Raw genomic sequence first — 144,179 nt, forward strand, 5'->3', positions numbered from 1 at the left:
ATACAGTGCATCTGGAAAGTATTCACAGCGCATCACTTTTTCCACATTTTGTTATGTTACAGCCTTATACCAAAATGGATTAAATTCATTTTTTCCCTCAGAATTCTACACACAACACCCCAGAATGACAACGTGAAAAAAGTTTACTTGAGATTTTTGCAAATTTATTAAAAATAAAAAAATTGAGAAAGCACATGTACATAAGTATTCACAGCCTTTGCCATGAAGCTCAAAATTGAGCTCAGGTGCATCCTGTTTCCCCTGATCATCCTTGAGATGTTTCTGCAGCTTAATTGGAGTCCACCAGTGGTAAATTCAGTTGATTGGACATGATTTGGAAAGGCACACACCTGTCTATATAAGGTCCCACAGTTGACAGTTCATATCGAGCACAAACCAAGCATGAAGTCAAAGGAATTGTCTGTAGACCTCCGAGACAGGATTGTCTCGAGGCACAAACCAGGGGAAGGTTACAGAAAAATTTCTGCTGCTTTGAAGGTCCCAATGAACACAGTGGCCTCCATCATCCATAAGTGGAAGAAGTTTGAAACCACCAGGACTCTTCCTAGAGCTGGCCGGCCATCTAAACTGAGTGATCAGGGGAGAAGGGCCTTAGTCAGGGAGGTGACCAAGAACCTAATGATCACTCTGTCAGAGCTCCAGAGGTCCTTTGTGGAGAGAGGAGAACCTTCCAGAAGGACAACCATCTCCTCAGCAATCCACCAATCAGGCCTGTATGGTAGAGTGGCCAGACGGAAGGCACTCCTTAGTAAAAGGCACATGGCAGCCCGCCTGGAGTTTGCCAAAAGGCACCTGAAGGACTTTCAGACCATGAGAAAGAAAATTCTATGGTCTGATGAGACAAAGATTGAACTCTTTGGTGTGAATGCCAGGCGTCACGTTTGGTGGAAACCTGGCACCATCCCTACAGTGAAGCATGGTGGTGGCAGCATCATGCTGTGGGGATGTTTTTCTGCGGCAGGAACTGGGAGACTAGTCAGGATAAAGGGAAAGATGACTGCAGCAATGTACAGAGACATCCTGGATGAAAACCTGCTCCAGAGCGCTCCTGACCTCAGACTGGGGCGACGGTTCATCTTTCAGCAGGACAACGACCCTAAGCACACAGCCAAGATATCAAAGGAGTGGCTTCAGGACAACTCTGTGAATGTCCTTGAGTGGCCCAGCCAGAGCCTAGACTTGAATCCGATTGAACATCTCTGGAGAGATCTTAAAATGGCTGTGCACCGACGCTTCCCATCCAACCTGATGGAGCTTGAGAGGTGCTGCAAAGAGGAATGGGCGAAACTGGCCAAGGATAGGTGTGCCAAGCTTGTGGCATCATGTTCAAAAAGACTTGAGGCTGTAATTGCTGCCAAAGGTGCATCGACAAAGTATTGAGCAAAGGCTGTGAATATTTATGTACATGTGATTTCTCAGTTTTTTTATTTTTAATAAATTTGCAAAAACCTCAAGTAAACTTTTTTCACGTTGTCATTATGGGGTGTTGTGTGTAGAATTCTGAGGAAAAAAATTAATTTAATCCATTTTGGAATAAGGCTGTAACATAACAAAATGTGGAAAAAGTGATGTGCTGTGAATACTTTCCGGATGCACTGTAAATGTAATGAATTATTATTATTATTATTATTATCATTTATTTTTCTGTTTATTTTTATCTCCATGAGGCACTACGTTATGTATATTTTGTGAAAACGCAACATTGTAAGTAAATGAGACAATTTCTCTAGCAGGGCAGATCAGTTATTTCATGGAGAGAATTCAAACAGATCGTGTGGTTAGCACCCACAATTTCTATCTGCTGTCTGCACAGTGCTGTAGATAAAACAAAATTGTCTACAGCTTTGATGGCCTTTAGCTGTCCTTACCAGAATTTTAAGATCAATCAGCATAACTTGGGATGTTGAGGATGAGTGATTTCACTCTTGCCATTTCAGTTCCTCTGCACTGATAGAAGAGGGATGTGTTGTTAGCATCTGGGCCCCTACAGGATGTGAGTGTGTGGTAGAGCGAGTGTGGGGTCCGTGGCAGATCTGCATGGGTGCAAGTAATAGTGCAGCTCAGACTCCATGAGTGTGTTTGCATTGGAGAAAAGCCATATAGTTGTGAAGTGCCTAATGGGGGTAAGCAGCTGAATGTCTATTCAAGGGCAAGGGTGCAGTCTGCTCGGCTGTTCCTCGTTGGTGCTCCATGGCTCATTAATAAGGCACCTACACTCACAGGACTATAAAGAGTCAGTGTAGAGGTGAACAGAGGAAGAAAAACTGAGGAACAGGAAGGAAGGAAGAAAAAGTGCATTGGATGGTTCAACAAGCCAGAGAAGCCTCATGGGGAAGTGAAGAGAATGGTTCTCGTGGGTCCAGGGAGACTGACGGCAGGGCTTGGTGTTTTGTCCAGATGGACACCAAAGAATGGTGGTCAGGACAAAAAGAACTGCTAGGGTCTCAGCCCTGCTGAGCAGACCTCAGAGTGAGCAGCGGACGCTATTGCAAAAAAGAGCACTGGAGTACAACATGAGGTCTGATTCAGTCTGGTTTTAACCTTGACTTTTTTCTGTTTAAGGATTTAATTTACTTGCTTACATTTTTAAGACACTTCACTGCACTTTGGATTTTATGACTTATTTATTGAAGATTTTTGTACTTGCACTTTGAACACTGTTTTGAATTATTTATAAATAAGTTTTCACTAAGTACTTTGGCATCCATGTTGCTGTGTGTGTCCTCTGTGCACATAATGGTTCTGGGGTTTGCATGTTTTTCCAATAAATCTACTCCACTATGGCTTATTGTTAGAGGTTGGGGACGGTACATACAATGTAAGGAGTGAGAAGTGCAGCAAGGAGCACGTGGAACGATGTGAGAACAGTAAGAAGAATGGTTGGCCACATTACCACTTAGCACGTCTCCTTGCTCTTTCCTTATGGATGACATGCAGCAACTTTCGTATTGCATGCCAGCTCTCCAAAGTTCAAACAAGACAACTACAAAGTCTGCAGACACTTCAGCAAGTATAAAAACGAACCACTGTCATTGTCACATTTGGTTTCATCTGAAGGCTATCTATCAGAAAATCATTAGCCAGTTCCCATAATTGCTTTTTTGAGCTGATGGAGCCTGGAGAGTGAGGCTTATGTAACAAAGTCATGTTCTGCTGCAGTGGTTCACAGCCGAGAGGCAAACCAATATTCTTGTTTCATCTGTGCATACATTAATGGCTTGCTGTAATGCAAATTAGACACACTCTGTGTCTCTATCCTAAAAGATCATTTCTGTGCCAGCTTTTGCTGTTTTCGCCATGCTTTTAGAAAATGAAAAGGTAACTGGAAACTTTGTTCTGACTTCTTACCTCAGACAATTAATAGAAGGTAGTATCATAAATCTTGACAAAAAAACTCGCCTAGGTGGAAATGTCAGCCATGACTCAACAGTAGGAAATATATTGGGAAGGACAGTCAGTCAGGCTTGTCACAAACAAGAATGTCACAGAGTCACGCTGGAGCTTCCAAAATAATCACTTTAATTATTGTGTCATAATTAGCAGGTAGATTTTTGTTGAGTCAGACAATTTGTAAAATGAATGTGGACAATGAACATTTAGAAACTGGCCAACTGGCTCTTAAATCCCTTTGACACCAGAGATAATTTTTAATGGCTGGAACTAAGGAAAAGGAAACTAAGTGAATCTGAAGAGGATTCTGTCAGCCTGTGAACGTTCAGCAAAGTGACGTGGGATTCAAAAGGGTCTGTACAGAAACTCAGAATTTCACCTAAGGGGAAAAATGGTGTGGTTAGTCATAACTTTATCAAATCCCCTTAATTCAATTCAGGGTTGTGTGAGGTTGGAGCTTCTCCTGGAGGCATTTGGTCATTACACAAAGACTGATGGTCTTCTAACACATGTCTGAATTAGCACCAAGATCACCCTAAATGATTTTTAGAAAATATGAAATAACATTTTTCATTAAAATTTTCAAAATCATTTTGAATTACTGAGAACTTGCATAGTTATTTAAATGGTACTAATTTGGTTTAGCATTATACTTGTGTGATGGTATGAGGCTTTGTGCACCTCTGACCCCAGACACAACTGATGTGGCCAAAGTTAATTTTCAAAGAAATAATCTTTTTATTGTTTGACTTTGACACAGTACAAACCTAGAGTATGTGCTGCTGAGGCCTCTTCCTTACCCTCCTCTAGCCCAGGTCATCCTCTGTCACTGTCAACTCCAAGATCACTTGACTCGATTTAAAGCTGGACATGGGAGTATGTCCAGCAGCTCAGAAATGGAGTCCAGAAGAACTTCCAGGTTATTTGGATGAGGGCAGGTGAAGGCCCAATATACCAGGAGTGTATTGTCATCCAGCATACTGGGGTAGCGTACAGTATGATTCCCTATTTCAACAACACCTTGGCTTATAGTTAATTGTACTTGGCAGCAGTCTGCTGACGCTGGTCCCATCAAGAAATGTGCCAGTATGTGTGCCCAATCTGCACACTCCCAGTAATGATAGCTAGTGCTGTGTTCAAATACTATGAAAAAAGTCTCAATATCGTCATCGGGGTGTAACAAAAGTAATAGCTGCGAAGGTCCCAATAGTCGTTCCCTTTGGAGTGTAGCACTGGTCTGGTTACGTACCTCTGCCTCAGTGAGCCAAGTCCATTGCTCCCCTACTTGGACTTTCAATGCCCAGATTTCTACCATCAAGGTGTGTATGCTGGCCATGATGTCCTGTTGCTCCATCATTTAGTCATGTCCAAAAAGTCCTGCCGACTACATCACTGTAAGAAAGAACACAGACAACTGTGAAGAGTTAGGGCGCCCATAGGCAAACCTCATATAATATAAACAAAACACAGATTCTAAACGTGTTGAAAGGAAACAAAACGTCATTGTAGACACAAGTCTTCAAAACAGACTACCCAGGATGGCGGGCCTCTTGTTGATAAGGATTTCTGGCAGGAAGCGGTGGGTCCAGGCAGCTGACATCAAAGCTATTAAAGCCATCAATCTTCCAGTCTGCAGAGGGAGGAAGAGATAAGGTGTTAGTCAACAGCGCCCTCTTGTGTTTGGGAAGGAAATTACCATTTGCCTTTAAGCTGTCCCTTTTGAAAGTTTCACTTTTTATTGTTATACAATACTGAGTCACAGTGGATTTAATGTGGATTTTTTGACACTAAGCAACAGAAAAAAGTCTCCTTAATGTCAAAGTTAAAACAGATGTGACACTTCTAAGCCATCACTGGTGCAGACAGTTGGTGTCAGAGGTCACAGGATTAGTTCACCGGAGATCATCTGGCTAGAGGTTCAACTGCTTATAGTAGAAATGCACCTTACCTGGAAGGTCCAACTTGTGGTGAGGCAGTATGAAAGAACACTCCGAGCAACTCTGTGAAAAAGTGTCTGAAAAGCTAAAGTCAGGATTAGTACAAGAAAATATCCAAGTCACCGAATATCCCTTGGAGTCCAGTTAAATCAGTCATTAAGAAATGGAAAAAATATGGCATAGTTGTAGGCTGTCTGTAAAAACTGAGTGACTGTGCAAGAAAACTGTGGAGGGAGGCCACCAAAAGACCTATGAGAGCTCTGAAGGAGTTACTCGCTACAGTGTCTCAGATTGGAGACACTAACCAGACAACATCTGTTGCTCAAGTGCTTCACCAGTTACAGCTTTATAGAGAGTGGGAGGCCCTGAAGAGTTGCCAGAAGGTACACGGGAGACTCGGAAGTCACCTGGAAGAAGGTTCTATGGTCCAATTGAGCTTTTTGGCCATCAGACTAAACAGCGTGTTTGGAGTAAGCAAAACCCTGCATGCTATTAAAAAAAAAAAAGCATTCTCATTGTGAAGCATGGTGGTGGCAGCATCATGTTGTGCAGATGCTTCTCTGCAGCAGGCTGGTTGGGGAAAATGAATGCAGCAAAATACAGCGACATCCTGGAGGAAAACCTGATGCCGTTTGAAGAAATCTGTGTCATGGGGAACAATCTCCTGGTGTGGCCAAGTAAGAGTCTCAGTCTGATCGAGAATTAGTGGCTGGACTTGACAAAGGCTGTTCGCTTACTATCTCCATGCAGCCTGACAGAACTTGAATGGTTTTGCACAGGAGAATCTACTCTCGCCAATCTGGACAGTTTTTCCTTGAGAATTGATGGTTTCCTTAGTCTTTCCTTCCCCTGAGTTTAAGAGCTTGGGTGTCATCCTCGACAGCACTCTATCTTCAAAAGCTCGCATTAACAATATTGCCTGGTCCGCATATTTTCAACTTCACAATATAAATGGTCCCCGTCCACTCCTCACACCTCCTAGTATTGCTGTTCTTGCTCATGCTCTGGTCACATCACATATTGATTACTGTAATTCTATATTGGCTGGCCTCGCTCACAAGCATCTGCATAGGCTTGAGCAGGTGTAGAATTCTGCTGCTCGTGTTATTACCGGAAACACCTCCATAGAACACATTACCCCTGTTCTTTGTGGACTTCACTGGCTCCCTGTTAAATACCGCATTCATTTTGAGATCCTCATAGCCTGGTACCTTCATATCTTTCGGATCTGCTACATATTTATACACCTGCTCTGACTCTTCGAACTTCTTATTTAAATCTCTTGGCTGCACCCTCTGCTTGTTTATCTACCATGGGGTCCAGATCCTTCAGCTTTGTTGTTCCTCGTTTTTGAAAGAAATCTGCCGCATTGATTCCCATCCCACCTTCAAACCCAGACTTAAAATTATCTTTTTAAACTTGCCAGCTCCCCTTGATGTTGTCCCTTGATTGTACAATTTAGTACTTTTACGATCATATACATGTTATTTTAATTGTATAGTTATTTTTCATTGAATTGTTTTCTTTTAGTGTTTGTTAATTTAATTAGCTCTTTGTTTTGGTATATTTCTTTGACTTTTTTGTAAGGTGCCCTTGAGTGCCATTAAATAAAATGAATTATTATTAAGAATGGGAAAGGACTGCAGTGTGCAGATAGGCAAAGGTGACAGAGCCCACCTGTAAACACGGATTCAAGGCTATCATGGCTGCCAAGGGTGCAGTAAGGAGGTTGTGGGTTCATGTCCTGGGTCCTCCCTGTGTGAGAAATGCGCTATATAAATGTAAAGAATTATTATTTACTATCTACTAAATACTGACTTGAAGGGGCTGAGGTACTTATCAGATTATTTTGTGTTTTATGTTTGTCATTAATTTCGACCACTTTACAGAGATCTGTTTTCACTTTGACATGATCAATGTCAAAAAAGGTAAGTTAAATCCACTGGGATTCAATGTTGTATCGCAATAAAATATGAAAACTTTCAAGGGGGTAAACACTTTATCTAGGCAGTGCAGGTCATTTAGGCGTACGGTGTCAAGACAGGTTTTGACCACACATCTACCCCGAAGACACACACACTTCGGAGAGGCTGTGCTGATGGATGTCAGGTGCCTGTGAGGATTTCCACTTACCCTGAGCTGTCACGGTGAACTTCAGCAGGAGACTCGACGAGTGCCAGGCTGTCTGCGCGACTCCTACAAGCTGCGTCTCTTTTTTAGCACATGGGCTCACCAAGGGAAGGTGGCTGTAGATGTGTCCCAAAACTTACAACAGTTTGTCACCGCACACTGCGTATGTTAGTAAATGGCGCCCGGTGTAAGAGGTTCATGCAAGAGGTAATACTTACAGGAACTTGATCATCTTCATATCTTCTGCCATTACTGCTTCACAGCTCCAGGAGACTGGGTTTAAGTCCCAGCCAGCTCTCTGTGTGTACAGCTTGCATGTTTTCATGCTGTCTTTTTGCTATTCCAGCTTCCTTTCCCATTCCAAAAGCATGCAGGCTAGGTTGACTGGTGAGTCTGACTTTTCCCCATGCAAGAAAAGTTATTCCAAGTTGTTTTGTGGATAGGCACTTTCTCCCTGCAACACTAACTTTGATTAGCAGTCTTCAGGAAATGGCTGGATGGATTTGGCAGGTGTTCTGTCTTCTGCATAGCACAAGGGGGCTTCGCCCCCAGCTCGCTTCGCTCGCCTACCCCCGGCGTTTTGAACCCATGCCCGCTGGGCAGCCGTAGTTTCAGACGCGCGTTGTAGGAGCTTGCATTGTTTTGAATCCGTGCTTGCCCTGCTTCTGCGGTTTGAGACGCGCGTTGTAGGCGTATATCCGTCAGTCGAGCTCGCTCAGTTTGAACCCGTGTCTGCTTTGGCTCTGCAGTTTCAGACGGTGGGTCGCGTTCGGTGTTTTGTACGATCCCAAGCAGCACATTATTCCTAACTTCACTCCGCAGTAGTGCCACGCACAATATGGCGGTGACGCCTGCGCCTTCACTACGCAGTAGTGCCACTCATAATATGGCGGCGACGCCAGCGCCTTCCGTATTATGTCGGGTTTTACCATGCTGTGTAGGCGCCTTTGCCTTTCGTACTTTCCCGCGCCTTCTGACGCGCGATGTAGGCGCCTGCACCTTCTGGGTCTGCCTCCGCTGTGTGGTGTGGATGTTTAACAGTCGTTGTTTCTGCCTTTATATTGTGTATCTCGCTGTGCATGTGTTTCGTGCCTAGGTGTTTTTGAAGCTGTTGCATTCCAGTTTTCATCATCTGTAACCCGCTCTCCATGTGTTTGGCCCCGTTCTTTAATCCCTTTATGACGTTTTACTTTGTTTCCTACTCTGTCTTTTATTTCTGACCTCGCTGTATCCTGCTTGCGGCATGTCAGACGGTTCGTAGTTTCTGTCGTTTCACTCTGGGGAGGGGGGCTTTGTGTGGCGCCTGCACACTATGTCTCCTGCGTCCACGGGCAGGTCCCTGCGTCCATATCCGGTTTACCATTCTCGGATAGTAATATCTTGTATTAGAATTTGTCATTTTTCAAATACCCCAACTTACTCTCCAGGGACACATTTTTTTGGAATTGGGGGTGTGTCAAGAGTGCAGGGTCAGCTATTTGTACAGCACCCCTGGTTTTAATCAATCACAGGTTAAAGGCCCTGCTGAAGGGCCCAATGAAGTGGCATTCCTTCTGTCACCTGCAACCTTCGGGTTATCAGCCCAGATCCTTAAGCCAGAGATCCACCACTCCACCCTAAAATGTCAGGCCAGTACAGGGTGTCCACTCTACATGCCCCACAACTCACTTCTTGCATTCATAAAATTATACAACCCACATATACACAAACAGCCTGACAGGACACTTCCTATTGCCAGCTAATAAACATGCAATCTGAAGCACTTTTTCATAACCTTACTAGAAGACACTTGGACCTTGAGGTTTGAGCCCCAGTAGTGGGTGAGTACCTTCAGGTTTCCATGCCACATGTGCTTGACGGGCAGCTGATGCCAGAGCTGTCACTCTTCTTCCTATCACATAATTGAATTCTGCAATTTGCTTCACACTCGGCAGATGCCGTTGCTCCTCTTTTTCTTTCTGTCATGGCACCTTTTTGATTAGCTTGCCCTAAGAATGATGCCAACCCTGTTAACTTTGTGGAGGTTGCTGCTAGCCACACATTTAGCTTCTCCAGTGTGTATCACATTGTTAACTTTCAATTAAGACCAAGGTCAACTTCTTCCTATAAATTAAGTGGCTTCTGTAATTTCCCTTACACTCAACAGATGCCATCGTTCTTCTTTTTCTTTATGTCATGACATTTTCTCCATTTATTTGCCTGTGCAGTTTGCCATATGAAAAACGTGAACCCCGATAACTTTGGGGCAGTTGTGCTTGTCACGTCATAAGCTTTCGGTGACCAAGATCAAAGCTGTAGCCCCAGTGGTTCCTTTGCATTTTATATATACGATCTGGGGTCCTGAGTTGGTTTGTCATGTGGTGGGTGCAGCAATGTGCCGTATCAGCGCATGCTCCTAACCTCCTCCTCCTCCTCCTCCTCAGTTCACTACAGTCATGTGCAGAGAGATGCTGGTACTCAATGTGCTTTTCCAAAAGAAGTCCATTTCAATTTAGTTCAGGTCATTTTTGTATAGCGTTCTTCACCGAGTAAGTTACCAGAGCTAAGGCCATGAACCACACATCATTTACACACAACAAGACCTCAGTAAATACACAGAAGCAATAAATAGAAAAAAATATTTTTTAATAAATTATTCTGATGATGTTGAATTTCAGACAAATAAAGATCATTTCTTTTTTCTTTTAAATTAGCGTAATATTAAAATTGTGTATTTTTCACTAGTACACAGCAAAGTTCTCACCGCCACACACACACACACACGTACATACCAGCCTCTGTAGACGTAGAGCATTTTACTTTTACATAATGAAAAAGCCAAAAAAAAAAAAGGATAAAAAATAAATAACAAGCAAATTTATTTCAAATGATCATCAACCCAAGGTAAAATTCTACACAATTCTACTAGGACCAAAACTCCTGCAGTAGGCCTAACTGGTAAAAGGCCCAGGTCAAGTCCAAATTAGAGCAGTGCAAAATGTCTAGCCATGACACAAAGCATACTGGTTTAACTGACTCGGACAGGGAACTGTGTAGCAGATGTAGCCATCCAGCAGTTGCTACTGACCAATGGTGGAAACTAAACTAGTCGCTAGGGTACAGTGATCAGATTTGTATCGTACGTTGACCCCTTCCTGGGCACAAACCTTCAACCTTGTGTTGATCAGCGGGCTGGAAAAGCAAGCAGCTCACCCTGCTAAGCGAAAGGAATGGCAAAGTGACAGTCACTGTGGTTTAGTGCGAGGTGGTGACGTCATTGCTCCACTCAGTGCATGGGTTCACTCTTCAACTCGTACGATAACATCAAAAGCTACCAAAGGTTACAGTTATGCTGTAATGAATGTTACGCAAGGCTTTAGAAGACAATAAACAGCAGCAGCACAATATGCAACAATACTGCGTGATTACTGAGATGCCACACCGCCTTACACATGGTTACAGTTATCAAGGTGCTAGAAAGGCTTGCATACTGGCACACCAAGGACATCTTATGCGTGACTTTTGTGCTATTATAGGTGAAGAACTAATTAAAATGAACATGTCAAATGGGGCCTTCACCCAAAACTGAAGATGTGCTGTGGGGTCAAATCAAACGCGAGCACCGCTAAGATTCTCATTCAATGCATAGATAAAACTACCTGGACATGACAGGATTTCGGGAGTTGCAATAGCCAAACATAAACATACAGAACAAGATCAAAAAAGGCCCCCTTCTTTTAAATGTGCAGATTTGGGTTTTAAATTATGCATCATTTACCCCTTGCATATTACACAACAAATGCTTACAGTTGTCTCTTAAAGTAAGTCAATTCTGCCAACACCCAAGTGGCATCTCCAAATGGTCAATTATGTAAATGACGAGTGACTTTCCGGCCCGACTCTACTTAGGCCATCACAATCCCTTCATTCTGATTTATGACCACCAGTTTCTAATGCTAAGGAGATGAGCCCCCTAATGAAATGAGCAGGCTGGTCTGTAAACTGAAACAATGTGTCCATGGCATTCGGGAGCTTTGAGTGGAAATGCAGACAAAGCCAGTCTGACAGTCGTGGAGCTGGACATCTCCAAGGTGACAGTGAAAAGGAACCTCATCTCCCTGAATTGGATGTGCTCATTCAACATGGCTCATCAAGACTGTTAGGCGGCCAAGGGGCTTCGATTTTATTTTGATAAAGCACCTTCCTGCAGTGGACGTCACTGTCACCGACATACCATTTACTTTTGCATATTGCGCACAGGGCTAACTGACTTTCCGACACACTGTGAGTTGGATTGAACGGACCTTGATCTACTAGGCCACTGTGCCTGCTCAGTATCTCATGGTTGTAAGACTCAATGTATGGCCTCTCTACCAAATCCTGAGATCAGAAATAGCACAGACATTTCTCATTTCTCAGGTACACAGTGTGCTGTGAAAGAGTTCATTTGGTTGTAGGTAAAGACACAACCACTGGTACCCCGGGGTTTCTTGTCGTTACTGGAAGCACAATCGCCTTGTGACATCGGTTAATGCTGCCGCCGCACAGTCCCAGGTTCAAATTCCAGCGTGGTCACCCTCTAGGTGGAGTATGCATGTTCTGACAGTTTTGTTACGGGTGCTCCAGCTTTTCTATCGCATCCCAAATATGCACAGGTTACTTTAACTGGCCGGTATGTGGGCCCTGTCATGGCTGGGACACTGACCAGGGCTTTTACAGCCGCCATGATCCAAAGAGAGCATACACTGGGCAGATGGTTGGATATTCCATATACATATCATCACCTCTATGACGAAACACTAAACAGATGCCAGTTGGGAGGCAAGTTTTAAGAGCACTGTGTCACATTTTTTAGTCATTTATTTTTGAAACAATTAGAATTTGGAAGACAGTGATTATTAAAAGTAGTTTTGTGAGGTAATTTCCAATAAGGACTTCAAAAACAATGAACTTTAGTGGAGCGCTGCATTGTTCCAAGGTGTGCAGGAAAGGGCTGCGCTGCACTGATGTTCCTCAAACTAATTTGGCCTTTTTGCTTGCTGCACAACTAGTTTGGATTCATATTACAATTTTAAAGGAAGTATCCCATGCCCAGCTCAACACTGAACTGGGACACCAGAATACTGGTATGCCAGAGGAAGAAAGGGACAGCAGCACAACCTGCTTCTAACTTTATAAAGCACCTTTCTATAGCAAATACCAGCCAAGGCACTTTACAAGTCCAGGCACATTGTACAGCTGTTCATTCACACAGTATGCTTTAGGCAGGTTACGGGATTTCCTTAGGGTCACACAAGCGAGTCTGAGGAGGACACTGAGACGCCAGTTCCTCACCCATGAAGCCACACTGCCCGCCATCCCACTGCCTTTGAGTCACTGAATGATTTATGAGTGCCGGGGGAACCACCCCCTTTGGTTTAGAGAAGAAGAAGCAGAGTGGGTGTATTGTTTGTAGTTCCTCCCCCACTTGTATGTTGAGACCAGCAGCCTGATCCGTCGTGAAGACAATACAGAGACAAGAAAACAGGTAAACAAAAGACACCACATTAAAACACAACACTCCAGCAGATCTCTGGAAGCCTTACATTTTGTTTTTGTTTTTTTTAACAGAAGTATCCACAGTGTAGTCCAGTATCATATCACAATTGACTTCCACATGAAGTATCACACAGTACTCGGTCCCAGTGCTTTATCCTTAATCTGAGCAGCAGCTGAAAGAAAGAAAGAAAGAAAGAAAGAAAGAAAGAAAGAAAGAAGTCCCTTGTAAAATATGGGTAGCTCTAATGAAGTGGCCACCCTTTACTTTATTTTATATCTTTAGGTTGTTCTACGCATTACTAATCTGTAGTAGGTGGTCTTTTCATTTTGTTCCTAATAATCTAAACCAAAATCCTGAGTATAAACACAAGCTACACAAGGCAGTCACAAACAAAGTTCTGGAAGTATCATTTCGATTTGCATCACAAGCTCCTGTTACCGTATCTGCATTTCAAGATTTGTGTACGGGACCACGAAATCTAAAACGCCGCCGCAGGACTACAATAGCACATGCAAAATGACAAATTTGCATTTCCCGCCCTGTTCATCATTCATCTCTGATTAACTGCCACCCAACCCCAGCATGGCTCCAAATGACATGTACTATTCTGAGTCCTGCAAAGAGCCATTTAAATCACAATTCATGCTTTCACAACTGATTGTGGGCAATTTTCGTAGCTACAACAACTCAAACAGACACACGAGACACCGTACCAAGTGCAATGCAAACCATTGGCAGAGGTGATCATGGAAAAGCCTGGCTGCATTTGTTTTTGTATTTTTTGTCTTTTTTTAATGGCCAGTGTTGCTCCGATATTCCACATGCATTAGTACGGACAAATTTTGGCAAAATCCACACCTTCAAAGGTGTCTGGAAAAAGCGGCTCAACACAGACTAATATACTGTATTAAGGCCTGAGCATATTAAGATTAAAGCAACAATAAAATAAAAAAAGAAGAAACTGAATAAATATGTTGATAAATAAATTAAATTAATTACGAACCAAGAAATGGCAAACAAATTCAATGATCTTCCTTGCCGTTCTCATTCGGGGTGATTGGACTTTTAATAATGTACAGAGTTTGCTTCCCATACCCTGATGAAAAAAAATCACCTCCTGGAATTGTCCTCCTCTCTGATGCAGGGTGGGCCAGGAAGTCTCTACAAATGTCACTTCCAGGGTTCTTGATTTTGTAGTTTAGATGAAAAAAGGACTGACAAAGGAAAATTCTGTCAAGTAACCCTGATTGTCTCCAAGTGATTTATTGCACATGGCCCAGCTGGGATCTGTCTTTACTCCTTGCCCAGGCCCTCGAGTGACATTTTCTATTGTTTCATAGTTGAGTGCCCTGAGATTAATCCTTCAATCATCCTTCAAAGCTGTATTTTGCTCTCTAGGACCAAGAGCTAACAATTCAGGGCTTTGGTTTCTCTCAAATGTGACAGCATAAATTTGAAGTAATTAATTTCCCCTTTTGTATGCATCCCGTTGGTCTTTTGGGGAGATTTGATGGTGGCAGCTGCAATTTAGCATTTCAGCTGTCCCTAATCTAACAAGGCAGACACTGGTCACCTCACTCACTGCTGGCCACCTCAATGACTTCAAGCACATTAGGTTTTGACAACAGAGGTCACGTATCTTCATTTCCGAGATTGCCTGTGTGTGTTATTTTTTTTAATCCTCTTGGATGCTTCTTAGAGGTGAGATCTACTGCTTTGTGACAATAACCCAATATCCTGAAGGTATGAGGTTCAAGCTGAGGTTGTCCTGCATCTTATTTGGGAGGATTCATCACGTTGGATGTAAAATGAACCTGGTTTGCCTTTCGTGAACTTAAAACTGGACCCATGTAGAGGTAAAGCCCTGGATTGTTAGGCACTAGGTCCTCGGCATGTCAATGTAGAGCAGGCTGTTTGCTGGCTTATTTCTTTCCTCCACAGCTACACACACTTGCCTGCTAAGAAACATTTAATTTTTTCAACCTTCCTTTTCTTAACAATTTAATGCTTCACACTTGGGTTTCCACTCCAGTCAGTTTGGGAGTAAGAATGCGGGGTGTGACGCCAGAATTGAGGTCATTTTCAAACTCGAGCAACTGGCCCATGAAGTTCAGGTTGGGAGAGATGACAGGGCGTTTCCCCTTCACAAACTTGTAAGCATCAGTCATGGTCATCAGTGTATGCTTCATCAAGTAGGCGATGACGATTGTGGCAGAACGCGAGACCCCGGCTTGGCAGTGGATGAGCACTCCTTTTCCGCATTGATGAGCTTCCTCTGTAAGAAAAAAAAAACAGTAAACAGACACAATGAGTGAGAGAACCCAGTCAAACAGAGCAATCAGCGTCTTTCAAATTGAGTCGAAAGTTTAAACACACCCAGAAATCTTCATGGTTTTCATAGAAATGGATACCTTTTTTTATCAAAATACCATTAAACTGATTTAAAGTTGAAATCCAAGGCACTACATGTGCTTCTAATGATGTGACATGACTGATTTGTCATTTTATTATTCAAATAAGACTGCAAAGCCCCATTTTCAACAGCCATTTCTTCTGTGTCCTAATGGTGGCTGCTAAAAATAGGGCTTTGCAGTCATTTTACATAAAGGAGCCCCAGTTACGTTTCTTGACACACTTCTGCTGAATAATTTGTTGGCTGAAAGTCCTCAGTGTTATTGTGTCAGAGAGAGGATGTGCAGCATTGTTCATAAAGGCACTCAGTTTTGTTTTAATTCTCTCCTTTGCTACGACCTGCATAGTGTGTCCTATAACTGAGCTTGGCCTTTTAATTAGCTTGTTGATCCATGGCCTCTCTTGAAGTGATGTTGCAGCCTAGAAAATTGCACTGGCCATCACAGTGTTACAGAAGATGTGAACAATGTCACTTTCCACATTAAAGGAACACATTCTCCTGTGGAGCTGCCTTAGGAGTTGCCCTCAGCAATTGCCCTTTCTTATATAGCTCCTCTGTGTTCAGAGACCTGTCATTAATGTGGACCCCCAAGTAATTAACAGTGAATGTGACGGGTGATGACTGGTGCCAAGGCAACATTGTAAGGCACCAGTGAAACCTCTCCTCCTCTTGATACCCTGACTTTTAAAGCACTGGACACAAATTCTGTCTCTCTTACGTCATTTTATTGACTGCAGAGGCAAAGCTAAAAGTCAAAACATAAAAACTCATCAGCAAATATGGGAAGCCTTTAACAGAAAAGCAATGTGAGCAGGCCACTTCATTGTTGTCATTTTCTGAGGCTGAAGCATAGGAGGCTCATTTTAGTTTTTGCATTGACACCTAAAGGCAGCATCACACATACAAAGCGGCTTCATTTAATTTCTTATCCAGAACAATTTCCTTTCAACCATCTTTGTATTTCTTCAACTCTACTTCACATTTTGATCGACAAACATAAATATTACAAAACACTCCAAAGCCTGAACACCCGGCTCCTGATTTACACAACAGTGAGATTCCAACAATTTGTTATGTAGTTCAGTAGTGCAGAAATTATAATTAATTTTCTCCATAAAAAAATGCAGAGGATGAGTATCAGTGAGCCAAAAAGTGCAATTTGTGTCCGTTATTGATTGTTGTCTCGATTTCAGAGGAACAGCTCACTACAGAACGTGCCAATCTCCCATCTCCTTTTTTTCTTTTTCATGGAGTGTGGAGTCTTGTTGGGATACAGGCCTCCCATCCTTTTTTCAGCTACAGTAACTGACTAGGCCATTGCTGTGGATTTTTACCCTGGCCTACAACTGTTGCTTTCTCAGAGGGGTGTCCCGTCCACCTTTTTTATACCCCATGGCAGTATCCCACCTCGTAACAAGTGGTGTCGCAAATTATTGGTTGGTCAGGTGCTCAGCATGGCTGCTCATCCATGCTGCCACTCCACAAATGTGTGGCTTTAATAGTGTTATTCTAAAACAAATTCTGTGTACAAAAAAGTAGTTATTAATCTCACCATGAAGCTCTTCCGTATCAGGAGGAGGACAGAATTGTGGTGCCGTAGTAAACCCCTCGCCCACCCCCCCTTACAGATACAGCATAATGGATTTGAATCGCACACCTACTTATTGTTGGTGTGGACTTCCAAAGTTCACCCCATGTGCCGTTATTTCAGTTTTCCTTCCACATCCCAAAAAGTGCAGTTTAAGTTGACGACACCAAGCTGGCCAGTGGGAGTGTAGGTATGCATATGCATTTGAATGGCCATTAAAGCTGTGAATTGATGGCGACTTGTCAATTCAATGCAATTTTCAATTTGTACCTGACAATGTGCGATTCAATTTGATTCAAAATAATATCACTGCCGCCATTCCCAAAAAATGTATTTTCCAAATAAGTTAATAAGTTTGCTTCCACAAACTCATCCTAAATAAACTGCTGTAAATCAGGGGTTTTCAAACTGGGGGCCACATTAGCCCTCCCAAGGTTGAAATTCTTAAAAAATGATGGCAGATTTTTAAGATTTGCTTGAAATTATTTCATGCAGTTTTTAAATAAGTATAACTAAAACATATGACTAAATAATATCTAAGTTAAACTTTTGAGACTAAGAAAATAAAGTACCTATAAATTCCTCGTTCTAATTACACTCAGTTTACAGTGTAACATTTTGATATAAATATAATTTGTCTAAATGTAAATGTATTTTTTTAAGTTGAGACCACCCAAAACTTTATACCATCTGGTCAGTGCTCCCCACTAATATAAACCAAATGCTGTGCTGTATGCTCTTAATGGTTCTAAAATGGTACTGTACTGGGTGGTGTGCTTCTTTTTCGACCCATTGCTTGACAAAGAACCATTTAATTCTGGGAAAGGTTCTTTGCATATGAAATTGATTCTTTGGGCCTTGAAAAGGTTCCTAATATGTGTAGTAAACAGAAACTTTAATGTATAGTAGGCTACCTAGCAGGATACGACAGATCAAGAAAACCTGAACATACACTGTCTTATTACTGTATATGCAGCAAGAGTCCTTGTAACTGCTACAAATTATAATCTATCCATGGTTATTTATGGAGCATGCTGCAGATCTAAATAAATGAAGGTTCTTCCTGGAACCTTCATGTCTATGGGTCTTTTGGGAATCAAACATAGTTTGTGTTTTGTAAGGGACACTTTTCCCCATTTGTGTGTGTGTGTGTGTGTGTGTGTGTGTGTGTGTGTGTGTGTGTGTGTGTGTGTGTGTGTGTGTGTGTGCATGTTTCCTTTGTGTATCACCTGAGAGCTGCACACATTAACCCAAAGCGCTAGTCAATAATTACATTGATATCAGGACTAGTTTAAAGCAACAACTGTAGATTCTTTTCAGTTATGCTTATATAAAATATAACTAAGTGAGTACAGGCACAGCTGATCCCCAATTAGGGAATTATCACTAAAACATTCAGCATACAATACTCCACCCAACAGAACAGAACTGCTTGTCACAGCTCAGTTCATCGTGCTCACCACGAGATGGTAGCCTGTAGTAAATGTGATTCTGCTATCCTGTAAAGAACTGTGTGTCTTCTCTCCGATCTCTATTTGTGTAAAGTACAGTAGATTAAAAATGATCATGAATCAAACTGCATTTTATCATCAAGCCGCTTGCTGAAAGGGCGTCTAAATAAATTGTTAGTCTTTAACACATCACTTTTCTTCTGGTGAGAAAGTCATACGACATACTTCATGAACTACGAGATTTCTCAACTGCTTAATATTCCTGAAGATCAATTTTCATCACGCTGATTCAAAAGCTGAATTCATGTGAAAGTATTGATAAAAATCACTATAATAATTCAATCATGGCCATGCAATGGACTGGCACCCTGTTCAGAGGTGCTCCTTGCCTTGTGCCTAATTATGCTTGGCTAAACTCTGGTCCTCCATAACCTTGTATGGGATTAAGAGAGCTTGAGATAGTATGCCCAGGAGGTGGCTCTTTATAAACATCTTTAGTTTTATTGGGGTATGGATCCAAGAAAGTACAACTGTCTCTCCCAACACTGCTGCCCCAATCCAAAATACAAGTAAAATGAATTTCGATTATTATTATTCTTTAGGTTAAGGGGATTTTTAACCAACACAGACAAGCACTTTTAGCTCATCTCATGGTGGATCTTCTGACTTTCAGCAGGTACGTGTCCACACATGCAAACTAGCTGACCTACCATGGGAAGATACAGACAGCTGGCAATGTTAAGAATGAATTTGTTGATGCAGGAAAGGCAACTGAAAAATGCAAAGATAAGGCCAGTAGCTAAAATAAGGGTGCAATAAAGTACTAATAAAAGGATGTAGTCAAAAAACAAGAAAAAGGAATGAAGCAAAAAGACAAGGGATTAGTCAATAAATGTTGGAAAAACAAAAGTGACTGGGCAAAAGCAGAAGACTAAGAAAGACCAGAGAAACACAAAAGAACTGGACTTGAAAGACTTCCTCGTTGTCAAAAGAAACACGATTAGAGTTGAGAAAGCCTCAGGTCACTAGGCAATGTCATGTGAGAAGTGTTGCCAAGGGTCAAGCACATCAATAACACATTTCTTGTGTTGTGCTGTGAACAATACTGAAGTTCATGCCTAGATGGCTGCCATCTCAGCACAAAAGTTCTTTGCTCCATGTTGTGCTTTGCTTTTTCACATTTTTCTCATACTTGCACCAGAATGGCTGACAAGTTACTACAACTGTAAATCAGATAAGGAGTTGAGCAAAAATAACCAAATGTCAGCTAGCTAGAGGTTGTGAGGCTAACTGGTGTTACTTTCTTAACTATTTAAAGTCTGAATGTATTGAATTGAAGGCAATATTCAAATTAACATTTCATAAGGTAATTAACACTTTCAATGAATTATATTTTGCATTTAAAGAACTATTTTATACTGAGATGGCAATAGTAAGCTGACTATTACTTTCGGTACTGAAAATACTGGTACCGTATTATTTTCATAATTGTATTTTTTGGTATTTTTCCAGTACTGGTATACTGTGCAATCCTAGGTGGTTTCGCCTGTCATGTCCGGTTGTGGACTTGCTGAGATTGTGTATTCTCACTGTATCTGTGTGTGTTTTTCACAAAGTTCTCTGGTTTTCCTCCAACATGACCAGCAACTCTTAAGCTGAGGGTGTGTGAGTAAGTGGGCCTTGTGATGGACCTTTGATGCTTTGTGGCCAATTTTGCCAGGATAGCCTCAAGACCTTAAATTACTTAAGTAGCTTTCAGAATGTTACGTTATACTGTAAGTATGCGTTGGGCTCTGAATGTTTTACTGGGCAGTGTGCTACCTAAAAATGAACTCAACTGAACTTTGCTGATATGGTAGGAAAGCAAAAACAACATGTGTACCTTATTTAATCTTTGACAGTTTTTAAGCTTTATCTACTTATTAATTTATTTGCTCTGGATAAAATACAGGCTGATGTGAAGGCACCATGTTTAGGGTTCCTGCTTCACATGTCCAGAAAACAGGGACTGACTCAGCGCCCAGGCACTACCTGTGTGAGGTTTATACATTCTCCCGGTGTTCATGTGGAGTCTTTTCAGAGTACACCAAGGTCATTCACATGCCAGTGACAAGTGCGGATTAATTGTGGAGTCCAGTGTGCACAAACATGGGTGTCTGCTTGACTGTGCCCTGTGACTGACTTGTAGTTTTACCGTATTCATGTGCTATGGTGTTTCACAGTTCCTGCTTGTGATCTTTCACTTTCACACTTCGTTGCATTTGCATGGATTTCCAGTTAGATTTTTTGAAGGGATGTGAGGTCATTTACTAGTTGGATTTCACTAAAAGCAATTAAAGGATGAGTTCTGTTGTTTTTATGAAAATAAAGAGCAAATTAAAAGCATTAAAATTTAACAACAGAAATGCCATCTGGCTGACCAGATTTGTTTTCCATTTCATATTATTAACCGAGGTGAAAGGTAATCATTACTTCACAACTTGTAGAAATGTAGGTAGTATTGTTTGTCTAAACGGGAGGTACCACACTGAAGAACGTTCACATGACATTTCCAACTAGAAAATTAGTTTTTCTCCTCTGCGTGAATGTAGCATTTGTTCACAGTTGGTTCCTCCCTTCTGTCCAGTGCTAGTCCAATACACCATCTCTCTGCAGCCTCACACTGGATTAAACAGGTTTGAAAGTCAAGGGGTGAATGCACAAAATGTGCCATAATAACAAGAAAGTATCCGAAAATTAATTTGTTATATTCAAAAATAGAATATGTTTCACAAAACAGCAATCAGCAGTGAATTCAAAGCAGACAAACACAGGAAGAAAGCTACAACAATGCAATATGGGGCAGTTGCACATAAATGGCAAGTTGCGTCTGTATGTTTGCTTTCATTTAATAGAAACTGCTGACTGGGTTGGTTTTGTTGTGCAACAAGCCATTCCTGTTCAAGTCATTTGTGTGTTCTGCCAGTCAAAAATGCTTAAGGTACGGCTGAAGCTTTGCATTTTTGGAGCAGTAATATTTAGGCCGAAGGGCTCCAATGTGAGATGGCAATATTATTTCATGTCTAGAGGTCTGACTTTGACAACACAGCAACACACTGACTTAAAAGAATACCACACCCAAAAATGGTATTTTTCTTATCTGTTACCTATCTCATATTGTTTGTAGTGATCGTTGGGAATACTTTTATTCTCATGTTTTTATGGACAATGGAAAAAGAAAAGTCTCTGGTACAACAGTCTTCAGTGGGGACCAACTCTGAACATGGCAGGCATGTTGCCGAGATGGAATACAGGAGGGTAGTGGACAGTTTTGTTGACTACTATGAGCTGAATCAGCTGCTGGTAAACACTAGTAAAACTAAAGAACTAGTAGTGGAGTCTCTGTCTGTAAGGGGTGTGGATATGGAGATTGTTCAGGGCTACAAGTACCTGAGGGTGTACAGTACATGAACAACAAGTTAAACTGGTCTAAGAACTCACTGGCCATATATACAGTAAGAAAGGTCAATGTAGGCTGGATTTCCTACACAGACGTAGATGCTTTAGGGTCTGCAATACTATGCTGCAGATGTTCTACGCGTGCTTGATGGCCAGTTCCATTACTTTCACTGTGGCGTGCAGGGGGGGCGGGGTGGGGGTATGCAGAATGAAGGTAGCAGACATTAAGAGGCTTAACAAACTGATTCAGAAGGCTGGATCTGTGGTAGGAGAGAAAATGGACAGCTTGGAATCTGTGTCAGACTGGAGAATGTTGTCTATTACTGAAAATGCTAATCACCCACTTCATGGTGTTGTGCTTAGGCAGAGGAGCGTTTTTAGCATTAGACTGACTAGCATAAAACTGTCCACTGAAAGTCACAGGAAATCCTTCCTTCTCACAGCCATCACAGCCTATAATTCCTCTTCTGGTCACTCATCCACACAATAAGCTGCTCCCTCTATCCTTAATGGATCTCCCGGAGCATTTTTTCAACTACTTAGATTTGCAATAACTCATCTGTTGTTTCACATCTGAATAACTTTAAACTTTTTTTTCCTCTCAAAATGGGCAATAATTCACCTATACCGAATGTGCAATATTATTAATGAAATACTTCCTGCTCAGTGTGCTATTCTGTTTAGTAAACTAGGGATTTAGCAAAAGACTCAGATGTATAGTATCTATTATATTTAATTCACCGTATACCTATGCAGCATAGTAAATGAGGATTTATTATAGTTTATTTTGGTATTTATATTCTACTTTACTTTATATGCTTATTTTTTATAATTGTCTCTTCATGTTACTTGTGCCTTTGCTATCCGTACAGTTGTAACAAAAGTCATTTCCTTTGGGATAAATAAAGTATTCTGATTCTGAACAACACAAACATTATCAAAACGTTTATGAAAAAATGGTTAATTTACTTATGTTTCACAATCCGTATGTTAGAGACCCAGTCTTATGCTCACAACCTCCCAAACAACACATATTTTGGCTACGATATTGTTCAGAAAATCCTCTCATGAATAGCAGTGGAATATGCTCAAACAGAATAGAGACCTGCCTCTCCCCTCAGTCACTCTTCAGCAGTCCTGCCCAGTAATTGCTTATTCATTATCTACACTGGTACTTCATGTTATATTAACACTGCAGATCATGGAATGACAGAAAAGTATAATAAGAGATTAAAAGCGAAAACGTTTTCGGGTGAAAAGTATGCTTTGTATTTGTGCATATCTGAGGTGATTCAACAGCAGAAGGTTAATTCAACTGCAGTTTGGAACACTGCCATTGAAAACCCATAAATATGGTATTGTGGCTTATAAGGGGAAAGGTAGGTCTTCAATTCTAAAGCTCAGTCCCATTTGAACCCAGACTCTGTCATTATTTTCAGGGCACTTTTCTCTCTCCTGTCCGGTTTTATATTTTCCATCTTTGAAGGCGACTCTCTCAGCCTGTGCCTTTACTCCTCTTTATGTGTCTTACACTTTTATTTCCTCCATCACGTCACCTAAGCCAATCTTACCAATCACATCAAAGCAAAACTGGCCAATCAGATTGATCTTAGACACACAGACCTTAGTATTTCATTATGTAGTAGATATGTTAGCAAAGATACATGTGTCTTGGACATTGTGAGCATACAACTGCATGCCTGACAAGTGGCTTATTCGATTTGAGATGTTTTTCATGAAAGTTTTGTTTGCGCTTTGTTCAGCATTGGTTCCCATTCATGTCTATTCTGCTACAAACTTTGTTATCTCCATTCTCCAGTAACAGATAAAAAAAATCTTTTTTGGAGTCAAGTTAAGCTTGAGGCCTGGCTTTAGCTCTGAGGTAAAATGACCCACCAGGTAATCACAAAAATACTTAATCTCTAGGTCTAAAATCCATTAAGGGGTTTACAGTTAATGTTTTGTATGTACAACTGTATGGTAGTCCAGCATAAAATTGCAAGAATAGCTATTAAAAGTTTTTAAAGTTTGAAGTTAAAAGGTTCAGTTAACTTTTTTATTGACTGTATGTGGCTAATAATAGTCTCCTTGGATTTGAATTTTTTTCTTACAAGTAATAACATTTAAATGAGTTTTATGACGGATATTTCACTATTAAAACAATACACAGTAAATATTAAAATGAACTCTTTTTTGGCAAGCAGTTTAATGATGACGGGGTCATATAACAAAATTTAATTTCAAAGTAATCTCAAACACACAATGTTTATTTATGTGGAATGACTAAAAGAGACACTACTAAGACAACCACATTTTACAGAATATTGACTGTAAAAAGATTTTTTTAGTGGAATCAAGTACAGGTCAGCCAGACAACAAACTATCTGGTCCACTAAGTGAGCGTTTTTGGCACATGGATGAAGCTCACAAAAGCAAAAGACCAGGCGATATATCACTTCAGAATGAGAACATTGACAAAAACAATCTATGAAGTGTACAGATAATGTGCTACATGGCTAAATAATGGTGGGTGAGGTAATTTTCTGTTAAGTGCATTTATTCACAATAGACAAGATACAACAAGCATAATGAGACACTTTGTACAATTAAGCCAGTATCCTTATTCTAAAAGAAAAATGTTAATCATGGGGGTCATAATTAATGAAAATCCCCCTGAAGGGAGAAAGAAAGAAAGAAAGAAAGAAAGAAAGAAAGAAAGAAAGAAAGAAAGAAAGAAAACAGAGAGGGGATGTATCCCCTTATTGCCCGTCAGTGTACTCTGTGGGCAATGCTACACGGCTAAAGGTTAATTCTTCATACTCAGAACCTGCGGGGTACTGTCTCATCATCTCAATCATACGGACTTGTATGTGGGAAATCAGATTTGATTTAAGCCTTACCTGACAATATAAATGTGTCAGCAAGTTGGGTGTGCACTAAGGCTAAAGGTGCTTTTTGACCTTGGAAGGGCAATCTTTAGACAACTTATGTGCCTTGAATATGGCCAACTAATGGGCATACATAAAGGCCCATAGTCCGACAATAAAGCATAGGAGCAAGCAGCTCAGTGGTAGACAAGGAGAACGCACAGACAAATGCAGGAAAGGGGCAATTGTCATCACAACTTGGCTTTTGATGGGCAAGAGGTAAAGTCCACTCTAATAAGGGAAATACAAAAGAAGAAGGATGACCTAATAGTGTTACAAGGGTTTTGTTTTCTGGTTTCTATTTTACTGTATTATGGAAAAAATAAAATGTGCTCTCAGGCTTATGCATTCTGGAAAGTAAAACTCTGAAGTGCAACAATACCCACCCACAGCTTTTCTGTATCTGCCATCTGGAGTCTCACTGCTCACTTATACATCATACCAATGCACTTTGTTTCGCATTAAAAGCGGTGGTAGTATTAGTGCTCTCTATCACTCTATGAGACAATCACACCCAGCTCAAATGGCAGCTGACTGTAATGAACCACAGTCGGCTTTAGACAATATCAATATTTTTGTTCTGTTAACCTGAACTAGAAATGACATCTGTGTGATTTGGTTTCACTTAGCACCACGGCCATGTTTAATTAAGACACAGATTAATCACAGATGTTACTAGATCTTATGAAGAACCCTTTACTTCCTGTAGGAATCTGTATGCCATGCTTTTAAGGTCATTGTTCTGCTGCCAGAAGCGAGACTCAACCCAAAGGTCATTTGAAGCTTTCTCCTAATTTATAATGTAATGATAATGGTAGCAGGGCTCCAGTTATTAGTGTATGCTTTGGTCTTCCAACTCAATAATAGCCAATTCATTTTATGCACCACCTGTTGCCGGAGCTCTAAAGTAGCATAATGAGAAGAAACAGGTGGCACAGTAGGAGAGGAAAACGAACAGCGTGTACAATAAATGTTGGTGAGTTTATTTACTGAAAAAACAATGGTGCTGACTGCATTTTACAGTATCTGACTTCACTGTCATCCTCCAATCCTTTCCATTGCTCTTTTAGAACAAAAAATAGCACTCTGACTGCAAAAATACCTACCTTTTTACAAACATACAAACTGTGCACATTTTTTCTGTTGATCAAGAGGTTCTGGCTAATGCTGTCAAGTACTATATCTTTCACTAGATGTATGGTCAACCATCGGTTTGAAATTAATCTGGGTGTTTGTGATGCCAGAAAAACACTTTGGTGGAAGACAAGAAAATCAGTGTCCTACAATGGAGACATACTGTAGGTATAGGGCCAATGGCCCCACTAGGGGACTTTACAGTATATATGTACAAGTGGTCGAAAGTAGAATATCATAAGGATGTTTAATGCATTTAAAGTTTCAAGTGACCGTGTATCACTTGTTATACTTTCTATGAAGCCTATTTGACAACTTGAATGACTTTCAGAATTTTCACTTTGAAAAATGCACATGGCAGTGAGACAGCCTTCTATAAATGCTCATACAAGTCCCTGTTGTTCTAGCAGCCCCCCTGTGACAATGTTCCTCGACTGTGAAGAAGTCAGCTAATCTCGGACAAATCCTTTAAAATATCAGCGGCTGGCAAGCCAAATTTATCAGGTCCTTCAAAATTAGAAAATTAATTATCACCAGCATGACCTCTTTTTAAACAAGCCATTAGAAGGAGATGGGCTGAGACTTGAATGCTCTGGTTTGAGGTGGAAAGATTTGTGACCCTCTTCTTTAGATCTGCTCATCTGGCCTTTGTTTTTTAAATGAGCAGATCTACAGAAGAGGGTAGATGCAAATGTTATTGATCTGCAGTGGTACAAAGCACTGCAATTTATTGCGCAATTTCACAACTAAGAATTTCTACACTTGCAATACTTCTACTTGGTTTTCTGCATTTACATTCTACACTTTCTTAACCCTTTTATGCAATCTAAGGAAAGTCTGAATGTAGTGAGACGGGTTTCACTACAGCCTGTCATCATGGATCTGAAGGAATATACACCTACATGCTCATCAGATGAAAATGTAAGCTAACATAGTGCAAGTAAACTTATCCACTGCTGGGCAACAAACTCTTAACTACAGTATTCTGGATCTGAATTTATACTGCATGATTTATCTGGACAACCACTATTCCTCAGTTCATCTGGTGAAAGGCACTTACCTATAAACTCAAAGGCCTCCTCAAAATACTGCCGTAGGTTCTGCTTGCTGTTGTCAGTAGCAGGCAAGCGCTTGTACCGAACCAGACCAGTTTCCAAGTGGTAGAGGGGGAGATGAGTAGTGACATTGACCACATAGCCAATATTTAACCTCAGCATGCGATCCAGGTCCTGGGCATCACTCTCATTTCCCAGAAACAGAAAGGGTAAGATTGGACTCAACTCGGCATTCTCAATATCAGGCGTCAGTGGCACCTGACCACTGTCTGGGTCAAAGCTGGGAAAAACCGAAGAGTCACACTGGGACTGACCATCAGCAGCAAGGCCACCTGCAAGAGAAGTAAATGTTGAGTACAAGTTAAAAAAACAACTTGGATGACCTAATGTAACAATGAAAAAAACTGTAAGTAGTAACACCACTCTGATGGAATAACTCAGTATAAATAATTAATTTAAAACATGAGACACTTAGTTCTGATGTTATTATATGAATTTCTATGTGGAAGGTTTCTGGCCAGACAACTGATATTTATCTTTATTTTAGGCCTAAGGCATACATGGAAGGCATGAAAAAGCACACAGAACAATAATTTGCGACTGTTTTCTCCTATCTTATGTGTCAGCTTTGTGGCACAGGCTCCGTTATCTAGGAGACAATCACATTTGACGCCTCTTAGACTAGCTTCTACTTACTACACCAAACTACAACATCTATATGTCTGTCCATCTGCCCTTGCAACTGAAGCCTGTTAAATATATTATATGAAATAGTTTAGTATTTGAAAACAAAAATAAGAAGTCTTCAAAAGGACTTCAACAGAACTTGTAGTTAGGCTGGGAAACAAGCATATAGAATCCAGAAAGTGCTTTTTCACACCAAGCATAGAGTCTGACACAAGAGTGGGAAGAGGATACATTACCGTCCTTTCATTTAAGAAGTGACTGGACCAGATACTAACCAAATGAGTATGATAGACTAACTAATCTAAACCTACTTTTCTTAAGTTTTCTTATGATCTGCAGGCAGAAGCCACAAGGCATATTAAAGCCCGTTTATACTTTGTGCAAGGGTACACTTATATTTTGTTAGCAGTCACGTCGTGTAGAAATGTGCGTCTGTAATCATGTGCCTCAAGAATTTTTTTGTCCACATGGTCCTGTGCAATGTGCTACACAACTATTACGATTTGTGCATGTGCAGTTGTCTATGTTCATTCTGTTTTTGCATATAGATGTTCCTTTACTTTGTGCAATTTGCTTATTTAAAATTCAGAACAGAACAGGTTAAAACAGGGCCTTTACAAGCTGGTTTGTACACATTGTATATTAAATAATTTTGCTGAAAGCAGGGAATGAGTTTGAAATTATATCCCATACTTTTTGTACAAGAAGAATATTAGGAGCAAAGCAGTGATGTCATTGCTGGTTAAATTGCCCGTGACTGTGAAATGCTTACAAAGTGGTTGATCATATAACACTAGCTAGAGAGCAACATCTCTGAACTTCATGTAAGCACAAAATCATGAATCTCACCTGCTGCTGTTTTACAAATATCATGCTACTTGAACACTATAGGTGAGAAGATCCTACACAAAAATCTCCAACCTAACCAAGCATTACCTATATTCTCTTATTGTGATAGAACCAGGATACCAGCAGGACCCAAACCCCAACACTATGACACAACCACAGTCCTGGGTTCAAATACAGGATGGTTTTAATATCCACAATTCCTCAGTTTAGTAGAATGTGTGCAATATAGGGAAGGCATTAAGCACATGTATGGTCAGGACACCTGTCCATTTGTCTGGGGCTTCGCCCCCGGGTAAGGAACCATCTCCTCTGGCTGGGTCATCCATCCATTCATCCATCAGGGCGGCCTTGTCTGGGTGTAATACGAGGGTTGTCTGGGTTCTGCACGGAATTTTATCGTTTGTCGAGTGTCAGCCTGTCGAAACCTGTTCTGCTGTGTAGAGGGATTATTCAAGTGGTTGCATGTTTTTGTTCAGATGTTTTGCTCCCTCTCATCCTTCAGAATGAACACGAGAAGCAAACGAACTGAGAGTGCGCAGCCGGTGCTAGCGGCGAAGCTCCCGACTCCGTGCATGCGTGACTTTCGAGTGATGATTTTTTATGACTTTTCTGATGGTTTAATCCGCTCGGTGGAATGCACGATGTTTGCCATCTTTTTCAACATCGATGGCATTGTCACGTCAATTCCGCTGATGGAGAGGAAAACTGTGACCTCTGAGTGGTACACCACTCAGTGCCTGCCTGACGTTTTTTCTGCGATGGCTAGAGGCCGGTCCAAGAACTTGCGAAGGCACTTTTTGCATCATGGCAATGCGCCAGCCCACACGGCTAATGCGACGAAGCATTTCATTGAAGACAGTGGTGTCAATGTTTTGAACCCGCCACCCTACTCGCCTGATCTTGCACCATGTGACTTTTGGCTCTTCCCGAAGGTGACAGAACCCCTGCGAGGCCACAACTTCGAAACTCGAGAGGAACTGATTGCAGCTGTCAAAGAACAGCTGGACAACCTCCCAAAGACAGCCTTTCGCGAGTGTTTTGCGGCGTGGGTCAGAACAGCCCAAAAGTGCATTGATGTTGGAAGTGAATACTTGGAAAAAGTTTAAAAAGGATCGAAGTACATGAGAAAAATAGAAAAAAAAATCCTTGGCTACTTATTTCGAGTGATTCCGCGCGGAACCCAGACAACCATTGTGTCCTTCACTCTCTTGGCTTGGATGCCTTTCTGTTCACTCAGGGCCTCCTGTCTTGGTAAGGGATCTTCCCAACTTCTAGCCGGGATGCCTGTCCATCCTGTGTGCCTCCTACACTTTATATAATAAGATAATAAAGAAGATATTGGAACTTCCAAGCAAGTCTGAATGGAGACCATGCTCTTTACAAATATACAAAGCATAAATCGATTTTTTTGTAGCACACATTCTAAAAATCAACAGTAAATTACATAAGCCATTTTCAATGCTCTATTCTTAATACTACTCACTATTATAAAGAGCTACAAAGAGCAACTAAGGAAACATTCCTGTGTTTTTCTCCCACATCTCCAAAGATGTGCATGTTAGGTTAACTGGTGACTCCAAATCCGCAGCAGTGTGGGTGTGTGGTAAGTGTGTCGTTCTGACCAGCGTTGGTGTACACCTTGCTCTTTATGGACAGGACTTGTGCCCTTGAAGTGGATATGCAGTTTAGAAAAATTAATATATACTACAATAAAGTTTTATATATCAAAATTAAAGAGGACATTATTAAATTATAATATTATAGCTTTTTTGCATAATAACTTTTATTGATAACACTCAAAAAGAACAGCACAAATAATAGACTAATCAATCATTCCTTTACACTGTGCTTTTTAAATTCATCACTATCCCAAAATTCTGTACTGGTAATTAAGAAAATATTGCAGTATATAATGCAAAGCCAACTGACTGACTAACTCGCTCATCAACAAAGGTTTAGTTAAAAAGCTGAAATTCGGCAGAATGGTACATCTAGAGCAGTAGGTATCCACTAAGAAATGACTTCTCGATACATCAATATTTAGGGGTAACTGCCCCCAAAAGAAAAATTAAATATCCCAAAATCTCAAAAGTGCTTTGACTGAACTGAAATTTGGTGACATTATAGAAAAAAGAAAATAAGTTGACTTGCACTTATTTTTAGTAAATGTTTTATTTGTTGATATTTACTAATATTATGCTAATATACATGCTCTGCGCTGAGAAGACTTTATGCAAATGAAGGACAGAACAGAAGGGACTGATGGGCAACGTAAACAGCACCACTAACCAATAAGTTTGAAGGATGACTAAAGAAGCGATGGTGTCCTGGATGGGAAGGTTAGTTGTTAAATGGAGCAATGAAAGTTTGGTTGAAGTTCAAGGAAGATGAGAAGCTAAATGTAACAATAACAAGTGTACTACAAAGCCTTGAGTAGCAGTGCCAAGCACTGTGGTTGTTGAGTGCTAGAAGGCACTGTGGTTTGCTAGAAGCAAAAAAGGAAGTGAAAGGGAAGTAGAGATGAAATTGCCATAAGCGATGGTGACATTTTAAAGTTAGTGGGTCCCCAACGAGCTACTCCACTGTAATATACATTTGCATCTACAGCCATTGAAAGGAGACCCACCCCCCCCCCACTCTCCGAAATTCTTTACATATACATTTGCATCTGTGGACTTCAAAGGAGGACCACATACAACCGAACAATCACACAAAAAGAAATACCTCAATGAATTATGTAAACAAATAAAAAATCAAAAACACCTCATAAAGATAGTAATAAATACACAAATTTCACATTATTCCTACTGGTTAGCAATTTACGTAAATTCATAACAACAAACTTTTCTCTAATGTTGTGCTTCAGGATGACCATCAACAAAAGCCAAGTCAACAGGAAAAGAAGGAATTGAACGCAGCATGGAGAATTTACAGCAGGGGTCGGCAACCTACGGCATGCGTGCTAAACGTGTCACGCGGATCAATTTTCAATGGCACTCTAATTGAATTGAAATAATAGTAAAAAATATTATTTTTTTACATTACATTTTGTATATGCGACTCACATGTAAATGGAAACCATGTGTTCAATGCAGGCCATGGTACATTAAAACAAACCTCTTGTTATTATATTTTAATTACAGAATATACATTCGCACTCTGTGTCCCCACCTATGTTTTGCGCATGCAACTCTCATGTAAAGGGAAACCATGTGTTCAGCGCACACATGGTTGTGGTATGTTAAAACAAACCACTTGTTATTATTAAGTAATATACTGCCCTAAAATGACTCATAAAAAACAAAAACTTAATATTCGCTCTTTTCAAGACTCTTGGATGAATGACTATAGATTTGTACAACAAAAGGATTGTGTTGTGTGTGTGTGTGTTATGCTGTGAAAGTGTCGTGTGGCGTACGTCAAGTGTACAAATACATTATCAAACTAAACATCAGTCCACGTTTATAAACTCTGATGAGAAAAGTGAAGCTATAAAAAGGGCTGTTTCTGGCTTTAAGTTATTCTTTAGTACTGTAGGTCCTAATGGTGGCATTGCTAGACCTTTCAGCCAAGGCAGCATCTACAATGTGCCTAACAATAAAGATGAACATGGCACCTGACTATTTGCTCGCCACTCCTTTTCACAGTAGGGGGCCGCAGTAATATTTTCCACTTTGAACTTGCTTTTGAAACGTCCAGGCATTTTAAAGCTACATGAAAATAATGACCACTTATATTACTTGCACAAATAAAGTGCCCAGTGTAAGACAGAGTGTGTCAGCCTATGTGATGTGACTGCTACATACTGTAGAAAGACTGTTATTGATATCGAAGCTTACATCCCCTTTTTTACTAACTCTCCTGATAAGTCATACCCATAATTCCCTTTTAGATTTACCCCTACTACATGGGTATAAAGCCTCATATCTGGAAGGATTCAGTGGTTTGTTGGTTTATCGATTTCCATTTTATTGACTTATATATTTGTCTGTGTTTTTTTTATTACCTAGGATGGGTTGGCATCCCATCTGTGGTTCTTTCTTTCTTTCTTTCTTTCTTTCTTTATTTCTTTTTTTCTTTTGTTTTTTCTTTTTTTCTTTCTTTCTTTTTTTTTTTCTTTTTTTTTTTCTTTCTTTTTTTCTTTTTTTCTTTCTTTCTTTCTTTCTTTCTTTCTTTCTTGATGCTGCCGAGTGACAGTCCCTGTATCTAAATGACAGTTTCAAAAAACAACTGCATATTTATTTATCTCAAGGAATTTACCCATCCCAAGGGCAAAGAAAAGCTGCTTAAATATTTCGTACGACTGGTTGATTTACTGGTCAGTTGACTTACAAGGTCAGACAGTGAGGGAGTCCATTGAACCCTCCACCACATGGTGTACAGGCCAGCACAATAACCACTCAGCCACACTGTCTGCTAGTGATTAGACTCAAAGGCTTCCTTTTAATTAAAATCTTACATTATCAGGCTTCTTCTTCCTATTTCCCCATTTGTATTTGTAGTTCTGTAAAAATCAAAGACAGCTTACAGTATTTTCATTTATCATGATGTCTAGTGTTAGCAAGTGCTGAATCTGTTCTTTATAAAAAGCAGCCCACTTTTGAGAGGCCAACACAGGTGCACATGATGCTCTTTAAGTAGCCACTTGCCACCAGCTCAGTTGTGGATACCTGAATTAGCTGTGTGTTCTTCCATTTCAGTGTGTCTCTTCTAACAAACCAGCCCCAATACCTGGACTACACAAGTGTTCATCAATACAGGATCAGTTCTTCGCAACAAAATGCTGGTGCCACATATGTTGAAAAAGTGAAAAATAGGTGCTGAAACAAGCAAGAAGCTTCTGTTAAATGTTCACATATCATCTCCTGAACAACATGTCAAGAATAAAAAACAATCTGCAGCCCTATAAGAAAAGAACTGGCTATGCCAGCTTATAAACAACAGGCTTTGAACTGAATTTCTACTGCTTTCAGACATCTTGATGCCTCCTACAATTTTAAAATGAAACTGACGCACATTGCAGGTTTCAGTCTGCTTCTGGCAAGCTCTGCTTATTTGGAAAATGAAACAGAACACATCTGAATTAATAGCACTGATGAGTCTGCTGCTCATTTGTCCCGGCTTCCAGCTGGATACTGTGGTCCTCCTTTTCAAGAAAGCTTTTTTTTTTTTTTGCCTCAGACTTGTTACAAAAAGGTCCCTGCCACTGTTCCACTTGAAGTGTGGCTGGCAGGCGTCTGAGTGGCCTTCCATCTGCTCAGGCAGCTGTGTTTTGAACGCTGCCACACTCCCCTCCTTGTGCCCCATATCCCGTTGCACAAAGCAACAGGCTGGGGAACCCTCACTGGGTGATGTCACCTTCAGTTACATCTCCATGGCAACCAAGCAGATGGCAGAGCTTCAGCCCAGACAATATGGCTTCAAACGCAAGGTTAAACGGTCGCGGTTTCGAAGGAGGCCAGGGGTATTGCCTCACAAAAGAAACAATTACTCCTTGAAAGGGAAATGCAGGAGAAAAAAGCAAAAGCTTTTTCATAATAGGTTTTACTACAGGCTTAGCCTGTCTTCATGATAGCTCCTAGGCCACCAGATAGGTAACTGTACTTCTCTGTTCATTCAAAATAACAGATATATACAGTATATAATGCTTTCATCTACATGGGGTATTTACATTAGACAGAATATTGAAATCTCAGAAACATCAGGAGCAACATGCTAGTAAAGTTTTCTTATTCACTGTAACAGCTTAGGTCAGTTGTTCCCATTCATGCGAAGAACATAAAACAGATGTACGGTACACATTGTAAGTTCAGTAAGTTTCTTTTTTTAACAGTGTGAAATGAACAGGTCATATTTTCCCTGGCCTCCAGTTCAATAAAAGAAGCCATCCAATACACATCAATCCAGACTAATAAGTGGAATTCATTGGACTGGCACATCCCCAACCCCACTGGTTACTACTTTCCATCTGGATAGGCTTTAGCTCTTTTGATTTGTAATTCTTGTTATTATACTCATTTGTCTTCTCCGTTTTGCTGCAGCCCTCAATTAAATTTAGCAGATTCAGATGGATGGATGGATGGATGGATATTAATATATTTTCATATTTCTAAAATTGTATCTGTTTCACACAACAGTTTGCTGTTAAACTGTACATTGCACTCAAATTAGAACTTCCAGGAGCTCCAAATGCACACTAAACCTTATGGTTACATAATAGTCATGCATTAAAGGTTCAAGCAAGGCAAGATACTCGTGAACAGCCATATAAGGGGACTGTGGTGAGAGAAGCTGCCACCTTGGTCTTTAAATCCAATTCTATATCCCTTATGGAACTTCTAATTATTTGATCATGAATGGATTGCATCATTAATCTTATTTATATAGCACATCCCTGACTGATACCCTGTCCAGTGTTCACTCCTACCTTAAACCCAATGCTGCCGCTATAGGCTCTGGCCCCGCTGTGTCCTTAAACTGGATGAACAGGGTTAGAGAATGTCATGGAATATTATGGAGCATATTTCACATCGCACTACCACAAAATAAATAAGTTGTCAATCAATCAATATCTAAGTGTCACCATTCCTGTCGATGGTAAAATGAATTGATAAAAATTACATGATTTGATTATTTACAAGCACATCAGAAATAACATACCACCTCATATTTACTGTCAAGCTGTTGTAAATTCATGATCTGAAGGCTAAGTAGGGTGAGCATGGATCAGTCTGTGGGCTCACAATTATGACTAAAAAAAGTTGTCAGCAGAGTAAAGCTCATCTATGTGAAGATATCAGAAAATGTGAAAATCAATTGGATTATTTATATTGTTACATTTATTTTTTCCACATATTCCTTATATCTAACAACACCCAAATGACATTTTCATTTTCTAAGATGATCAGAACTTTAATAGGAATTCTGTTGGCTAAGATGCTGGATTTTCAACCTAATGGCTATGTGATGGAGTCAGGGGCTTTAGCAAGCCCCAAACCCCCAACACAAACAAACAACTCAGTCCCGGGTTCAAATACCGGTGTGTTTATTACACCACAATATCTCAAAGTCACAAAAAGCACAAATTTCTCTCTCTGCTCCACAATTCTCCTCACAATGTTTTTCTTACCACCGCACCACCCTCCTCCAGTCAAGTTTTGCCTCTCTACCTCCCAGCTCTGATTCACCTGGCCAAGGGAGTGTGGTCCCTTTTATTACAGACTCGGGAGTACTTCCGGTGTCAGGGCGATTGCCAGACAAAAGCACTTCCCGGGTCATATGGAAGTCTATTATAACAGGGAGCTTGTCTCCCAACAGGGAGCTTGTCTCCCTGCACCGCCATCTTGCGACACCCAGTGACCCCAGCAGGGCTGCTCTGCCAGACTACATCTCCTGGCATGCCCTGCCAGTTTCAGCCTGGGGACCGCTATCTGGGGCTGCTGCTATCTAGCGTGCTGGGGGAGGAAAAGGCCCTCAGCAACATCTTCATTCTTCAAGGGGCTGACCCTCTGTTCTGGCCAATTCCTCCAGGTCTGCTTTCTCTCTCTTTCCTGGTCAGGATGCCTGTCTGCCTTCTCGGAGCATCCTGTCCAGGTGAGGAACCATTGCCTCCTCCAGACGGTCCAGCTCATATGGCATCCACAGCTGTTAGAACTGGACTGGGAACTGAATTATGTATCTATAATGGTAAAGCATACTGGAACTGTCTTCACTACAAACATGTTCTATTTAAAGCAATTGCTGTTACTCTGAAAAACATGCATTCATTCTCAATACAGTAGAAACAGTAGAGTAGTCAGTCAGTCATTATCCAACCCGCTACATCCTAACACAGGGTCATGGGGGTCTGCTGGTGCCAATCCCAGCCAGCACAGGGTGCAAGGCAGGAAACAAACCCAGGCAGGGCACCAACAGTGGAATATTCAGTGTACATTAAAGAGTTACTTCTTACTAGTAACCTGACACAAAAATGTCAGAAACACAATCCATGGTACAACATCACTGTCATTGTTAAGCATACATCATGTACCAGAACAATAATTGAGCTGGGCAATGACATAGTAAGTACAAAGTGAGGGGTGAACTGCACTCCTCAAGCAACAGAGCATCCTGTCTGAAGGGCCAGCAAAATGAAGTCAACAAGAACGTAGGACACACCGAACCTTCTGCACATCCCTGCCACCTTGGTGCGTGCAGACAGGTTGTCCTCAACTGCTGGCAAAGGTATACAGCCTGCTTAGACTCTTTGAAAGAGTTTTTGCTACCCATATTTTACACAGATCATTAAATAAACTTATATAAATAGTTAAACACATTTTGAAAGCAAACAGAATAGAACCAAATGTGTAAAACTATGTTAATAGTCATCTTGAACTTGATTAATTAATTACTAAAATGCAGCAGAAATAATAGAGTTGACAGTAAGAATTTGTACCTCTACTAAAAATAAATGTATTTTAGACAACTAAAAGCAGAGGGCAATGCACTATGAAGCAACCTTTATTTTATAAATATTATGCTTTTTATAGCAAACACCAGTGCTTTACGAGTATACAAACACACGACAATGGTTTTCATGTATTCTTTGCAGTTTACGTACAGGCAGGTTAAGGTTTATAGGGTCAATATTAAAGGTTACACAGGAGCTAGAAGTGAGGACAGCAATAGTAGTATTAGAGGATTCAAATCTACTGCTTCAGCCAACAGAACAAATAATACAGTGGATATATGTTTAGGGTTAATTCCCAACAATTAAGTGGGCTCAAATACAACAAAACTGCTTTAAAATTGATATATGTAAAGAGTTCTCCAAAAATCTATTCATGGATAATCTAATTCGGGATCTCAGGGATACCTGGGTTTACTGCATACCAAGAAAAAAAAATCAAACAGGGGCTGCACCGAGTATGAGCAAGAAAGACACTGAACTGTGAGGCTTGAAAAACAAAACAAACAAAATGTTAATACTACTGGAAAATTTTTAAATCAGTGCCTACTACAGTTAACAAAGTCAACATAGTCAGTAACTTCAGGGAATGCAAAGGGCTTTGTTGATAAACTATAAAATATGGTGGGACGTAATAATGTGACTGTATATGTATGTGTACTTTTCTACTTTTATTTTTCTAATATTATTTATTGTATCAGTATGCTGCTGCTGAAGAATGTGAATTTCCCATTGGGATTAATAAAGTATCTATCTATCTATCTATCTATCTATCTACAGTTTTATCTCCCCCATTATACAGACGGATACATAACGTGCCCAGAGGTGCTGAGACAGAGCAGCTTTGTGATTTGTCCACCAGAGGGCACTGCAAGTCTGGAATGGATTTTTTTCCCCATCTCTCTTTCTTCATTGCCATAATAAACAAGCCACTTTGAGACAAGCTATACAAAGAAATTATTAATGGTTACTTCAAAATATATGGACAAGAATGTTAACTAGCTAAGCTTATTGGTCTGAACCACTTCTTAAATCAATAAATATTTTTAACCAAAAAAGTGTAACAAAAAGGATATGATTAATAAAAAAAACATACAGATTAATTGCAGAAACATATACAGAGTAGGTGTTTTGTTTGTAGATGCTGACTAACGTGCCTTTGCAAACATTCAAACTGTCCAAAAGCTTAAAAGATTTAAGATTCAGCCAGTGCTAGTAATAAACAGACCATCTATCCGGACCTGACGCATCTTGTTACAAGTTTAAACTACAGCAATTCTCCACTTTAATGATTGCAGGGTAAAAATAAAAATGTCTTTGGAATGTGGGAGGAAACCGGAGCGCCCGGAGGAAACCCACGCAGACACGGGGAGAACATGCAAACTCCACGCAGGGAGGACCCGGGAAGCGAACCCGGGTCCCCAGATCACCCAACTGCGAGGCAGCAGCGCTACCCACTGCGCCACCGTGCCGCAACATGGAAACAACAAAATCCAATAAATTGCAAGGCATACATAACCTAGATTTCTCTCTGCTGATGTGCATCCATTTTTAAACATTTCTATTAAGGCTCAGAAGGGCCTTAGGGACACTCTTTCTGAAATACTAGTATAAAAATGCAGTATCATAAATATTCCTGAAAATATCTAACATACTCAATAACCACAGTCAAGAACGCCTGAACTGTTGTCACATGTGGGAGGCTGGCCAGAGATTTGAGAGGTTACATTGCAGGTCAAGTGTTTATTTCTAGGCTACCTGCAGTCAGAAAGCATCTTGTGAAGCACTTTGAGTTACATTGCTTGTATGAAAATAAATGATATAACTAAGTGTTGTTTTTGTTACTGTTTGAAGAATGTTTCCAAAACCAAACTCTGACCCAGCGGCAATTCTACTTCTACTGCAAATGTAGACCAAATCTAGAATATGGCACACTGGAGTTACTGGACTAATGAGTGCAACCTCTCTTTTTTTTTTCTTTGCCAAACAGCAATAAACAGGGAGTCCGCAATGGACCCCCTGCACTTTTTATGCCTTAGTGTTCTCTGAGTATAATCAGTGATAAAAAACTTGTGATTATTAAGAACAGCATTGGAGGGACCCAATGTCCTGTATAACATTAGAAACACAGTCCCCTCTCCCAAGAGTTATCCTCGTGTCTGGACTACTGAAACTCCTTTCATGCTGGAGTCGTGGACTCTTTCATCATAATGCTGCCACTTGCCTTAGCTTGATAACCAGAAACAGACTGAAGACTTGGGGGTTCGAACTGTATGTAACTGCCATGGCACTAAGCCTGTTAATAGCTATTTGACTGGTTTTTGTTTTGTCGTTGTTCACTTGTAATATTTTGCTTTTTTTCCTATACATTAATTATAACTCACTTTGCATAAACGTGTCTTCTTAATTTATTGATGTGAATCTATTTTTGTTTTATTACAAAATGTAGGCAGTTTATTAAACTTCAATGATTTGTCTCAAGTGGAATTGACTATTGTAATGCTTTATGGTCAGACAATCAATTACAGTTAAATCAAAACACAACAGAAAGGATTTGAATTGGAACTAAGAAGCATGACCATATAGCTCCTGTTCTTAAATCACATATCGAGCTGCTAATCAAGTTGGAAGTCAATTTTAAAATCCTCCTTTCAATATACAAAGTGTTACATTGCTACCCTATAGGTTTCAGAACTTATGCTTAATATTTTAGAGTATACGCTACAATCTCAAGGTGCAGGCCTCCTTAATATTCTAAGGATGAATATTCAATTTATTTTTGTTTAGTGCTCTTCAAAGAGAGCAGTCTCGGAGTGATGTAACAAGTTCACGGGTAAATGCAATTACAAATTTTACAAATTACTAATGATAAAGTAGTAATTTATGCAAAACAAGGGAAAATCTTACATCCTAACTCTGGAAAGACCTACCTACTGATACTAGAGAAACCGGATCTGATTTGGCATTTAAATCAAGACTGTCTGTTTTAGCTTGGCATACTCCCATCAGTCCCGCTGCTGAGGTTGTGTCCTGTAACTGTTGTGCAATGCTTTTTAATTGTAGCATTATTTTTATTTTCTAATTACTCTATGTATGCTATTCTCTTTTTCTCTTTGCTATTCTCTTTTCTCTATTCTCTATTCTTTCTTTTCCATGTCTAATGTGGCTCTTTGTCTTTGGAAGGATGCATTGTCACATATGATGGACCTTTTAACATTTCACCTATCAAACTGTTGTTCCTTTGACTTAGAAGCACTCATATATACCACATGTGTGCACAGGAGGGTGTGTGTGTGTGAGTGAACACTGCGATGGACTGGTACCCTGTCCAGGACTGTTTCCTTCTTTGTCTCCAGTGCTCCAGAAAAGGATCCAACTCCTCTTCTACAAGCCTGAATTGGCAGACGTAGGCCTGAGAATTGTCTGCAGTCTATGTTGGTTAACTTTTGTATGTAGAATATTATACTTCACTATTTTCTGTTTATGTTTCTTTTTTCAAGATGTATTTGAAATTTATGGCCAGAGTGCTGCTTCAATAAGAATAAACTGATATTAATTTCTTTATTGAAGACAGCAGTCAGCTGAAGACAAAAGCAATTGAAAGCACATTTGGCCGTACAGCCCCATTCATCAACACCCCACCTCTTTTTTTCCTTTCATGGGTTTTAAACAGCAATGAGCCACACAGCCAGGCCAAAAAAACGACAGGAAGAGCGGACCATTACATCATCAGAGTGCATCTGTCCCCGCAGGACCCTGGGGAGAATGCACAGATAACATTACACAAAATGACAAGTGCAGCTCCATGTCGCTTATTTATAGAGCTTGCAGAAGAATGAGAATAGATCTTTTCTCAAGCGCCATAATCTCTCGCCCCAAGCCTAATTAGACAGCAGCACATGCAGATTCTCGGACTTGTTCAACTTTATGATAATGAGCCAGCTCCCAAGAATGCCTCTTCACTGACCTTGTCTCATCCACCAGCATTGTCACCATCATCATCATCATCATTTTTAACACCCAGAGCTGTTCTGTCCAGTTACCAACTGGCTTAAGCACATCCGAGCGAGCAAGCACCGTCAAAAAAAAACAATGACTGTTAATGCAATGCTGTTTTTAAATACAATTGTTTTATTTGCTGCAACTATTCACAAAATAATTATTAGGAATTAAGAAGAGAACTGGGCGGACTACACAGATTTGCTGACACAACCCCCATCGTGCCATTTTTTTTCCTCGTTTCAGCTCTTGTCTTGCACGGCTGCACCTGAAGGGCATGCTCACTATGACAACTTGCTGAGCTGGGCTACATGTCAAACGTCTGCTGTGCTGCTCACCCTGGGACATAGCTTTGCACACTCGGCTGAGCACACACTAGGGGATTTGGTCTGTTGGCAAGGCAAGAGTACACTGTAAATTAGTAAGATGGGCTCGATCAGGACGTTCCAACCTTTACGCATCCCAGGCCACTAATTTCCAGTCCGGCTGATTTGCATCTCCCCATGGCTTTACCATATGCTGGCCCACAGAAACAAAACACTCTGTTCCCAAGCGGTTAACCTAAAGCACTTAATGTATGCCTTGAAACAGTCAAAGCTGAGCACAATGTTCCCCACACACTGTAAAAAGGAGGAGAACAGTGACGAGTGTGACTTACCCCCTTGGTGGAGAAGTCACCTGAGGCCCAGGGCCGAATCTCTGCCATTGAAAAGTGAAGGTGCAATTGTGATTTGCTTTACAGAATAGCACATAATGAATAAAGAGGAATAAAAACACAAAGTGTGTCCAGGTTGACCAAATGTTCTTCATCCTACGTTCCTTGTACAACAATATTGGCACCAAAGCCTTTACACCTCATAGTGCTGTTTAGAGTTTATAATACTCTGCTACTTAGGAACTTACCTAGATAACAATCTTAACTGGAATACAAATACAAAAAAATTATTTTCTAAATGCAACCAGCGCTTATTTCTCCTCCATAAACTCAAACTATTTAAAGTAGACAAGGACCTCATGTTGTCCTTCTATCGCAGTATGATCCAGTCTGTGATCACTTTCAGTTTCATTGCCTGGTTTAATAGTCTGACAAACCAAAACTCAAAAAAGCTCCAGCAGATTACGAAGTATGCAGCTAAAGTTATTGGGGCTGATGTAGATGATTTGACTACTGTGTGTCAGAGGGCAATGCTAAAGAAACTGGAAATCATCTCAACTGATGATAGACATCCATTACATGTAGAACTAAACTTCAGTAAATCAGGAAGGATAGTTGCTTTGAAAACCCACACAAATCGCTCCAGAAACTCCTTTCTTCCTAGTACCATACGTCTTTTCAATAAGAAATATCGGAGATAATGTTTAAGGTTTTGATATATATCCTGTTACCTTTTTTTTTTTTTGGTGTAAATATGTTTTAGCTAACTGCCTTACCTTAACCTTTCTTATTTCTATTTGTCTGTTTTATTTCATTCTGTCTGTTACCTGTTATTAGATGCAACTGAGAAGGCAAATTTCATGTTTTCCTGTGTAAACATGACTAAATAAATAAACCTAACCTAACCTAACCACAAATTCAATAGCAGGCCCCCCACGAATGTGCAGGACACCAGCACACATCTAAACAAGGAAGAACATCTCCAATTATCTGGAGCTATGTTATCCCACCATTAAACCTTCCAGAGTAGATTCAGGATGAATTACAATTGTGCAGGCAAAGCCTCCTTCCAGCTTTACAACTGCATGCCACCATATTTAAATCTCGCCTATTTTATCCTAAAGCAGCTCAACACTCATTTTCATCATCCATTTTCAAACTGGCTTAATCCAACTAATGGACATGGATCACAGTGACAAGGCAGCAACCAGCCAGTGCCCACGTTGGGACTTGATCCCGGGTTTGTGGACCTGCAACCACTGCACCACCATATGACCCACTTTATCTTAATGAAGATGCAAATTAAGATACAAGGAATGTAGTTTTTGTTTTATTTTTGTATTGCCTTTGACAGTGCACACCTCTTGCTTTCCACTTGCCTGTTTAATTTGCCAGTGAATGGATGGCAAAAAAAAAAAATTACCAACAGCACTCAGAAAGGACTTTGCAATGACATGTGATCCAAAATCAAGTTAAATCCAAATCATAGAAAGAGTACTTTTCAGAACAGGCGTAATTCAGCTCCACTTGGACGAGCTTTGGGAGGAAGGTGGATCTACGACATGGACTTGTAAACTGTAAAATGCATATTGCAGAGCTCTGACTCATCACATCGTAATGTGCTCCTGTCACTGTGCTGCCCCTCATTACTACAGGTGGGGACTTGTCTTCCTCTTCCACACGTCACTCTCAGCTTTCATCCCAAGCTGGGACTCTATTGGACTGTTACTACACTTGATTATTTTTTGCTTTTCACAGTCAGCTTTCTTTTCCTATATGTGTGCATGACGACTGCAGTGGGTAGGAATACATTTAAGGACCAGTACACTGGAGGAAGCTGTGCTGGGCAACCGTGCTTTCAACTGGTAACGGTGGAGGGTCTGTTATTCTGATAATGTGGGGCACACTGATGACATCTTTTTGACCTTGATTAAGAGAAGGTTTCAGTAGAAATACTGAATGATATTTTTATCTAAATTTGTGAAACAAAGAAACCCTTTTCAAGTGCAGTTTTTAATTTCCACTTTTTACTACTCTCTTCTGAATACTGGAAGGATAGGCTCTGTTCTATGCAGCCCTAAAATGGACTAAGTAGATTTGGTAAGGGATGGATGGGTACTTTATATTCCAGTCTCCCACGATAGGTCTTTTTCTTTGACAATTTGCTTCAAGGTCCAGTGTGAGCTGGATGCACAGTGAGACCTTCATTATACAGACAGATTGCTTTGGGAGTTCTCTGCAACATGCTGATCTGACACTCTCACGCACATTATAAGGTGAAAAATCAGCCAGCGTTAGGTATGAAACAAAACAGAGAAATATCTACAACTAAAGCATATTTTTTGGAATGATATCCCATATTAAAATCATGCCCCATTGTATTCAGTAACTGGACTACTGCTTAGCCAAGGGGTACTCTGAGAGAAAAAAAAATTCAATAGATGGAGGCAGAGATGGCATAGCTTCAGTCGTCCATCCCTTCAACTATGTTCCAGTCCTGGATTGGGACTGGAAAGTGGATATTTTGGCAGCACTGGGCACAATACAGGTGCTAACACTGGACAGACAGTCCATCATATGACACACATGTGCAAATGCCCACGCTTATGCTTGCCAGGACAGTTTAGAATCATGCTTACGTGTGGAAAGCTGAAGCAGCCAAAGAAATACATCAATTCCACATCCTCAGAGTGAGATCACTCTGATAAATAGGGTCTAAATTTCTACTAGCTGAACATACACAAAATAAGAGCTGGCCAGATAGGACACTGACATTTCAAACACAGAATCATGATCAAACCTGTAAAACCATCTACAGTGCCTACAAAAAGTATTTCCATCCTTAGATTTCAGATGGGTAGGACAGCTAATACAAATAATAATTCTTATATTTGCATCATACACTATTGCAACTTTCTCTATGCAATCTAAGAGAAGGAGGAAAGGTCAGCTAAACAAAGAGCAATTATAGGTAAACTTTAACCACTAGTTGTTAAACTGGTTGGAACAAAACACATTCTATTGTTATACAACTTTTAATCACAGTGGATATATCTATACACACACACACATATATATATATTTATATATAGAGAGAAAGAGTGAGAGAGAGAGAGACATTGATCAACAGAAAAAGACTCTTTCAACATCAAAGTGAAAAATGATCTCTGCAAACTGGTCTAAATTAATTAGAAATTTGAAACACAAAATCATTGACCACATAAGTATTTACCTCCTTTAATATGTCACACTTAAATCATTATTGGGGTATCCAATTGGTTTTAGATTTCATATAATTAGTTTAATGGGGTTTCAATTGCTTGTAGTAGAAATGCTCATGTATCTGGTAGTTGCAACATGTGGCAAGTCATTATCATGGCCTAACCTACACAAGGCAAAAGGACACTTTAAGCAACTCAGTGAAAAGGGGATTGAATATCACAAGTTAGTGGATGAGTGGAAAAAGTACAAAACAGCTGTAAATCTGCCTTGAGCAGTCCACTGACAAAAACTGAGTGATTGTAAAAGAAGACAACCAGTGAGGGAGACCACTAAGAGGCCAAAGACTCTTCTGAAGGAGTCACAAGCTACACTGACTAAGATGGTGTCGAGACTGAGCAGACAACAACTGTTGCTTCACCAGTCACAGCTTTATGGGTGAGTGGCAAAGAGAAAAAAAAGAAAAATCGCACATGATATCTTGGCTGCAGTTTGCCAGAAGACACATGGGAGACTCTGAAGCCTGCTGGAAGAAGGCTAAATGGTCTGATGAGACCTACATTGAGCTTTTTGGCCATTAGACTAAACACCATGTTTGAACACTACACATTATCAAAGATACATCATCACCGCTGTGAAGCATAATGGCAGCAGCATCATGCTGTGGAGACTCTTCTACGCAGCAGGCTCTGGAAAACTTGTTTGGGGGGCCGCAGGAAAAATTAATGCAGTAAAATACAGGGAGATCCTGGAGGAAAATCCTGATGCAGTTTGCAAGAAAATCTGAACCCTTGGAGAAGACTGTTTTTTTTTACAGCAAGATAGCAACCCCAAGCATAAAACCAAATTTACAGAGGAATGGCTTAAAAACAACAATGTTAATGTCCTTGAGTGGCCGACCCAGAGTCCAGATCTCAATCCATCTGATAATCTGTGGCATTCACTTCAAAGTAAAAAGATCAAAAATGGCAGAGTCCAGTTGTGTGCAGCTGATGCAGAAACCTGTGCACACAGACTCAGGGCTGTCAAGGGTATTTCAACTACTGTACTGACCTGAACACTTTTGTGATCAATTAGATCAATTATTAGGTGTTTAATATCTGTAATTAATTTAGATCACTTTGCAGAGATATGTGTTACTTTGGCATCAGAATCTTTTTCTATTTACAAGTGCCTGAAAAGCCCAATTAAATCCTTTGTGATTTAACACTGTATAACAATAAAATGTGAATACTTTTATAAGTTCTGTATGTAGCCACCAGAGGGAGTTAGTACTTTTATTTGGCTGACTGAATCCTTCAAGATGCTACCACTTTGTGTTGATAAAAAAGTACAGTACTCCCATGAGAAGGCCAGCTAACACTGGAGTTGGTCATTCAGGATGGAAAAATGGAGATAATTCTGTGGGGAGTGGATGAGTGAGTGAATGTAAAGTGTCATAACAAAGAGGATTTTTGAGGAGATAGCAACCTGTACAGATGGACTGAAGCTCTACATACATGGGACTCCAAGTTACTTTAGCATTTGATACATTTGTTTTTGCCATTCAAATAAAATGTCGGGGTGGCACAGTGGGTAGCGCTGCTGCCTTGCAGTTAGGAGACCGGGTTCGCTTCCCAGGTCCTCCCTGTGTGGAGTTTGCATGTTCTCCCCGTGTCTGCGTGGGTTTCCTCCAGGTACTCCGGTTTCCTCCCACAGTCCAAAGACCTACAGGTTAGGTGCACTGGTAATTCTAAATTGTCCCTAGTGTGTGCTTGGTGTGTGTGTGCAAGCATGTGCCCTGCGGTGGGCTGGCGCCCTGCCCGGTGTTTGTTCCTGCCTTGTGCCCTGTGTTGGCTGGGATTGACTTCAGCAGACCCCCGTGACCCTGTAGTTCGGATACAGAGGGTAGGATAATGGATGGAAATAAAATGTCAACCATTATATGCTTTATTATTACCCAATAAAAAGGAAGATTACAAAATACCTCACATTATTTAATGTATGATAAAGTTTTCCTATCACAGACCTTAATGTCTTATCATCTTGGTTTGTGTTTCCTGCCAGTCTTATCAATCCTTGGTGAAATATGTTTGGTGACTATAATCAACTTAGCCTTACTTTTGTTACCTATTTGCCTTTAATACTGTACACAGTAGTATTAAAGCACCTTATGAATCAATTTAATGTACTCATTTTGGCACAGTTTTTGAATGTTCAATTTCACCAATGGAAAGCCTATAAAGGGCATGGAGTGGTACAGCTGCCACTATTCACGGCATTCAAGCACAAGGGCACTTCTAATTTGTACAGTGCTGCTGATAATACAACATAACACCACTGTTAAACAAGCCACCTGTGCAATCTTTGCTCAGTGTGACATTTCCACACTGCTAACATAAATTTACCTTAGCTGATGACAGGACACCTGCCCCTTATGTGCACAAAGTCACATGGACCTGCCAGTATGACTCTGCACTGCGGCAGCCTAAAAGCAGGTTACATCCGATTGTTGTCTGACTCATTCTATGTGAACAGTTACACCAAGAATACCTCTGCCTTCCACAGCTCTCACCCAGAGAACCCTTAACATTTTACAGTTAATGACATATAGTGTGAGACTTTCATTTGAACTGGTCTTTTTTTTTTTTTTTTTTTTATAATTTTCCTAGTCGGCATGATCAGTACTTACAATAAGGCTTTAAGTATGCTTAATACACCGAACATACTGTATGGATAATAAAAAATCATTGATTGAAATCAATCTGAAAGTCAGTAAGGTTCAGGTGCTTTTAATAATTCTTTTTCTTTTCTTTTAATTCTTTACATTTATATAGTGCTTTTCTCACTACTCAAAGTGCTCTTCACACAGGGAGGACCCGGGAAGCGAACCCACAAACTCCTTACTGCAAAGCAGCAGCACTAGAAAGAAGCAAATGACACTTTATTTTTTTGTCACTTACAAGTAAGACTTCTACCCTAAAGATCATTAACCATGGCTGCTGTGACTGACAAATCTCTCATCCCTAATGAGCATCCATCAAAGTAACATGCAAGAAAATGTATTTGGCCATCAGGCCCCAGTGACTGTTTGTACTAGGGCTGCCAGAATGAACATCACTATTTTAATATAATTCAAATCTATATGAAGAAATTCTTATTCAAAGTCAAACACTGACATTCAATTGTAAAAGAACGGCCCTTTTTTAAACCTCACTCAGATTTCAGCATCCTATTACTCCAGACATGCTATACTGCAATACTTCTGTATCATGCATATTTTCTGCACATCACTTCCACAATCAGCACTTTTATTATTTTTAATTGTTAGTTTGTATCATCATTTATAAAAACAGATTTTTCTATCACACTGCTCTCTTGTTTGGTTATACTAACAACAGATTTTAAACAGGTCTCCAGTGCCCTGAAAGTATAATTTTCCTCCTGATCCTGTGGTGTTTCACTCTTGAACCTGAAATCCCCAATTTGCTGTTATTTTATATTAAAACTGTTAAGCATTCATCGTAGCAAACAAAAGCTGGTTTCCATTCTCATGAAACCCAATGGGAAATAACTGGTATATTTCTGACTTTGTATAACATACAGTTGGGTACTGACGTTACATCTTTGTACCCAAAGACCAGAAAGGCACACAGAGGAGTAAAGGGGTTGAATGAGAGGGCATGGTGCAGGCAAATAAAGTAAGAAGTGCATTTAACATATTTCAGTAATTTTGTAATGGTTTCCTACATGCATTACAGGTATATGAAGTGTCCCAGTTGCATTTTCAATTTGATCACGTCACTTTAAATGTGCAGAAAGTCATGTTTTTGTAAAGGAGTGTTAGTGCACTAACAGTAAGTGCTGCATGCTTGGCAGACAAACTGCAAGAAAAAGAGCAAAAATATTATTATTAATGAAGCATACAAAGGCATGTTAAACGCAAATGTACACGTTGTAGCACTTAGAAATATTAACCTACATCTGAATATGTCAGAATACAAGATCCTAATGTTTGTATAATTTGACAGCCTCAGTTTGCATACTACTCATTTCTTTAATTGGGCAAAGCAGAATTACTTGTTTGATCAAACAAGATTCCATGACTTCAATTACACTTTACTGCAGTGGGCTGGCGCCATGCCCGGGGTTTGTTTCCTGCCTTGCGCCCTGTGTTGGCTGGGATTGGCTCCAGCAGACCCCCGTGACCCTGTAGTTAGGATACGGATGGATGGATAGATGGAATTACACTTTAAAACCTAAAAATGAAGATTTCAAGGCCATTGAACATGCATAACAAGAATTTTGTTTTACTTTTTGGCTTTGGTTTAATTTTAGATGAGCTGATTATTTTTCATATTATAATTTTATGTTTAGCACAGCACCAGCTTGTGTTCTGTTGCAATTGTATGACTTCTAGAAGTTGTGGTATGTGACATCAGTGGATTGCCACTATATAAGATGGTGACCTGCTTGTTGCAATTTTCCAACCTTGTGGATAACAAATCAAAACCTTTTGTGAGTTCAAGCTTTGTTAAAACACTTAAGATTAAGAACTAGGGAATTCTTACTGTTCTTAATTACAGATTGGATTACGTCACAAGATCATTTAGTTATTTGGTTTTGACCCTTCCACTGGGTCCATTTCTCTGCCCCAGTGGCCTGCCAAATATTACAGCTCTGGCAGAAAAGACACAAAACTACTTTATTTCACTTTATAATACGCCATCTTACACAGTATAAAAAAGTCTCAACACTGCCCCTCTGTTGCTGACCACCAAAGTCCAATTATACTTAACTTAAGATCAAGTGGAGGCTGGCTGGTAGAGACCTACAATTCAAATATTTCCACATTGGGTGCAAAGTGTCTAATTCTGGTCAGTGCATATTACTAAAACAACAACGGGAGAAATTAAAATGGTGTTTAAGAAAAATGTTCACACCACACAAAGTAACATAATATGCTTTTTTCAGACAAAACCATGACCCAAGTTAATCCTTGGATAAGATAAGCTGAATTCATCTGTTCATCTTCTATGTCCCAATTTTGAAAATGACCCTAGTCATTACACTATAGTTTCTTTACCATTACCATTTTGTTCCGTTCTGTTGCAAGGTAGAAATGTCAGCTTTGTGCAGAATAAGTGTGATGTAGAACTCAATACCTGTTTATAGTAGTAGCAGTAGTATTATCACATGTACAGAGTACAGTGAAATTCTTACTTGCATGTGCAACCAACATGTAAAATGTAAAATGTCACTCGCAATGAGACTTACAGGTATGCTGTAAAGCACCCATCACAGCATTGTGTAAGTGAGTGAGTTTGGGTATTTTCCGCAGTGTAACACACTGAGTAGAGAAACATAGCCATCAACTTCCTAATGTTAAAGTTCCTTAGGAGCTTGTGGGGAAAAAAGAGACTAAACCATAACTGCAGAAATAAATTCACTCCTGTTTTCCAAAGAAAGAAGCCAAGAGGTTATAAATGACAGCTCCCAAATATGAGAGTCATGTCTATTTTAGCTCAAAGAAGTCCAGGAGCATCCCTTTCAGCTTCCATATCCATTGGCAAAGATGGTTAAGCAGCAGCTTAAACTCATCATCTTTGGGGTCCACATTAAGGATAAGTAGGCTGACTAAAAAAATAAAGTGATGGCCTTTTTTTGAAAGTTTTACACATTTACTTATCCAATGATTAATTTTATCATTGTTAAAAGTACATTATGGTATACAGTACTATGTGATGGCATGCTCTGTGAAAAGTGCCATGTCATATAAGGGCTGACTGATGCCTGACAGAAATGAGTTTAAAGCTGTATATACGCCTCTTCCTTTTTCCCTCTATTTTCTACCCTGATAACCAATCAGCTCCAAATTTGCTAACTCCTGATGGCAGACTAAGTGTTATGTACAAAATTCATCAAGCTTTACAAATGTTTCCAAGCAAATAAAAACTTGTCTTGCAAATGAAGTGATGTACTTGTCTTATATGCTTTCGTGCATCTTATCATTCTTAGCTTCTGTCAATTATTTGTCAGTTAACACTCAGAACCTTTCTTGCACTTATTACTCTACACAACACTCCCTACCTCTGTCTATTAGGATCTATTGACTATAATGTTGATAATGCACATGAAGAATCCCACATCTCTCATTGTACAGTAGATCTGCTGTTCCAGTGTCTCTTTGCCTACCACACTACTTACTGTAAGTCAACTCCAATGTGCATTCACTTGCCTGTATCTTTTCTAAGTGGATGCGAAGTAATCTATAGATGCCTCCTACAATTTCAATTTTTGTCATCTTTCTGATATTCTGTCTTGTTACATAATGTGTTTTGTAGAGTGCCTTGTGAGGTTTAGAATCATACTCTATAAAATACAGACATGGCACTGATGAGATCTGTAATAAACCCTGGAGAGCCTGTGCACCCATTTCAATGCTCAAGAGAAAAGATCAGCATACAAGAAACCCATGCGTTCTATGCATACTGCACGTACATTATTAGCCCGTTTTATTTTACTAACAACATTATCTAACAACAAGCCTTTAACTAACAGCAAATAACATTTTCTGTTATTTAATTATAATGTATATATCCTTAATTAAGTTAACTTTGTCCTTCACTGCCTTATTGACGTGAGGCAGGGTTAAGGGTGCTTTTATTTCCCTACACTATCTGAAGGTCCAAATATCAATGTAATCTTTGTTATTACTAGGCTGACATTAGGTTTGTAAAAAGTATGAATGGAATATGTCAATTTGTTTCAGTTAACTAATGAAAAAAATAAGGATTCAACTGTGAAATCATCTGATATGACATGTCAAAGAAACACAGAAAGAGTAGAGACAGCAAAGAGGTCATTACCTTTAGCTTGGCTGTCATCTTGCTCTTTGTTAAGAGAGTTCAGTACGAGGTGCAAAGACTGGGAAGACAGCTGGGGCTTGCTAGGAACATCTTTTGGTGTTGGGACAGGAAAAGTACCCGTGGAGGAAACTGGAGAGGTACTAGGAGGAGAAGATGGCTCTCCATTGCTATAGTTAATTTGGTCTTTTGGCCAAAGTCTTTTAAGCGAGTCTCTGCCTTCTCGATTTGAAACCGTTGATGAGGTGATAAAGTCAAGGACGGCCAGTTTACTCTGCTGCAGCCTACGCCGCCCTGCAGAGTCTGTGAAGTGCATGGCTGTTCCTTGCAAATGGTTTCTTGTGTACTCCATCAGATTTCTACAGTCGAGAATGACAGGGTTTGTTGTTCTTGTCTGCTGAAGCTGTTGCTGTTGTTGAATTTTAGACCTCGACATCTTCCGTGCCAACTCCTCAGGCCAGATAGTACGTACGCTGTAATCATCATCATCAGTTATACTGCTACTCAGAGCCCCCCTACTTGCACTGCTACCCTTGGAACCCCGGGGATCGTAGGTTACTATAGGATCACTACTACAAAAGCTGCAGGAAGAACTGACCGACTTGATGGAAGGGTTGCACCCACCGACACAACTTTGCAAAGCTCTAAAGGAAGATGAGGAAGTGGAAATAGGAGCACATGGTAAGCATCCTCCCAGCTTCTTCTTGAGTGCAATTGGACTGCTCAGAACACTTCCAGAACATGGTACACAGCTAAGAGGGTGCAGAAGACTGGCTTTACATGTTGAAGAATTAGAATTAGAAGTGGAGGATGAAGTGGAGGCTGAGAGGCAGCTTCCAAGTGATTTGAAACCACTTCCAATGCCACTGCCTCGGCCAGGACGGCAGGAAAGGGACGAAGTTGGACTGGCTCCTCCTCCATCTTCTCCACAACGCATCAATCGCCAGCAGCCACGACACCCGCACTTCAAGGGGTGCATAAGATCTGCAATGCAAGAGGTCTCAGGACTAGAAAATCCACGTGGAGCAGTAAAGTGACGATCTCTGGAACGGGAAGAACGATGCTGCTGTTGCAACTGCTGCTGTGGAACACTATGGTCCAACAAGGAACGGGAAGGTTTTGAATTCTCCTTACTCGAAGAAATGTCTTTCAGTACTCTGGAATAGTGAGGGTAAGAAGAATTGGGAGTAGTTTTTGACTTCTGGCTTCCCCCACTCACAGTAACAGTTCCTGTTTGTCTCGGTGGTTTGCACTCCTTACTAGATGCTTGATTTTCAACTTGGTTAAGATCTAAATGCAAGGAGACCTTTCTTTGGGTGTGGGGCTTTCCTTGTGAAACACTGCTAGCTGCAACACTCACTCCTCCTCCTCCACCACCACCACCACCTCCTCCTCCTCCACCTCCAGCACCTCCTCCTCCTCCTCTTCCTCCTGCACTGCTTCCCTCAAGTCCAACCAGGGATAGCTTAATATCGATAGTATGTGTGTGTTTATGTCCAGCTGACCCAACAAGGCCTTTGTTAGTGCCCTGTTCCTTCAATGCACCACCTCCAGTACGCTCCAAACCAATCCCTGCTCGCTCCCTGCCTAGTATTGGTGGAGACTGTACAGGTGGCGGCTTCTTCAGCTCAGGAGAGTTCCTCTTCTCTTTCGAAAACTGCTGACTGCTGGGAACTGTTGTGGCAGATTCAGCAGGGATATGGGGTGGGCTGAGCCGCAATGCCAAAGTCTTAGGTCTCTGCAGAACCACAATGCGTTCTTCGAGGGGTGAAGGAGCCATCAGGACAAGCTGCACAACACAGAAAGAATAAAAGGTCAAGGTTAGCCACAAAAAAGCAGAGATGATGACAGAGTAACACTGTTGGTAAATTAAAAAAAATCATATTAGCAGACTACATGAAGGCAGAGATACGTGCAGAGATTAACTAGGGACTTATAGCATGTGAGCAAGTGGTTTAACAAAGCCACAGCTTCCTACCTAACTGGGGGTGCCTGTGTGACCTGCACCCATCTCAAGGGTGTTTCTTGTCTTGCATCCAGTGTTGCCCCTGCATGCCACAACTCTGAATTGGATCAGGTGTGTTTGAGAATGAATGTATGTAGGTATATATTTTTATCAGGGTACTCCATCTTGGTTACACTAGTTTTCACATACTAGCATTATTTACCTGATAACTAATCCGACTGTTTAATATGAAGTATTCAAAATATGTGATGCTCTTCAATTCAGAGAGTTATGGTTCAGAGAATAAAAATGTGCAACCTGAACCCTGTAATCTGGACTATTCAAACTCAACTTTATCAAGAAAATTTGCATTTTCTTTTACTCTTTAAATTCTTTTTCATTTCATTCTTATATAACTTTTACCACCCTAGCCACCAATGCATTACCTTCAGTGGGATTTTGAAGAAAGAACAAAGCTAAACAAATAAGATATTTTGAATGATTTTTAATTTCTCACTGGGTGCCATGAAGTAGAATAAACTGCAAATACGGGTCAGAAGCCTATATAATTATGCAGTGTACCTTTCGCATGAGTCCCTCTGAGCAACTGTTATTACGCTATCATGAACACAATGCTTTTGTCATTGTGCTTTTTTGTGCACAAAGACAACACAAAAAGAAATGATGACACTCTGAGGCTGTGCTTTGTTCACTCCATAACAGTACATACTCCTAGATTAAGAAACTCTATGCTATTGTAAAAAAAACAAAAACCTCCTGATCCATATAGCAGTTATTTAACAGACAGCACAGCTAGTAACAAACATTATTGGTTATTATTATCATTAATTGTCAGAAAAGTAATGCAGTGCTCCCATACAGCCTAGACTGTGCAGATTTATCCCTGCATCTGAGTATGTGTACTAGATAGATAGATAGATAGATAGATAGATAGATAGATAGATAGATAGATAGATAGATAGATAGATAGATAGATAGATAGATAGATAGATAGATAGATAGATAGATAGATAGATAGATAGATAGATAGATAGATAGATAGATACTTTATTAATCCCAAGGGGACATTCACATACTCCAGCAGCAGCATACTGATACAAAAAACAATATTAAATTAAAGATTGATAATAAATGTGTACTTCCAGATCCCAAAGACATTATTGTAACGGCCTACTCCAAAATTGCCAAATTTGAGTATATCTGTGAGTGTGCTCCAAGACAGAGTGGTGTCCTCTCTAAGGTTGGTTTCTGCCCTTTGCATTATACTACCAACATTGGCTGTATACTGGTAAAAGAAAGTGGGTCAGAAGATGGATTAATGATCATTTATCAACTGGTAGTTTTTTTCCCTAACTATACATGTTCCTAAAATTAATCAAATTATTAAAAAAGTGAGAAACATGTTACAGAAAGCTAAATACTATAACTGTTTTAAATAACGTAAAGCAAAATGTGTAGCTGAATAAAATCTCCTTGATCTGTACTATTGACACAACTTACATGACAGCATTGCTTTCTGTATAATGTTTTGATATTGTTTATTTAGCTTGACAATCTTCCATTGTTTCCCTGGATTCAAAACAGCCACAACGCTCTAATGTAACATATTGGGCATGACTTCACGCATCTGCTTCTGAAGTCACTAAAGTGAGTTTTCCACTGAAAGGAAGCCTGGGAAAGCAGTTAAGATAATCACCTTTTCTGAATCATTTAGAATTCCCACAGTTCATCATTTCAAATCAAGTTCGATTTCTTTTCGTTTATTTTGACAATTATTTTAGCATTTAAATAATTTCTTGTTTCCTAGAGCTCGTAAAGACCTAGTGTATGCAGGCAGGTAGTTACTTTATAAATTTTGATGAATGAGCTACAGCTTATGCAAGCTGTGCAGTAAGGCATTTGTGCCAATGACGTATTTCAGCACTATGTGCTGTTTCTTTGTCTAACACTCTCTGTTGATGTATCTTTGGTGACTCAGTGTCATTTTTGTGAGAGGACAAAACACCACTGACAATATTGACAAAACATTGATTCATACATATGAAAAGAATAACCTGAATATCAGGATGAACTGTTGGAAGGAAAAGGTTCATAAAACAATAGCAAAAAGAGCAAGTAAGTTCATATTCTGCCAGATGAGTTCACAGCAGATGTTGAGCAAAGACAAAAAGGTTAAGCAAAAGTAAACATGACCAAAATCATCCTCGTTGTTCTTTTTAGCTTCTGCGTTTAAATATTTCTATTTCACATTCTAAGCCTGTTGTTGTGGTACTCCTACAGTATGCACTTTGTCGTTCTGGTCATACCCATACCTACCCTTTTCTGACTTTGTGCTGTTTTGCATGTGCTCTATTTTATGAACTCAAGTATTCATGTCTGACTTTGCAGAGTCATGTGAATGAAGCAGGCCATTGCAGGCTCTCCAGTAAAGCCTCTTTCTTTCTTCAGGCTAATCATACAGCCAGTTGAGGCAGTTCATCAAAGATTCTTGCTTTATCTTTATCACACTTTCTGTCATTTTACTTTCATGTTTTTCACTTTTGAATAGCCTTTCTAACAGTTTTCCTTTTCTTTTTTTCTCTATAGCCATTATCTCCTCAGCTTGTACTATGGCTGACTACCATTTCTTCAGATGACCTTGAATGAGTTCCATCCAAAAGGAAATATCATTTTTTCATGCTCACTTAATACTATGCCTGATTAATATGGTCTGCACCTTCTTTCATATGATTTATAGCTCAAATAATCACGATTGTAGCCTATCTTCAAAATACAGATGTTTGAGCAGCCAAAAATAAAAGAATACATGCCAGTATATTTATATTTTATGGTCTGTTTCTTCCATACATTGCACTATTAAAAGTAAAGTAAATATAATGCATAGTAGAAGATTTTTGCATATATGTAGTGTTATAACACTAGAGGAGGTCCCAAGCACGCAAGTCCTGAACAGTTCCAAAAATAGGAAATCTTGTTAAAAAAAACCTGGCTAGTAACACAAAGAATCTTTCTAATAAAAATGTATTCTTAACAGAAATGATCTGAAATCACAGGCTTCGTGGAGCACAAAAAGCCAGAAAGCAGTTTCCAGCTAAGACAATCCAAGGGGAAACAAGTTCCCAATACAGTAATCCAAGGCAAAGTCAAAAAACATAGGTGAAGGTCAAAAATCCAGAAAACATAATAAGCATAAGTGCAAACACAAAAACACCCTCTAGTACATTCAAATGAACCACCAGGAATTGTGGGAAACCCTTTACAGGGCCAAGGGCATTCCATGGCGGTGATGGTCAGGATGGTATTAGGGAGCCACCCACAATACACAAATCACATAAGAAAGACAAAAGAATCAAAAGTGAACAACACAGACATCTTAAGAAGAATCTGAATCACAGCCAGGGGAGAATTACTGGCTGAAACATAACATGTTGCCTGTTTTATCATTGTGTTAGTAATGTGAACTAACCTTCATAAATAATAATGTGAAAATGTAAGAAATTATAAACGTCCACATGGGTGGCACAGGACAGGGGTTTGCATTGTTAAAGGCAGGTGAAAGAGAATGAGAAAGGGGCACCTACACTCATGACCAAGGGACATCTGGAAGAAATGAGCTATCTGAATGCAGCATTCCCCAATGACAAGTATGGCCTTCTACAACTGAATCATCACAAGAAACTTCGGAAACTAGCCAAGAAAAGGTTCATGCAAAGGGGACTTGGCACTCCATCTAACAATATGTAGTTCTAGAGGACTGACAAAAGGCTAACATGATTTTTCCAGACCAACATTAAGTAGATAAAGCATCTGGGTTACGTTGGAACCTGTTTGTTCCTGAGAGAGAGCAGAAACCTAATCTTTTTCAGGGCCATTCACATCAGGCAAGAGAAAGCCATTCACAATTTCATAGGCTATGAGAGTTATGAGCCTCCCATTTGGCAACTTCACATGAACGCATTACCAAGTGGTGTCCACCTGTGGAAGAATTTAGAAAGCTTTTTTTTTAAGTTGATTTTGCTAGGTTGTGATTTTAGTTTGGCTTCATACATCTTATACTTCCCACAGGACGTAAATGCAGCACAAGTGCAGGTCAGTACTCAGGAGTATAATGTTCTTCGGAGAAGCTGTAATTCTCCTTGACCTGAAGGTCTCAGGATATTTCAGACACATTTCTGATCCAAAAGGTATTAATGGGCCCTGGTTGGCAGAGAAAAGGCAACAGGCAGACAGAGAGAAAGAGAGAGAGAGACAGTAATGAAAGAAATGATTTGCTTTTGTGGTATCAGAAGATGTAAAAGTAGGCACAAAGGAGCAATAGAGTTTTTGTTTAACCATCTTTTTACTTTTTGTTCTTTTTTAAAATAAATACATTAGTTTGGGGACTGTCAGCATTACTGTAGATGTGGAGAGGGGCCAACTGCATCATGTTGGAATAGTGTGTCTTCCTGCAGTGAATACTACAATCCCAGAAAAGTGCAATAAAGGTTAATTATTATTATTAATCCAGTATTTGCTAATAGTGAATTTGAATAAAGATCTGAAATCATTAACCAAAAATTAGAAACTTTAATCTTGATCAGCCCAATTAGGTAAATGTTCAAAAACAGAAAAAAAAATTCTGCATTTAAATTAAGTACTATTTTAGGGAACAAGAATATTGGGCGGAGTGGTGGCTCTGAGGCTAAGGATCTGCGCTGGTATCCCAAAGGTTGCCAGTTCGAATCCCCGTCACTGCCAAAAAAAAAGGCCACTGCTCTGCTGGGCCCTTGAGCAAGGCCCTTAACCTGTAATTGCTCCAGGGGCACTGTACAATGGCTGACCCTGCGCTCCGACCCCAAGGGGTATGCGAAAACTACCAAATTCCTAATACAAGAAATTGTATAAGGCGAAATAAAGAACAAAATAAAAAAATTGTTTCATGTACAGTATTGGGCAAATGCTAAAAGCAGCTCAACATTCTTCAATAACCTGGTATGTACTACAAAGTGAAGTGCACACATGCACACATACATACGCACACACACATACATGCACACATACATACGCACACACCTAGCCCTAAAACAGGAAAGCGTTCCAGAAACTTGTGAGATGCCTCTTCTAAACGTTGTCATTAGTATCACCGCAAAAAGAAAGAGAAAAATTAAATAAGAAAAGATATTCAAAACACACAAAAATGAACTACAAGAGTGCTCATATTTTTTATTGTTTTAAATGGTTGAATATATTCAAGAAAAACAATGAGGCATTAAAACAGTACTCTATGTAAGGGGCACTTAGAAAATTATAAATAAGGTAAAAGTGGAATTTGTAGCTTTGTCCAAATGCCTTTACAAATTTCAAGTCAGACCCTTTCTGATCTGTCTCCTGCCTTCAAGGAAGAATGTGACACCCCACCAAAGGAAGATATGATTCCTTTAAACAAACTTATTTTGTTAAGGCAGACACACTTCTATGTTAGTCTAACTTACACACTCAGTGGCTCAGAGCTCATTCTAGAATAAAACCAGGCTTAGTCTGCTCTAAACTTGACAGACCTGTAAAACATTTACACAAGGATTATTTTCTTAAATCCATATGCCATTCACTGCAGTAAATCCTTCTGAATCACATCCAGAAGAAAGTCACAAGTGCTTGAATTTGTTGTGCATGTGGCTTACGCCATAACATCTAGAAGATTTAAGTTTTGTTACACTTCCACAGTAAACCCATTACAATTACGGATTATGGCTAACATACCTCAAACAGTACACAATGGCTTCAAGTGAAAACTGACAGTTACTACCTTACTTACAGATTTACTCATATAAAGGAGTAAAATCTGTTGAGAGAAAGGTGGAGAGTTCACTCTCAGATAAATCATCTAGTGCCTCCACTCTCACTCAGCCTGTATTTGTCAGAATTGCTATAGCCATTATTTATTTTTTCAATAAAAAAGGCTCACTCATATTTACTTATGGATGAGAACAGAAAAGGAATGAAGCACAATAACGGAAGTAAATGCCAATTTAGTGTTAAACCTCATGTAACAAATCCATTCATTGACAATTTCCATAGTAAATAAATTTATACATGACAAATGTATTTACAGATAACCAGTTAAGATGAGAGTAAAGAAATGTAGGAGTCAGTGTATGCACAGCCAGCTCGATGTGACAAGAAAGGAAAGGCAGGGTGTTACAAAGGGCACTATGTGCGGACACCTTTTAAAGCACACTTGCTGCCTGGAGGCGAGCAGACATATTAACACACGATGTTACACTTTATGTATTAGATGTGTCAACCATGGGGAAGAGTTGGGTTCATTTACCACTGATATAGGATATTATACACTGAATTCAAATCAGATGCTCTCATTAACAATTCTAAACACAATTTTGTGTTTAGAATTCACAGCATCCACCTCTGATTTTATTAATGTATTGGTTATCTGAATTCATCCCTAAGCTGCAATGTAAACCATGGTATTTAGTTTAAACAACAAAATATTTATGGTCCTGAACACACTTCAACTGTAAATCCGGACTCTTGGCACTTTTATGCACTTTTTAGGCAACTGCAAATTTCAGCTTTTTAGCAGGTCATCATATAGAATTTACAAATGTCAAATTTTTTTCAATCACACTCACAGACCGCTGCCCCATCTCTTTAAACAAAATATGACCAAGCTGAATTTGTGGTGAAGTGAAAAACAATCAAACAAACTTTATTTTTGTCACAGACATGCCATTCAAATACTCCAGGATGCCAATACCCTATTTAAGCTTTTGATTGCACTTTCAAAGCTAGAGAATCTTCATATGTATTTGCCAGACATAGACATCAGTGACAGTGCTTCTTCGACAAATGGCTGATAGCAAGAAAAAGTCTTGGGGCCAATCATCTTTTTTGAATTCAACAGGATCACTGGGCTGGGGGAGAGTGGGGACAACAGACCGCTCACAGATTTCCTTGGCACCTCTCCGATTGAAAACTTGAGTGGTCTCAGGTTGGGGGATGGCTGGTGTCACCCATTTGCAGCACTGGCTTTTTGCAAATTCTATACAATGGCACGAGAATGCCACACAATATGGCTATGGAATCATTTTCTATGAAAATGAGTGAAAGTCTTCTGGCAAGATCAACAGCACAATTTAAATGAAATTGTGATTTACAGGTAAGGAGGGAAAAAACATAAAGTGCCACCAAAGTAGAAACAACCCTGTATTGTATGCGCAAATCCGTCTTTTATGTTTATTCCTGATGTAACATTTCAGTTTGCCTGAATCTTTCCTGTCTGGAATCAAGCATTATCACATCCATCAAACATAATGTTGTTTATATTCTGAAATAGCTGCCTCAATGCAGGCTGATGGATCTTTGTAACTCACTGCCGCTTTTTTCTACACTAGCACTCAACTGAAATATCTTTGGCAGTCAATGAATTTATATACAATATGCCTCTTTTCTCTTCCCTGAAAAGAGAAAAGAAAATGAAACTCAAGGTTCCATTCTTGGTGCATTTTTTCTTACTGTCTTCACACATCATCACAGGAATATTTTCCCAATATAAAGATTACTCAGTTTGTCCTGTTGATGATATTTCCATATGAAGTATTCACAAACTGGGAACGCATCAATTGGGAGTTTATAGTCACTTCTGATCAACTAGCTTTTGGCACTGTAGTTAATGTTATCATAAGTATTTCCTACTTGCACTACCGGTCAAAGGTTTTAGAACACCTTAGTGTTTTCAGTTTTTATGGAAATGCACACAGTTTAATGTCTTAATGTTTCATGAAATCAAGGCATAGAACAAATAAACAATGGAAAATAACAAAAATAAGCCAAGGAATCATTAAGTGTACAAAAGTTTATTGAAATTTTTGATTCATCAAAGTAGCCACTTTTCGATGATTTAACAGCCAAACTGTGGTAACCCTTATGATTCAGAATGCCAGTCACTCTGTGCAAGTCACCAACTCTGCCTCCAGCAAAGGAACCCCAGACCAGCACACCTCCTTCTCCATGTTTGACAGTTGGTGTCGCACACTGAGGAACTATTCTTTCACCAACTTGACGGTGTACAAACACTAAAGATTTCAAATTTTGATTCATTGGTCCATAAGACTTTCTTCCAGTCTGCAGTAGTCCATAGCCGGTATTTCAAGGCCCTATTTTGTCCTTTAAGGAATGGCTTTCTTACTGCCACTCTCTCTATCAAACCTGCAGCACAAAGTCTCCTCTTCACAGTGGACATTGAGACTTGCTTTTTTCGAACACTGTTAAGCTGTGCTTGAAGCTGCTGTGCTGTGAGGGGTCTATCACACAAGATGGTGACCCTTAGAAAGTTGTCTTTTGATTGGGCTGCGACTTTGGGTCTGCCAGATCTCTTCCTATCAGAGTTTCTTTCAGTTTCCAATTGCCTTTAGATTGTGTAGGACACCATACTCACTGGCACTATGATTTTTTTTTTGTTAAGTTTCTCTTAATGAAAGGCCTACACCTATAAGGGTAAAAATGTTCTGTCTCATTTCATTTGTTGATTGTTTTCTTGCCATTATCACTGGAATTTATAACTTTCTGCAGTGTAATATTGTCCAAGCAGTACTTCAGAGGAGGTAATAACACAGTCTGTTCCTGCTCTACTTTAAGACAGACAGAGAATTTTTAAATAATCACTAGAAGTTAGGACACTCGTGCAAATTGTTTGCTTTAACTTGCAAGGCTTAATTTACTTTAATTGCTACAGAACATCTGTAGGTTGTAACCTATTAGTTGTTCCCTGAAGAAGGCCCATTTGTAATATTTTGAAATTTCCTTTTTTCCGTTTTTGCTCATATAAACTTTAAATTTAAAACTCTGGCAGTTTTCTACTTACCTTTTCACCATTTTAGGTCATTCACTGCATTTCAACTGACTAAATTTGAAGAAAAACTGGAAAAACCGAGGTGTTCTAAAACGTTTGAGCGGTAGTTTATGTTGAAATGTTTGGCTGTATATTACTATATAGAACCCACAGTTAAATCGATCATGTAAGGTTCTAGCTTTATGCCCAACAGCTTTACAATTAAGTTGAATTATTGCCATTGTGAGTAGAAACCGTGAGTCTTCGTTCTCCCTTGCAGCTGCCAAGGTACGGGGACAAACCATTTCAAACTATAACAGTACCTTGAAATTAAGTTTACGAGAATATACTATAGAAAAGTTATTTAATTTTAAACATAGAACACAGTTGAAGCCTAACATGAGAAAGCTAAGACAACATAGGAAAGAAGCTTTTATTTGAGGGTGATTTTTTTCCTTATTTTGTTATTTGTTTTCCTTTGAATTTTCACTAAACCTTTTTCAAACAAACACTGTTAGATTGTAGATTTTGCTATGTGTTTGATTTGATGCTGGACCCTATCTTGCCCCTTCAGTAACAGCTTGACTTTGGGAATCTAGAAAAGACAAAAGCTTCACTTTAAAATTTAAACTGCCTATTTAAATTAGAATTCAGTTGGTGATGAAAGAAAACAGAAACAGCCATCACAAAAAGAATAACAAAACATGCAAGAGGTGCTGTACCTTTTGCTTGCCTTTGGCACATGCATATTAGCTGATTAGAGTTAATCTTAAAGGATAATTTTGGTATTTTTCAAATTATTTCTTCATAATCATAGTATATATTAATTTACCACGTAAAATTGTGTTCTAAAGTAATGCATTTTCTTTATAAATTTTAAAAACACCTTGTCCATTCTTGCAGCTTACAAAAAAAGCCATATAACTGGACAAATACAACTACAACCAAAAACGTTACAAAGTTCTGACATTACACACATATTGTAACACAGTATAGTCATGCTGTTTTAAGAAGGTAAAAAGCAAACCATTGTTGTGAGATTCGGCCACTTTAAAAGGTGACAGACTGTGCTTGTCACTTTGCCTACATCCTTATTTGTTTTCCTCCACAACAACATTTCAGCCCCATGGTGATTTTTTTTTTTGCTACATCCTGCAGAACCGGGAGGTGGCACTTTGCCTTGGGCTCATGAATTCACCTCGGAAAGTCAACGCCAAGTGCCCATTGTTGACATTATTGAATGATGATGTGCAGAAGGGGAACTGATGTCTCTATTCTGTAGACAACTAGAAAAAATCCCTTATATTCCTTCACTATATGGAAGCTTATTTCTTTATGTCACAAAGACTGCCTTCTGCAGGTAGATTGATAATGCACATGTATGCTTCAGTGAGAGAGAATACGAAGCAGGCACGTAGTGTGTAATCAGGTAACAAGAAATGAACAGACAGGTATTCATTCATCCATCTTCTTCACCCTCTCATTCTGGGCAGGGTTATCTGACAGCTGGAGCCTATCCAAACATGCATCAGACAAAAGGCAGGAACAATTCCTAGATGGGGCACCAGTCCATCGTAGGGCAAAAACACAGACACACATTTGAACAGCACCAAACCACCTAACCTGCATGTGTTTGGACTGTGGGAGGAAACCAGAGCATGGAGAGAAAATGTGCAAACTTCCAGCAGATGCAAACCCCAGACTCCTTTCACTGCAAGAAATAGTGTTTACCACTGCGTCACCTTGCCACCCAAAAATATTATTAAGTGCTGTTTGTAATATCTTCCACCCATTACTCTATTTATGTAGGATAGTATGCCTCTAATGTTATAGCCACTTGATCTGCAGTGATGACCATTTGGTAACAAAGACAGCCTAAGGCCTCAACCCACAGGGAAAGTGAAATGCGGGAACCGAAAGAAATGCCGGCTGCATCAGCTGAGGGATGATCTGTGTGAAGTCAGCACCTCCACACAATGATGCCCTGGATTCTTAGAAGTGGAAAGTGACATCCCAAAAACCGTTTGACACTAGTAGAAGTGCTTGGAAAAAGATTCATCTATTTACATATTTTCCACACTATAGGTACATAATGATAATAGTAATCCTTCCAACTTCCTAACCCTCTTATTTAGGACATGATCACAGGGTAGCTGGAGACTATGCCAGCAATCATTTGGCACAAGCCAGGAACAACACCTTAAGAGTGTGCCAATCCACTACAGGGAGAACACAAACACACACGTGTGCTACATTAGCAGTGCCAATTGGCTATTATAATATTTAAGCATGCATCCGCCTAGCTATGACAGAACATAATTGCTGAAAAAAATTAATTTCAGGAATAAAAGTAGGATTATAAGCAGAATGTAACTTGGTGCTGGGGGCTTATTGGGTTGTTATAACTCTATCAACGACAGAAGAAATGTATTCTCACCTGAAGAAAAAAGTTCCAATTTATCTCCGATAAAGTAATTATTTCTAGTTTCCTTTTGTCATCATAAAAATGCCTCATAAATATGGAGGGCGTGTTTTCTTTGCTGCTACAAAGTGGATGTTTTCAGTAAGTTTTAAGGCTTTTTTACTCACCTAAGGGCCTATGTACCTTGCGCAGGCTGGATATGCTGAACTAACATGTCAACAGAGTAGTTATGCTTCAAGAAGCTAAAAACACAAGAACATAAAAGAGATGAATCAAGTTGGTAAAACATAAATTAGATAAGGTGGACTTCTGATACAGTGCAACTAGATTGCAAGAAGCTAAAAGAAAAGTTAAATGAAGAAGGAGCGTCAAAGATGAAGAATGATTTTGTGTTTGCTAAACATTCAAAATGCTGAGTTTGAAGACTTGAATAAGCCTTTTAGTGCACCAAAAGAAAAAGATTTTGAAAATGTCTTCCAGTACAATTAATGATCAGCTTGCAAAGGAATTTAGTGGATTCAGAATTCACGATGAAGTCACTTCTGCTGATAGTGCTTCTCAAGTTTCTGTGAACACAAGAAGTAAAGATAGCTTATTGGTAACCTCAGTTAGTACGCTGAAGATGCAAGAGACAGAGAGTTGGAAGAGGTACAGTACATTGCTCAGATGAAAGCCAGAAGAGATCAGTGGCAGCAACTGCAAAACCCAATGCAAGATTGAAGGCTCTTAAAAGGTAAAATGATGGCCAGAGTAGCATAAGCAATTATAATATACCAAAGTACCCATTCAGGAAGAGTATAGTCCAACAGAACCAGATAACTCAGATGGCACAAGTTCTTCATAATGTAATGAAAATAAGTGTTGTGTCAAGTGATGCTAAAGTAAAATACACCTGCTGAAATATTATGTAAAGAACAACGCAAGTCGTACCTGCCACATATAGAAGTGCCAATATTTATAAGCGACCAAATAGCCTATTCGTTTTTCTTTGCTGCATTTGATGATGCTGTGGACAGCAAGTTTGACAGTGATAGACATAAGCTACGTATATTGCCTAGAGTAGTTTACCAGAAGGCAGCCACAGGAACTTGTCAGAAGCTGCAGATGCCCAGCTCTCGATGTACGGTGCAAACAAGCAAGGAGGGTGCTTTATAAGTACTATGGAAATGAGCTTCAGATAGCCAGGGCATACATGAATAAAGCACTGATCTGGCCTCAAAACAAGCTAGGTGACAGAGAAGCATTTAGCAATTATGGGCTTTTTCTTTACTAGCTGTATGAATGCCATGTCAGTACAAGTATGAATGTGACAATGATGCAAATTCTGTTCTCTCAAAACGTCCTTACCAATTATGGAATAAGTGGAAGAAAACAGCTTATCTTATTGAAATAAATTAAGAAAGATAAGCAGGATTTGCTGATTGATTTGACTTTCAAGATCAGCAGAAATCCTGTGTATGAAAGCTGCACAACAACCATGAAGAGAAAACAAAAAGCTGACCAAGGAAAGTCTCTGATTGATGGTCACAGAGGAAGTGGTTGCGCTACAAGCTTTGCTGCACCTACTGAAAAGAAGACCCAGAACACTCTAGTCAAGAATAACACAGTTTTTAGTGCATTCAAGAAATCATGTGCATTTTAGCGAAAGTCATGACCTCACTGGATGCAGTAAGATCAAGAAACTTCCAAATGAAGGTGGTTTGAAGCTTTGAAGTCTAAATGTTTATGCTACAGGTACATTAAACAAGGACACCTTACTAAAGGCTGCGTAGACAGAGTTAAATGTCAGAGATATTCTAAACTGCACTCAAAATATCTTGCATATTAATAAAGGACATAAAGTGGTGTTCACTAAACAAAGACACTAGCAAATATTGTGCCTCTTTGGCAACAAGAACCTGTGAGTATTAGCTGTGATCCCAGTCAAGAGCAAGTTTATAAAAACTGAGGTATGTAGAAACATATGTCTTTATAGATGTGGCCAGTGCAGTAACACTCAGCACAGAAAATCTTGAAAGAACCTTAACAGAAAAAAAAGGAATTCATAAGTCACCCAGAGTGGCTAATGTGCAAAAAGCTACAGTGTGGTATCTCAGCTTTAAAAGAAAAATGAAAGAAAAGCATTTTATTATAAATCGAGTTAACCTGAAAGTCACCGAGAAAGAAAGAAGATGCCTGTCACACAGCATATGAAGAAATATAGTTTGACGTCACCGGGAAGCGCTCCGCTTCGCATTACTCACAGCATGTCAGTGTGTGCAAACAGTTAAGGGTGTTCACCTTTCGCTTATGCTGATAAGGAAGGCTGCTTCCAAAGACCTTTGTAATTCAGACATCGTGGCTAACTAACTACCAGCAGTTAACATAGTGCAAGTCTGTGAACTGAGATTACTCCTGATGTGAGTCCACGGCAAAACACAGTCATCTTCAAATGGGATCCAGTTCTTAGGGTCGGAGACAGGCTCAATAAAGCTGAAATGGCCGGCAACGCTGCTTGTCTAATTGCTTTTCTTATTTTGTAGTACATTAACAAAGAAAAACCACCACTGGACAGACGTATGAAAATGCTTGGTCCGATTCAAGAAACAGCAAATAATTAAAATGAACATTACAAAATGTGCTATGTAGTTAAGTTACATCTTGTAAACAATATTTTATAGTTTACTGATAGTTTACAGCTCTTATCACTGTTAAGTATGGCAATTATCTCTGCCCTCTGCATATACAATTAGGGGTCAGAAGTGTAAGAACTGTTCTCAGTAACTTAATCTTATGTTAAATTATTATCAGCATTTGCTTAGTTAAGTTGGAAAATGTTGGCTTTATACTGTTAAATGGATCACATATTTAAATACACAATGGAAGGTTCCAGCTTATTTTCTTGCAGTTGGTGAGGCCAAACAGTTTTAAACCATAACAGTAATCTGTACCCTGCAATTGTAAGATTATTAGAATATAATGTCCTATTGAAAAATAATGTAATTTCAAGCATAGAATCTCACGGAACCTCAATACGAGAAAGTAAAGACTGTAAAAACATAAAGAAGATTTTTTTTTTCCGTTTCTTGTATGTGTGAAGAAACGAATTTTTCCTGAATTTCTATGATTTGTTTTTCTTTGACTTTTCACTATAGCTTTAAAACAAACTTTGATGGACTGTGAATTTTTCATTTGCCATGAGTTTTACCAATTCACTAGCAGTTTGATTCTGGTAACCTGGAAAAGACATGGCTACAGCTACACTGTATTTATTAAAGGACACACACCATCCGGTTAGATGGAAAACTCAAATTGGACATTTAAGTCTTTAAGCTAACAAATAACCTCTCTGAAAGAGCACACTGCATATCAATGAGTTACATAAGGTGACAGGATTACATTACAAAACAAATAATGCTTTGCACATCTTACAAATATGCCTTTCAACTGTTGCCAACTAGATGACAAAAGACTGCATGCACAAACATGCCCTGTGGACTAGAGCCTGCCCGATTAATCACATGGCACATTTGATTGGCTGATAATGAGGCTCAATAATCTAATCGGCACCGAAAGAAGTGATGGCGATTAGGGGTCAGCATTTTGAGTGATAGTTTGTCAAAATGCGCAGGATTTGGTGCACACACAGATAATATTATCTCCAAAGTGGAGGTAAGTACAGTTCAGAAAACTCATACAGCAGGAAAGCTTTATTTGTTCTTAGGGAATAATTATATATATTTTTTGTACGTGTCTAAAGTTTGTTTTTTAAGCTTAACTAGAATCTATTACATTGTAGCCAGCAAGCCAGTCTTTACTTTAAACAATAGTAAATCTACTCATCTATTTCAATAGCAATTACGCCACAGATTACGCTAACATAACTGCTTAGACTGTATGTGGTTTTACCTTTGTAGGTGTTTGCATTAAAAAAGAGAGCATCTGAATGTACCTCAGTGGCTGCAGTCTGTGTTGGGGCATCCCAAACAGGTTTTGAAAAAGAACTGAATGGGCTGCATAAATATATACGTTTGTCCTCGTTGCTTTTGTCAGAATTGAAAAAAAATGCTAAAAGTACAGGACCTTTAATCAATTAATATTCTATTTATAAAGTGCATTTAAACACAACAAATGTTGACCAAACTACTTTACATAAACAAGGAATTAAAAACAACTTCAGAATAAAATTAATAAATATATTAGCCATATAAAAAATCATATCAAAGCATTCAAAGGCTGCAATAAAAATACGACACTACTATCTTTAAATGTCTCCATATGCCAATGAGAAAAGAAAATATTTTAACTGACATTTAAAAATATCATTACTGTTTAAAGACCGAATTTAAAAGGGTTGACTATTCCATAGAACTGGAAAGTAAGAGAAAAATCACGATCACCCTTGGGGTTCATTTGTACTTCACGCTCAGAACGCGTACACACACGCATCATGGCTGCCACGCGTTCCCAGTGTTCATTTGTTGCGTCCTCTGAGCAGGTCCTCAGGAATTAACGCGACGCATGTGCAAGTTGCAGTACCAGCAAAAAGTGGGGGGGGGCACAGTGTGATAAAAGTCGGAACGTGACATCAGAGTCTCTGTTTACTATTCACATGTGACAGAAAGCTGCTATGCGGACCTTAGTCGGTTCGATGTGCGCGCTTTGATGTTTGATGAATGGTTTGATGTGGTGAAGCAAAATGCTGACATACAGATGCATTCGTGGTGCTTTATATTCAAGCGTTGCATATTCCCGATCGTAATGACATGATACAGTGCATCTGGAAAGTATTCACAGCGCATCACTTTTTCCACATTTTCTTATGTTACAGCCTTATTCCAAAATGGATTAAATTCATTTTTTTCCTCAGAATTCTACACACAACACCCCATAATGACAACGTGAAAAAAGTTTACTTGAGGTTTTTGCAAATTTATTAAAAATAAAAAAAACTGAGAAATCACATGTACATAAGTATTCACAGCCTTTGCTCAATACTTTGTCGATGCACCTTTGGCAGCAATTACAGCTTCAAGTCTTTTTGAATATGAAGCCACAAGCTTGGCACACCTATCCTTGGCCAGTTTCACCCATTCCTCTTTGAAGCATCTCTCAAGTTCCATCAGGTTGGATGGGAAGCGTCGGTGCACAGCCATTTTAAGATCTCTCCAGAGATGTTCAATCGGATTCAAGTCTGGGCTCTGGCTGGGCCACTCAAGGACATTCACAGAGTACTAAGGAGTGGCTTCCGTCTGGCCACTCTACCATACAGGCCTGATTGGTGGATTGTTGCAGAGATGGTTGTCCTTCTGGAAGGTTCTCCTCTCTCCACAGAGGACCTCTGGAGCTCTGATAGAGTGACCATCGGGTTCTTGGTCACCTCCCTGACTAAGGCCCTTCTCCCCCGATCGCTCAGTTTAGATGACCGGCCAGCTCTAGGAAGAGTCCTGGTGGTTTCGAACTTCTTCCACTTACGGATGGTTGGGACCTTTAAAGCAGCAGAAATTTTTCTGTAACCTTCCCCAGATTTGTGCCTTGAGACAATCCTGTCTCGGAGGTCTACAGACAATTCCTTTGACTTCATGGTTGGTTTGTGCTCTGACATGAACGGTCAACTGTGGGACCTTATATAGACAGGTGTGTGCCTTTCCAAATCATGTCCAGTCAACTGAATTTACCACAGGTGGACTCCAATTAAGCTGCAGAAACATCTCAAGGATGATCAGGGGAAACAGGATGCACCTGAGCTCAATTTTGAGCTTCACGGCAAAGGCTGTGAATACTTATGTACATGTGCTTTCTCAATTTTTTTATTTTTAATAAATTTGTAAAAATCTCAAGTAAACTTTTTTCACGTTGTCATTATGGGGAGTTGTGTGTAGAATTCTGAGGAAAAAAATGAATTTAATCCATTTTGGAATAAGGCTGTAACATAACAAAATGTGGAAAATGTGATGCGCTGTGAATACTTTCTGGATGCACTGCATATTTTAAAAGTCTCACATACCATCATTTGCGCCACCTTTTTTTTGCAACTTCACAACAGCAATATAATGTACAGCGCTGTATTTGAGCCACAAAGAAAAAAAATTAAGGACATGATGAAAAGGTGTATTTTGTGATTAAAGTGGACATTTCAGCTTTAATCCTGAAATGTCCACTTTAGCCTCATAGTTTACTTTATCATTAAAGCAGACCATCGTAAACATCAGCCCAGTTTTTAATCACTACAAGCTTCTTGGACCTGACAGCAGCGGCAAACAGCAATAGATCACTACACAGAACACATTAGATGTATGATATTCCAACTCTCTGCAAATTTAGAATCTTTAGATTTATACTTGATATCACTTTCATGATGAAATGCATTAAAGTATGTATGTTACATTTTACAGATAAATCGTTAATTTCGTTTAAATAATGAACACTGTTAATAAATACACACATGAGGGTGACACGGTGGCGGAGCGGTAGAACTGCTGTCTCGCAGGGAGTCACGTCGCTGGTATTCCCTGCTTGAATTCCACACTCTGCTCCAGTTTCCTTCCAAAGATATGCAGATTTGGGGATTTGGTGCTGCTAAAATGACGTTAGTGTATGTGAGTGCTTGTATTCACCTTGCGAGGAGCTGAGGCCCCGTCCAGGAATTGTTTCTGCCTTGTGCCCAATGCTTGCTGGAATGGACACATCCCTGGATTGATGGATTTAATCATTAAACATCTTTTTCAGAGATATTGCAGTAAGGCATCACTGGAATTTAATGGGTGTTCCAGGCAATTCATAACACAGAGAAGCCAAACCTGTTCTCACCGTGATAATATCTCGCACTGCCACCTGCTGGATTCCTCCAGATGTATGTAAATTACGCGTGAAAGTATAAACAGTAAAACGCTTGCATACCCGGCCTTAAACTTCAAGTGAGATAATGGGATGGAGAGAAATTTTTGATCAGATGATCTCAAATGCCAAGAGGTGGAATAAGGGTGAAGGAGGCCTGATATATAATGTGGTGCCAAACAACTGAGTGCTTTAAAGACAAATAATAAAAATTTAAACTGTATTCTGTATATAACTGGCAGCCAATGAAGAGAGGCCAGCACTGGAGAAATATTTTAGACCTACAAAAGGGTTAGGGAAATTTTACTAATGTCCAAATAGGGAGAATTACAATATTCAACAAAAGAAGAAATAAATGCAAGAACAACTATTTCTAAGTCTTTAAATGAAAGCACAGGCTTCAGTCTGGCAATCCTCTTAAATCATAATAAACTGCCTTTGACCTTGCTTGTCAAGTTTAAAAGATTGAACAAAGATGACATCATGGGGTCATACATTTGCCGACAAAGGTCCTAAATTATTACTTGTACTGCCAGTATTTTGTTCGAATTATGAATTTACAATATGTTACATTAGATGTACTTTATCATTAACAACTTCTGAAAGGTGGTTCACTACTCGGTGGCTATGCAGACTATAGCGTGCTATTCTGAACACGTGCAGTAGACAGCTTCAATGGGAGTGGGGGGAGATGAAGAAGTTGAACTATTTTAGTGTTTAGAAGTAATAGACAGTATTTCTCTTCCAATAAAGAAATACCCTATTAATAATAAGATTGTCTAGGGCTGTCAAATTATACAAAAATCTGGTTTGAATAACCATACAAAAAATAAGAAAATATTCGAATAGATTCAAACATAGGTTAAAAGTTTTAAGTGCTACTTCATGTAGCTTGTGCTTAACATGAATTTAAATGCTTCATGGTTACTAATATTTTTGTTTGTGGTCTGACAAGGCACACATCACTAATGACTTGTTCACTGAGAAGTCTAAACTTGAAAACAAAGCACTTAACAAAAAATGAATTTTCTGTCCCCCGCACCCTGCACCTCGTCCAGCCCTCCACTCTACTATTAGCCTTAACGATCCTCTCTGTTCAAGCAAAGTGATACTTGGTTTGTCCACCATCATCAGTACCCAGTGAGCAGGTGTTCAGTGTTATGGGCAACATTTATGAGGACAAAGAAGTGCATTATAACCTCCCTTTACTGGAATGGGAGGATTAGTCTGACCATGTTACACATATTAGCAGCTCTGTACAATTTTAATTTTATTGCTTTACTTATTGTTCTGTAAACAGCACAAAACCTAAGAATATTGTTTCCCCATTTTGAGCACTGTCTAATTATAGTGATAGTTTAATTCAGTTATATTGTTACTGTTTATATATATATTATATATATATATATATACATACAGCATACAGTATATATATATTATATATAGATATATAGATTTATATATATATACACACACACGCACATATATATATATATACATATATAGAATTCTTTATTTTGCTGAATAATTTTCAATTGACACTTGTTTTGTATATAGTTAAAATAACAGTCTGTATGCATGTTTTGTTATTCAAAAAATTTTATTCAGTCTGAATTTTATTGTCTTTTTTTCTGAACCAAACCATCTGAACACAGCTGAAATGCCAAAAACTCAGCAAAAAATAAACAGTCACCCAAGCTCCTGTTGTACCAGAGGCTTTTGCTGTGATATGTTGTTACCTACAGTAATTCTTTCTTAACAACGGTTTGCTTCAAGAAGTTAAATTAGAATTAAAATTTATGTGTACTGTACTGTATTTTTAATGTTATTTAATATTCAGATGTGTTTTATTCATCATTGCCTATTTTGTGTTGTTTTTCTGGGCTTGCAGATCATTATGAAATGAAAGGACCAATTTTCAAATGTAGCTCCTGCAAAATACAAAGAGGACACAAAGAAATAAGAAATCCCAACCTCAAAAAACAGATTAAAAGACAAAAGATCTCTGTGAATAGTACCTGTTGGGCTTGTTTGCCTGTGTAATGTCCAGATTTTATTTTACAGTCATACAATCCCAATCTAACTGTGAATTCTGGTTTTATAAATGTACTCCTTATTTAAGGGAGCCACTTTTATATAGAATTTACTTTGTTTTGAAACTTACTTGTTCAGCTTTTCTTAGCAGTGATCTCAGACTTTTTTGTCTACTGGACTGCTTGTTTTGTTTATCAACTCAGTCTTTTGTTTAGCCTTTAAATATTTGTGTAATTACCAGCCACTGCTTTAAGCTCTGCCTGACCAACTGTAATTCTGCTTTGCTACTTAAACATCTCTGATTACAGAGATAAGAAATGTAAAAAAAATTCACTAAATTAAAGTCATCTGTACTTTAAATTACTGTAAAAGTAGGTGTTAATCTCAGGGCACGCATGTCCAATGAAGAGCAGAGTATTCTTACAGCTGAAACACCTGAGGAGTGAGGAATGAAGCAGTTTTCTGAAAGAAGACAACCTTGTCCTTTTACTCATCCTTAAATAATTCCAAAATAGCTTCTGTTTCTGCCTTTCTTCGGTCTTCTACCGACTCAATGTCCCTTCTGGGTCATTGGTTCAGCCAGGTTTTCATCCCTGTGTCAAGAATATTTTCTGATTATTTGACAATTTCTCATTCCAACATTATTTTGTAATTTTTATTCATTTTGGGTTGCACAGTGGCACAGTGTTAGCACTGCTGCCTCACAGTAGGGAGACTAAGGTTAGTGTCCTCGGTCTTCCCTGCGTGGTTTCTACGTTCTCACCGTGTCTGAGCAGGTTTCCTCCCACTGTCCAAAAACATGCAGGTTAGGTGAGTTGGTAACACACAATTGGCCCTAGTGTGTGTTTGGTGTGGGGGTGTTTGCCCTGTGATGGACTAGCGCCCTGTCCACAGTTTATCCTGCCTTGCACCCTATGCTCGCTGGGGTAGGCTCCACCCAAACTAATAAAAGACACCCTGGGCTGCATTAAGTGGATTAGAAAATGCCATGGCATATAATTAATTGTCTTTGTTTCATTTTTGTTATATCTTTGGTTAATGTTTTATTTATCAGTAATGTTAGTTTGTTTTGTCTATCTCTTTAAGTTTCTTGTTGTCTGTATGTTAAGTTTGGGGGGTGAGGCCACCTGATGCTGTAGCTGAGGAACTGTCTCATTGGTATTTAAGTAGAAGTAGCTGTTAATTCCTGTCTTGTGAATTGTGCTTCTCATGTTGATTTGTGGATCTGTAGGTTTCAGCCCCTGCTTTTATTTTAAGGAACTGTCTCCAATTTCTGTTTTTAGAGAGCTGTCCACTTCAGGTTTGAACCTCTTTTGTGTGCCTTAGTTTTTTTTGGTTCATTTTTGAATCCTGTCTAATTTAAATTTAAATATTAAGAAATGTTCTTGAATTTTCTTGGACCAGGGCTTTTTTACGTTTTTACCTCTATCCTTTTGATATTAGCCTTACCCCATTTCTGGGCCGGCACAGGCCATAATCCTGCCTCATGAGTTTGGGACCAGACTGCCTGAGATGGGGAGGCCATCTTTGTTAATTCACACTTGAGGGGCAATGCACGTCTAACTTTTGGTTTTAACAACTACAGATTTGTTGATACCTTGAGCAGGCAGAATCATGACACCCTCAATGACAGCATTTACGGATTCTACTAAACCATAACAACTGTTGTATAAACCTCTTGTAGGTCAACCTTACGCAGCACTTGATGTATTTTATAATAGGTTTACCTTGCCTCTTGTTCTAAGTCAACATCATGAAGTCTGACAGAAGGTAAGCCTTAATTCTTTCCAGCTATTTTGTAGGGAACAAAAACCAATAAGCCTAAAAAACAAGCCGATTGTCAGAGCCCAAAGTTCATGGTAAAAATCAAAGGAAAAAATGAAAAAAATTCTTAACTCCCTCTAGGGACTTTGCTCTTGCTGCTGCACAAAGGTTACTGTGCCACCATCTTAAACAGTGTCTTAGTGACACAAGGTGCAATTTCTAGATGCTACATGGTACCAATGAGCCAGTACTGACAACTACTAAATGCACAAAATGGCAACACCTGCGACTGAAAGTAAATACAAAATGGCAGCACAAAAACATTAATAAATCCTGTAAGTAATATCACAAGTAATAATAATTATATAAGTGATGCAGTCTGAATAAATACTAGACTTACAGGCAACACCAGACATATTGTCAAAATATTGTCACCTTCATGAAAAATTGCAAATATTAATATATAAAAAGCACCACACAAGCAATGAGTGATATTTCTGCTTAAACTTCTGAGGCGCTTGTGCTAATCGCTGGAGACTTTAACCATGTGACGCTGGACAAAACATTGCCTGCATTCTCCCAGTATGTGGACTGTAACACCCGGGGAAATAAGACTATTGATTTACTGTATGCAAACGTTAAAGACGCATACAGCGCCACCCCGCTGCCTGCGCTTGGGAAAGGAGATCATAACCTGGTTCAGCTTCAGCCTCACTATAAACCAAAAGTTAGAGTCCTACCTGTAACCACACGATCATTCAGGAAGTGGACCCCGGAGGCTGAGAATACTCTGAGAGAACTTTTTGGAACTACAGACTGGGATATCCTGCAGGGATCTCATAATGAGAACATTGAGGAAGTTGTTGACTGCACTACTGACTACATCAACTTCTGTATGGACATTGTAGTTCCAGTAAGAACAGTACGCTGCTATGCTAACAACAAGCCATGGATTACAAGTGACATCAAGGGCCTTTTGAATCAGAAGAAAAGGGCTTTTAAAGACGGTGATCAGCATGAGCTCAAGCGCGTGCAGAAGGAACTCCGAGTCCAACTCAGGGCGGCGAAGGAGCAGTACAGGAGAAAGCTGGAGCAGAAGTTGCAGAATAACAGCATGAAGGAAGTGTGGGATGGGATGAAGATCATCACTGGCTGCAGCTCGAAGCGGGGTACCACCATTGAGAGAGACGTGAAGAGAGCAAACCAAATGAACAACTTTTTTAACAGGTTTGACCACCCTAACCCACTCTCACTCTCACCTCGGAGTACTGCACCCTCCACACATCCTTCTGCTGATACCAGCATAGGAAAAACATCCCCACCCATAATAACAACAGCGCAAGTGAGCAGAGAGCTGAGGAGACTTCGTGCCAGCAAAGCAGCGGGTCCAGATGGAGTATCGCCACGACTGCTGAAGGTCTGTGCATCGGAGCTGGGGGGTCCTCTACAGCGCATCTTCAACCTGAGCCTGGAACAGGGGAGAGTCCCGAGGCTTTGGAAAACATCTTGTATCACCCCAGTCCCAAAGGTATCACGTCCTAGTGAGCTGAATGACTTTCGGCCTGTTGCTCTGACATCACATGTGATGAAGACCATGGAGAGGCTGCTGCTTCACCACCTTAGGCCACAGGTTCAACATGCCCTTGACCCTCTGCAGTTTGCATATCAGGAGAAGGTGGGAGCGGAAGATGCCATCATCTATATGCTACACCGATCCCTCTCTCACTTGGACAGAGGCAGTGGTGCTGTAAGAATTATGTTTCTAGACTTCTCTAGCGCCTTCAACACCATCCAACCTCTGCTCCTTAGGGACAAGCTGACAGAGATGGGATTAGATTCATACCTAGTGGCATGGATCGTGGACTATCTTAAAGACAGACCTCAGTATGTGCGTCTTGGGAACTGCACGTCTGACATTGTGGTCAGCAACACAGGAGCGCCACAAGGGACTGTACTTTCTCCGGTCCTGTTCAGCCTATATACATCGGACTTCCAATACAACTCGGAGTCCTGCCATGTGCAAAAGTTCGCTGATGACACTGCTATCGTGGGCTGTATCAGGAATGGGCTGGAGGAGGAGTATAGGGACCTAATCAATGACTTTGTTAAATGGTCCGACTCAAACCACCTACACCTGAACACCAGCAAAACCAAGGAGCTGGTGGTGGATTTTAGGAGGCCCAGACCCCTCATAGACCCAGTGATCATCAAAGGTGACTGTGTGCAGATGGTGCAGACCTATAAATATCTGGGAGTGCAGCTGGATGATAAATTAGACTGGACTGCCAATACTGATGCGCTGTGCAAGAAAGGACAAAGCCGGTTATACTTCCTTAAAAGGCTGGCTTCCTTCAACATCTGCAATAAGATGCTGCAGATGTTCTATCAAACAGTTGTGGCAAGCGCCCTCTTCTACGCAGTGGTGTGCTGGGGAGGCAGCATTAAGAGGAAAGACGCCTCACGCCTGGACAAACTGGTGAGGAAGGCAGGCTCTATTGTTGGCATGGAGCTGGACAGTTTAACATCTGTGGCAGAGAGAAGGGCGCTCAGCAGGCTCCTATCAATTATGGAGAATCCACTGCATCCACTAAATAATGTCATCTCCAGACAGAAGAGCAGCTTCAGCGACAGACTGCTGTCACTGTCCTGCTCCACAGACAGATTGAGGAGATCGTTCCTCCCCCAAACTATGCGACTCTTTAATTCCACCAGGGGGGGTAAACGTTAATATTTAACATTATACATAGTTATTGTCTGTTTTTCACCTGCATTGTTATCATTCTTTAATTTAATATTATTTATTGTATCAGTATGCTGCTGCTGAAGAATGTGAATTTCCCATTGGGATTAATAAAGTATCTATCTATCTATCTATCTATCTATCTATCTATCTATCTATCTATCTATCTATCTATCTATCTAAACAAATGGGTAATCTTAATGCTTTTATTGTCAAGCAGACTTTTTGAACAAAATAAAAAGTTTTCCTTTAGTAAAAAAAATGTTCATAATAAGGCAGATTCCAAAAATATTAGCACCTCAAATGTCATTTTTCACCAAACATGTTTTGACAAGATAAAACTATTCTGAAGATATAACAAACTTTTCCAGAAAATGTTTTTATGAAATAGATAGTCAACAATTTACCCAAATATTTGAGGAATACTAGAATCATTGTATGTATTGTGTGGCAATATTAGATTTTAGCTGTCCCTTTTTGCTTGCATTTTGCCACTTCCCTAACAATTGGTATCAGCAGCTGGGCAATACTGATCGTGCAGCAGTCACATGATGGGAGGGACAAGATAAGTAAAAGAGAGAATGCCAGATCTTGGCCATAGTATTCCTTCAGGTCTACACTGCTTGCTTAACATGACAGAAGTCTCTGTGACGCTGATGCTGCACCATGCTGGTCATGAATCCTCTGACCTTCTACATTTCAGGATGTGTTCCCTCCACAGTATTACGAGGTGTTGCATCTCTCCCCAATTCCTGTAGCTCAGAATTTATGTCAGGGAAGCTGGCGAAGAAAAGTTATTCTGTGTTCCTGGCAGTGTGACCCTGATACTTGAGAATTTCTTAGCCTCTAACGGCCATAATGTTTCCAAGGTTTTTATGAAACACATTTTATCTTACGCAGTTGGATCACTTGCTAAATACCACAATGTGGCAATTTTCATATTGTACAACGCTATTCCTAATAGCTTTTAGGTTTTACAGTTTGTATCATGTGAAATAAGAAATAGTGTTATGAGGAATGGGGGGAATGCTGATACCTTGTATTCGTGCACATTATTTTTTTGCATTTGCAGTAGGTTTGTCAAAATGTGTAAATGATTTTGTAGCTAGTCTTAATGGCAATGTTTATTATATCTGCCAAAGTCTAACATCAACAGCATTTTTCACCAGTCAAAAAGAAGTTTTTCAGATATTTTACAATGACCACCTTTTCTTTCACAAAATCTCTTACTTCTAACACCTCCCCCAAAATAGTTCTAATCCCACTGACTTTTGTAAGCGTTTATGTTCAAAACATACTGCACTTATCATGCACTGGCAGTTAGCATTTTTGGTGATTTCTGGTGACCTCATTCACCACCATCTGTCGGTCCTGTTTTTATAACACTCTTGACCAACTTTCCGCAGGCTACTCATGCAGCCACATGATGCACCAGCACATGATCACAGAGTCTAGCTGAAACTTGTCTTGTTTTATTTCTTTCTTATTCTCCCCAGTACATGTTTTATCATGCACAACTGTGTTACTTGGAAGTCTTTGGCACCCTCTCCACATGAGAATTTTAGATTCACAAAGCAGAAGGTGCTGATGTTTAATACATAAAAACCAGAAATGAGTCATTAAGAACATTTTTATGCACAGTCATGCTCAACTTCTTTCTTTTCTCATTTTTCACCTCTGTTTTGACTTTTGTTTACACACCTTTTTTACGAAGACTGCTAGGCCCTTATTTCATTTCTTGGGTCTTTTTGTGTTACATTCCAATGACAACATTTTAGAATAATAGAACAGAATAGAAGCAATGAGAGCACAGTGGGATCCTCTGATTTATTGAGACTGAAATATCAAGGCAGAGAAGATGATATCCACAGAAGATGAATGTGGTTAAATTAAGACTGTGCATAAAGAAATACAAATTAAAACACTAAATAGGATTTTATAAATCTATAGAGCCAAAAAAGTGCGACTGGACATCAAAATCAAGAAACACAAGAAACTAATAAAAGAGAGTTACATACATCTACCTCATGTGTACATTCTTCAAAATCAGATTATACTGGAGTAAAGGCACAACTAAAGCCAGGCGAGGGCCACAGAGTGAAGCGCCTCCTTTGGGTACAGCACATTTCAGTAATTTACACAATGGCAATATGAAGCTAAAGTTCAAACATTTATATTTAATATTTTGCATGGTAATAATGTCCAGCTGGGTAGCTCAATTCTTTACCAGTATGTTAACTTTCACTCATAAATTTTGTAAGCAGCCCGCTAACAGCTACCTTTTAACAGTGGGACCCAAAATTACCCCAACCCTTTACAAAACATCAACATAATCTGTCATTTATCAAAATCACACTAAATTCAGTTCAAGGTTACAACCCTATCCAGACAACACTGGAAACAGATATCCACTATTATTTATTTAGAGTCATTTCAGTGTCATTAAACTAACTTTCATTTCTAGAGATAGGAGAAGAAAACTGGCATACCCTGAGATAATCTAACACATACATGGTAAGGATGTGCAACAAAGGTAACACTCAGGCAAGGGTTTGAACTGCAGTCTATAGCTACATTGTTGTATTTCCACTCTTAGTCACCTTAAGAATTTGATTAAAGTAAAAAAATAAAGTTCCTCTTATTCTCTTAATTATGAGTCAAGTCAATCCTTGAAAAAATGTATCTATAAAACGGAGACCCGGTCTTTACACAGTGTTACCTATGTGACACCAGTTATGCTACTTTTTTGTGATTTTTTTAAAAATTATAGTTATTTTTAAACTTCAGTTTTAAAGGTGTGTTAATGATGTCACCTTGACTTCCTTTTCATGCCTACCACCATTTTGTATCATTTCTTCATGGTCACAGTCACATCGTTTGCTGTTGCCAGCCATGTGACACAAAGTTCACATATCATATTGAGTCCTCTAAAAGATGTAGAGAACATGTGCAGGAATCCTTGCTTTAGAACAAAAAATAAAAACACGGTCATGTTAGCGCTAGCAATAGGATTCTACGGTTGTGGCCTCCTTTTGGTACAAAACAAATTTGTTATTTTTTGTGATTTTTGTTAATCTTCTTGTTATTCATTTTGGTTCTCTGACTTTTTACCTAACCTGTGACCAGTTTATTTGTTCTTTCATTTCCCTGTCTTTTTTCCCCTTTCCCATTGCTTCACCTTACTGTGTCCTCAATACACTGCTTACTAAAATGATTCATTTAAAAATTAAATTGCTGTTGCTCTCGCCTTCTTTCTAACTAAATTGAACATGATCTGATGTTCAGGCTGTGCTTCTCTCCTAGCTTTTCCTCAGGAAGTCTTCGTTTCACCTCGTATGTTTAACTAGTACTGCTGTCAGTGTCGCGGTCTTCTTATGGCTTTTTATTTTTATGAGAAACCCGTTGGTTATTATTCATTTTATTGTTAGTTAAACTTCAACAAAAATCTGATCACAAAAAATAAACTATAAAAATAAAGTTATCTAGGAATATTTGTGAATTAAAGGAATTATTATACATCTTAAAATTATCTTCTTGTTTATGAACAGTGAAAAACACAAACTAGTTTTTAATGTTTTAAATGTTTTCACATGGCTGCTGATTGAACCTGCTTATTCTGTTTCCTAAATCAATCCCTTTTTTGACGTGTACACCATCAATGCAACCAAACTCTGCCAAAGAAGGTGCAGACTCTACATACGTCATTTTGTACATGTTAAATAGTGTCGCAAAAACCAGACATAAGAGTCATAAAAAGGTTTGGGGCAGCCACCCGTATATTGGTATCCTGGCTGCAAAGTTGTAAAATGTATAACAGCACTGATGTGCACAAAACCGAGTCCAAAACAGAACTGAGGGAATAGGAAAAAGTGGAGGCTTTTAAAGGGGAAGACAGGAAGTGAGATCAAAGGGGGCGGAGCCGGCAAGGTCTTCCTCTATAGGCTCGAACCCGGAAGTGACGTCAAGAGGGCCAGGTGGAATCTCCCATGAATGGTCTGCAGGAAAGGGAGAAGAGTCAGTGCACTCTGCCACATCCTGGTCTGGTTCGGAATTGCCCTTACCCAAGCCCTTTAGCTGCCTCCCATGCACACGTGTGTGACAATAGATTCCTACAGTTATAACACTTAACACTTCCTGAACACTACCTTGATGTGAAGTGAGAAGCAGTTTGTAAAAACAGCCACAAGGACCAGTAAATGAGAGGAAAAAAAAGACAGTCAACACATGAAGTCTACGTGAAGTTCAACATTGTGTTCATTTTACTATGAAGTCCATGTGTCATTTAACCTTGAGCAACCGGTGAGGCTGCTCACTGGTATTTCAGAACAAAGATTACAGAAGTTTTACAAACAAAAGAAGAATTTTTAGTCCATCAAACTAGTTTGGTAAGTTATTAGCTAAGTTGTTCTAATATCTCATTCAGAAACATTTTGAAAAGTAGCAGCACTACTGCTTCGACTACCTGTCTCAATGGTTTGTTCCATATTTTCATGACTCTTTATGTGAACATGTGTTTCAGGGCTTCTGTCTTAAATGCACTATCCCTTAATTTTCACTTGTGTGAAAATTAGATTTTAACAAAAATTTAGGATTATTTTTAAGCAAGGTGCTTCCTTGTGACCACAGTGGCTTCTTCAATAACCAGGTTAAGAACCTGGGACCTAAAGTAAAGTTACAATATACTATACGTCAATGTTCAACAAATACTCGCTTGTATTCTTTTAATTTCTTAACTTGGCAAAATATGCATTTGTTATTTTGTTCTTCTAATTCCAAACACATGTAGAGCTTTCTGCTAATTAGCAGCCTTCAATTAACTCAATTACACATTTGTTTCATCCTCTCTTTGCTCTTGCATGAGTGTCAAGGTTTTGGCTCTTGATTTTGTTTCATATTTCTTTCATATTATGTTTCCTTCCTTTTAGTTAATTTTTTCCTTTTGAAGTTTCCTTGTTAATTGTGTTTTTTAATGAGTCATCCATTTTGTTAGTTTAAATACTTTCTGATGCTTCCATTAATAATGAAATTAAATGTCTAATGTAATAAATTAAATAATTATTATTTTTGGTTTTGACAGTTACTTTCCTTTTACCATTTTTTGAAGCAAATCATGACAATGAGGGTACAAGGATCACAAGGCCAGATGACAAATCAATCTTGCCAAATATGCCAAACATGATTGTCAGAAGAGACAGAATAACACAAAACAAAAAAATTTAAACTTGATATACAGTATTGATGCAAATCAAAATATTTCTGAGAGAGGAGCTGCTTATAAAGCCAAAAATCTGATGAAAATTAGACAAAATTTGGCAAAGAGTTCAGATTAAGCTGTTAGGATGCAGAAGCAGATTCAGCACCTTTTAAAATGCCTCCACTTGATCTAATCAGTAGCCCACGCACAAATGTAACATCCACTAAAAGATTTACAGCATACTGACTGACAAAACTGCAGAGCAAAGAAAAACACAGGCTTACAAAAACCGACCTCTTGTCACAACACACAAATAAAATTATGTGTCAAGAGGAATGTGTAGGTATCAAACTATACAAAGGAGACAAAGTATAAGAAAATAACTAAAAACTGCATTTACAACTTCTTCACATTGTCTGCAAAGAACAAATCAAATCAAACACGAGTTCTTCTCATACAATTTGTGATTGCTCAGTCAGTTTTGTGACAAAAGGGAGTAGCAGACATACCGAGTCTTTCAAAGCCCACTGCTTCCTGGGGGCACTGATGGGTAATGCAGGGGTTTGTTCAATCAGCATGAGGGGGAAGGCTCCCCTTCAACATCTCGCCAGACAGCATACTTCAAAGGGAACACCATGCAAGTATAATCAGATCAGATATTACAACATTTGGGACAAGTTCCCCCTTATATTTTGGCACTGAGCACATATCAAATACCTTTTTAAAAAATACCAGCTGCCTGCTGACAAGTGCAATGACAAGGCATTTTAAAAGATGCTACATTCAATAAATTCTGCAGTTTACTATTACAATTTAAAACAGGTACCATCACTTCATTGGTGTAACAAATAATCTGAAAATTATATGCTTCTTTAAGGATGAAATTAACTTTTTTTCTTACTCTTGTAAATTATAGCCTGGTTTTTAGACACCTGCTTCTTTAAAGTCACAATAAAGTGGAAGATAAATAAACTGTGTGACTTTTACACATTGCCAATAAAAACAAATAGACCAGGCTGTGTGCTACACAATATATAGAATAATAAAGCCCAATAATAAAATGTTTCCTGTATTTTAGGGGTAGCATTTCATTTAAGTAAAGACTAATGAAAAGGAATATTAGCTTATTTTTTTAAATTTTGTTCTTTGCTAAAAACTATTGTTTTATAGGAACTACTATCATTGTTGCTACTTTAAAAGATAAAAGGCCTTAAAATATAACACAATGACTAAAGAACCCATTACCAAAAGGCAATTATGACCCAATATTACAACACTAGCTGTGCACTGAAACCTAAGAAATCAACACAGACCTCAGCATTAACATTTGCAGTGCAGTCTGTCCATGCTAGGTCTCTGTTACATAGCATTTGGTATGGGATTTGATATTTGTGGTGCACCATCTGTTGGACAGCAGAGGCATAGCAACTGGACAGACACACAGACAGACACTTGTCCTTTTATTAAGGAATATCATTCCAAAAAATTTTCTATAAACCCTTAATGAGCAGTGTTTATGAAGGACAACGCTGTCAAAAAGAATTGATAAGATTTCTTGATTGTTTTCATTTTGGGATTATTTATTGAAAACTAGACAAAATTAAATCCTTATTATCACTTCTAAGTTCGATAAGGCCATTCAATATCTGATATACAATTGTTTGTGCATCAATGTGTGTTTCCGGTTAACTTCTGATTCTGTATTGGCCTGTAATGGACTGGCTCCCTTGGGTTATCCATGCTTCATCCCCACTGCTTCTGGGATATGCTCTGGCTCCTGTGACCCTAAAGTAAATTTAGTGGGTTTGAAATGCATTGCTGAAATGCAATTGTTGTTCCCTGAAACAGTGATGTCTTCTAGACTACGATATTTTGCAGTGAAATATCAACAAACACAACAAGCGGATATGCTCATTCTTCCAGGCTATTATCTTGGATTTACATTCTGCAACACTCAGTCTAAGGAGTAAAGTGCATACAGAGTACTTGTTCCTTTTCTGGTTCAGACATACTTCTCATGAATTGCAAATTTAAGATTCATCTGTTGATTTATGCTTGTTGACTGAATTATGCAGCCACTTGCCACAACAAGTTACAATTAAAAAAAACATAACATAGAGAGAGAGAGATTTGTATGTATAACCAAAGTGAATGCATTTAGGAGGAAAAGGCACCTGCCCATCAATTTCAAACCCGTTTTTTCCCAATACAGGTTGGCAGAGTGTCAGACTCGATCTCAGCAGCACAGGGTACAAGCCAGGAACCAACCCTGGAAGGGTCGCTAGAGAGCACACTTGCACACACAAACTTTACTTACTCATATCAAGCCCATTTAGAGACAATTATTTTCCACAGATATCTACAAGATGTGTACGATAACTTAAAATGTTCACCTGGTATCTTTAGTCAATCAGCATGTTGAATGCCTTGGTTCCATCTCATTTTACGATAGCACTAAACAAGAGGAATGCCTGCATTTGTCACTGAAGAGGTACTTTTGCACAAAGCATCTATTGCAGAGCCAAGAAAGTAAATGTATCTCTTGGATGCATAAGGCAAGACGCTGCATTTAATGTCCACACACTCTGTGCATTTGCAGAGCTCAGTAAACCTGCTATTCCATCCGCATGTCAAGAACTGAAAATTAATTAATGGCTGCTGGAGATTTCATGTGGTGTTCATTCCTGATTAAAAAACAATAGACCCCTTGCAAGTTTTTTTGGCTAAAGACCAACGTGATGATCTATATTATATTACATGTCATGATGGATGGAGACATAAAACCCTAAGTAGCCCAGTGAGGATGAGCAAAGATGAAGATTAACATGATCTTTGATAGTGACGAGGACCGAAGCAGCACAATAAGGGAAGAAGATGGCTTTTCTTCCATTTTTCATTGCCACATGTGTGCTCCCTTAGGATTGCCTCAGAGGGAATGCCAGAGTAGATATTTGCATGTTTATGTGCTGGTTAACACAAAATCTTAAAATATTGTTACCAAAAACATTTTTAATATACTGTTGCCATGATAAACAAAGTGTGCTAAATAGACTTTAATATAAACCTTTTCTAGATAAAGGAAAAAGTACAAAAAGTGAAAAGTACAAAAAGTAGGCCACACAGTGAGTACAGACAGGACAATTAAAACAAATGCAGCCTGAGGTGAAAAGTAAAGGCAGATACTAAAACTGTTTGGAACATACTGTATCAGAAATGTGGAATGGTACTCTGGAGAACATAAAACATGCCCATTAAAGATGTTGTCAAGCTCATACCAATGTTCTTCACTACATTGCTAACTGTAGGGAGGCACAGTGGTGGAGAGGTCAGCAGTGTGGCCTGAAAGCTCCAGAAATCTGGGTTTGAGTTTCAGTCTGCTCACTGTCTATTTGGAGTCGATTCTCTCTGGGTATATACTACCTTCTCCAACATGTCAAAGACATCCACATTAGGCTAAGTGACATCTTTAAATTGGTCTTTTATATGTGAATGTGGGTATGCCCTGTGATGGACTGACATCCCATCCAGTGTTGTTGTGTTTCTCTTATCATTTTAATGGTGGATGTTCTACCCATCAACACGTAAATGCCATTTTTTCAATGATTCTCCCATTTGTACTTAAATGAAATATAAATTTAACATGTAAATATGGCTCAAATAGTCATTAATTTGTATGAATTATTTCTGCATTGCTGCATCACAGCTTCAAATCCCAAATCCCAGACCAATTGCCATGAGCTTGTCCTCTGCTTTGTGCCTTAAGCTTCTGGGTTTGGCTGAAGTCCCATAACCCTTAAATAAAGAAGGTACAGATAATGGATGAACAGATAAATGGCCACAAGATGTATTCAAACCGATTAGGGTAGAAAGTGCATATTAGAAAAGTAGACACACATATGAAACATTGTGCAACCATGCTATCAAGATTAAATATTTTAATTGCGTACATAGATGAAGGTAATGAATGAAAAATAATAATGTGAATCCATTCCTTTTTGAACTCAATTCACTTAATCATGTTCAGTGTTATACGAATGCTCAAATACTTATTATTTGTCACTTATGTATTTTGATTTCAATGAATTTACTATAAATATGTTTAAATATGCTGATATGTCAAATTGTTATTAAAGAACAGATTACATTTTTCTAATTCTACTGTTCTTTGAAAGGCAAATGACTAACCTGGGTACTCCGGGAAAAAGTCTGTTAATCCAGTAATGACGATGACTATAATTGTCTTAACTCTCACCCCATCTATTACTAAATCTGCTCCCCCTCCATTTCTTGCAGGGGAAACACTGGCTTAGTTCCTAAACCTTAAACCTCAGCTTGCAGGAGTAGACTTGTGCTTCACAGAATCCTATATAACAGGAGGGGACACCTCTCACAGCAAAAATCTGTACACATGGAAGCTGACAGCATAAAGAAGTTGTGTTTATATAAAATATGCAAGGGGGAAATAGTAAGGTTGGGGGTCACTTTTCATGTCAGAAGCTCTCCTACTTTTGCTATATGGACACTGGACTAAAGACTGCCTCTAGTGGCATCTGGTGTCCCTGTGCCACTGAATCTACCTTTACCCTTTTAAAGGGCCAGGCCACTCACAAGCAGCATAAAAAACAAGTAACAAAACATTCTCAATCCTGCCTAAACCAGTTCAGGGTCAATGGAACCAGGATCTATTCCAGCAGCACTGACTGAAATAAGCTTTGGACGGGGTGCCAGTCCATCAAATGACATCAACTTGGGCACTTGCCAGCATTTACACACACACGGGGTGGATTTAGCATTTAGCATCTAGCACACATATCTTTTGGAATGTGAATGAAAAACACTACAGGAGCATGGGAAGGCTCAAATCACAAGGTAGAGTGACACACAGCTACTAACCTCTCTTCTTCTTCCAACCCAACAGAAGAGGAAGAGCCCTCCAAAGATGAGTGACATCATTTGCATTCCTAACTTGGAAACCCTGACTCTTCTCACCACCAGGCTAAAAAACAAATCACATGACCGGAGGCTGCCCTTCATTCTAAGGACTGCGATTGTTGAAGCCAGACTGCCCACAGGAGCACTCAAACACGATCAGTGAACATTTTAGTGTTCAGCTCTTTCGTTTTTTTTTTTTGTCTTAACTTCACTCAGCATTGTTGCCATTAAATGAGGATCTCTCGGGGGCACAACTCTTTATTCTGTAACATCTCTTTTCTCTGAACACTAGAGAAAAATGAACACAGACATGGGGACAAGTGCAAACTTCATACAGACGATCTGTGAGAAAGCAGTGCTAAATCCTGCACCTCCACGCTGTGCAGGCTCCACAATAATCAGTCTGTTAAAAGGACAATGTCATCCCATCCACTTCTTTAGAAAGTGCATTTTTTTGGCACCTAGTAGGTCTTGTTGCCTTCCGATTTTCTTCTAGGAGGCAACGTGGTCCCTATATTTATAATGAGGAAATGCTTACTGCCCCCTTGACCAGACTCACTTTCTCTGGACAGAGTGAGGCACTTATTGCCTGCTGCCTTGATTACTCTCTGGAGACCTGAAGAAATATTCCATGTTTCTACCCAAGCTGCTACACTCTCTGTCTCTCTATGTTGTCCTAGCACCATGTAACTGCTCTGTGTCCAATCAATGTTACCATATGTGCAAGTCTCCTCCTACTGCCATTGGGTGATCTTAATGGGAGTAGAGAAAAAACTGCTATATAAATGTAAAGAATTATTATTATCATTACTTTCCTCTGCAACCTGAAGTACCCTTCTCTCTGTCATCAAAGCCAGCCAAGCCCCCTTTTCACTGCCTATTTCAGAAAAAGAGAGTTGAGGAAATGCATGAATGGATGTTTTCAGTAAGCCAAGCACTGTCTGGCATTGCATGGGCTGCCATGTAACAATAAATTTAACTGGGTCTTGAACACGTTTTTTTCCTTTTTGTCAGCGAAAGCAATAAATTATTTACAGACCAGTAAAATGTGTTTACAGCTATAATTCTACGACCAGTTCTCAGTAATGGCAGTCAATAAATCAAAGAATTTCTCACTTTCAGGACATCTTAGCACTTTTGACCTTCCTATTTTTCAGTAACAGTTCAGCTGTCTTCTTGTGGGACACACAATAGCAGCCTGCTTAAACTTTGTTCAAAATGAGTGATGCCACAAAAGGTACATAAGTACTGTCAGCTGTATAAAGATCAGATTATGTAATTGAGTTTCTTTTTTCTTTTTTTTTTAACAAGCCTGATGGCTAGTTTGCTGTGTATGGCTGCTGATTACACAGCATGTCAATGTACTGTAATGGAAAATATTGAAGATGGATTTTTTTTTTTTACATTTTTTGCAGCCTGGATAATATGTCTATTAAGGAAACGTTTATTAAGTGTCCAGACACTACACAATAGTCTTTCAAGAATTCTACCAAATATATTGCCATAACTCCTCTATTAATATCCAAGTTTAAGTAAGCCATGAGTCAAAATGTATGACACTCGATGTTTGTATTTTGTCTCAACCACTGATCACATGTAAGCTCTGTCACAGATCACGGTACCTCATGTCATTCAGGAAAACAGGCTTGAATGGTGGAAAACCAATAAGGAAAAATCATTTTCTAATATACTGCTGTACTACTGATAATTATTACAAAATGCCTCTTACAACATAGTAGTTCACCAAATGAAACAGTAAAGACATAGAGAGTATCTTGTGTATGTGGTCTGGTGTTATATTAAAGTTCTATCTACAGTATCTATCTATCTCTCTGTCTAATGTATGATGCTATGTTCACTGTATGTTGCTTGTATTACACTACAGTCATTAGTCTGTGGAAATCATACAGGTAAGAATTTCATTTTACTATTCAAATGTAATAATAAATTATCTACACAAGTAATTTTATGGGGGTTTTTTTATTGTGGAAATAGCAAAACTGAAAGGGTGTTGTTTTTGCTTATTTACACTCTTAATAATGTTTACGGGCGGCACGGTGGCGCAGTGGGTAGCGCTGCTGCCTCGCAGTTGGGAGATCTGGGGACCTGGGTTCACTTCCCGGGTCCTCCCTGCGTGGAGTTTGCATGTTCTCCCCGTGTCTGTGTGGGTTTCCTCCGGGTGCTCCGGTTTCCTCCCACAGTCCAAAGACATGCTGGTTAGGTGGATTGGCGATTCTACATTGGCCCTAGTGTATGCATGGTGTGTGTGTGTCCTGCGGTGGGTTGGCACCCTGCCCGGGATTGGTTCCTGCCTTGTGCCCTGTGTTGGCTGGGATTGGCTCCAGCAGACCTCCGTGACCCTGTGTTCGGATTCAGCGGGTTGGAAAATGGATGGATGGATGGATAATGTTTAGATGTGTTCAGACTATTGCTGTGTGACATGATCAAACTGAAATAACCTTTGATCTAGACAGATAACATGGCATATATATTATGCCATGTTATATATATATCAATATGGGCGGCACGGTGGTGCAGTGGTAGCGCTGCTGCCTCGCAGTTAGGAGACCCGGGTTTGCTTCCCGGGTCCTCCCTGTGTGGAGTTTGCATGTTCTCCCCGTGTCTGCGTGGGTTTCCTCCCACAGTCCAAAGACATGCAGGTTAGGTGGATTGGCGGTTCTAAATTGTGGGTGTGTGTGTGTGTGTACGCCCTGCGGTGGGCTGGCGCCCTGCCTAGGGTTTGTTGGCTGGGATTGGCTCCAGCAGACCCCTGTGACCCTGTAGTTCGGATATAGTGGGTTGGATAATGGATGGATATATCAATATTAGTTTTATATATATATATATATATATATATATATATATATATATATATATATATATATATATATATATATATACAGTATATAGTGTATCTACAAGGTATAGCAGCTTTATCATTACAACCAGGAGCACAAATATTTTATGTGTGCCAGCAGGGAACAAGAAGCTAGACAAGAAAGTACTTCTGTCTCTTTGTCACTGAAATGCTAATTTCCTTGACACATGTTAACTCAGCAGAGATATTGTGTGATTAGGAAATTAATTTTGGAGTGATACTAAGTGTATATGCTTATTATCTGTGTACAGAAGTGCTTGCTTGCCTGACGTATAACTTAACACAAGGCAAGAATGCACAACATAAAGCTTATAGGCCAGATATGGCCCAGGAGCTGCCCCTCTTATCTTTAGTATAAATCAGTCCACAGCTATGCATAATTGCATATTGAACCAAACAGCATAACACAGCAGATGTGTACATTTTCTCTCAAAACTTTGAAGAAGGGACCGAAGACTACCACAGAAGCACAAAAAAAGCTGTGCACCGAAATTGCAAGGCATACATCACATGCAGTACAATATGAAAATTAGGATACTAAACATATTTAAAAGCTATCTTATTCCCCCGGGGCTTTTGTTAGATAATGAAAATCAGAAGAATGTTTTATTAAAGTAATAATTTAAACACAGAGAAGATTGCAATTTTGAATGTCTCATTATCCTCCTGTACCCAGCAGTTTTTTTCTTCAGCCATATTGAAGGTGCATAACAACAAGCACACTCTGCATGTCTAAGGCAGCCCAATAAAAGGTTCAAAAAGACAGGTATTATTGCGTACAAGGCATCATATACAAATTACAGATATGCAAAAATCCAGTGTTTTCTCTCAGGCTTCCTCTTCTCGCCCTCCTAAACAACAATCACACCCAGATGGAGAAAGGATTAAATAAGACCTTTCAGTGTCATGGCTTATAAAACACTCATGTTGGAACTGATTATGGCACAACATTAGGGGTTGAGGTCTTTAGCACCTTAATTAAAAAAAATAACCAGGTTTTGCTCAGTATACAAAGGTTTCCACGTGATATTTACTTGACACTAATCATCATTTTATCATTCTATTTTTGACACTAATGGTTGTTTGCTTGTTCTTTACTTGAGACTAATCACTATTTGTCAGAGTCAAAAATATTTTTTTTCAGAAATGTTAAAAGTGATATTCTGATTCATCTGTACAGGGCTTTGTGATAGTATTACTCTAGAAAGGCACTATATAAAATATAAATGTAAGCTTACTCTTAAATCTTTGCAAAGTTAACTTTGATAGTGCTTTCTGTAGAAGTTATTATATAAAGCACAACTAAAACATTTCTTTTGATTATCTATGTAAAATTTTGTGGTAGAAATTACTTTGAAATGTTCAGCCAGCTATATTCATCCATCCATTTTCTTAACCCACTTATCCAGGGCAGTAGTAGTAACAGAAAATAAAGACCAGCAACATTTAAATTGATTTCTTTGACTGATCCCTTTTGGTAGCGTTTTGATAATTGTTATATATGTGATAACAATTACGGCACATCATTGAAAAACAGGTTGCTGCATTACTGTTTGTAATTTTTTGCACAATACAGTAGATCGTGTAAATTCATCACTGATGTTACCTTACATTGCAGGAACTCTAGTCAAATTTTCTTGCAAGTGTCTAGTTTAATTTTTTTGTTTGCGCATGTTCTCCCCGTGTCTGCGTGGGTTTCCTCCCACAGTCCAAAGACATGCAGGTTAGATGGATTGGCGGTTCTGAATTGTGCTTGGTGTGTGGGTGTGTGTGTGTGTGCGCCCTGTGGTGGGCTGGCGCCCTGCCTAGGGTTTGTTTCCTGCCTTGTGCCCTGTGTTGGCTGGGATTGGCTCCAGCAGACCCCCGTGACCCTGTAGTTCGGATATAGCGGGTTGGATATACTGTATCAATATTAGTTATATTATATGTATCTACAATGTATAGCAGCTTTACCATTACAACCAGGAGCACAAAACTTTTATGTGTGCCAGCAGGGAACAAGAAGCATTTTCTTAACCCACTTATCCAGGGCAGTAGTAGTAACAGAAAATAAAGACCAGTACCATTTGTTTTTTTTGTTTGCTCATGAGAAAATTAGCTTCACATTTTGTACATTGATTTTCATTGTTACTGAACTATCTTCTCATATAGCAGATAAAAAATGAAATGTACTCCAGCTATGAATTACACTATAATTTGAAAATTATAAGCTCTAACAAGCTGCCAGGCAGCAGCCAGGGATTCCCAGGTACTAATAACAGTCCCAAGTTTGTAAAATGCTCCAGCTAAAACATGTACTGCACATGCTATCTATCTTACTAAGTGTTTTAGAGAGACTGTACTTAAAACAATCCATTTGTCTAATTTATGAACCCCCTTTTTTAATTTTAGGGTTATAAGCAGAGGAAGCCTGTCCAAGCAGCATTGGGAGCAAAGCAAAAGACAGACCTAGAATGGGACATCAATTCACTGCAGGACACACTCGCTATTACTGGGGCAATTTACAGCTTACATCAAACTAACATGGATTTCTTTGGAATTTAAAAAGAAACATGAGTACCAGGAGAAAACAGACACGGACATGAGAAAAATATCAGACCCAGGTCCTTGGAGCGGTGAGTCTACCAATGCAAGGTCCCAGTGGCAAAAACATTTTAAAACCTATTAAAAATGTAGTGAAAAGAGCAAAAGGTGCAAATGAGCCAAAACATCTACTCACTGTAGTAAAATTTCACTGGACAGAATTCTGCAGGGTTTTGCTATCATCTTTAGAGCAAGTCACAAATGTCAGCTGAAGGGTGTCAGCTCTAAGATGAAGCTACTGTATCTCTAACAGTGATGTGACAGTAATATACCTGGATCACTTTAGTTCAGGGTCCTGAATTTTGCCAATTTGCAATAGCTATCTGAAAGAACCCAAAGAGAGGTAATTCTGCAAGGACTTGGCATTTTCACATCCTCCCTGTAAGAATGCAGCTTGCAGACTGCTGTTGAATTACGGTTACAGGTGTTAAAAGATTTGTAGACTCTTTTGACTCTCACTACAATTAAGTCTGTTCTAAATGATTCAAGGCTTGGTCCTTTTTTCACTGTGTTGAGTGTTTTACACATCATGCACACTACTCAATTACAAAAGTGCTTTTATGGTCTGTAAGAAAGGTGGTAATTTCCAAAGCTGAGGAATTAATACACTTGACAGCCTGTGTTGGGAGGGAAGACAGTGGCACAGATATTAGTAGGAAAAAGCCACATCACCCCACCTGTACTCTGAAGCCTTTTGTGTAAAATGTGCATGTTTCTCATTGCCTGACAAACTTTGCTCCCAATGCCTAATGAACTGGGCAACGTACATAAGCACAGTCTGGACTGAATCTGAATCCCTTCCTTTGGTTGTCCCTGCCTTGCATCGATTATTTTCTGCATTCAAAAATTTGATTGATAGAAAAAATACAAGCGCACAAACAGTCCTGCAGGATTGCGGGGACACTGGTCTCGTCTCATTACCAATCCTTTTTATGTATACTATCAATGAAAACCAAGCAGTAAGTAATCGTTTTTTTATTGCATCTACAGGTTATCACAGTACTCGTAATGGAAATCGCAACAGCAATAATTTTTGTTTTTGTTTTTCTCATCTGCAGGTTATCACCGCAGTCTCGAGACACAAAACCAAGAAGGTCACTCAATCACTGGCTCATACTAATCCTTGGCAACCATGATTGTTGAACTGCGTTTTGGCAGAAAGGGCAACGTGGATCCTCTGCAGTGACACCTTAACAGGCAGACACGTTGCGCATTTAAATGACAATCAGAAGGCACATATTTCAGTCAAACACAACCGTGGCCGCATTCCAGTCAATGCTAGCAAATCGGAAGAAAAGGAAAAAATTAGCATTTATGATTAATTATCGGTTAACGAGTATTTCACATATTTGGACACCAGAACTTACGGTTACCTCAGCACCGACACCTCATCGTCTGCAAAGCAAAGAGCTTCAATGCATAAACATGAAGTCAACACTAAATCGAGCACCTATTGCAATGCCTGCACTTTAAGGTTCCAGACATCGTTCACAGTTGACACCAACGCTGGCCACGCAGGCCGAGTTAAACGACCACGTAGCACGGCAACCTTTTGCACCTGACTGTGGGACCGTTGTTGTTATCATGCTGATCAGACTACTGTAAGATATCAGTAACAAGCAATTGCAAAAAAAACACAAATGAATGTCTTTCCCTCCACTCGTGTCACTTGGGCACATTTCTCAAGAAAGCCAGAGCCGAGTGCGCGGAGCACTGCGCTTCTGCACACATGCAGGACACACGTACTAGCGCTACCTGAAACGCGCACAACACAAACAGATCAACAGTCGCGTAAATGCCACATGTATGTGTACAAGCAGTTAAAATAGGAAAGAGCTTCGACTTACATTAGGAACGCATCTCGGCTGTGGTCCAGATTTCGAGCTGGTTTACTGCGGCACGGGAAAATCAGGTACAAAATTGTTGCTGCCCCGACGGCCCCACGCACCTCCCGTGCCTTTTGCTTTTGTACAGCTAAATTTCTTTTATTGTCTACCAGTCTGCTATTATACTGACAAGCCAGAGAAGCGAAAGGGGGCGTGTCTCTCAAGTGGGTGACATCATCGGCAGCCAGTGAGCGTGGAGAACACACACGGGGAAGAAAGGGACGGGGCGAGGAGTTACATAGGCGCCGCACGTGATTACTGCGCGTCGGGATGGATGATTTATGTTCCGCGTGCTCGGTACGACTGGGCCAGGTTTACAGGCTACGAAACGCGGCGTTTTCTAAGCCGGGTGAGTCTCCCTGGTAGCGGCAGTTGTCGTTGGTGCGCGCCAGATACGGACGAACGAGGAATAAAAGAACACAGATCATATTCGAATCAATAACGTGTATCAATCATGATAAACAGACGGCAATGGAGAAGCGACGTGATGGTGTATAACGAAGTAGCTTCTTGTTATGGTTGTTGCGTTATTATTTCTTTTTTTTATTTTCTTTTTTTTTTTTTTACTAAAACTATACAACTGCGACTCTGCAACTTACGGCTGGTCTTCACGATATCACTCCAGTGTGTGCCATCTCATAGCTGATTCATAGAGGCAGGTCGTTTTAGGACAATTTACCTTAATTCACGTCCATTTTTACAAGATTCCAGCTACTACTTAAAATATGGCGCATCGTGACGTCTCAGCACTCGAAATGAATACATCAGCTGGCAAATAAGTCATAAATAACGGTCTGCTTTTGAGAAAACTAACTCGACAGGATCGCTTTGCGTTTATCCCATCCCACTCTGCGCTTGGAGAAAATACAAACTTGGGAGCAACGCAGGAGTGAATCATGGAAAAAACACCAAGACACATCAGCACACACGCAGACTGGACACATTTAGAGCCATCGGTAACCCTGATGCAGTGAAAATGTACCTGGATTAAGCCTACAAAATACGTGGGAATGCAGAAAAGCTGTATTGGCAGAAATCAAGGTCTGGGGGGCTGGGAGGTAGCACAAGGGAAGGTAGTACCTTCCATGCCCAATCAAAAAATGATTCTTATAAGTTAGCTTTTTTTTTTAACCTATTTTCTTATTTAATTATGAGTAATGTGGATCTGTTGACTGAATAGAATTCAAGTACAGATTTCAAGTACAGCCAGTTGACTATTAGAAACACAAAACGACTATAGGAAGGTGGTCATATCCCCAATTTGGGGTGGAATATAAGTTGCACTACAAATTTCCCAGTCTAAGCATGGCCAGCAGGTATTATGAAAAGGCAACACTACCCACCTTGCCAATCTTTACTCATCAGGGGCATTAAACTACTTACTGCTTCCATGGATCTGAAACAGAATAAGCCGTTTTAGAAAATGGTTAGAAGGATTTATTACTTGTATGATTTTTTTTATTGTTGGTGAGGCAACATCATCACATGTTGGAGTAGGGCATGCAAACAGTTCTATTAAAATGAACTGTTACAAAGGTTTGTTCAGTATATCTTGAACAATATAGCCATAAGTAAAGCCATGGTAACATATAGATACATGGACAGAACTGTATTTGTCCCAAGGAAAAATGAAGTTTTTCAGAAGCTCAAGTTAACCCTAATTGTTTAATACGTCAGATTAATCGTTTGTGGCAGTAACTTGAGAGTGCCTGCAGATAAGAGACATGCTTCAATGGCCAATTGATTGAAAGAATTCAGCTGATCTGCCAGTAATTTAAAATTGTGATCTTGGGAATGCACACTACTGTGTAAATTGTTGTGATGTTTCAAACAAGAATTTAATGTTCTGAAATCAAAGTGGAAACTGCATCTAAAGTAAGAAATGCCACATATGCACATTGGATGAAAAGAGTAACAAAGTTGATAATTTGTTATATAATAGAAGATTCAAGGGAAGTAAAGGAAAAAGTTGTTAGAGAGGTCTGCCTCTCAGATCCAGCATCCTGGGTTCAAATAACATGCCTGGTCATTGTCTAGATGGAGTCTGCACATTCTCCCCTTGTCTTTGTGGATTTTCTACCTGTAATCCATGGGGCTCTGTCCAGGATGTTTTCCTTCCCATGTGCCCATTGTTTGTGGGATAGGCATTTGCCCCCAGAAATCTGAAAATGGATTAGACAGGTTCAAGAATAAATGTTTGAAAGATAAGTGCATTCTCTTGTCAAACTTTTGTCATGTCTAAAAAAACGAAGAACCCAGTATAGCGAAATTGAATGCTTACAAATTGGGTAAGTGGTCAGCCAAAGTTATTATCGATTTATCTTGTATACCCAACATATCATGACGAAGGCAGGACTGCAAAGACAGAAAAGGAAATGCCATATTTAAAACTGCTGCAAGAAGAAGATCTTAAGATGTACTGAAGACACCACTGTAGTAGCTAAGAATAGGAAGGTAAAAGAAAAAAATACAAGTGATGCTTTGCCTCTCAGTAGAAGGGTAACTGATTAAGTAGAGGCTGTTTGCAATGTTATTTTGTAAGATCCAGCTTCATGTATATTGTAGTCACAAATTAGGAATGTTTTCTAGGATAAATGACAATGCTAAAGGTGATCCAGAGATGCTTGTGTTTGTAGTAAAAGTTGGAATACCTGGATTTCCAGGTAGAGCTTAATTAATTCCTTAGAGTCTTGCACCATGAAGAAGACAATAAATAAAAACTCTACAACTGTGTAGACTGAGGGCTAAAAATGGATAGATTTGTTAGGTCAAACATAGCAGCCCACAGGAATTATGCTGAAGCTTCAAAGACAAAAAGACTCGTAGAAAAGGTTTGCAATGTTTGTTAAGTGTTTAAAAATGGAAACAGAAAATAAGATAACTGCTACCTCCTTTACAGATACTGGTCAAAACTTGGCAAAAGTCATCACTGACAGGAAAGCCAGGTGAAAATTTAGCAATTGGACCACCAAGAGTTGCAAACAACTAGTACAAGAATAAATGTGCATATATATTATGAGGGGCTGCCCAGTTGACAAGACATTGTCACCATTAGAATAACACAGGGTGGGTCTGGTAGACAGCCTCTAGAGGGGAGAGGAGGTGTCATGTTGGCAGCAGGAAGAGACCTGCACATGTCGGTCTGGCAACACAGGGGTGGTATATCTTGAATGTGACCCCAAATGATGACTCACTGGGCATACACATCTGTATGTGAAAAAGAGAAGCATCCATGGGGGATTCATAATATTATGCTCTTCCAGGACACTAGAGGACAGGTGACCCAGTTACTGTCTGTAAAACCTGCATCTTTTCTTGTGAAGAGAGTGAGGCCAAGGAGTAAAAAGTTGGCAGCACTTCCTGCCCACTAGAGGACACACTGTCCCAGAAGAAAATGTATGGGACAGAGCAATTCCTCACATTAGTGCAGGCAGCTGGGTGTAGATCTGGATCTTCAAAACCATCTGAAAGCTCAGGATGCAAAGGCATGGGGTGCTGCTAGAGGAAGCTCTACCCAAGTAAAATAAATGGAAGGTTACCCCAATCAGAAGTGATGCTGGGAATGGCCAGAAGTGACCCTAGGATAGAAGTTAAAGCCAGTGGTAAGTTAAGTTCAAAGTCGGGCTGAAAAGTAGGCAAAGATTCAACTGGCGGGAGGAAGAGATTCCTGAGCCTGAAGTGAGTAGATGGAAAGGAGGCTAGAAAGGGAGTGCTTTGGGGTGGCACTAGGATGGATGTGGGAGTGAGTCACGGGGTTACAGCCTGTTAGGGCAGAACCAGCAGGTTCTGTTGTTTGTTTCACACTTGGCATATTCCACCCTATTGCTATAAAGACACCACCGTTGTACCTGTATGGTATCTTTCTGGGCACAGAAGCTCTTGCCATGAGTGTCCCCTCATGTCACTATCTATTGGTTTTAAAATGTCACAGCATTTTAACAACATTACTAAATTCACTGAAAAGAAAATAAAAGAAAAACTGTTTCACATAAGCACTTCGTCGAAGAATTCAAATACTGCTATTTGTGCTGTTCTACAAATATATTTATAAAAGTTCATTTTTTAAATACTTAATTATATTTGAAAAAGAATTACTACCAATATGTCTACTGACACAAATATATTCATTTTTTTAATCTATTTTTTTATTTTTGCTGGGTCTGTCATCTAACTTCATGCAGCCTACATGTTCTCTATATGTCCATCTCGGTTTTCCTTAAGAATTGTAGTTTCGTCCTGCATCCTGAAGTTCACCGATGGCTCTAAACTGTCTTGTTAGGAGTGAGTTTGTGTGCTTAAGTAAGTGTGTGCCCTGCAGTGGACTAGTGACCCATCCATGATTTGTTCCTGTGGGAACCCTGAAGTGCAAAATAAGTGATAAATAAAATATATATGGGATAGAAAATGGATGGATGGATGGATCCACAGTAGCCATTCACAACTGTAACAATAATTAGCCCATTAGCAACTCCTGGGGTTTAAATGTTGGCCTTAGGCACTGTCTATGTAGAGTTTTCATTATTTCCCAGTGTTAATGTGATGTCCCCTGTGCAGTCATGTATGCCTCACCACATTTCAAACGTTTGCAGTTTAAACAGTTAAACAAGTTTAAACTGACTGGCTCAGAGTGTGTGGGATTATACCCAGAGATGGGCTGACACCCTGTTTGATGTTCTTTCTGGCCTTGTTCATCATGTTGCCCATATAGATACTAGCTTACCGTGACCTTGGACTGGATAAGTGGGATAAGCAATATATGGATAATTGTATGGATAGTAAATCTAAAGAATAACCCCCCCCCCACCACCAACACACGCTATACCGCAGAAACGTCAACACACTTGCCGAGTAGAACATCAGGCATCTTCGCTTTTAGAGTCTTAGCCTTTCTAAGACTGGCGGCAGCAAACAGCAAAAAGCAAGAGAAAATGAGCCAGAAAAGAAAATTATATATACCAACCACTCTCTACCCAACAGATTCAAAGATGTTTTAATGATAATCATTGTGATAACATGGTAGGTCCTGCGGTTAGTTGGTGCCCTGCCCGGGGTTTGTTTCCTACCTTGTGCCCTGTGTTGGCTGGGATTGGCTCCAGCAGACCCCCATGACCCTGTAGTTAGGATATAGCGGGTTGGATAATGGATGGATGGGTGGATGGTAGGTCGTATATGTTTTAATTTTGGGGTGATATTTTCTGTCTACAGTTTTGCTTATCAAGATCCCATAAGGAACTTGAATGTTTACAGATCCAAAAGGGAACTTCATATTTATTTCTGAATGTGCTCTTATTTATTTTAGTATTTTAAGGATTATTAAGTAAAGTTCTTAGAATTGTCATTGTTTTCTGTCTTCCTATCTAGGCAACAATAAATAAATATACTTTAGAAAAATGTAAATTCAAAACTTTATGTAACCCTGTTAACAAGTAGGAATAATGATGCTAATGTTATTTTGTGTAAAATTGATTAAACAGTGGTCTCTCTTTATTCATGTACTGAACTGAAATACAATCACCATGTTTACTTGCTGTTTGTTTTCCCTTTTTTAAAACAGCTTTACTTCAGGGCTGAATGAACAGCTTTAACTGTTGCTCTTCACTAGAAGGCAGTTGCAGATGGTGCTGATTTGATCTTAGTTTCCTCTAGTAGGGTTTTTTTTGGGGGTTGCAGATTTCCTTCCCTTTGAATTTCCCACCTTAAAAATGTAACGATGTTCATTGTCATTTTGAGGAAAAACGAAAGAACATTTGGATTAAATGACTCTTTCTGTGTTTATTTTACAAAACCCATACTGCTCTAATGCCCCAAAAACGAATTTTTACACAAATAAGATACAATTTACAATACAGTATTGTTAATTTTAGGATCACAGAATTTCACCCTGTTATAGAAAAGCAGGATTTTTGGACTTGTCCTATTGATTTGGATAGTCTTCCATATTCATAAGAAATTTAAGCTTTCTAGTTTGCCGGAGGGCGGCACGGTGGCACAGTGGTAGCACTGCTGCCTCGCAGTTAGGAGACCTGGGTTCGCTTCCCGGGTCCCCCCTGCGTGGAGTTTGCATGTTCTCCCCGTGTCTGCGTGGGTTTCCTCCCACAGTCCAAGACATGCAGGTTAGGTGGTCTGGCAATTCTAAATTGACCCTAGTGTGTGCTTGGTGTGTGCATGTGCCCTGGGATTGGCTCCAGCAGACCCCTGTGACCCTGTGTTCGGATTCAGCGGGTTGGAAAATGGATGGATGGATAGTTTGCCAGAAAACAAACAACAGTGAAAAAAAGAATAAAATACTGTACCATGTTGCTATTTCAGTCCCTTTCAATTTTTAACATTTTAAACTGATCTGTAACGTGGCACTGATTGCAGACCATCTGTAATCTACAGAATCAGTTTCCATTTCTCTCTATATGATGACAGTCACTCTACTTGTTCTTCTTTTTTCATTTATTATGACTTCATGTTTCTTCCTCTTTGTTTAGTTCAGATGTCCCAGTTAGAGAGACTAAGAGATGTATCCACCCATTTAAAAACCTGCATAATCCAATGCAGGGTGACATGGGCCTGGAGCGTATCCCATCAGCAGTAAGTACAATGCAAGAACCAGCCCTGGGTGAGAAATCTGCCCATCGCAGGGCACCATAATCCTCACACACCAATGCTAACTTACACCGGGAAAATCTGGAGCTGCCAGTTAATTTAAACACATATATTTGGGAGGTAGGAAGACAACTAGAGTACATGGATTAAAAAAAAACACATAAAACAGAGGAGAGAACACGCAGGTCCTCACAAACAATGACTGGACAGTTTTATAACACAATTTTCTACAGCCTAGTATGCTAAAAGAAAAGCAGCAGATAAGATGAGGTGTAAAATTGGAAGGGTTGTAAGGAAACATGGCACTTATAAGCCCCCAAATAATAAAATGACTGTTGCTAATTTTAATTACATTTTCCTTAATAAAATAAAAAAAGTGTATAATAGCTATAGATGTAATAATCTGCTGGATATATAAAACAAAATAGTTACTCACTGGTGTCCATGCCCAATCCCCCCATCACACACTGAGACAGGGCTGAAGAAGGAAAACAACAAGCAATTTAGATTTAGGAAATTTCCATATTTGGGAAATGATAGCACAAGGGAATTGTTTCATAGAGAAGTACATCTGGCACAGAAAACAGCTCGCACATTCTTAAAAGATAAGTTGGGTATTTTTCAAGTTGAAGTTAAATCTTCACAAACATGCTATATATGTATTTGTGGCACAAAATTGGGGTAGAGTGGGGTCTCTGAGGCTTGAGATCTGTGCCGGCAATCAGAAGTTTGCAGGTTCGAATCCCATAAACACCAGAAGTGACTCTACTCTGTTGGGCCCTTGAGCAAGGCCTTAACCTGCAATTGCTCCGTCCTGGGTATGACGTTAACCAGCATCCAGCCCCGCAAGCAGGTCCTCCAACTTACTTGGGGGTTGGTGGCAGGATTGGCACTCCAGCCACCGTAAAAAACCTCACACTGTTCCTGTGTGGTGCTGAGGGGTCACCAACTGCACTGGGGTCCCAATCCAGGTAGTTTGTCGTGTGGTGGGTATGACAATGTGCTATCAGCACATGCTCCCATCCTCTCTGTCACACAAAATTGCATTCTAAAGTTTAGCACTTCCTTTAAATTTAAAAAAATGTCTTGCGTCTACTGGCACTTTACATTGAAGGCTAGCCCCATCTTATGATTACACACACATTGTAAAATAGTTTATGCATGTCATTTTTGAACAAAAAAACACCAATGTTACAAGATTCGACCATTTGAAAAGAAGACCAGTCCCACGCGATAGCTCAGCATTTGGTCTTCCTGGGCAACAACCTTTCATCCCCCCTAGTAGGTGGTTTCCTCTCAAAAGACCAACTCATAGTAAACTTTTTGTGCCACATTCTTGATTTTGTGTGAGATTTTTATGTGAGAACTTGCACAAGCGACTAGAAAGTATATCCTTCTCTCAAAAAATATACAATACAATGATTATTTCCAGATTCCTTTTGATGTCACAAACATGCATTGGAAACATGGAGGTCGCTGATCACGACTTGATAGGGAGTCTTGGCTTGAAAAATTCATGTATTTGGCAAGTTTTTAAGCTTTTCCCCCATGCCCCATACCCTCCATTGTAAAGCGCCAGTGAGGGCAAAATGTTTTTTTAATTTATAGAAGGCGCTTTAGAACATAATTTCACATACAGTATAACATGTTTGTGAAGAAACAACTTCAACTTGAAAAATACCAAACTTATCCTTTAAGTACTACTAAAAATCCCCACAAAAAAAGGCAGATAAAAGTCATCAAAATCCAAGGCAAATGTGTAAAGGTGTAGAGCAGGGGTCCTCAATCACCGTCCTGGGGGGCCGCAGTGGCTACAGGTTTTTGCTCCATCCCAATTACTTAATGAGAAGCCCTTATTGCTCAAGTAACACTTCTGCTTCATTTTAGTTGTCTTGCTCATTAAGATTTTAAACCCTTATTGCTTATTTTAGTCTTAAACAGCTGTATTCTTGATTTTTCATTGCTCCTTATTAGCAATAACATTTCAGGACTGTGATTGAGGACCCCTGGCGTACAGGATGGAGGGTGTGTCACATGATATGTAAATATACTGTAATAGTCTTATTGGAAAATCAGAGTCCACATTAAGGTCTCAGGATTGCAAGGATAAATAAAATTACATTGGGAGATCAAACATTTAGCTACAGGGCCCCAGCGCCGTGCAATGTTCTGCCAGCTTATATAATATGCCCTTTGGTCTCAGCTTTTAAATCCCATCTGAAAACTCACTACTTCAGTTTAGCATACAATGATTAGAGACGGTTAGCTGTACATACTGTATCTGTTTGTTAGTTATTTGTACAAAAATCTGCAATGTTTATAAACCGTTACTCCCCCTCCTCTTTGCTGTTCCTCTTCTCAGTATCTTGATGTGGCACTTAATGTCACTGCTCTACTGCCATGTTGATCTTCTGCCCATGGAAAAATCATCTCAGATACCAAGAGCATTGGAATCATCAGACAGAAAGATTCTGTAATCAGATGGGACGTTTCAGCCCAGACTCTACTATAGAATGGGGTTGGGTGGCTAGTTGACCATGGTCTCCAGGATGCTGTGTCTGACTTTGTCTTTCACTTTCTCTCTTATAATTGACCATGAAACTCCCCAAAGGTTTATTTTCTCCAGGCATTTTGCTGACTGAGGTTTTCTTTTCCTTTCTTTTGTTGTCAACTGGCCATAGCTCAACAACTAATTAATGGACAGATAGTGCTGGGCTCCATTTATAGTACAGTAGTCACTTTCAAAGCAGTTTGTTTTCCTGTGTGTTTAAATAAATCTGTGTCTTTATGTGTGCATTTAGTAATTTATAAAATTTATACTTGAATTTTACATGAGAACTTGTCACAGAGCCCCGCGCCTGCAGTCAGTGAAGAGTGCTAAACAAAAACGAAGTGAATGATGAACTGACGCTTCATCCAGGGGTTTGTTGCTTCCTTTTACTGAGTGCTAGCATTACAGACCTTGACCCATCTGCAACTCTGAACTGGATGAAGGGAGTCTGAGATTGTTATGTTAATGTACCCTCCATAATGGGTTACTTACATAGGGTAGAATGCTATTTTTACTTAATTGCCAACAAATTAATCCAAAGCCGCCTTCTTTCTCTCATACTCATCGCTTACTAATAACAAACATCTTGATCCCTCAAGATGTCCTTATTGTTTAGGATGCCACTTTGTTGATATTTTTCATCCTGTCGTAAACAGATGTATTTGTCCAGATATCAGTTAAGATCAGCTTTACAGATCAAGGACTGGTTGTCAATTCAGACTATTATGATGATTTTAAACTGTGAACATTTGATTGGCAGATGCTAAGGCCGCCATCTGGCCTGATCTTGGACTGTTGACAGGCTGCTCACATGACTGTGGATAGCACTATGCATCACATGTTGTAAATTTTAACAAAAACAAATTTGGACCATTACGCACAGCTGAGTTAACCAGGCATGCTTGAATAAAAGGGCATTAGAAAAAGATGCCCAGTGTTTCAGTGATTAATATACCAACACATTGGAAACATATCACAGTGAATTTTTTGTATTTGAAAGTCCAATACCTTAAAGGTGCTTTTTTAATCATTCTTGATCAAGTGATTATTGATGAAAATTATTCATGTTATCCCAACACTCTATCAAACATAAAGTTGAATGCCAAACATAGGAAGGACCACCACAATGGAAAAGCACATTTAATCAGGAGGGTGAAAGGACACGCAGCCTCCAGCCTGAACTCCCCCGAAGTAGCCTTTGGAAATCTTTACTTCTAGTAGAGTTACAAATGGGTCTCACATAAGACCTCTGGCGGCATGTCTTCTCATTGTGAGATTATTTTGCCTATTTTCTAAAAGCAGACTTGCTTGCCTATTTAGAAAAATATTAGAATCATACCAGGGGTCAAGTCTATTTGGATTAAACTGCTGAAAGAGCATTCATTACAAATAATAGCCATTTTAGTTCAACCATACAACAAGGAAGAGTGAACAGAATTAAAATACAAAATATGAACACATGTCAGTAAAAACAATACTAGTGTTCTGCACCATTGTGCTTAGCTACCCAGATGTTCACCGTTTTCATCTTCCAAAGCAGCTTCTAGATTTTCCCATCTTACATGAGGCCTCTTCTCCTGCCTTTTCTCTCCCTGTATATTGTTACGATTTGGTGGGGTTTTACTTTATTTCATGTTTAGTACTGAATCTAGTATTATTTTTTCTTGATTTCCCAAGGTTTTGCAACATGAAGTCAATTTGTGATTTAGACTTCATTTTGATGTGGTTGGTAATTTTTCATGTTATGTTTTATTTTGACGCGCTTGAACTTTGAGAAAGTCTGTTGTTGCTGGCAATGCTTCTGATTGCTAGCATGAGACAAACTCACGTCTTGGGCATAGTATAGAAGTTGGTGTCTGGGGATTGTAAATGGATCTTTGTGTGTGCTTTTTGATTTACGGTAGTCTTTAGGGTTTAACAATTTTTTGCAACACATTCACAATTTTGAGTTTGTCTAGTGTTTTGGGTTTAGGTGTTACAGTTTATGCTGATGTTTCACCTTCCATGTAAATTTCAGGTCAGACTATTCGGAGAAAATACAAGGTTGCTGTTGTTTTGTTACCTGTTACAATTTAAGATAAACTGTAAATATTGACTAAGGTGAAAAGTCAGTGTAATGTAACAACTTTGAGAATTCAGGTAGCTTTTTTCCTCCGAATCGTGAGACTTGTGAGAGTTCGCAGGTAGTTCATGTGGAATTTCCATCTCCTATTTACTGCCTATTCAATAGCATGTTAATATAGCATTAGTCCTTAAGCTGGATTTTTTGACCTTTGATTTCATCTCCCCGTCCTTTTTTCTGTTTCCCTTGTGGCCTGCTGTTATCATTTGAAACAACATATATGGTGTACATACACACCTCCTCCTTTGCCCCAGCTTCATCTTCTAATTCTAGGCTATAATGGCCTTTAAAATCCACTTGGCTCAGATTGGAGTTTTCATACCTCCAAGACCGTCAGACCATAATGCCCTCTGGTCAACCATGAAACCACTGCACCCTGAGTTGCATTTATGAGGGACAGGAGCCTGATATCTGCTTTAGTGTTTTACGAATGGCAGTCTGGACCTTGGGTGGCATAGTTAAAGTTCTACCTGGCCAGAGACTGATCATGGGATTTCAGCTCAGCTTCCTGGAACTGTGGGGCAGGGTTAAGACACTGCACCACTATGCTACTCAATCTCAATTCAATTCATTTACACAGATTTACAAATACTAAACAAGAAACCAAATAAAAAAGCATCCAGCATTTACATAAACAAAAAGGGGCATTACTTGAGCAATAGCAGTATCCTTACAGTTTGCCTTCATTGTTTCCAAGTAAAAATTTAGGGAACATCAGCCTGTTAATCAATCTAATAATGTCTACATTACTCAACCATCTTCTTCAATTTAAGAATTATGGAAACTGGAGCCAACCTTGACATCAACAGGGGTGAAGCAGCAACTCACTCTGGGCAGTCCATCGCAGGGCTCATTCACTCACAAAACAGTCAGTTCAGAGTCACCAATAAACCATAACAAGAATGTCTTTTTTGTGAAAAGTACATTTCAGATAATGTGAAAAGAATGAATGGCCAAGTCAAACCCACCCACAGTGCGGAAACATTTATTACAAGGAAGTGTAGCAAGTGTTTACTGGGCCAGATCCTATCCTGTTAGCAGCGGGCATAAAGATGGGGTACCACTCAAACTGAACTGCACATCTTAGGGATGTGGATGTAAAGTGAAGCATGCAGAGAAAAAGCAAATTTAGACACAGAGAGTGTCTGGGGCAAAGGTTTGAATTCAATACTCCAGAGGTGTGAGGCAACTTCACTAACCACTATGCCACCTTGCTTGCCACAGTCTAGTAAGTAAGGCAAAACTTATAAATTCAAGGGAGACATCAAACGAACAGAAAATGTTACCAAAAACTAAAATAAACCTCTGGGAGTGTCCATGTAAAAGCACTTAGCATAGCACTTAGTGTTAGCTGAGGACAAAAAACAACAATGCTATTGACATGGGCAAAGGTATTGAGTGCACAGCACCTCAAGAAAACCTGATGCCACGACATGCAATTCCACACAGCATCTGACGTGACCTTAAAGACACGATATCATCAAACTATTCATCTGTGCCAAAATAAATTAGAACTATAAGTAGCAAGTAAACAGGCAGCTTAGGACCTGCTCTCTCTTGTTTAATTGTTAGAATGTAAAAACCTCACAACTAACTGTGTTGGGTAATCTTTAAGCTTTTAAAAGCTTTTGACTAATTTGGAAACAAAAAAGCCTCAGGTCGTAGCTTAATGGTTCAGCTCTGTCTCACCCACGGCTGCTCATTGAAGCGAGGGGGAGCTGACTGTGACATCACACTAAAATTCCAAAGGTAGAAACGCTAAAAGCAAAAGATTGTAATACCCAAAAAACTCCAGAAGACCTGTAAACCAAGTAAGAGCAGCCTCCTCTGTGCTATATGTGTGTCTGTATTGTCTGTGTTGGGTCCTGCCTTTCATGTTGATATGTAAACACTTAACCTATTTGTATAATCCTTCTGTTTATCAATAAATTGTTTTATTCTGTTTTTCAAGTGAGTGGGCTATAGTTATAATGATGTAAGTCTGATAGCAAGGAACCAATAGAAAGAGGTAAAGAAAATAATTTGGGAGTCTTACCAAAATGTCATTAATCATTGTCATTGGCAACAGCAAAGCGGATATTTAATTACCGTAATTGATTGACTAACATCAGTTGATTCCTTCTCCTTCGTCTTCTTATTACTGACCCTCCTCACACTCCTGGCATGTATGTTATGGCACAGCACATGGTAGTTTACGACCCTCTGGTACAGTCTCAACATGTGTTTGCCCCTCATTTATGACAGATAAATGGGAGCCGGCTTGAGATATTGCAATCGTTTCATCTTTGTCAACTTGGAGCCCCAACGGGTAGGTTCAGAGCCTACACCTTATGAATCTAGGTTTTGTCATCTTGGAATACTGTTTGTTTCATTTATAGATACTTTTGATTTAAGTTTTTGGTACTTTATATTTTTCTTGGTTTAGACAGTGACATCACTGTTGCACCGTCTCAAATTGTTGTTTGCTATGGCCACTGCCATGATGTGTTTGTTTCTGATGTTTGCCACCATATTAACTGTAGTAATGATATTCATTGATGGTCATATGATCAGGTGGTATCTTGACACATAAAGTCAACATGCAGTCCTTATTAAAGATACCAACACGTGTATCCAAATATTGTCTTTTTGGATTTAAGAACCTTTTGATCGACCTTTTTTCTAGCATTAGTTGAAGCTAAGAGGTGCTTCCAAGAAGACTTTAGTATTAGAACCCTTGCTTTCCTTTCTGAACTTTACGTTTTGTGTTTTGACTTGATCCTTCCATTTTACAAACCTTCTTTCATTACAGAGTGTTCATAACAACAGATAGATAGATAGATAGATAGATAGATAGATAGATAGATAGATAGATAGATAGATAGATAGATAGATAGATAGATAGATAGATAGATAGATAGATAGAACGAACTACCCAGTAGCTTTTCTTGATGCTGAATAATATGTTGGCTGAAAGCACTCAGTTTTAGTGTGTAAGAGAGATGTGCAGCATTGTTCATAATGACATTTACTTTTGATTTAATTCCCTCTTTTCCTACAACCTCCAGGGGTTCCAGAGTGTGTCCTGTAACTGAGCTTGCCCTTTTAATTAGCTTGTTAATTTGGTGAGCCTCAGTTGAAGAGATATTACCAGCCCAGCATACCACAGCTTAGAAAATCACACTGTTCATCACAAAGCTGTAGAAGATGTGAAGAATGTCCCTTCCCACATTAAAGTTATGCAGCCTCCTAAGAAAACAGACCCTGCTCTGCCCTTTATTATATAGTTCCTTTGTTATTCTGAGACCAGTCCGGCCAATCATTAATGTGGAAGTCCAAGTACTTGTAGGAGTGGACCACCTCTACCTCTACTCCTTGAATTGTGACCAGACATAGAGGCTTGGTGGTGCGACGAAAATCAATAACCAATTCCTTGGTTTTGCTGATGTTAAGATGCAGACAATTCTCTTTGCACCAAGAAACAAACTTCCCCACCTGACTCCTCTACTCTGTCTTATGTCCCTTATCAATACAACCCATATGTGCAGAATCATCTGAGAATTTCTGCAAGTGACATGACCTTGTGTTATACAGTATTAATAGTCTGAGGTGTGCAGAGTAAAGAGACAAGAACACAGGACAGTTCCTTATTGTGCTCCAGTGTTGCTCACATCCATATCAGAGACACAGTCCTTGGGTCTCACAAACTGCAGTCTGCCTGACAGATAGTCCATTATCCAGGACACCATAGGCTCATCCACCTGCATATCTCTGAGGTTACCCCTTAACAGGGACGGTATTGAAGGTACTGGTGAAATAAAAAAACATAATCCTCACAATGCTGCCAGTTTTGTCCAGGTGAGAATAAGCCAAACCACGTCAGTCACTGCAACATCTTGTTCTATGCACAGGTGGAGTAGCTTGGTTCAGGTAAAACTGGGCACCCACTGCGTGATTTTGGCACAATTCTAAGCCCTACAGTATTTGCAGTTGCCAGCTGATTATCTGAGTCTGCCCAAATACCAGCTTGTTCGGCCATCATTTCATGTGTAGCATGAGAGGGGTTGTAAGGACTGATTGCATCTTATGATTGGGCTGTTGTATGATCAGAAGAATTTCTGTCATGTCAGAAATTTCAGCCAGCTGTCTTGTGGTGTGAGCAGTCTCACAATTTTCTAATGTCGCCAAAATATTTCCTGAAACTCATTGTGCATTGACCGCAGGGAGTCTGTGCATGGCAACAATAATAACAGTAGAGATGAAATGAAATGAACACCATGATTAAAAATGACAATTACTTCAACAGTTTGGCCAGATGACATATTGATTTTGACTTTGAAGAGAACAATTATAACAGCAGTGACAAATGATTGGTGTTGCTATGTTGTGGCTGAACACTGTACATTGGGTATTACTGTTTTCATGCTCATTTACAATTTTGATTTCAAAAAGCTAACTTTCATTGAACAAGACCCATACTGTACAACTAAATGGCCAATAACAAAAGTACCTTAGGAAACGTTTACTGGAAAACCCAAAATAAACAGACACCACGGTAAATTACGTACCTCCAGGTTAAAATAGACAGACCACATTTCCCACACCTTCCCAACCATCCACCTGTTTAGTTACACCTTTTTCTTTTCTTTATAGTTTCAGAGCACAGTACAGCAAGAGTTGGCAATGCAGCTCTTTTCTTTGTTTTTGACATTTTGAGAACCTTGTGGCCATATTGTTTTTAAGGTTTATTGCAAAATGTCAATGAATAAAACCGTCCACCAGGGCCAAATACATGTATAGTCTGAGCAACCATGTTGTGGCACATCAATCGGACTAAATGTGCTTGTACAGTTTGAGTACATATATGACTGGCGACTCTGTCATGCCGTGAGCAGTTGTTTGACCACAATTTCTAAAAATCGCATAGTGTATACTCAGCATTAAGCAGCAGCAATATCTCACAGATCAAAGTGATGATTCTGAAATGGACACAAAACAGACTGGGGGGCATGATAATGAAAGGTATTTGTCATGGCTCCTGGAGCTGCATGTAAAAGCAACTACATTTGTGTGTGTGTGTGTGTGTGTGTGTGTGTGTGTGCCCTGTGGTGGGCTGGTGCCCTGCCCGGGGTTTATTTCCTGCCTTGCGCCCTGTGTTGGCTGCGATTGGCTCCAGCAGACTCTCGTGACCCTGTAGTTAGGATATAGCGGGTTGGATATTGGATGGATGGATGGATTTGTTTTATACAAGGAGGCTACTGAGGTAAGAATGACAATATCGACTGGGTGATGGACATATCTGAGATGAACAGATAAAGATGGACTCAGTAGAAGATAAACTGAAATTCTGACTAGACCTGAGACACACAAATCATGGCTCATATTTTCTAGGGTAAAAAATAAGTCCATGGCTATTACAAACTGTGGGATGTGTATCAGGCGATGGTCAAAAATATGCAGAAGGTGTTCTGACACAAGTATTGATGAAAGTCTCATGGGTCCTGTCATGGATACAGTACGTCACCTCCAAATGGGCATAATCTGGAATGAAGGTCCACATGTGTGAAGTGTGAAGCCAGCTCTGGTACATTTGCAGCTAAAGTTGGATGGCAGGTATAGTCAATGCAGTTGTTCTTGTCAGGCTCTCATACCCTGTCATGTGCAAGTGACAGAAAAATATTACAATAAACCTCGAGCAGTGCCTGTGTGCGTCAGCAACTGTTTCAAGCATGTATGCTAAATCTGCATCTGTACAGATGGGGACACTGGACATACTTTTCCTGCTGTGATTATATTGACTTGTTGGCATTTACATGTTTCTGTTACTCTGTGTTTAAGTAAATAGGCAGTTAAATAGCAAAGGTACACAACTGTGAAATGTAAAATGCTAAAGCACAGTTTCAGTAACACCGAAGCACTGAAATGAAACGTACAGACCAATATAATATTTTTTACATTGTTAATCTGTAAAAAAATATGTTATTTTTCGGTGAAAAAATGTTAACCACAGCACTAAAAATGAGATAACGCCATCAGACAGGAAATCCTATTATGTCTTCCATTCTACTGCACCAAGCTGTTTAAAGAAAAGTTGCTGTTTGTTGACTGAGTGTGGTTTGCTCTAATACACTGTCACATGGTTATCAAGAATATATTCTTTAACTTTAAACAGCTACCTTATATTGCTTTAACTCAAAATGATAAATGTTTTGTTTATGTAGCTGTTTCTTCAATATTACTTTTAATTAATGTGCACTCAAGGTAAAATAAGTTTGTGTGGTTGCCCTATAGAGTATGATGCAATTTTTCAGAACATTTTTTTTGTCTTGGCACCGATTTCTAAATTTGCATACAGTTTTAATATTTGCATAATGAAACGCCCCCTTTTACCACATTGTTTCTGGTGACCCACACACCTTTGCTTAGTAGGGGAGTAAAACTTAAACAGAATTAGCAAATTTATTCAAAATCCCCCACACACCCCGAGTGCTGAAGGTTTTTTGTGGTTATGGCAGCTGATTTATGGTGGGTGGGTTTTTTTCTATAAATTGGCAAACCTGTAGGACACCATATACCACAAAACTAACTTACATTTTACTGATGCAGACTGTGTACTGGTCTGTGCTTCTGACAACATTGTGAAGGACGGCCAGGTCCCATGCCCGGCAGGGACGCCCCTACTGCATCTGTTCCGGGGGAGCCACCATGGGCAGCCCAATACCTTCCCCGGGACGCTGGGTGGCAGCCTCCCTGGCAGATGATGATTCCCCAACCTGCCGCATGGCTCCATGGGAGATGGAGTCCTCCACAGCCTGGTTGGGGGCTCGGATGGCTGCCAGGGGGAGCTGCATGGAGTCTGCAGCCCGGCTGGTCAAATCTTCAGCCCCACCCGGAAATGCAATTAGGGCCAGGTGATCAAGCACCTGGAATGCTTTCGGGTGGGGTATAAAAAGGGCCAGCCACCACCACTCAAGGAGCCAGAATCGGGAGGAAGAGGACGAGGTTGCCTGGGAGGAGTGGTGGTGCCAAAGTGGAAGGAAGGAAAGTGTTGTTTGGTATGCTATATTTAAATGCTTGTGGGACTGTGTTGGGCCTGTGGGACACGGGGAAGGCGCGCCCCACGGCTGAAGGAAAAAATAAAAAGACTGTTTATTATACACGTGCCTCTGCGTCAGTCTGTGCCGGGTCGGGCGCTATATAGCGCCTTTCACAACATTCTTGATGATTTAGTGATTGGCGTATTTATTGCAGTGAATGCATTTCAGTTTATGCTTAAAGGTTCACTTCTATTGTAATATGTTATAAAGAAAAAATCAGTTATTTACAGTGTAATATACAGCTTCAAAAAGTTATACCATAGACCTAATAATCCTGTCACCTTATTTTTTACAGTGAAATCCTGGCAACCACAGCTGACAGTTTTTTACTGTCATTTTTTCTTTACAGTGTACACATAATAACATTTTTTGTTATTGAAAAAAATTCAACGCCTTTGGTTTACCTTGTCCTGCGGTGGGCTGGCGCCCTGCCCGGGGTTTGTTTCCTGCTTTGCATCCTTTGTTGGCTGGGATTGGCTCCAGCAGACCCCCGTGACCCTGTAGTTAGGATATAGTGGGTTGGATAATGGATAGATGGATGGATGGTTTACCTTTCCAAAGGGAGACATAATGCTAAGGAGGCTGCTGTAGTTTTGTGTGTTTATGTATGCTAATCTTATATGATTTATTAATTATGGCTGTTAACTACCCTCAGACTGCACTCACTGAAACAGATGGATGCTTCTGATCACAGAGTTCATTTCCACATCCCTGTCATCCATCACAATGTGTGGGTTCCTACTTTGTGCCTGATGTTGCCAAAATGGGCTCCAGCCTGCATGATCATATCCTGGACTCAAGCGGTTAATGAAACATACTGTATGGTTGGTCTTGCTCATCCTTTTTATTTTAGTATGCAGATGCTCCGGGTGTAAGTCCTGTACACTCCGAATGGCACACTCACTTCATGTCAAGTTTCCATTAAGCGAGCACATCTGGGTTGATTTTGAGACACAAATCTCTGCTTTATCTCAGTTAATGTAAGCGGCAGCACAAGCACAGCAAATCTTTCATACACACAAAGTCATTTGTGTCCAGGGCTCAGCTCGCCTCCCTCAAACAAAGGTGACTCTGTGAGTGTGTGAGAGAATGTGAACAGGCGTTACATCACCGGACCATTTTTGCTGACAGTTGCCCAAACTGCCTGAGCTCATCAGATGGAGACATGACTTGTTCTCTAGGCTGCCGCACGCTGGCTGGCGGGGGGAGTCTGAGTCATACATGGATAAATTGGGACTCACAAATGCACAGCTTTCCCCTCCAGCTGAACATGAACAAATTTTATTCATCAGGAAGGAGCAAAATGATTAAATGTTATTGTCCAGGATATAGCAGTGTACATGCTGCAGGTAAGTGCTAATTAATGTCTGCTTTACTCAAACACGCACTGTCTCTGCCAGCAGTAGATGAAGTTACTTCCTTACATGAGATCACAAAGCACCTTTTCCCACAAAAAGGCAGTTATTTACAGAGTGGGGCTTTCCAAATTATACATGATGCTTTCATTCCAAGCTATTGATGTGTCACACAAATAATTAAAAAAAACCCTTGCCCTGAAAAAGCTGCACCCAAAGTAAACAACTCCCACGACACAGAACTCCATCATTCTGCAATTGAATTTCCTGCTGCTGCCTCCTGAATTCAGCATTCTGGGTTTGAATTCTGCGCCCCTCATTGTCAGCATAGTTTTTGTACATTCTTTCTGTATCTTGATTGCTTTTTCTTTTTTCTACTTCGATTTCCTCCATTTTCCCCAAAGATTTGCCTATCATTGTGATACAGAAACTCTAAATGGACCCGGTAGGTGTGAGTGTGAATGGGCACTATGATGGAATAGTACCCTGTCCAGTGTACCCAGTCCAGACAAGTCAGTCAGTTGGATTAATCAGGTCTAAGAATGTTAGGTTACATTTCATTACTACTGTGAACATATTACAGATAAATACCACAAAATCAGTATCGGCCCATCTGTCTTTATTTTACAGTACAGACTGCAGATAAACAGAGCCAATTCCAGAAGCACTGGGCCCAAGACAGGAACTGCTCCTGGATGGCACACTAGTCCATTGCAGGATGCTGTATACACTCCCATTTGGATAGTTCTCAGTTACAAGACCAATCAACATTACACCCACTGCTTTGGGATGTGGAAGGAAGGCGGAATACTTAAAGAAAACCGGCAAACACCCAGGGAAACTGTGCAGTCAATTGTTTGGCTTAGAAGGCAAGAGCATCCCGTGAAAGATGATACTGGACAAAATATGTCACAGAGCAGTTCCTAACCCCCCACCTCATCTCCTTATTCATACATAACCCCCCACTCCTTAATTCTGCAGAAATATTAGGCATTTTCACCATTAACCCATCATTTTATTCTTTTTGAACTACTACCTTGCACCTTCCAGTGAGGTTCCCCCACACTGTCATGTATGTTATATTTCATGGATGGAATTTCTTGGCACACACTCCAGTGTTATACTGCAGCAGCTTCAAAAGAAATGACAGCTAAAAATGACTGAAAACAAACAGGGCATAGTCAGATGGTATGGTGCAGTGGGTAGGGCATTGGACTTTAAACCACAAGGCTACCTTTGACTCAGTATCACCCAGAACCAGACACTTGACCTGCCTGTACTCCAATAATAAACACATGCAACTGTAAAGTGTCCTGGTTTGGTAAGTCAGCTAAATATACAACACCAACAACAATAATAATAATAGTAATAATAATGTACTTTATCAAAATTTATTGAATAAAGTCTTTCTCAGCATAATGTTTAAACAGTGGCATATTAAAAGTGCTGGAGTGTGAAGCAGGAGCTTCTCCCCCTCCTTCTCCTACTCTGTCAGTTGCCAGTTGATGTTAAAACATCTTTGGAATCTATCTATCTATCTATCTATCTATCTATCTATCTATCTATCTATCTATCTATCTATCTATCATATAGTGCCTTTTACATCTATCTATCTATCTATCTATCTATCTATCTATCTATCTATCTATCTATCTATCTATCTATCTATCTATCATATAGTGCCTTTTACATCTATCTATCTATCTATCTATCTATCATATAGTGCCTTTTACATTTATCTATCTATCTATCTATCTATCATATAGTGCCTGTTACATCTATCTATCTATCTATCTATCTATCTATCTATCTATCTATCTATCTATCTATCTATCTATCTATCTATCTATCTCTATCATATAGTGCCTTTTACATCTATCTATCTATCTATCTATCTATCATATAGTGCCTTTTACATCTATCTATCTATCTATCTATCTATCTATCTATCTATCTATCTATCTATCTATCTATCTATCTATCTATCATATAGTGCCTTTTACATCTATCTATCTATCTATCTATCTATCTATCTATCTATCTATCTATCTATCTATCTATCTATCTATCTATCTATCATATAGTGCCTTTTACATCTATCTATCTATCTATCTATCTATCTATCTATCTATCTATCTATCTATCTATCTATCTATCTATCTATCTATCTATCATATAGTGCCTTTTACATTTATCTATCTATCTATCTATCTATCTATCTATCTATCTATCTATCTATCTATCTATCTATCTATCATATAGTGCCTGTTACATACATCTATCTATCTATCTATCTATCTATCTATCTATCTATCTATCTATCTATCTATCATATAGTGCCTTTTACATCTATCTATCTATCTATCTATCTATCTATCTATCTATCTATCTATCTATCTATCTATCTATCTATCTATCTATCATATAGTGCCTTTTACATCTATCTATCTATCTATCTATCTATCTATCTATCTATCTATCTATCTATCTATCTATCTATCATATAGTGCCTTTTACATCTATCTATCTATCTATCTATCTATCTATCTATCTATCTATCTATCTCTAATATATAGTGCCTTTCATATCTATCTATCTATCTATCTATCTATCTATCTATCTATCTATCTATCTATCTATCTATCTATCTGTCAAGTCAAAACACAAAACGTAAAGTGCAGAAAGGAAAGCAAGGGTTCTAATACTAAAGTCTTCCTGGAAGCACCTCTTAGCTTAAACTAATGCTAGAAAAAAGGTCAATTAAAAGGTTCTTAAATCCAAAAAGACAATATTTGGATACACGTGCTGGCATCTTTAATAAGGACTGCATGTTGACTTTATGTGTCAAGATACCACCTGATCATATGACCATTAGTGGATATCATTACTACAGTTAATACCACAGCAAACAATTTGAGGCAGTGCACCAGTGATGTCACTGTCCAAACCAAGAAAAATATAAAGTACCAAAAACTTAAATCAAAAGTATGTATTAATGAAGCAAACAGTATTCCAAGATGACAAAACCTAGATTCATAAGGTGTAGGCAATGAACCTACCCGTTGGGTCTCCAAGTTGACAAAGCTGAAATGATTGCATAATCTCAAGCCGGCTCCCAGGAACAACATCCACATCCACCACATCCATGCCAGTAATCTAAAGGTGAACAGTGGAACCTTGTCTACAAGGATCGAAAACCTAAAGAACCTCAAATTTTAGTTTACCATCCACCATAACAGAAAGACAGGGTTTGGTTTTAACAGAATAAGGGCTGGAACAAATTAGTTTAAGACTGGAAAGACCTCCAAAAAAATTCACCTCAGCTGCATGTCTTTGGACTGTGGGAGGAAAGGAAGCCCAAATGAACATAAAGAGAACACACAAACTCCATGCAGGGAGCTCCCAGGACACAAACCCCAGCCTCCTTAATGACAGACAGCAGCACCATTTCGCCAATCACCACATACAGTCCTGAATTGTTTTTTTTTCCAGGTAGTCATGCACAATTTTTAAAAAATACAAAAAAGAAAAATAATAAAATAGCCAGCCGTCACAATAGTTTTTTTTTTTTTTATTGATGTGTGTTTGTGAATGCTCCACTAATTCTGCAAGAGATTCTAGCAGGGTCAGATCTGATTGCATCTTACTTTCTTTGTTTTTGTTTTTTATCACCAAGGCCAGAAATAAACAGGTTGTATTTTTTTTGTTTGAAAGGATAATCCATCCATCCATCCATTTTCCAACCCGCTGAATCCGAACACAGGGTCACGGGGGTCTGCTGGAGCCAATCCCAGCCAACACAGGGCACAAGGCAGGAAACAATCCTGGGCAGGGTGCCAACCCACCGCAGGACACACACAAACACACCCACACACCAAGCACACACTAGGGCCAATTTAGAATCGCCAATCCACCTAACCTGCATGTCTTTGGACTGTGGGAGGAAACTGGAGTGCCCGGAGGAAACCCACGCAGACACGGGGAGAACATGCAAACTCCACGCAGGGAGGACCCGGGAAGCGAACCCGGGTCCCCAGGTCTCCCAACTGCGAGGCAGCAGCACTACCCACTGCGCCACCGTGCCGCCCTGAAAGGATAATGCATATTTAAAATGATCACAATAGCTTCTACTGACATAGCATTCTGAACTGCCTATGATATAATGACATGGATCCCTCAGACATAAATTATAAATAAAGTAATATAAAAAAAATGACACACCTTTGGGGTTTTTGCCAAATCTCAGACAATATTAATCTGTTTTGAGACTTAAAAAGCACTGGAAATGAGATCAAGATAAAGCAGATACATAAAATGGGGTGGCACTACTGATTTCCAATTTCAGATTTCATTACCATTCTTTTGGAGTTTGCTATTTCTTTGTGTCTGTGTTGATTTTTTTCTCACACTTCACCAAGTCTTGTGTGATAAGTAATGTGCCAGCTTGAAATTGATCCAACAATGTTGATGTGCGCTTGAATGTGACCTACAAGAGATTCCTGCCCAATTCAGTAATTTTCCAATTCTGCCCTGCCTGAGTGCGCTCTGGCTGACTGTGACCATCTGCTAGATTGGACAACTTCAGCAAGTGCATGGCTGAGAGATGGAAAGAATAACAAATGGAGTCCAGCACTTGCAGGGCACGGCCTGCTCAATACATACTGATCTTCCACTTGTTGGCTGATGGCATGAAACCAACAGGTGGCTTCAACATTCTTTCACACATCATCATACCAACACACCAGTGTACATATGGGAACTTCCACTGACTCACACTTTTATTTTTATTTCTGAATTCTAAATTCAGCACAATGATGAATGTTAACAACCATCAAAACCAACAGACTACAAGATGTACAAAATGTAACTTCTAACTCATTGACTCATACCAAACATGCCAGCTATTGTGTATACAAACCTGTCAAGACCAACACTCCAACACGCTGGTCTATCTGAGACTCATGAGATTGTCTGAGACCTGTCATTCTGCCCCTAAGCAGGGGTGGACTGGCCATTAGGGCATTTGGGCAATGCTCGGTGGGCCACGGACTCTGGTCTGATCATGGGCTGGCCGTTTCATGAAATACATTTTATGCACTGGTTACTGTTTGACATTAAAATTAATTTTCTGAACTACTAAACTACTAAACATTATCTGTCCAGTACTGCGATTTATTTTGTCCTATAGAATATACCGTATTACGTCATCAAGTTGTTTTAGTTGTCAGTACACAACGTTGCAGCAAAACATTTGGTCAAAACTGCCTTTTGCCGATTTCTGTTTCGATACCGCTACATTTCGGTTAGCATATTCATTACAAGGTGCTACTCCAGTCGAACTCTTAACTGATGCTTACAAAAGTATTGGCCTTACCTACAAGCTACTGCTAACACTGCCTGCGTCGCAAGTGCAGGGTGAAAAATCATTCTCTGCGTTGGAGAGAAGCACAATGACGCAAGAACATCTTGAGGTGTTCATGTTGATGTCGGTGGAGGAAAGTATCCGAGCCAAACTTAACACTAACAGTACTGATGATGATGTGGCTGCTAAAAGCAGTGAACTGGGTAAGCTACTAGCCTACTAGGGTACTGGCACTTGGACATGGCATTGACATTTGACAAGTACCCTAATAACATGTAAGCCGTGTTACTAAATTTTTATTTTTCATTAGATTTTATTTCTAAGCATGTCGTCAAATTTTAAGTTGTGTCTAAACAACAGTGTACAGATTACAGTTTAGATAGAGTTCATATCATAGGCTCATAGCAAGTAGCGAGCCGCGTACTCATCACAAATATTTAAGAAAATGACAATGATAATGGGCCAAGTGGGTCGACCTCGTCACCTCACTTGTTGAAGGATTCCGCTCCTGCCCCTAAGCCTCACTACACATCGCTTTGCGAGTGGTCATTTACTTTGTGGCTCCTACTCTTTCAAGAGCCTGGCTCCAGAGGATATCATAATTGTTAACATTTAACTTTAATCTTTGCTCAACTGCTTGTACCACAATTAACTTTCTTAAATAGCTCACTCTGCTCTCAAATAGAGTTCTTGTTTGAAACTCATGCCTTGAATGCAGTCTCTGGCTCCCCGCCACAGAAAATGGAAGGATGTTAGCTCTTTCCCGTATCCTCCAGTATCTGCCAATATCTTGTTCTTAATTTTAATTATGTTTATTCTTTCAGCTACACTACTCATCAAACAGGCTGTTTTAAACTGCACTTAATTTTAAATTGTACTGTACTCTCTGGTGCCTTTTGATGATGCCTGGCATTAATGTCCCTAAATAAAGACTGATTGAACTTACTGAAAATCCCCTTAGAAAAGTTCTGTATTTAACCATTATTGTGCCACTTAGTATTAAAGCCACAAAAACTTTTTTCCTATGTGGAAACATTTATGTTATGCATGTGTCATGCTTACTTTCTATATTTGTTCTCACATTACTGAGACTTAATGTAGGTGTCATGGTGGTGAAGTGTTTAGCACTGCTGAATCCTGGCTCAGGCTCTGTGTCTTTGTCGTATTTGTATGTTCTCTCAATACCAGTGGAGGATCTTCTCATGGTACCCCAGTTTTATTTCATATATCCTAAACACATGTATCTTATGTTTCAGTGTCTCTAAATTTGCCCCATGTGCAAGTGTAAGCCGAGAAGGACTGGCACACTGTCTAATGTTAGTGCCTGGCTTACACCCAATGCTGCTGGCATAGGCGTCTTTTCCCTGTGACCCTGTAACGAATAAGCACATTAGAAAATAGAGAGATGGATTCAGAAAAATGTATGCACAGACACATATGAATGGACATGTGTATCCAAGCGCCTGTGTCCTCACACAGATACATTCATCCAGGTATCTTCTACAAAGCTTTCTTTTCAGTTGGAGAGTCAATGCCACCTGTAGAATATGCCAGAAGCATCAGATGAAAATAATGAGCCAAATTTAGATGATGTGCCAGGGTAGAATCATTCATATACACGTAAGGCCAGGCCAATTTTGGGACACAAATTAACACGACACCAGCATGTATGTGGTGCGGAGGAAATGCAAAGTACACAAAATCACAGGGAGAACATTCAGGGTTTGGTATTGTGACTGAACTCAGGTCTCTGGTGCTGTGAGCATTGGAGCTCTACACAGTGTGCCACCCCAACATGGATCAAGGTATATACGAATAATGAGTTTTACTGCATACACAACCCACACACTAAAATACTCTTTCAAATGGTTAGTTGTTATCTGTTGTGAACAGGAGGGGATGCTCTCATTGAAATCCTTCTGTTCAAAAAGATGTTCACTATAAAAGAAATAGTCAATAAATAACAAGGCATAAGAGACAGACACCCCCAGGGGGAATATACAGTACAAAATTATTGTATTATAACAATTTTGACAAAAAAAAACAGCATAGTGTACAGCATTCACCATCCATCCTCTTAAACTCCTTAGACCAACACAGGTGGGCAGGACACTTAGGCTTATCCCACTAGCGTTGGGTACAAGAAAGGAACCAACTCTGGGCAGGATGCCAGTCTATGATTAGACACATGCATTTACCCAGGATCCCGTAGCTCATACTTTAATTAGCCTGAAAGTGTTTTTTTTTTGATGTGAGACAAAAAACACAACAGCTTAATAAAAACTATACAAAACAGAGAAATACAGTAATATACAAGCCAGACTGCACCCAGATAGTGACTGGGCTGGGCTTCAAACCCAGTCTCCTGGAGGTATGAAGTAGCAGCACTCTGCCACCTTTCTGTTCCCAGCATATAAGTCTATGTAGATTTAATTTTAAATGGGGGTCAGTCAGTCAGTCAGTCAGTCAGTCAGTCATTGTCCAACCTGCTATATCCTAACACGGGGTTCATTTTTTGACTTTAAATGGGGGTTGTAGATTTAATTTTTAATGGATTAAATTGACATTATTGCCCATGAAACTACATTCAGTCAGTCAGTCAGTCATTTCCCAACCCGCTACATCCTAACACAGGGTCATGGGGGTCTGCTGGAGCCAATCTCAGCCAGCACAGGGTGCAAGGCAGGAACAAACCCCAAAACCTGTTTTCAGAAAGGTTTGCAAATTTATTAAAACACTGAAATCTCTCATTTATATAAGTATTCACATCCTTATTTCTGTACTTAGTAGAAGCCCCTTTGGCAGTAATTACTTCTTGTTTAAGACTCTAGAAGCTTTTCACACCTGAATTTGGGCTGTTGATCCCCTTCTGTCCAGCAGCGTCTCTCAAGCTCCGTTAGACTGGAGGAGAATGATCTGTAAACTGCCATTTTCAAGTCTCTCTACACACCAGCTGATCTGTGAGGTTTAAGTCTGGGCTTTGGCTGGGCCACTCAAGGACTGTCGGAGAACTTGTCCCGAAGCCACTGCAGCATTGTCTTGGCTGTATTCTTCAAGTCACTAGTGTACTAACAGGTGAATCGTTGTTCTAGTCTGAAGTGGTGTGCACCCTGCAGCAGGTTTTCTTCAAGGATCCCTCTGTGTTTGGCTGCATCCATCTTTCCCCCAGTTGTGACCAGTCTCCCTGTCCCTGTAACTCAGATGCACCCCCACAGCATGACTCACAGTGTGGATGGTATTAAGCGGGTGATGAGCAGTGCCTGGTCTTTGCCAGACACGGTGCTTAGAGTTCTATCCAAAAAAGTTCATTTTTTGTCTCATCAGAACAGAAGTCATGGAGTCCTTTAGATGCCACTTGCCAAACTCCAAGCAGGTTGTCATATGCCCTTAACTGAAGAGTGGTGGCTTGATTCTGCCACAGATGCCTGATTGATGGATTTATGGTTATCATTTTGACAGGGTATCTCATCTCATCAGAGCTTCATTGGTTTTTTGGCCACCTCCTTGACCAAGGCCCTTCTTGCACAGTTACTCAGTTTGTCCATTGTGCTCCTAGGAAAACTTAAAGCTTTGAAAATGGTTTTGTACCCTTGCCCTGATCAATAAGTCACCACAATTAAATCATGACAGTCTACAGAGAGTTCCGTGGACTTCATGGCTTGGTTTTTGTCCGGAAATGCAGTGTGCATTGTGGGCCCTTATATACCAAGGTGAGTGCCTTTTTTAAACATGTTCAGTCAACTTAGTTTGCTACGTGTGGATTCTAATCAAGTTCTAGATGTATTTCAAAGAGAATTAAAGCAAACATGATGCATCTGACCACACTTTGGACTGTCACAGCAAAGGGTCTGAATACTTACATGAATGAGAGATTTCAGTTTTTGATTTGTAATATATGTGCAAATGTTTTTCACATTGTCATTATGGGTTATTGAGTGTAAATTGATGGGCAAAATGGCTAATGTGTCAATTTAAAATTAAATCTGAAACACAATGAATTGTGCAGAAAGTGAAGGGGTTTGAAAACTTTCTGGATCCACTGTATTCCATCAACATTAGGTGCCAGTTTCCAGACCTAAAACAGTGCCAATTTGGAATCATCAATTATCCCAATTTTGGGGATGTGGGAGAAAACTCCACATAGACATGAGGGGAACGTGACAAATTTAGGGATATTAGGAATATGATAATAACCAGCAAAATAAATAAATTATAATCTTAACCAGGCTACACACACATATATTTCTTTTCTAGGTTCACCTGCTCTTCCGCTATTTATTTGCATGCAGCACACATTCCAGTAGCACAATGTATCATTTCTGAAGGAATAGGTAGTTGTCTCACTCCATCTGTCAACAGTGTGGTCACCACTGATTCCTTTGTGCTTTGGATTGGGTCATTTTGTCTGTCCTGCCTCCAGATGACCGCCATGCTTCTCTACCCACATGGGCCTACAGTATGTACTGTATATCTATCCCTGTCTAAGCAGGAGAAAGTCTTCATGAAATGCACAATATGGAATAGCTTTCTCATACAATTCTCCTGCTGCTGTGACTTTACGACATATTTGAATTATGGCGATAAGCGGTGCACATAGTGCTAAAGGTTAAAAAGAGAGGAAAATGAAAATTGATTGGGCATAAATCTCTGTGCAGGGGTTACATGGATGAAATATCATTACCATCATTTCAAGCTGCACAGTGGTGTGTAGAAAAAATGCATTGGGCTCTGCGTTTCTGGGCCTTTCTTGCAGCCCATGCAAATATGAACTAAAACAGGACCTAATTTTGGCTTGCTTCCCTTATGTGGGCTGCATGACAAAACAAACCTGATGAGGTGTATGGTGTGCAAACATGAATAAACTCTTAATTGTTTTAAATCATTCATAGAGGAAAAACCTCTTCTCTGGAAACCTTTGAAATTTTCCACCAAAATGCCTCCAGCAAGGGGATTTCTATCTTACAATGTTCTTTTCATATATCATCCTAAGCACATAAAAGTTGTTATAGCTGTTAATTAAACCTGGCAAAGCATAGCCTAGATGTTTTAGAAATACAGAAAAATATCCTGCCTTAGTTGTCTTTCACAGTTTTGGGAAACACCGTGGCAATGGAGGTAGCACTGCCAAAGCACAACCTTTGCAATGTAGTTTCTGTTCAAATGGCGTGCCTTTTGTGCTCATGTAGATTTCACCCAACACAAGTATCTAGCCACAGTCCAGATAATAATAATAATAATAATAATAATAATAATAATAATAATAATAACTTTAGTTATATAGCACCAGGCGGCATGGTGGCGCAGTGGTAGCGCTGCTGCCTTGCAGTAAGGAGACCTGATTTGTTTCTCGGGTCCTCCTTGCATGGAGTTATCATATTCTCCCCGTGTCTACGTGGGTTTCCTCCCACAGTCCAAAGACATGCAGGTTAGGTGCATTGGCAATTCTAATTTGTCCCTAGTGTGTGCTTGGTGTGTGGGTTTGGGTGTGTGTGTGCCCTGCGGTGGGCTGGCACTCAGCCCGGGTTTGTTCCTGCCCTGTGTTGGCTGGGATTGGCTCCAGCACACCCCTTGACCCTGTGTTAGGATATAGCGGGTTGGATAATGACTGACTGACTTATATAGCACCTTATCATACATTTACATGCAATTCAAGGTGCTTTCCACAGATTAATCAACTAAAACAAAAATATATCACATTTACTTAGATTTATATCATTAATGAATACTATGATAATCTATACTAATAAAAGGCAAAGCCCTCACTGACTCACTGACTGACTGACTGACTGACTGACTGACTGACTGACTGACTGACTGACTCACTCATCACTAATTGTCCAACTTCCCGTGTAGGTGGAAGGCTGAAATTTGGCAGGCTCATTCCTTACAGCTTACTTACAAAAGTTAGGCAGGTTTCATTTCGAAATTCTACGCGTAATGGTCATAACTGGAACCTGTTTTTTGTCCATATACTCTAATGGAGGAGGCGGAGTCACGTATCACGTCATCACGTATTACGCCTCCTACGTAATCACGTGAAGTGAAAACAAGGAAGAAATTTACAGCACGAGTCAAACGTGGGAACGAAGGTAAATGACATTAATTGTTGAGTGTCTTTTAATACTGTGTAATTGTTGAGTGTCTTTTAATACTTTGTAAGCATATATATTAACAAATGTGCAATTAAACGTGTGCATTTACGGGGTGATTTCTCAGGCTTAAAGCTCGAAGTGATCACTCGAGTGAAGGCAGCTTCACAAAAAAAACAGATCCTTAACAAACTGTTATTGGTATATTTTCCCTCAATTTTAAAAGGTTTTCTTTTCTTCTTAATAAAAATTTAAAAGCAGAACTTCGCCGGTGCGAACCGCGGGGATTTGAGCGACTGACACATACAGACATATTCATGAGTGCAGGTACTTCGGAAAGAAAGCACCGTGTAAACCTAAAGTTTAAATTAAGTTCATAGACCTACAAAAGGTTGCCATTGATTTCAGGCAACATTGCTTTTCTCCTGTACAACTATACGTTGCATTCTCAAGAGTGTGCTTGCACGGCTTGGTCATATTACAACCGGAGTGCTGAACTAACAACGTGATATACAAACAGAACAATCGTAAAAACAGGATTAAATAAAAAGGCTGCTTCCGTTGGCAAAGCAACGAAAAAGGAAGACCTTATATGACGTTTGTTTATAAAACAGCGGAGAGGCTGTGTGAAGTCAGCTTCACAAAAAAACAGATCCTTAACAAATTGTTATTGGTAGATTTTCACTCAATTTAAAAAGGTTTTCTTCTTAATAAAAATTTAAAAGCAGTACTTTGCCGCTGCAAAGCATGGGGGATGTATATATATAGATAGATAGATAGATAGATATAGATATATATGAATATATATAGATAGATAGATAGATAGATAGATAGATAGATAGATAGATAGATAGATAGATAGATAGATAGATAGATAGATAGATAGATAGAGATATGTGTATGTATGTAGATATGTAAATATGTATATGTATATATATGTGTCTGTATGTATGTATGTGTGTATATGTATGTGTATATATATGTTGATATATGTATATATATGTGGATGTGTATATATGTATATATATATATATATATATATATATATATATATATATATATATATATATATATATATATGTAGATATATGTGTATATGTAGATATATGTATATGTAGATATGTATATATAAGTATATATGTTTATGTATATATATGTTTACATAACCTCTTTAACACACTACTTCTCCGCTGCGAAGCGCGGGTATTTTGCTAGTTTGTAATAAATGTAAGTATACTCTTATCAGAAAAAAGGTTTTCTAATTAAAATATGTATATGTTACGGCCAAAACCCGAAGTTCAGCCAGTTCCCGAATTGACCGGCCATTTCGCATTTTGGCCACGAGGCGTGGCCAAAGTCCGAAGTACTAGAAATGACCAGCATATATGCTACTTTGGCCAGCCATTTCGCAAAGTGGCGACAACTCCCTGGTCAAAATCCGATGTGCTGATGTAAGACTGTCCGCTCAAGGTGCAAAGATGCTTAAAAATTTTCAGATGCAGATTCAGAAGTGAGTTTTCCATTCTGCACTAGAAACTGCTCAAGGCGGGTCTTGTTCAGCAAAGCGGACGCCACTTGAGACGGCCTTCCCCTCGCCCAAACACTAACCTTAAGGTCAATAAAATAGGTCCCTGATGTTAAGTCACTATTTTATTGCTAAAATGATAACAGAAATGTGAAATGTACTTATATACCTGATCTTAATTATTGTGAAACAACCAAGTGGCGTCCGCTTTCTGAACATGAGCCGCCAAGGCTACACTCAACGCAATTGCACTACTAAATGCGCAACAGATCGCTGCTCATGCCTTTTTCCTTCCGACTTTGGCCGATCGCCCCATGCCATTTCGCAAACTGGCTGGCCAAATCCCGAAATCGAAAAAAAGGTCCGACATTGGCCGGTCAATTTACAGCGACATTGGCCATTTCCCGATTTGGCCGGACTTCCCGCTTTGGCCAATTTCGGGTTTTGGCCGTAACATACATTAAGGTTGACAGTAGAACAACCAGATCTGATTTATATATATATATATATATATATATATATATATATATATATATACAGTATATATATATACTAGGGGGCTCCGCCCCCTGCTCGCTTCGCTCGCCAACCCCTGGTCTTGGGTAACCCGAAATAGATTTGAAAGAGATTATTGTCTGTCTTGGTAATTGTTATATATGTATCATGTTTACCGTCACGACATCTGTAGGTCTATGTAATATATGTAAATGACAATAGCAGTTTAATTGTTATGTTATGTAAGTATAGAATGTCTTTGAGTTTGCGCAGATCTATGTATGAGATATATTGGAGTGTAAAGGTGTAGATGACGTACAAAGGATATCTTCATACACCACATTTGTAGTAAAGATGGCGTGTTGTCCTTGAATGAGTTTTCCTTGGTATGGAGTTACAGTATTATAATCTTGACGTTAACGTCACATGCATGCCGAACTCTTGAGAAGGCTACATAAAGTTGTCCATGTCTAAATACAGGCTCAGAGAGGTAAAGGCCGACTCTGTCCATGGTCTGTCCTTGGGATTTGTTGATTAGGTATACGTTGTTTACTGTTAGTAATATGGATAATTGCACTATTTCCGTTAGTTGAACTCTTAGTTGACCCCAAAGGTAAAAGAAAAAAGAAAGTTAGTGGTCAGAAAGCAGGGACTAAGCCAAAAAAAGGTACTGGGGAAGGATTAAATGTAATGTATGAAAATGTCAGCTTTATTTATAACAAGTGCGAAACATTGTTGTTAACTTTACAACAGTGCCTTTGTTCATGGCTTCAGCAGCCCTGGGTGACCTAAAAGTAGCTAGCTAGCCAGAGAATCAAATGTGATTGGTCTAACAGTCTGTCATATTACCTAAAATCATTGAGTTTCTAGCACTATTAACACATGGTGTCTAGCTGACTTTGATGTGCGGCGCTTCACATGACAACACTGTTAAAGTCAACTCGCTAAATAACTTAGCAGCCAAGACGTGTAGCTGTAACTCAGCAGCACTACCTAACGTTCGTAGCTAAGCTTTAGGGTTTAGAATTTAGGCTACGGGGAGCCTGTTAAGAATGTATGATGCAAGTATTAAGCAACTGAAACAAAACCTGCTATGCATGCTCAGGGAGAACAAATCGTTGCCTTTTTTTTAATAGTTCTGCTCCAACTAGCAGCTTCAGAGAGTCACTTCAGTGATGGTGACAGGACAGCAACAGATATGAGCTGCATTGTAGTGACTGGATGGAGGTGTGAAGGTATTTTGTAATATTATAGAACATTATATGACCAGTGTGAAATATTATTATGATTGGAGGATATGAAGAAATTCTCTATGAAAAGATATACAATGATATATTCTAGATAGGCATCATGTACTGTATTATGTATTGCAAAGTTATAGTTAACCATGCTATATAGTTGTACACCCTACATAGTAGTTCAATTAATTACTTATTTTTTTTATTAAAGATGACACTGGACCTGTGAGAAATGGAGAAGTTAGTTCACCAGCAGGAACCATGCCAGGGACTAGAAAGGATTGCCCTTCTGGGTATGTGACAGAGGCAACAACAGTTGAGGAGGATAAAGAAAGAGATACTCAGGCCAATGGAAGGAATGTAGAGAAGGCTGCTACAAGCTTTGATTACTTTGGACGTCCTCAGTCTAAAGATCTTCATCTTTTTATCTGCTATCACCTCCAACAATACACAAAACAGAGTGTGTTCTTGATGTGGTAAAAAGCTAGCGAGGGTACATAGTTGAAGCTGCCCCTATTCTTCAAGACAATATTCTTGACCACGACAGCTTGTTGCTTATTAATATGAAACCTGCTAACTTCATCGTCTAGATGTGAAAAGAACAGGAGAAAGCCGATTTTGGAGTTGTATGTCTCTTTTATTCTGTTGGCTGGTAGACTAGTAATAATGCCCCCCCCCCGCCCCCCGAGCGGGTGTGGGCTGGTCTGTATCATGTCACACCAGGACTGAAAGACAGTCCCAATCCCCCTCTGGGTGCTGGAGTAGTAATAGTAAGATATGCTACTCAATGAACAAATATTAAAATAAAATTAGTTTGGTTTTAATATAATATGTTTCCCAAATGCAATGTGTTAGGACAATATGAACCCTCCCTCACTGCTGAAACACCACAGGCTTTGATGCAATCTTCAGGCATTAGAAGAATTGTGTGTTTTTTCTTGACACTAGTATGACAATGTGTTGAGTGTGTCTTCTTCTTCCTCCTCTTTATCTTTTCCCACTTCTTTGTGGGGTCAATGTGCTTGATCAACCTTCTCTATACACAATCCCTTTCCTTTCAGATCTTCTTTTACATTATCCCCCCATCTCCACTTTGTCCTCCCTCACTTTTTCTTCCCTTGTACTTCCATTCCCATCACTCTTTTGCCCACATGTTCATGGTCTCTCATCATTACATGTCCATACTACTTTAAAATACCTTCCTGTACTTTCTTAGATATCTCTCCCACTTTTGTTGTACCTTGATTATTCTGTCCTTTTTTGTAACTCCACACATCCATCTCAACATTCTCTTTTCCGCTACATCTAACGTCTTCTCGTGTGCTCCCTTTACTGCCCATGTCTCAGCTCCATACAACACTGCTGGTCTTATCACTGTTTGAAAAACTTTATCTTTAACCTTCACCTTAATTCTTTGATCACACAATAAGCCTGATACCTTCTTCCTGTTGTTCGATCAACACTGCACTCTATGGGTTTGCTACCAAGGGGGCAAACCCACCCAATTTGGTGCCGGTCCCAAGCCTGGATAAATAGAGAGGGTTAGTGTCAGGAAGGGCATCTGACTGCAAACTTAGACAGAACCCTAATGATGGAAACAACATATCAAAGGTGTAACTGGTGTAAATTCAGTTCTGCAACAAACAACAACTGCGATAGCAAATAACAGGTTTCGGACTCTTTCCTGAAATACAAATGTTGTGTAAAATTCCCAAATGGGAAGGCCAAAACCTAAAAGCCAACTCAAAATTCAAAAAGCTTCCCCAAATACTTCTGAAAATGTATGTGATTAAAAGAATCAATCGTGCAAAAAAGAGAATTGCTAGGATACAAAAAATAAAGAGAAAAGAATCAAAAGTTTTAAACAACAAAGAAAGAAAAATGAAATAAAAAAAGACCAAAATAAAATTAATTAATTCAAGAAAATAAAGAAATTAAACAAACATTAATTATAAGAAGAAACCAAAGCCAAATGTTTATTCCAAAAAGCCAAATTCAAAACCCATTCAAACATAATTTATAATCTCTTTTGAAATACGATATTCAAAACTATTGCAAATTTATCAGAAGATTCCAAATGGTCATCGAGAAGGAGAGATTTCTTGCTAATGTCAGTGTGAAAGGCTACCGGTAGTAGCAGGCAGCCATCTTAAAAGACCTTTCAGGTAACTGCTGTTCTAAGACTGCAGCACCCGAGAGTCATAATTTACAAAAAGCAAATGAGGGTAATAGACCAGGGAGAAAAATGAAAAACAGAAAATGAAATGCAGACAAGACAAAGGTGAGGGTGTGGGGGCATGAAAAGCAGTGCTGATTCAGTAAACCTCACAATACACTGGCAAACAACACCACATTTACTAATGTGAACTTTAGGGCTTGCTTGATTAGAGTGAGATCATCCTACTCATCAACTGAGAAGTTGTCTGTGACTCATTGTGTCAGGCTCCATTTAATGGTAAGCCCGGACATTTCCTTATCCTTAGTTGTTGCTGCCAGCTTATTATAGAAAATGACAAAACACTAATAATGATCATTGTAGAGTAGTCCTAGCCCCAAGTAAGTCACAGGCTGCAAGACAGTGTTTCCTTGCATTGGATCTTCTCAGTGTTTCTATTAAATATTAAAAGACTGTTTCAATAATACTGCAATTACTCATTGAATGTTTTCCTCATTTTCACTTTTGCAGATGTGTTTTTCATGTTGGAAACTGGCTAATTTGTTTATTTTATTAGTTTATAATGTGAATTACTTTTCTTAAATTTCCCTATGTCTGGGTCCAGGAAAATAAAAAACAAAAACTTCATTTCGTTTACCAGTATCATCCTCTTCAAAAGGGAACTAAACAATTCGTGCCCTTCATATATTCTGATAAACAGATAAATTAGGAACAATCCCCACACTTTTCAATCCAGATTACGTTAACCAGTCTTGTGTGGCACATCTGCTCAGTCATGCCCAGTCCTTGTAATTTGTAGGTGGTAGGAAACTGAAATTTCGACTACTTCAGGAGGACACCCACCTTTTCTATTAGGTTCTCTTGGCTCTGTCTATTATTGCTTGTGCTTTTCTGAGTGTTCATCTGATGCGTGCAATATCAAATAGTTTTGGTTGTACAAAGTCTCCTTGGTCAACATCAATACACTGTGACTATGGCAGGTGCTAAACTCTGGGTGAGAGCTGCCAGAAAGATTGTCCTTGGCAGACCACTTGGGCAGAAATGAGGGACAAGAACATGAATGTGTGCTATGAGTCAGATAGCTGTAGTAACTTTTCATGAGCTTAATAAATGTTTCCCAATATTGAGAGTGGGTGTTCTGTCATTTTTCTCACCAGTGAACCATGTAGTAATGTTTGTTACTAGAAATTTAGCTTCTAGATGACGTTGGATTTCTTTAGCATTATATTTTCTCTTCATGTTGTTCTTGAATGGGCGCTGCAGTTTGGGGATTGTGTTGCTAGGATGTGACTCTCCACTGCTGGGGACACAGTTCCTGAAAGTCATGCATGGTGTAGTCAGTAGCACGATGATCTAAAAAGCCAGTGCCATGTATCTTACGGTTCTTTGATGTGTTTTTGATTTATTTTTATCAATTTCTTGGCTTACGATTTGGTATTGACATTCAATCTCTTTAGTGTTTTGTTAACTCTCAGAAAAAAACTTACTCAACATGAAGAAATGTTATTATGTGTAGCAGAAACATCCAAATACCAAAACCAGCATAAATACAGTAGGAAATGGTATGTCTAGTGTCCACTGCTGTACTGATGCAGATTTAGTTCACATTCTTCATGTGATATGTTTTGAGATGGTCACTAACATACAACCCAATGTTGCAATTGAACAGTAGAAGCTTGTTTTTTTTTTTTTTGGTAAAATTTTCTTATATTTGTTCTGTTGCTTCTACATGAGACAGTAGAATGTCAGTGTCTGATCCATACGATGGACGATAGCCATTGTGGCATTGTATGCTACCACAGTGCAAGGCTTAGTGACCTCCTCATTTCCAAGACGGAAACATTGACGTTGCTGCCTTTTAAACAGTGCCTTGGATGCTAAAGTTACTCTCATCCTTTCACTTGCAAAAATTAATTTTGCCTTTTTGCCACACAGCTACTGGCACCATGCTGAAGCTTTACATGATAGTATGCACTAGTTTCACTATCCATGTCAATATCCATTCATCCATCCATTATCCAACCCACTATATCCTAACTACAGGGTCACGGGGGTCTGCTGGAGCCAATCCCAGCCAACACAGGGCGCAAGGCAGGAAACAAATGCCAGGGAGGGTGCCAGCCTACCACAGGACACACACACACACACCAAGCACACACTAGGGACAATTTAGAATCGCCAATGCATCTAACCTGCATGTCTTTGGACTGTGGAAGGAAACCCACGCAGACACGGGGAGAACATACAAACTCCATGCAGGGAGGACCCGGAAAGTGAATCCAGGTCTCCTAACTGCGAGGCAGCAGCGCTACCCACTGCGCCACCATGCCGCCCCTTTGTCAATATCAAATAACCAATTCACATTGTCATCACTACCGCTTGATTCAACTAATGGTATGATTTCAGTTTGTTTTAAAACTAGACGGACAGCTTTTTGTTTACAAGCCATTGTGTGTTGTGGTTTTAAGGTCCCGCCCCACTCATGAATATTGATGAGTTACCACAGAGTGATAGAAGTCACAGAAGTATTGATGATGTTTTTAAATATGCCGCTGTTTAATCCATTAAACAGCAACAGAATACTTTCCTGAGCATTATTTGAGCTTAACACTGTATATTGGATCATAAGTGTCCTGACAGGGAACTGGCAGGTAGACTTAAGAAGAACTGGGAGATGCTCATAGAAAAACAAAAAGGGTCAAAACCAGGGAATCAAAAACAAGAAAAAGAAACCAAAGCCAAAACATCAGACAAAAATCGAGGTCAAAAAGAAAAAGTAAGCCGTCCAAACAGAAAAACACGTAAGTAGAATTTGAACAAAGGTTTTTGATAGAGTTTTGTTATCCGCAGACTGGATAAGGAAAACAGACCCTAGTCATCCTTTTATCTTGTCACATTGATTACAAACAAGTCATGACCTCTGAGGCATTGCTTCTAGAAACGCAGTGATGCAGATCTCAAAATGGCAGAGATCAAGGACCTAAAATGGCATCAAGACGTTATAAAAACAAAACAGCACCTAAACTGTTAAGAATATTGAGCCATTAATGATAGGAACAGAATGCTCAACCTCAGAAACCCCCAATTCAAGTACAAGGTCATACCATATATTTAAAAGAGCCGGCAGCAAAACTAAATCATGGCAGAGTCACATTTGGGGTTAACCAATTTTACATAGAATTCCAAGCCTGAGAGGTTAAGATATTAATTATTCCAGTTACAATTCTATCTTATTATAAGATTAGATGTTGATCATCTGGTCCTATTACATGCCCTAGTGGCTCATAACCATCACATTTAGTGACATAATAATGTATACCACAAAAACAAAGACAAGACTTAAAATGGGAAGTCAAAAAGAAACCTAGTATCTTAACATCTGATCTTCAATTATATGGGGTGACGGGGGGGTAGGGCTTCAACTCTCATCTTCGTCTGTCTCATCTTATACAGTGGATTAAACAAAAGATTTACGTTTACTTATTTAGCTGACGCCCTTGTCCAAGGCGACTTACAACACTTATGATACAATTGGTGACATTTCTTTTGGTCTTCCAATTGGAGCACAGGCAGGTCACGTGACCTGCTCATGGTCACACAGTGTCAGCAGTGGGATTTGAACCCACAACCTCAGTCCAAAGCCTTAACTACTACACCACACTGACTGCCAGTGATGAAGTCTATGGAAAGGAATGTCATGCCATCTAATTTGAACACATTTCAGGTGAATTTGTAGTGTAATATGGAGTAAGGGGACACATTAATTAGGGCTACAGCCTCACAGCTTTACCAGCGTGAGTTCAAGTTCTTGTGCTTCAATTCAATAAGTATATTTTATAAAACAGTGTTCACTATAGAAAGGTACTTTTTAAGAAAAGGTTGTGTCATTGGATTGTAATGATTTTAGCTACTTTGAAGAGAGGTTTTTAACACTTGCTGTCAATGAAACTGCATCCAGTTACAACAGGGTTAACCCTTCTGCTTTAACAAAAGATAATAACATAAAATGGCACACGGTTCTGCATGACATATGAAAGTGAACACAAGAGGTTAAAGTCCAACAAAAATGTAAAAAAGCCAAAAGGCAGGCGAGTTTGAGCCTCCCTCTGTTCTGTTTGCCCTTCATTAACTCTACTTCCTCTCTGGTACTTTCTTCTCTCCTTATTTCATGCCAGGCACGGCAATGCCTGGTCCTGGAGAGCCACAACTGGTGGCACATTTCACCACAAGTAGTTTTTTAATTTTAGTAATTTGTTGATCACCTTGTCCATTTATTTGCCTGATTCAACTGCCAAATGTGCGAACGTAAAATAATGGTAATGGAAGGTATTCTGGCAAACAAAAATGAAAAAATTAGTTCTTGAAACTCTCTTACAGTTCTGCCCTGCTTGTTGTGTGCTTTGCTGTACTTAACAGTGTTTACCACTAAAATGACCAAAATGCTCTATAAGACAAATATTGGTTCTTTAAAGCTGTTACACTTTATAAATTTTAACACAGTGGTCTTTTATTAGCAGTGCTTAGTTGATGCCTCGCTATCAGCCGTGTCATTAGGCTCAAGATAAAAAGGTCTGCCACCTCTCAGGGCCTGTCATTATAGTTTCTTTTCTCTTTCAAAACATTTATTTGTTGTGCAACAAATATAACTATATAGAATTCTTACTAATCCACAAATCATTCAAAGATTTTAAAAACGTGGAGTTGGTAAATGATAAAATAATTCTTAGTGTAGAAGCCAGTCAAAAGGACACTTGATCAAGTCGGTCTCTCTCTCTCTCTCTCTTGCTTCCTTTTACACCCCCAAAAAGACACATACTGATCAAAAAGAAACCATTTACATTTTTAAATGGACTATCTGACATTCACTAAGGATTAAGATAAAACTTCAGTTAACTTACTTGTTAAAACACTTCTCCATTTTTATGAGAACATTAACTGGGAGATGAAAGAAAAAAATCAGAATGCATGTTGGGGTGCAGAATTATATTTTTCATGATACGTGACGTTTTCATTTATGTTATCATTTGATTGAATATTGTAGACTTTTGGTCTCAATAAATCTAATTCCTTATGAGGTCTTTGATTAAGAGGTTGTACATCACTAGGAAAAAAAATATTAACTTAGCTCTCACATACGGTTTCCAATATTTAATTTTTAAAGATAAAAGGTTCCAAAAGGGTCCAATCCTGAAGTAAAACAAAAGTAAGGTGATTAAATAACACCTCTCTGGCAAAGGTCTGACAGCATCATAAAATTCAATATACTCTGCGCCCGTATGACAATAATGCAAATCAGGCAGGGGACCCAGATGGGGAGCCACACTCGCCTCCTCAAGCATTATGTGAAATGGAATGCATACCTTCAAGAAATTTCTGATATTTACACATTATTTCCTTAGAAACATGCATACCACAGCAAAAGTTCTGCTCCAAAAAAGTTCAGTTCTAAACTGTAATGTGTTACAATACTTAGTTACTGGGAAATGTAAGGTGATACCTTGTGTGACCCACAACTCTGATGATAACACAACATAGTGATTTCATAAGCTGTGGTACAATCTTTATCTTGACTTAAGTAGCCAGTAGTTGTGTATCAAAAAAAAAAATTCTCTCCATGTTAACTTGATTCAACTTGAATTTCAATTAAACTGTCTTTTTCATTCCTCCAATCACAATAAGCTAGTTCACCTTTTTATTCTTGTCATAATCAATTTACAGAACCTAACATTTTTCGATTGTTATCTCACTTTGAAACTGTTACTGATATTTGAAGCTATATTACAATAGTAATGTACATTAATTTGGCTTTGAAACCTTTTGACATTACTGTTTTTATTATGGAGCATCAAACACAGCTTGAAATTGATTTTAAATAATGATAACACAACAAACACGTTGGCACACCAGCAAAATCATGTAGGATGAAAGGGCACCAAAAAAATGCACACTGGCACAAAATCGAAGAGACAAATGCATCAGGAATGTGTGCTTTTCAAAGTACAACATTAGAAAAGGGTCATTATACTGTGTGTTTTATAGCATTTAGCCAAGCACGGGAATCACAGATTAGGATGCAGCAAGGAAATTTTGGGTCACCAGTCAGGTTGTCCCATTTATTGTCTGGAGACAGGAAAATTCAAACAGAAAGCAAACAAAACAACACTTGTTGGTGGGCATCCCTTCGACTGGGATTTCAAAATAAATAAGAGGTGCAGTCGCTCTAGTGGAGCCCTGTCTAGTGGGATGCTATGGCCAGTAATGATGCCTCCTTTCAGGATGGGGAAGGGTTGAATGTCTTCACTCTGCCCTGTGGGAAAAGGAGATGACAGACTTAGCAGAAGCGCCCCTCTCTTCTTGATGGGTTGTTACATACCTCAACTGAGCCTGTGAGGAGGTCCTCTGATGCTCATGTGTGACAAGCGCCACAAAGAAAACTTGCTAAACAAAACATGAGGAGAAACACCAAAAACAACTTGAGACACGTGTGGATTTACACAAGTGCCGCTACTCTCTGTGTAAGATTGTTTTATTCAATTAAAAACTTTAGTATTTGATTGAGGGAGGTGCCCTTCAAGTTTCAAGCTCCATGATACCATAACATTCAATAGCATAGTAGGTAGGGGGCCCTTTGCAGTTTTGAGCTCAGCAATATGGTAACAAACTGAAAGACAAGGAAGATGTCTTGAGTGCTGAAATAAGTTAACATCCAATCGAATAGTGGGGGGTGGCAGGACTAAAAATGTGTGATGTGTGATAGTACACTCAGATCCACTACTAATAACTGAGAAATGCCAGTACTCCATGCCAGTGTGTTCTGGCCTACTTCAAGCCCTGGAGAGACAACACAAAACCATGTAAATTACAGAGGTGCTATACTGTGCAAAGTAGTGCCACTCACAACAAACTGTCCAGTTTGTTAATAACAAAGTAATCTGGGCTTAGTCAGATGGAAAACAAACAGGTTGCATCTTAAAAAAAAGCAGCATAAAAGGAAAACCTGTGTGTCTTCCTTCAAGCGCTTAGACATTAGACCTTTCAGGTCCCAGTGGCATAGCGAGGTGATAATGTTTTTTGCAGGATACACAACTAGCTGAGCTGTAGAGGCTCTTCATTCATTCATTCTCTGAATTCACTGATGTCCTGCTTCAGCTAAGTAAAAAAAAACCTGACTGTAAAAAAAATACTTACCAAAACATGTCTCTGAGATTCATCATTTTAGATTTTGGACATACTGTAATCCAGTTCATCTACCTGTGCAAATCAAAAATAGTATTTATTGCTTTATTTTCAGCTATGATGATTCTATATATAATCGTGTTGGGCTCTACTGAACTGCATTTGCAAAAACAAACATCGTCAACAAAACAAGGTATGTTGTATTAACATGCTGGACAATAGATAGATAGATAGATAGATAGATAGATAGATAGATAGATAGATAGATAGATAGATAGATAGATAGATAGATAGATAGATAGATAGAATTCCAAAGGTAGAAACACTAAAAGCAAAAGATTGTAATACCCAAAAAAACTCCAGAAGACCTGTAAACCAAGTAAGAGCAGCCTCCTCTGTGCTATATGTGTGTCTGTATTGTCTGTGTTGGGTCCTGCCTTTCATGTTGATACATAAACACTTAACCTATTTGTATAATCCTTGTGTTTATCAATAAATTGTTTTATTCTGTTTTTCAAGTGAGTGGCCTATAGTTACAATGATGTAAGTCTGATAGCAAGCAACCAATAGAAAGAGGTAAAGAAAATAAATTGGGAGTCTTACCAAAATGTCATTAATCATTGTCATTGCCAAGAACAAAGTGGATATTTAATTAATTGATTGAGTAAAATCAGTTGATTCCTTCTCCTACGTCTTCTCGTTACTGACCCTTCTTACACTCCTGGCATATATGTTATGGCACAGCACATGCTAGTTTATGACCCTCTGGTAATGATGTGTTTGGCCCATTTATGATAGATAGATAGATAGATAGATAGATAGATAGATAGATAGATAGATAGATAGATAGATAGATAGATAGATAGATAGATAGATAGATAGATAGATAGATAGATAGATAGATAGATCTGCAGTGGGCTGGCACCCTGCCTGGGGTTTGTTTCCTGCCTTGCGCCCTGTGTTGGCTGGGATTGGCTCTAGCAGACCCCCGTGACCCTGTAGTTTGTATATAGCGGGTTGGATAATGGATGGCTGGATAGATAGATAGATAGATAGATAGATAGATAGATAGATAGATAGATAGATAGATAGATAGATAGATAGATAGATAGATAGATAGATAGATAGATTAAAGGGTAATCAAAAATGCCATTAACTAAGATATTACTTACTAAGGCTTGGGCCAAGTGATATCTGCTGCTTATGATTTTTATTTTCCACTGACAGTAAATTGTCAGAAGTCAGAAGTTGTGGACAGAGGGCTTAGCAGCCAACGAAATGGTGACGAAATGCATGACAGACATACTGAGCTCTAAGTCAGTAAGAATGACAGAAAAAACTCTTGCAAGCAGGAAGGAATTATGGTGGGCTTTGATGAAGAAAGAGCAGGATGCTGCAGATCAAGAAGAGCTGTGATGGTACCAGTGATGGGAAAATATAACTAACCAGTAAGGGCCAAAGAAAATGCATTATTTTAAGTCTGTAGGTTTACTACATCTGTTTAAGTGACAAGAAGTCCATTATTTGTCAGGTTTTAGAAATAAGAAGAAATAATATCAGATGTGCATATACCACTACTACTACTACTTCTATGCAAGGAGAATGGGATGGAAAAAATGATTGGATTCCATAGTTCATGGTTATGAACACCATCATAGTGCTAACATTTAGGCTTAGTATAATTAAGACCATGTCACATTAGCCAACTTTTCTGCATTTGCAGTCATAGTTTTCATATATATAGTCGCAGTGAGTCTGAGGGAGTCAGTGGCGTGCTCCCACAAAGGTCAGTCACATAGTCTGACATACGCAGTGTCTCATTCCAATCAACCCAAAACTTACCCTAGGTTTTGTGTCTAGCTGTAGGGCCAGCCTCTGTGTGAATGAGAGCTGATAACCAATGAATGTTCATCTGGAACTACAATGCATATAATGCAGTGACGAACAATAAGAAACGTGAGTGTTTTGGACCTCACAAACAGAAGTAAATCTCATTTGTTCGGTGTCTCTTGTTTTTTGCACCACGACAGAATGAAAACAAGGAAAAAGGCTAGAAATTGCAGCTGAATTCACTGTACCTGTTAACATGTCACATAACACCAGCTCCATCAAGCAGCTGGAGATGAGCTGGAAAGTTGTCACACAATTTCTAAATCTGACATGCCCAGTGATTTTCAGTCATGTAAATTGACATGGTGTGACGACAAGATCAGCAACTGCACTTGGCAAGTGTGACATACTCTACGACTACAGCATAAGTCATGTAACGTGACATCCATCAGCTTTAGTCAATTAAAGACACAGGGACGCCTCATTTTGTCTCTGGGTGTGTTTTGTGTGCAGCATGTGTTTTCTGTCTTTTCTTATTAGTGACCTCTGTTGCACAATGGTTTTACTCTTTTTCTGTTCTTATTGCCGCTTTGTTCTTCATCTCCTGCTCATCACCTGTCTGCAGATTCACATTGAACAATGGCTGCTGGTGTCTTTTTCTCACTTGTTGTCATATTTAAACACATTCACCAGACATAAGGCAACAACTTAGCCTAGCCCTTTCAGGTCTAAATTCAAGTTTTTGTTTGTAAAATTACCTAATAATGTACTATATATGTTTTCCTCTTTGTGTGTTAATTACAACAAAGTTAAAGAATATACCAAACTATGATAAAATTCAAATCACGTATACAGTATGTTGGTTATTACTTATTAAAAACGATACACTTGGGGAGTAGGACTTGAGAGCCATCTTTGTGGAGATGACAGCATATTTATCACAGAGTGATTCAGAAGACAAATCAATCATTGTAATAACAAATGGGACAGTATCTATGTAACACCCTCTTCTGCTAATTAAGCAGAGCTGGATGCTACACTTCACAGATATCTGTTTTGTGAAAAATGTCCAAGGGACTGGAAATCACCCAGCAATTTAAATGCTCTCTCTAGTGAATACCCCTCATTAACATTAATAATATCTTTGGCAATCACAATCACAATTGAACAGATATAAAACAGATGTGCTATATATATATACTGTATATATATATATATATATATATATATATATATATATATATATATATATATATATATATATATATATATATATAAAAATATTCAGACCCAAAAAACAACCCGTACAGAACACTGACCATCACAGAATTATATTGTTATTTATAACAGACACACAAACCTCAGGATCAAATAGAAAATGCAGTGTTGGGGATGGTGAATAATGAAATGACTCAAATGCCAGCAATATACACACATTGCATAACAAGGGAAGGGGGAGACAGCACCATACCAAAATTAAACCACTTCTTCCTCACCTGTAAGCCATGTGGGTATTGAACAAGTTTGAAAAAACAACAATTTAGTGAATAAATTGTGTGAGTACACAAGTCAGGCAGAAAACTTTGTTTCTTGGTTCAAAGAGAATTGTCTGCAATTTAATGTCAGCAAAACCAAGGAACTAGTTATTGGCTCACTCTGCACCCAGTCACTTTTCAGGGAGTGAATGGAGAGATGGTGCATAGCTGCAAGTAGTTGGGGTCCCATAGCAGTGATTGATGGACTGCTCTCATAACACAGAGAAAATATACAAGGAAAGACAGAAAAGACTGTGTTTTCTTAGGAGACTGTGTTCCTTTCATGTGGGAAGTGATATCCTTCACATCTTCAACAACTCTGATGGCCGGTGCGATTTTCTGTGCTGTGATGTGCAGGGTTGGTATTATCACTTCAAAGGAGGCCCACTGAATCAACAAGCTAATTAAAAGGGCAAGTTCACTTATACAGTAAGACACACTCTGGAACCCATCTGGAGGTCTCAGTTAAAACAAAACTGAGTGCTATTATGAACAATGCTGCACATCCTCACTCTGACAAACTATCACTGAGGACTTTCAGCCAATGAGTTATTCAGCAGAAGTGTGTCAAGAAGCGCAACTGGGGCTCCTTTACACCCACAGCAATACATCTACATCAGTCTTTCTCAAAGTGGGCGATAACGCCCCCTTGTCGGCACTGGAGGCCTACAGGGGGGTGTTAAAGGGCCCAGAGAAAATTGGGGGGTGTTGAAGCGGTTTAGGGGGGCGATGGCTGATTTGTGTTTTTTTTCTAATATTTAAAAATTTAAACTAAAATCAAAACCTACCTACTATACTACATCGATTATTTCGTTCTTATTCCTGTCCTGTTTGATTGTATAAATATAAATAATTTATCATGGCTTTCGTAGGTAGCCCATGAGCAATCAAGTTTTAACAAGTTTTTATTAAACAACGCGATTTGTGCAATCCTGTATCAAGTGGCCGGATCATCGATACTTGTTCTAACTGATTCTGGTCGTTTTTATCGAAAATAAAAAATATAGAAAATAAAAAATATCGAATTAAAAAATGTCGAAATTTTCGTATAAATAAAAAATTTATCTTAGCCCTAGCCTTAACCCCTAAACCAATTTTTTATTTATACTAAAATTTCGACATTTTTTAATTCGATATTTTTTATTTTCTATATTTTTTATTTTCGATAAAAATGACGGTTACCGTTCTAACTTGCTCAGTACGAATTCCGTCAAATGAGGTAAACGAGTTTGTGCATGTTTGTCTTATTCCTGTCGGTGCGTGCTGTATTTTAATCCTATATAAGAGCGCGTAATACTTCTTTTATTTTCA

At 39.4% G+C, this 144,179-nt stretch overlaps 1 protein-coding gene across 1 annotated transcript; it reads right to left on the minus strand.

Moving 5' to 3' along the window:
- Nucleotides 1-13,765: 13,765 nt before the first annotated feature.
- si:dkey-175m17.7 (dual specificity protein phosphatase 10) lies at nt 13,766-95,944 on the minus strand. The gene is made up of 4 exons (XM_051932346.1): nt 95,706-95,944; nt 51,706-53,491; nt 27,008-27,334; nt 13,766-15,271 (listed from the first exon to the last, which is right to left on the minus strand). Exons 2-4 carry the CDS (start codon nt 53,480-53,482, stop codon nt 15,006-15,008), a joined length of 2,370 nt encoding a protein of 789 aa, XP_051788306.1. The 5' UTR covers nt 53,483-53,491; nt 95,706-95,944; the 3' UTR covers nt 13,766-15,005.
- Nucleotides 95,945-144,179: the final 48,235 nt, after the last annotated feature.

Source organism: Erpetoichthys calabaricus, chromosome 1, assembly GCF_900747795.2.
Source record: "Erpetoichthys calabaricus chromosome 1, fErpCal1.3, whole genome shotgun sequence".
Classification (NCBI taxonomy): Eukaryota; Metazoa; Chordata; class Cladistia; order Polypteriformes; family Polypteridae; genus Erpetoichthys; species Erpetoichthys calabaricus.

Coding starts and splice junctions, on each gene's coding strand:
- si:dkey-175m17.7 (XM_051932346.1), bottom strand. CDS start 53,482: ATGGCTCCTTCACCCCTCGAAGAACGCATTGTGGTTCTGCAGAGACCT. Junction 27,335..51,705: donor AGATGACAGCCAAGCTAAAG/GTAATGACCTCT, acceptor CTTCTCTTGCAG/GTGGCCTTGCTGCTGATGGT. Junction 15,272..27,007: donor GGAGGCCTTTGAGTTTATAG/GTAAGTGCCTTT, acceptor TTTTTCTTACAG/AGGAAGCTCATCAATGCGGA.